Raw genomic sequence first — 121,550 nt, forward strand, 5'->3', positions numbered from 1 at the left:
ACTTCAGTGCAGGCATCCGGGCGAATGCTGCGGGCTTGTCCCAGGAATGCTTCCTGACCACAGCCTCAGTAACTGGCACTAACAGAGAGCAAGAGAGGGTGAGAGGAAGAAGGAAATAGTTATAATGGTGGAATATATGGAGGTGTCACACTGGGGCACTCTGGCCAACTGAAAGACTTACTCCTGTCTGTCAAAGGCTGCTTTTAAGCATCAAGGATAAAAGTGACCCGACTGGCATTAGAGTCACTTCAGTTTCCAGCAGGTACTTGTTAGAGTTGTTCCAGTATCGATACCAGTAATGTTACTTGCCTCAGATGCTGAAAATTAGGGATGCACGATCCGATCCTGGTATCGGATATCGGCCAGATCGGACTCAAAAAGCTAGATCGGATATCGTTGACAAGGGGCCGATATATAGTGCCGATCCATATGGCAGATCTATTTATCTCAGTTCTATGCTTTCCTGTGTTTTCAATAGCCATGTGCGTCTCCTACGTCATCAGCGCCATCGGTCTGTGCACTTTTGCGCGGCAGAGCATGATGGAAGATAACTACAGAGGCTCTTCGGTTTAGGTGCATGTCACGATTCTTTTGCTAACAACTCCGCCGGAAACTTGCAACATGTGCAGTGCTAATGCTTCGACGGATGGCAGTTGCGCTGAAAAATATAATGGAAGCCCAAAGGAGGAAGTTTACGTCAGTTGTAGCCTACTGCAAAGAAGCAAGAAACCGGATCGGTTCAGAATCGGTATCGGCAGATACCAAAGCCCAGGTATCGGTATCGGGACCTAAAAAGTAGGATCGGTGCATTCCTACTGAAAATGCAATACTGGGTTTCAGGTATAAGCTGTTAATGCACTGATCCAGTTCTTTAACCCATCATCAAAAAGTTAGCTGATTTGGGGTAGATTTTCTTACAACAAAGACTTTCAAACAACAATGTGGTGCAAGCAGGGGGTGTAATGTTAGCCACGCGACAGTAATCTGTTTTCCACAAGTTTTGTGAATGTTTTTTATCACTCTTGCATCAGAGGGGATTTATTATCAGCCAACACCAAAGTTAAGGTGTCAAAACCTGTATTTGGAGGGAAAACGTGGTATAGAGACACCTACCTAGCATGTGTGATATCACACTGCTTGAGACGCTACAGGAGCTAAAGACTTCCAGTGAGCTCTATCACCTCTGGGTTATGGGGGCTTGTTTCCATTGAGTTTTCACATTACCTCTTAATGTCTTAATGCTGCTGCAGGGTGGTAGACATGATACAGACAGGCTTGTTAGCTGCGTGAGGGAGCATGCGGGTGCTGGAGGGGATACAGGCCCGTACACCTACTGAACCTGGCGTGTGTAAGCGTGAGTGCGTGTGTACACACACAATCAAGTGGACTCATCAAATGAGACAGAGAGTGAGACATTGTCCTGTTCAGATCCCAACTTTTAAGCCTGATGAGCCCGTATCATTCAAAGTATCAATCATCATCATACAACTAAATTGTATAACAGTACTTAGGGCCTATCTGAATGCACACACGCCCACACAGAGGGCAGAGATAATACCCGTATATTTTAAGTAAACTCTTTTGATGAGACAGAACTGAGCCAGGGCATGCTTAAACCCCAGCACACTCAGCGGTGGCTCCCTGCCACTTTGTCTGCACTAATCCTGTGTGATCAACTCATATGTGGAGAAAGGGACGAGGCTTTTGGCGGCCTCTTTTATAGACAGAGTCTCTGTAAGTAGAACAGGACCAGGATGGTGGGGAAGTCCCATGAGCTCACTGTCTAGCCTGATAGCGCAGCAGCTATCCCTACCTGCTCCAGCTACTGCAACACCAGGGCGTGTCCCTGAGGAGATTTGAGGAGGATCAGCTCCTGTATGTGTCATTAAATACCAAAAATGACTAAACCTGCAAGATTCTGGCCTTTCTTGAATCTTCAAACCAGTAAAAAAAGAAAAAAAAACTTCTCCCATTTGCTTTTGAAGTCAAAGGGTCACTGTGACACAGTACCATTTTCCAGTAAAAATTGCACACATTCAGTTCTCATATCATTCGCTAATGCTCTGCCCTGAATCATTTCCTCTTAAAGGAAGGAACAAGTTCAGTATGAATACTGAACTGGGTCAATCAGCATTCTCCATTGATGCTCCTAAATCATGGAATACCCTCCAACAGACTTTGAAGCTGAGATCCTTTCCATCTCTTGCAGAGTTCAAGACCTTGATCTCTGACCACTGTGTCTCAAACTGTATCTGTTTTAATTAATCTATTATTTTGTATATGATTGTGTTTGTTTGTTTGTTTGTTGTTTCTAATCTAACTGTGATCTCGACGACATTGGAAATGAGGGAAACCTCAATGTCTTTTCGAGAATAAATAAAGGTTTTGAATTGAATTGAATTGAAAGTCAAAGCAATTTTATTTGAGAAGATAAAAACTGCTTCTAAAAGACTGAGCTAAGAGTCATGCTGGTTCATGCTTCTGCTGACCTTAAAGGGGATGCAGCAGAAAAATTGAAAAATGACTTATCCTTTCCCAAAACTTAACAAACAGGGTCAGTTATGCAAATCAAAAAATTCTGAAGTCTTCATATTCTTGTTTACAATATGAGCTTTATGAGAAATTCCAAGGCTAGAAAGATAAATCAAAAGCAACTTAAAAGAGACCCAATTTTATTACTGCAAAGGCTAAATCACACAATGTTCCCACATTTTGAATAACTAGGCTTTTTGAAAAAAAGAATGAAATGGAAATTGAGTAAAAAGCATCAATTTGAGTTCTTGCAAACTCAGTCCTCTTGTGCCAAATCAAAGGTGGCACCATTTGAAACTAAAATGAACAGACGATAATACAGTTACAGTATTTCATTACAGTTTTATGATTAAGAAATTGTGAAACCAGATCTACAGCTGATGCTTTCAATGCCCCCAGAAAGCAATGATCCAATGTTATGATTACATCATATATGACTCAGATGACATGAACATGATTTAGACTTGCAAGCCCCATTAACTACTGAAAAAGGAAGGACTCATCCAGAAAATATGAAAAGGATGCACACAAAAGACATCTAAGAAGCATCTGTGTGGAAACTGTCCCTCTTATATGTTGTGTAACTGATTACAGTGTTTAAATCTGTACTCCCATACAAACATGAATCCAGACTGCCCTCTAGTGGTGGCATTGATTCTGGGTAACACGGTTTATTGTGACACTGGACACCCCTCACATGAATCTGAGACAACTGCCTGACCTCAAAGACTGCAAAAAAACAATATTGATTACAACCAATGCTCTACCGTCATTACACACATCCAGGGGCAAACTTCTGTTTGTGTGTATTGATAGGGGTGGTTGTGTTTGTGTTCACATCATTGTAATTATGTTGATGGGGCATCCTTAGTCTTAGCAGTCAGATGTACTCATTGTAAAATAAAAAACTGTAATTGTGCTAACTTGCCACCTGATAGGGACTTGCCACTGAAGCCCTCGCATTGTGGGAGTTGTAGTTCCAAAACTTTGACAGCAGTTAGTTTAATAAGACTGAATAAACACTAAAATCAAAAGTATTACACAATTATCAAAACTTTACACTCAAGGAGCAAAACATATCTGCGCCACGATTAGCACAATGTCAGCCTCACATTCTTTGCAAAACAGTAAACACAGGGATTTGCAAAACACTAAACACACTTGTATACATTAGATACAGAAGTATATCATGATGTCACTACCTTGCAATTCCAAAGCACTCACTGTCAAATGACTACACCTATGAGCCGATTGGTTAAACACAGCCTTCATAGTGCATAAACACATGATTGCCTATTTGTAGACACAACAATCAGATTTAAGCACTATAAAAATGCAGCAGGTGAGTTCACCTGCAACTGGATACAGTATTTTATGTTTGTCTGATATTTGCTGGGCTTAAAGTGTTATGCACACTACTGTAGTAGCATGAAAACTGGGACATGTTTTGTTATGATTCTTCATGTTGACAAATAAATTATATTTTCATCAGTCTGCATTATTGGTCTTGTGTAGTGTTTGGTGAATGTATTGTATATTTGCACTTTCTCTGTGTACTTCACTTACAGTACTCTTATCAGTGAGAAGTAGAAGCTAAAAGTGTTTTAGGTGAGCAGCAGCAGTGTGTATCTGGTTCAAACAGAATTCAGTAATATGAAATGTGTGTTTCATATGGTAACAAAATATGGTGTTGATAAATAAGTGTAGTTTTTACAAGAGTGTTTCATTTTAGGATCTGAGGTGTTCTGCTACTTGTGTGTATGGTTGTGTGAACTGTGTGTAGTGTTTTGACAAAATGGGCCCTGTTTTCAAAATAGTGTTAAACAATGGAAAAAAGCTGTAACATTTAACCAATTTCGCCACCAGTAGTTCCCGTTTGCAGTTAACTTGATTAAGTTTATTAACTTAATAAAAATATTTCAATAAATGGGGTCGATAGGAGAAAAAAACCTAAGCGATGATTCCCGGGGAAGGTAAGTGTCCAGTTTGTAGATGTTTCTGAGGACACTATTGGAAAAGTAACACCGAATGCAGACATGTGCGTTGAGTACCTTACTTTCCTCCATGTTGCTCCAACAGCTGACTCTCCGGGTCAACTCTGCTACATGTTGAAATCCCTTCCGTCCTCACGTAGTACCACGTGCACCATTGTTACCTGTGCACAGTTACATTACCTCTGCTGCGCCCCCTGCAGGCCGCACCTCAAACTTTACATACCTGCTGCAGAGTGATACAATAGAATGTCAGTGTGTGTTAAGGTTTACGAACCCAAACATGAGCATAGATTGTCTGGAGTTCAAGAAAAAAGTCAACTTTTTTTTTTTTTTTTTTTTAAATATAGTCAACTTAAAGCTGCAGTTGGTAGGATTGGGGTAAAAAAAAAGTACTTATTTTGTGCTGTGTTTGGCAAAAAAATCATAACACTCATCAATAGCCATCAATAAATGAGGTATTTTGAGATTATGGTGAGATCTCTGTGTTTTCCCATGCCTCCGTATCCAGCAATCTATAAATTCCAACCGCTCCCGTCAGCTCTGACCAATCAGAGCCACTCTCCTGATTGGTCCTCCGACATCGTCCTGATTGAGCGTGCACTACTATCTGTTTGTGCCAGGGCTTACAGGAGCAGAGAGGGATGTCGTGAGAGGGAAATCTAGTGTGGAGGGGTAGTGTTAACATTCGAAGTCCCTCTCTCTGAACTGATGTTTATTCCAGGACTACCAACAGCAGCTTTAATGGACATTTGTAGCATAGATTTTTTTTTCCACAAAGTTATATTGTTGTCATAAATGTATGTATGATGATTTTTTAAGTTATATATTTTTGGCCTTTATTTTATAGGAGAGGGTAAAAAGGACAGGAAATGTGGGGAGTAGAGAGACATGAAGGAAATGGTCGACCGGCCAGGAATCGAGCCAGCGACCCCTGCGACAAGGACTGTGGCCTCTGTACGTGGGGCGCTTAGACCACAAGGCCACCAGCGCCCCATCTCTTTGTCTTTTATGGTTTAATTTCATCATAACATCTACTGAGCTCACTGAAAGGGCGGGTATGTCGACTAATATTGCTCTTGCTCACAGCAGCTGATCTATGGTCCCTAACAGTGAAAGTGACAGAACTGTGACAGAAGCCTTGTCAGTCAGGTCTGCTGGCAGCAGAACAACACAGCACAGGTGGAAAGGAGAGATGGCCCACATACCAACATGCCACAGAGGAGCACAAAGCAGCCTGTGTTGTTTTGTCAGCACGAAACTACTTCCTCCTCTCTTGACTTGACAGTAAAAAGAGGGTGTTAGCTGTAAGATAACTAATGAAACGATAATTACCGACTACTTCCTTTGCCTTCTGGAAAGTACAATAAAACTGATTCTTCTCTGATGCAGAGAATGTACACATGCTCTATCATTAATGACAAATATTAAAACAAAAGTAATTTCCTCTTTTACTTTGCTCTTGTCTTCCTCAGAGAGATACTGATCAGCGATTTACTTCCTGGGGAACATGAATTTAAATGTACGCATAAACACATGAAAATATTCTGTTTATAGAACATGGTTCAAGGTAGAACAAGGTTACACAAGGGATTATCCATGCCAAGAAAGTCCAGGGTGTGATAAAAACATTACAGACTAAATAAAGAAAACTATGCACTTGGCATTTGATAGTCATTCAGGGAATACACACCCATGTGTAGATGTAATAGCACAATAAAAGATAAGAGTTATCATCAGCTTGGACAGAATGCTTTACAACTAGGATAATAATTATACTTTGTATGATGTAGCAGGCTTCCAACATTGGTTAGGAAGTTATACTTAAAGCTGGGGTTGGTAGTCAGATTTAGATACACTTTTTGTTATACTGGTTAAAAAGATTTTTATGTCCCGATGGCAATCAATACATAATGTGTTCTTAAAAAGAAGAGCTGGAATAAACGTGGGAAAACATCAACCAATCCCTGCCATCAGGATCCAAATTATGAAACCAATCAAATCCCATTCTGCCCGCCTCCTGCACGTACATCTCATGTTTGTTTGTGTTTTTAACTCACTATGATAATGTTTGGGTGTTTTCTTACTGCTGAGTGAGACATGAGTTGATGTAGTGCAAAACACAAACGATGTGCTGAGGACCGGTTTTGAATCAGTCACGATCATATGGTCGAGTCTCAGCGGCGCTTATGCATGTGAGCAGGGGGGCGTCGTTTTGGAGGAGCTTCGAGGGGAGGGGAGGGAGTGGTTAGACGGAGTCCTCAAATTCATGCTAATTTTCCGTGGATACAAACTCTAGCTTTAAGACTAAATATGGAAAAAATCTGCAAATTCAAACAAAGTAGCTGTGTTATCTATGAGCCGTGCACCAACATAATATTAACATGCATTCAAAGAAATATCTTTCAAATTGTGTTCAATTTTCACAGCAGTAGGTGACCTTATCTGCAAATTACAGGAGAGAGCAAATCTATTTGTCTCTGAAAGCCTGCAGAAGAGATAAAATGTTTTTCAGACACACAGACGGTTCGTTCATGCACTGTGAAGGAGTTGCATAAAGGGTAAACCAGGAGGTGAGAAAACAGGTTGCCCCGGTTCTTTCAGCATCACATCAGATAAAAGGTGCTGAAGCTGAACCAAAAAAAAAGAAGTGGGGCCTTAATTTGGGATTTGACCTGACACATGGAGGTCTCACAGGCCAACAGAGGAGAAGAAATGACTCATTACAAGTGGACTTTGGGAATTCAGGGCAACAAAAGAGAAAGGGGACATAGGGACAAGTGGTAGAACAAATCAAACATTTAGAACAAAACATGTAAACAAGTAGCTGAATCTCTTGATGTGTGTACAACTGACGGACCCACATTGACACTTCATGAAAGTGTTGTGTGACATGCTTATTAGTTCTGAAGTGTGCGTCACGATGCAACCATGCAAACAACATTATTCAGATTCTTCTAAGCAAGTGGCCGCTGATGATTCAGTCTGGTTTTTGCTAAGGTATGCTCTGACAAAGAAGGGCATACCTTTTGCATTTTTATTCATTTAAAAATAAACATGCAATCGTTATGTAATAGGTTTAACGCAGTACACAGACACTCAATAACAGGCCAATGCTTGCTCAGAAAATACTACTGACACCTGAAAGCAGTTAAAAAAAGAGAACCAAAAAGGGAAGCCGTTACCGAGGATGAAGTCAGAGTGAGAACAAATCAGTTGTGAAAGAAGGAAGTGACTCGAGACTCCCAAAGTAACTCTGTTGAATTTACAAAACACATGGCTACATGGAGAGAGTCTGACAACAATTTTCAGTTTTATTGGAAACAAAACCCTTTACATTAAAAGTACAATCTAGGTTACAAACAGATGTAATGCCACTCAATGTTAGGCGGTCTCTGGATATTGTAGCTTAAAACAGTAGAAATGATAATGCATAAATGTGTGATTAAACTGCTTCCCCCTTAAGTTTTCAAAAAGGCTTAATCAAAGTTTGGTATGTTCCTTTGGATACAGTTTGCACAGGGAGTCTGTGGGAGTCAGATCAGGTGAAGGATTTGTTGTCAGAGCTTCAGTCCCTGAGCAGCCCAAGCCTCCTCAGGGCCTCGCGGCGATCTTCTTCATTTTGAGATCGAGGGCAGATCAGCACACTGACGCCCTCCGATCGAGGCAGCTTCTTAGAGTTACTGAAAGGCTGAGAAGCTATCATGGACCTCCGTATGTCTGGCTCTTTGCTAGTAGCACCGCCCACCTTCAGACCCTCTCCTTGAGCACCTGAGAACTCTTGCCTGCTCCCCAGAGAGGCAGGGCGTGGGCGATTATTACGTAGCTGGTTTGGGCTTAGTTTGCCACTGATGCCAGCTTCACTGGAGTCTTGTGCAGCCATATAGCTGCTTAGACCTAGGCCGGAGCGCTCAAGGGTGGCTGATTTGACTCCTAGGATCTTTGGTGGGCTTAGCTGCTTGATCAGGACTGGAGGGGTAACAGGGGGAGTGACCTCTGACACATCTGAGCCAGCAGAAAGTTCATTATCTGAGTGCAAAGATCCGTCAGGGTCGCTGAATGCATCTGGTGCTGGAATGGCTGTGAGAGTCCTTGGTGGTGACTCAGCTGCAGGAGCCTGGACGGTGATGGTGACAGGGGATGGGCTGTGGACACTTGGGTAAGCTGGTGTTAAGGGAGGTGCATGTGGGCTCATTGGAGAAGAAGGAGCCGCCCATGACCTCCTAGATTGTGGGGAGAGTCTAGGACTCATGTTTGGGCTTGACTCCACTTCATCGCTTTTAAGCAAGCCGAGCTTTCGGAGAGCCTCCCTGCGAACCCTCTGAGGGTCCAACATCATCCGGTCACCGCTTGTTGGTGCAGAATGCCCTGAGTTCCCATCAGCCACTGCTGCCTTGTGCGACTTCAGAATGATGTTGGCAGGAAGCCTCTTTGGTTTCGGGGCCACAGCAGGAGGACTTTTGGGCTCTGCAACTTCAGGCGGCGGAGGAGGACTCAATGGGGGACTGGGGCTGACGGCTGATAGACTCAGTTCTTGAGGCTTGTCAGGGAAGCTCATTGAAGCTCTCTTTGTGGAAGTGTTATCAAGAAGCTGCTCCAAGTCAACAGTTGGTCCCGGCTTGTTGTCTGATACAACTTGAGGTGAGAGAAGGTCTTTCGCAGTCAGGACCCGGTGATGAGGTGCTGGCTCATCCATGAAGTCTGAAGGAGGGGGGATAAAACCCATGTATACCTCAGGAGCCTTTGAAGAAGGGGCCTTAGGAGAGTGATCTGGGGAAAGGCTGGTACTTGGGACGATCCTTAGATTGCCATCTTCATCCTTTGATACGCACAACTCTGTGGTCAGAGCAGATGGTTGGTGGATCTCACTACCAGACACTGATTCAGTGGCTGAAGGTCCAAGATGAGCGCCGAGGTTCTCTGATGTTTCAAGGCCAGGAGTGGACTGTGGTTGGGAGGGTCCATTGAAAGCATGATGGAAAGCTTGGTCTGATTTCTGATCTCCAGAGGACTCATCAGACCTGAAACTGGAAATGTCTATAAAAAAAAGCACAATTGTTACAGTTAGTATCAAAGTATTGATTTGTTATTTGGGGCTAAAATGTGTACAAAGGCTCAACTATCTGAGCTTTTAATTAAATGATATAACATCATTTATAAAATGGTATGTCAGCCTTAACGCATTAATCAAGATGTGTTTAATTTACTCAACTATAGAGCTTGTTTAAAAATAAGCTATTTTGTCCCTTGTGGCACACTGTAGTTGAACTGCTGCAGTGTCTTCCTGCTTCCTGCTGCACCCATGATGGAAAATAACAACATTACTGCGCTTGGAAGATTTCCCACAACAAAAAAAGACTCCCAGGAAGCTCAGTTGACAAATCAAAAATTAAAATGCTCGGTGTTTGTCAAATTTAATTAAAATATAATTGAAGTACTTCAAATTTGAGCTACCACCTACAAGCTACGCATACAGGTGCAGCTAAACAGACTGATGTCAGCAGACAACCTCACCACGAAAGCTGGCAGAGCATTATTTAAAGAGTGTGTGGACCACTGTGGAGGAAACTAAATTGAAGTTAACCACTGTGCTGGCAGGTTGGCATGGAAATTAAAGTGGCTTTGAAATGCAAAATAATGGAATTTTAAGCAGGCGATTAAAAATGCTATTCATCACAATTAACTGTTGAAATCCAGCAGTAAATCGCAATTTAAAAAATCAATCATTTGACAGAAAATAATCAATACTTCGAGTGTTTTGCAGGGAAACCTCTGGCTGTGTTGCCTTCAGGTTAACAGATGCTTTTTGAACTGCTCTTGTGCTTTACTTAAAGGTTACAAAGTGATAATTAGTCTCTTTGAATTACAGGTTGTAACACTGTAAAAGGTGGAAAAATACAAGGTGGATGAATACATATGCAAGGCTCTGAATACTGTGTTTGTGCACAGTACATGTAAGTAACTAAGAAATGATGCACAACAGAATATTTCAACATCATACCGTTAACTCTGAACCCAGAGTCTGGTTCGTCATTGGATATGCCGCTGTCTTCCTGCACCTCCAGTGCTTCAATTGTTTCTTCAAGATACATGAGACATGCTCTCTCCTCAGGAGATAAGTGCTCCATACTGTCTTCACTCTGCAACAAATACAATAAGACACATTCAGATTTAATAAGCAATACCTGTTTCCCATTTAAGCCTAACCGCAGCCATAGGATACACGGCGGGAAGAGTTGATTGAAGATGATTTGTGGTCAAGCATCTGCAAAGGAATGACTGATTACCCAATTCTAAGTCTGTACTCGGTTGTTTTTCACTCTTTGTTGGTCTGTCAGAAGAATTTATTCCAGATAGCTGTATGTGTTTGTGAACTGCTTGAGATTTTTTCCCCCTCTGGTCATCTTTAAAGAGAACTCTCTCTGCAACCCTCTAAACAAACATGAGTGTAGTTTACCTCAAACATTCACTTCCTCTCATAAACTTTCTGACCTTTTCACAATGGTGGTAAACATCCACGCAGATGTCTTTACCACCTTATGCGCAAATCTCACTTCTTTATTTCCCCTTTTCCCACAGACACCAGACACATCATCAAAAGTAGGTTTGTTCAGAAAGGACAGAGTCTGCACGCGGTGTGTGTTGATCCGTCGGGTTATACAACAAAAAGATAAGCAGCAGTCAGTGGGTCAGAGATGAAGATAAAGTACAGCAGCACTCACATAGCCGGAGTTCATGCTGATAACACTGTCACAGCTCCCGGCACTGTCCATATTGTTCAAGGATTCCAAGGCAATGCCGCCTGGCCACGTGTCACTCTTCGGCATCGCACGCAGAAGAGGACAAGGGCAGGACGGCGGCTCCACCGTCCTCTTTTGAGCGTGCAGACTTCACCAAGGATCAGTCTTTGAAAGGGATCTGAGAGAAAGATGGAGGGATAATTCTTGTTAGTGCAACACATAATGCTTTATCAAAAACAACTACCTATCTCTAAAGAAGCAAGCACAAGTTTACGGCTAAAAATAGTACTGCTGATTAGTTCATAATCAACACAGCAATAACTATTAATGTCAAATCTTTCCATTAGTGTCACACATGGTAGCTAAATGATCCTCATTATTAACAGCTTTCCTATTTCAGAAGATGGGCAGTCACAGACACTTATATATGAATCATTAGCAGTTATGCTAATCGGGTGATTATATAAATTAATGGATTCATTTGTAAACAATTGTATTCATGCAGTAGATGTGGCAACCAATCTTGTTTTGTCACGTAAAAACAATCAGATTACCTGACCCTCCTGTTATGCTCGTTTCTCTGTAACAGCAATAATGGTCCTGGGTCAATTTGACCCGGGGCATGTTTAATAATCCAAAAGTATCAGAAACCAAAAAAAAACCCATAACATTGTTTATATTTCATTATTAACTCCATTACTAACCACTTCAATCAATATTTAGTACAAAGGTCTTCTTAACCTCTCACAGATCATGGTTCAATGAGGATAACTCACTCGTTTTCATAAATGTTCATGTTAAAACTTTTTTTAATGTTCATTGGAAAGACCTACATATAAATACAATAGTTTTACAGGACATACATTTTGGTTTATTTTATTCTTTTATTTACATTTTGAATTTTTGTCTTTTTATGAAGTGAAGCCCAGATTTTTATTGGGGGGTTGCATATAGGTGAAATGAACCATTTTCATTGTATGAGTTGATAACGCTAATTAAGCCAAGCAGAAGAAGTTTCATAACGAATAAATACTTTTAAAAGATTTTTTCAGATTTTAACTTTAAAACGTGTCAATTTGACCCACAATATAACAGGAGGGTTTAAACAGGTGTTCTTCACAGGTGTTCATTGTGCTCTTTAAAGTAGCCTTGAGTGTTAAGAAAGGCACTTTTAAATAAAATGTATTATTATTATTATTATTATTATTATTATTATTATTATTATGGAGAACAACATTCAAGGTTCTTCATTCGTAGAAAAAATTAGTCTCAAATTTCTCTCGAGCAGTCAGTGAAAATATTACAAGTCAAGCAAATTCCACGTTATTTTGCATTGTTGCACTCAGGTCATGGTGCACAGGTAACTAGATGTTAACACGGATGCTTTGTGAAGTCTAAGAATAGGAATAGTTTACCAGGCAGTGCAATTCAAAGAAAAAAATTACATCTTTGTTTGTGAGTTCGCATGACAAACTCTGCGTTATGTACAATCAGAGTAAAGAAAGTTCACACACCGTATTGTGTTGAAGCTCCACAGCTTACTTGTGTTTCCTGCTTATTATACTGTCTATATTAGTTCTGGCAGACCAGGCATGAGGAAAACATGTCAGACAAAAACTGAAAGCATCATTACAGACTGCTGATCTGCTGAGGGGAAACAAATCCAGGGATTTTCAGAGTCCTCGCTAACAGACTGACAATTTAGAAACTAAGCACATGGATTAATTCAAGAGGAAAGGAGAAAGAGAGAAAGGGCAATTTAGATTATTTTTGAGTACTTCAAAGTGTGTCGAAGCCTGACACAGAGTAAGAATCTGAATATTTTGTGATATATTTTAGATTTAAATGCTCCCTTGCTTACCCTTCCTGCTGTTGAAGGTACGGTGGCCTTCAAGGTCAAGAATAGGGACCAGGGTGTAGCCACATACTATGAGGTTAAGAGGTGTTTATGTAAGCATAGTAGAGCAAATTCATTGTTCTCTTGCATAGATATCAGAGAGCAACCACATTCAAATTAAAGTTAACCTCTATGATGGTGTCACTGTGTCTGGGACAAGCCTTCAAAATGTCATGAAGTCTTTAAGCATTATGTGCATGAAAGGTTGTAATTACTGTGGTATGAGGTTCCTCTGAGGACGACACAGGCACTTCAAATAAATCACTCACAGAATAAGGAAGTTCAAGGGTAAGCTAGGTGTGATTCAAAAGTTTCTGTGATGTTTCTCATAACTGACTGCAGACGTTTTATGACAGGTGATAGATATTAAATAATTACATCTTCCTTAAAGATTAAAGATTTAAAGACAGATTCAAGCAGTTTTTAAGCCTACAAATGATCATTAAGGTTCTGTTAGAGTGGTCGACTGATATTAGTTTTTCATTTGCCAATGCCGATAACTGGAGAGCAGGTCAGCTGATGTTTAATAAATGATGCCGATATCATGTTGTTGATGAAATACAACAATCTGATAATAAAAACAAATGAGAAACAAATTGCAGAACTTGAATGAACATTTTAACAATTAATGTGTCATGAAAAATAATTGGCTCAGTAAAACATTGCCACAAGGGACTTCTGGATTTCTGCCATCTGTAATTATTAAAGTAGAAAAAAAATGAGGGTAAATATTTAGATTTTAAAAGTAAAATGCTCAGTTAATTCTGAGCTGGGCAGAGCTGCCTTTTTCGTTTTTGCACCATCTGCACTGAACTCACTTCAAAGCACTTTAAAAATGCATGTACTGGTTTCTTTTAATCATTTTAAATCATTAGTTTTAACATTTTTAACCTCTGATTGCACCTGTTTTAACTGACTTTGTGTAACATTATTTCAATGGTTGTAACATTACTTTTAATTGTTGTCTTTTTTTAATTGATCATCATTATTTTAGGGTTACATCTTTTATTTGCTTGTCATGCATTTTAATGTTTCTTTTATATGCTGGTCGTCATTGTAAATGAGGGTTTGCTCAATGATTTTTCAAGTTTAAAAAAATATAATAATAATATATATTATCATTATTCCATATACATTTCAATCTATTATGCATTATTTATTTTATCTTAGCCATTAACGTGTTTTAGATGTATTTTTAATTAATTAATGAAATAGAAAATACACTGGGTTATGCTACAGATTTCAGATCATACCTGATATTTATGTAAGAAGCAATACTAAACTGTATTATTCTATACATCATATTAGAATTTATATCACACACTATACAGCAACTGTTTCAGATTTGATATAATGTAATTTAGGATGGAAAAAAACCTGTTATCATTTAGAAAAGACAATGGTGATATCGACCTTGTGGGCACTGGCATCGTCCGATGCTGTTTATTTTAAAATGTAATTTAGTGGCAGACCTATTAATCATCTATCTCTAAATTTCATGCACCAGAATTTTAAACCTGTCATTACGTAGATTAGACTTTTATTTTTTCAGAGAATTGAATATTGCATTCAAAGCTGCTGTGAGGAACTTTTGTTTTGTATCGATTCTGGCGCCCCCCTGGTGGACAAAGTGATACCTCTTATTTCTTGTCCTATACATGCAAAAGTAGTGTTTTCATCCTGTTGTCTTCCACAGTCAATTTTATCAAGCAATGTGATTATTTTCCATGAAAACAGTCAAATAAAGGCTGTTTCTGAAGTGAGATGTCCATCATGTGGACTGACACCTACCCCCTCAGGGTGGTTTCAGACATTAAAAATTACAACAGAGAAGGGGTCAACGTTGCTGATGGACTTGTTTGCTATTGAAGGTCATAAAGTGTCTTTGAGTTTTTGAAAAAGCGCTATATAAATAAAATGTAGTATTATTATTATTATTATTATTATTATTATTATTATTATTATTATAAAGAGGCATCAGTATCATTTTCAGTCTGTTTCTCAGCCAGTTCAAAACTCCTCACAGGGCCTTTAACAACTGATGTAACGATTTGTTCATCAATTGCTAGACAGTGGCTTTACTAATACTTTCCATTCAGAAGAAAATCTCAGCAATTAAACTTGAAAACTTGCTTGGTTGACTTTTAAATTATGATTTATACATACGAGTTAATTATAATGTACTAGTCTTGATTGGGTGTGTCACCTGAACTGAAATCAGATTGGTTCCTACACTTCAGAGCCTCTTTAGTGATGTCTCGCACACCTCTCGGCTGGAGTTATGAGCAGCTTACTTTTTCAGTTACTCACACTTAAATAGTGTTTATACACCCCCTGAGTGAAATAAACTCCAGTTACTGAAGATAAATAAATAATTTGAGGGGCTTTTATAACCATTCTGCTGCCTTAATCTTGAGATCACCAGTTTGTTTTCTGAAGATAACCGCTCATTGATCTTCTTATCTTGAGAAAAGGCCAAGGAAAACGAAAGGGAAATGATCCAGATAACAACAGAACAAATCATGAGTAATTCAATTTTGTTTTCTCAAGATCACACAATGATAATGGAGAATTTATAACTAAGTTTTTTGGTTTATTTGATCACACATGATTTCAGCTTTTAAGATCTTCATTTATATGTGAAAGGACTCAAAACTAACATTGACTGAGGAGCATCCTGATGGCCTTTAAAATTCTGTGTATGCAGCAATGGCACTCCTGATATCTAATATACATTATGAGTAAAAAAAAAAGGAGCAACTTTTAGTTTTTTGGACAGACTCTCAAGAAAAGAGAATATTTCCACACTTTAAAGAAGTCACAGAGACCAACTGACTAATTTGGAACTATTTTCATGTCACTTCTTTTAGTGAAAACGCGTTTAAAGATTTAAATTAAAAGAGACAGGACATTTAAAGAAGACTTATGCTGTGATTTTATAACGCCTCTATTACCAGGTTGGACACCTCTTATCAAGCAAATCCAAACATCGATGACATTCTAGTCTTGTTGACATGACGATGTTGAAAAGGACAGTATGGGCAAAACATGATCGCCAACAACACCCACATCCAAATGTTTACTGGCAACAATAGCTGGGTGACAAGGCACCCTAAGGCTTCTAAGTGAAAGCTTTATTAGCTGCTAATTACTGTCCCTCCCATAAACCATTCCATTAGGAGAGAAAAAAACAAATGTCAAAACTACAGCAGCCAACACCTCCCAAACCTGAACTAGACAGCAAACCTGTAATGCAGCTGTGGAGTGGCTCACTACACCCACAGCTGAGTCAGGATTTAATAGTGACAGGAATGTCACTTTGCTTGCTTCCGAGTCTTAAAGACGACTCTTAAATTCTGTCGAGCGCTCTGATGTGCCTGGGCGTTCCACTTGAACCACAGGTCAGGAGATAAAACTGCTTTAAACTATGAGAGGAGGAGGCGGATCAGCTGCAGGTCTTTCATGTGTTTACTGTGAGTGCAGCTGCACAGTTTGTGAGCCTGATTTACAATGCAATAAATCATCATTTACACTCTGATGACAAATCAAAGCATGTTAAGGAAAAAAAGGGTGTTTGAAAATGTTAAGTATGTGTTCAAGGGCAGCCAGAGAACTGGTTTAATGATTAACAGTAAACAAAAGTTCATGGTGAACACCATGTTGTGCAACCCAAAACCTGCTGGAGTGAACTGAAATATTTCATTAATGTTTAGCTCGGCTTGTAGTCCCACTACAATGACTGTTATTGACATATATGTACAAGTATTTGCACTTTATCTGCCTCACTAAGCATCCAACTGTTGAATGGTTAAATACTTCAGATAAATGTGCCATTTGTGACAAGAAATGTGTGATTGCACAAGAATGATGTGATGAGTAATGGTTGTGATATGTGGAAATGTATGTATATGGGATAGTCAAGATTGTTTCTCTCTAGTTTGGTTCCCCTTTACCTAATGTGATGCAAACTGACTCTACCTGTGTAAATGGGGTCAGTTCAGGAGCAACTGAAACAAAAGTCCATAAAAGTAGGCTTCTTCAAGTGGTGTGGGGTTTGTTCTAAATATAACAGACTGCACAACTGATTCCCAGAGATAATGTGTTGGATTCAAAACAACTAAACATATTTCCCTCTCAGGCTGTAACACCTCTCTACTCAGCACGTTAATCACAAAGATAATAACTCACCGAAGATGTCGTCAGAAAGTGTCTGTAAAACCAGCTGAGTATCAAAGAGCACAAAAAGAGCTGTTTTCCGGTCAGTCCATTGCGGCGGTGCACCTCGCTTCGCACACTGTCCCTCAGCTGCTGCTCTGTTCTTGGAAACACACCTACACGCTGAGAAATGACTGACGGAACAGGTGGGAAATAATAGGAGCCAGGTATATGAAGGTGAGCCAGTTAGCGCCCAGACAGGTTGGCTTGTGGCCAATCAGCGAGCGTCTCAGCCAGGCGTCACTGAGAGTGAGCCAATGACAGGTATGCATCTGAATGAACATAACCCATATACTGTAAAACTATATGCTCCAAAGATGAAGAAGAAAATTTAAAGATTTAAGATTTAAAATACCTGACGTATAAAACAATTACGGACTAGATAAGTGCCAGTGTTTGGAATGATAAGATATACACAGAAGAGGATTAGGGCCACTGAAAAGAAATTTATATTTTTATTAATATTCTGAGAAAAGACAGAATTCTGACTTTAATCTAAGAATTCTGACCTTTTTCTCAGAACTCTGATTTTAATCCACTGGGGGGAAAAAAGAAGGTCCAATCTATATTTTTATTATTATTATTCTGAGAAAAAAGTCAGAATTCTGACTTTAATCTCAGAATTCTAACTTTTTTCCACAGATTTCTGACTTTTTTCACAGAATTCTGACTTAAATAATAATAATAATAATAATAATAATAATAATAATAATAATAATAATAATAATAATAATAATAATACATTTATTTGTATAGCACTTTTCAATACAAATAACAAAGTGCTTCACAAAAATAATAAAAACACAATAAGATAATCTCAGAATTCCGACTTTTATCTCAGAATTTTGACTTTTTTCTCAGAATTCTGACTTTTATCACAGAATTCTGACTTTTTTTCTCAGAATAATAATAACAAAAAATATATTTGACCTTAATTTTTTTTTCCAATGGCCCATATCCTCTGCCGTAGATATCCTTTCATATTCCCTCATTATTATTACTATTTACAACTATTTTCATTTGCTTAAACATAAAGCTAGAATCAGCATGATAACAAGCTCAAAACTATAATGTTAGCATAAGGATGTCAAAGCAGCCATGTAGCCAATGATTTGATTTAATCATTAGCATGTTAATATTTGCTAATAAAAGGTGTAGACTGAAATAAATTGATTTTGCATGTAATTCTTTGGTTATCACATTGTGGCACTAGGTAAAAATCTCAATACTTAGATGATGGAAAAATGGAGTAACTAGTCATTTTTCCCTTGGTGGTATAAAGCTTGATTAAAAAAAGAACATATAATAGGATTTTATTCTCTTGGGACTATGTTCTAAGAACTGGAATTATACAAATCCAAAGAGCTAAATGCCTTATGATTGTCATTGCAATCCATTCATGGGAGTCGAGATATTTCAAATTGAACTGAAACTGTCATCTTCATGGGGACAAAATGCTAGAGGAGAACATCAGTTTGATGGCTTTATTTTCTGGGGACTGTGGATTTTTGCACTGTAAATTATGGCAACTAATTCATTTAATTTCAGCTCTTTTTAGCCCAACAGGAAGACCCCTCTGATGGACTGTATAATTGAGCAGTTAACATTTCAAATCTCTCTTTGAATATATTCATAATTGCATTTTTACCAAGTAAAGATAAAGAGCAGCAGCCATGTGGATCACTAATAACCTGTTAAACTTCTTCCTATAATGGCTTATAACCAATGTACAGAGTTTATAAAGACACTACTTGTAAATCCTTATAAAGGGTGCACATGTAAAAAATTGCTACCATGAAGCAAACACAGCCTGAATTCTTAGACTCAATAATTTCATTGTTAGCAGGAGTGACGCATTGAAGAGTCTGCCAGTTTAGACATGTTGAACTCTGAAAACAAAGCAGTTCTTTCTGCGGATATCAACCTCAACAATCAGGAACAGCAGCGAACATCGGTGACGTCTGCTGCATATCTATGAAAATGAGCTTCAAATTCATTTTCTCTTCTGCCCCGCAAGTCATCACCATGTTGATGTTTTTATGTTGGCTAATGACGTCAAAATACAAGATGTACATTTTCTCCATACCAGCAGTCATACATTTGTAACAGAGGACATATGCAGCTGTGTAGTATGGTATTTCATGGTTATGCTACGTGACAGGTTTAACTTTAAACATCATTAAACTGACAAGAAGGGTGAACATTTTCAGTGGCAACAATGTTTAAAAATGATTAGATGTAAGAGTTACAGCGTATCTGTACTTCTTCTTGGTTAATTTCTAGGCTAAGAGATCAGCATATTTAGATTACTGGGGAAAACTATATAGTATAACAGCTACCAGCAGCTATCACAGATAAAAAAACTTACCTTTTCCCCAAATAGAAAAAAATCACCGACATTTCGATTCCACTGCTGTATTTTATATATTCATATATAAGTTCATAAGTATAGTCAGGTAACAAAAACATGAGCTAACCTAAGATTCTGGAAATATAGCTCCATTTGTTTCTGTCATGAATTTAGTTAAACATGCCATGCCCTTTTTACACATTCATAAACTCAAGGATCGCTTTGAGGCAACAATTAAGTAGTTTAATTGCTGACATATCTAAAGGTAGTTGCAATACAATTATGAATGCTGTCATTTTCTTCTCACTAATATCTCTTGTAACAATGATAAAAATATACACACAACCTGGAGCTATGGTAGTTTACAAAATGTACAATTTTCAGTTTTTATTTATCCCCTGTAAGCATTTGATGTCTCTTTAGGACAAACAGGAAGAGGGGGAGATAACAGAGAAGAGGAGATCCATTGTCCATGGGATAGGCATCTGATGAGAGGCACATTTGAGTTTTAAAAGGAAGTAGGGTGAGATTTCTCTTTGGTAGAGAAGACAAATTTCACACGTACAGGATGAAATCAGCAAAGAGATAAGAGAGTCTGTTTGGTTCACAGGCCATTCTCATATGAACACTAACTGAAAGTTCCTCACAAGAGCTTTGAATGAGACAAGAATGCAGCAATAAAGAAACATAAAACTGACGTATTGGATTTGTAAAATCAGCAGTATTGAAAGTCTGGACTCAAAACCCACTTATTTACAAAGGCTTTTGATTGATTTTTGTTTTGTTGTTTTGATTTTTGTTGTTTTTTGCATTGTTTTTCCTTTGCTTTTCTATTGTATAATTTATTTTCTTGTAAAGTGTCTTAGATAAACTTTTAAAGCACTTTTATAAATAAAATGTATTACTATTATTATTTGCAAGTGAATGTAAGAGGAATCCAATAAATAAAAGCTGGAAAGCCATGGAGTATACTGTAGAAACACCTGTATGGATCTTGGTTTTCCAGTGTCACTGCAGTCTGTATATTTTACAGTTGCTTGTATTTTAGACTGACATGAGATGCTTTGATGATGTTTTGCTGTCAGCATGTGTGGCCAACTCTTTTACCTCTTGAACTTGTTTTGATCTCCAATCTTCAGCAGAAAAAAAGTTGAAAAAATGTAGGTATAGGATGGAGACGAACATTTTACCTGACCTTGTTTTCCCTCTGACAAATCAAGACACTTAAATGTATTAGTAGACAATGATCGCAAAACCTTGAGACTTGTGGTTGAACTAACTGTTGGTAGAAACTGAACAGAAAGTTCTTCCAACAGTTTGAGAAAGTTGGAAAATAATTTCACAGCAGGATAAAAGAGGACCAGTGAGTGCACAAAAAAGAGGCAAGAACACCAGCAATTCTAATCGCACCATTTATTAGTTGTACAATTATGAAAAATAATCATAAAAAAGACTGGAAGCCCAAGATTATGTACAATCTTTTTTTCTTAAGTGAGGTCCCTCTTCTGAGTCATTGTTATCTCAGCCTTTTTTTTTTTTTTTAAATCACAGGGTATTTATTCACGATATGTTTAACTTTATAAGACATAGTCCTTTTCTCTGTTTTGACAAACGTCAAAAATTACATACGTACATACATACATATACATATATATATATAGATATCTATAAAAGCAAAAATCATTCAAGTATCAAAATACAGACCGCTAGATTCATGTACATTATCATTCTCATCATTGACGTCATCAGATAAGTCCCGACAATATCTCCTGATCCTCAGCAATGTGCAAAAGCAGAACGGGACCCCGGCTGATGGCTGAAGGTGCCAACAGCAGCCAGCCGAAGACAGCGTACCATAGAGTTATTGAACTGGCCTGATAACGTACCACATACACAACAGTTAAATCATATGTACCCATATACACATCAGATGAACAAAAAGTACCGTTAACAGTCAACGTACAGGGAGTTAGCTAAGAGAAACATGCTGTGTGTCTTGTTCTTGTTCTGCAGCTAAAATCTAGAGACGTACCAGCCTGCATGGCAGGTTTGGTGATTAATTCTGACCGGATTAATGAAACAAAGGGAGCAGGGATGAGGAGGGAGCACTGCAGTGAACCACACCTGATCCAGTTTCAGCTTTAGGACACACAATTGTCCTACAAAACAATTAAAACATACAAAAGAAGAGAACACTTTCATATCAAATAAAAGCTAACCCCCTGTTACATCATTATCATTATTATTACCTTTTTTATAAAACAGTCTTTGTAGTGTCAGTTCCTCTACCCCTTTGAGTTTGGTTAGAGTCCATCCCGTGCAAGATTACGTCGTTTAATCACAGTTATACGTGGAGGTTGTGGATGACAGATTGATGGTCATATAGAGATGCTACAGAGTGTTGCTACAGGAAGGAGTGTGTAGGTACAGTGTGTGGTCTCTGTGTGTTTGTACCGTTGTAGCGTTACAATAAGCGGTTTCTTGATTCAGCCGCTTCCCCTTTAAATCACAAGACCTGCACTGAAACATCCCAGCTACATTTCCCAAAAGAGAGGCCTGATGTATGTTGGCCTACAAGGGCATAATCATATCACCTATCTTTTCCATTAAATGTTTCACTATGTCATGTTCCTACAGGCCTGGAGCACTTCTATTCGTGATGACTAGATTTGCTGTATTTTTCCCTTGCATTTGTTTTCTTGGCATCACTCTGGATTGTTTATGAATTGCAAGATGTTATCTGGCACACATTTTTATCTTGAGCCCATTGCTGTCACTGTTTTAGACTTATTTGACTAAGTTTTGAATTTGCAGCCCTGTTCCCCCTTTAATCTTTTATCCTTTGGAGGTTTTTTTTGCCCCCATGAGCCACTGTACTTACAGCTGTAAGGAGGTAACCGTTTATAACTCAAACAATTACATTTGACTGGGACAACCATCCCTATCTAGCAGACAAAAAGATAAGCGGAGGAGTGCGTGCGTGCGTGCGTGCGTGCGTGCGTGCGTGCGTGTGTGTGTGTGTGTGTGTGTGTGTGTGTGTGCGCTGTGTTGAAGTCGGTGAGGTCAGATGAAGCGATACACCTCGCAGGTCTCCAGGTCCCGTGTTTTATTGTAGTGAGCACGATCCAACTGTCGGTGCAATCTGTTGCGTTGGAAGTGGGTCACTTTTCCAGTAAAAAAAAAACACACATCCTACCCACCATGCAACAGGTCTCATTGTGTCCTGTCCTTTTCTTACTGGTTGGGAGTGGCCACAGTGTTCAGCTAAAGTGGAAGGGACACAAGACATACGCACACACACACACAAAGCAGTGAGGTTAAAATAAAGTTAAAGAAAATAACGCTGAACTCATGGACATAAACAAACATGGTGGTGATGGATTACTCCGTCCCCTCCCAAAGTACAATGATTTACTCTCTTCACCAGCAGCGGTGAATTATTAACCCAGTGTGATTGGCAAAACAAAAGGCAATGGTGACGGATGAACAGAGAAGGCATTTGTTGTGAGAAGAAGACAAAAAGAGACAGGACAGAGGAAGATGCACTTATTCTTACACACCCTGTTAAAAGTGCTTAGTTTTAGCAAGTTCATTCCAAAAGAAGCTTTTTTTTTTGCTCAGATTGGTAGACAGAGGAGGGCTACAAGTCTTAAGAAGGTCTTTTTTTCTGGAGCAGCAAGGACCAATAACATGCAGGTCCTTATCTGCTACGAAATCCCCTAAAATGCTTACTTTATTAGCTCCAGAAGGACCTTATCACAGTGCTAGGATCATCGCCTCCTTTGGCTTCAGCAGACAGCTGACAGGGAAATATATCGCCCTTGGTTAATCCTGTATAACCCATCTAACACCCTGACCTCTGACCAGTCTGCTACAGTCCAGAATTACAGAAACCAGAATCTCAGTTTCCTCAGGAAACATGTCCATCCAGGTACAGGATGTGAGCAGAGGGTCTCTCTCCACTGATTTTCTCTCAGCGCGCGGAGAAGTTAGATGAGTTGAAAGATCAGAGTGAAAAGTCTCAGAGTGGCCGTCGCCTAGCAGAGCAGGAGAAGCACCGGGGGAAAAAAAGAAGAAGAGCTTATCACCAAGAGTCAATAGTGGGATGTTGACGGAGGAGAAGAGAAAAAAAAAGCACTGTGTGGAGAGTTCAGGAAGCATTCAAGGTAAATAAAAGAGGATAGCAGTGATGGTGAGTGGCAGGCTGGAGGAGGGTTAATAGAGTGGAAGAGTTGATAATAAGAGGTGAAGAAGACGAGGTGGTTAAGCCATCCAAGGTCGTGTTGTTGTTGTCAGATGAGGACACAAGTGAAGGGAGGCCGAGGGGGAGGACAGGGGGCCCAGCAGAGAGAGAGAGGCAGAGTCACAGTGAAAGGCACACAGGAGGAAGAGGAGGAGAAAGTAGAGGAAGGTGAGACCAGGCCCAGAGGTCAAAGGTCAGGAGGAAGAGGGGTCCACTCAGAATATGGTGGTCTCGTACTTAGTGCTGATAGTGCGCTTGGATTCCTTTGGGTCCACGAGCCATGTGGTGCTGCCCTGGGACTGAGAATCCCCCTCCTGTTCCACAAGGTCCCCCTGTAATCACAGACAGAGGGGATCAAATGTCAGACTCCCAACACGTCGGGACATCTCTAATCTAAAGGTTTGGTCATAAACCGAAAAATTGGAGCATCTAAGTGTCCAAATATACCCTCTCTCTTCCTTCTACATCTGATCTAATTTCAGCTGTCTTGCCGGATAAAAGCGAAATGCAGATGTTCTATTTCAAAGTTGAGTTTAAGAGATTGTTTTTGAGGTTCAGACCATTTATCATGGTCTTTCTTGACCTCAGATATGACAGTTCACTAAATCATGGCACCACAAGGTCCATGTGATACTTTAAGTACCCTCAGGAAAACATGTTTCAAAAACAAGACAACACTTTCATTTCAGTTCACTCTTCAGCTGTACTCCATTGTATTCACTGACACACCCTCTGCACTTTTAAGAGCAGGCTTTGAACTTTCAGTTTTGATGAAGCTTATAGTTCAGGTTGGATCAGGCTTGGACCAGCTCCAAGTTAACCTGCTACAAGCTCAGACTGCTGGGACCTGACAGCCCAAGGTTCTGTCCTTCTGCCTCTTCTCCCCAACTCTTTTCTCTTCTTCTTTTCTTGTCTCTTCTTTCCCTCTAACCATCTCTATCTTCCTATTCTCTCTTTTCCTTTTCCTTTTCCTTTCTCTCACTCTCTCTCCCACTTTATCTTCTTCTCATTTTTTCATCTTCTTCCTCCCTCTTCAACCTCTCTTTCTTTTTCTACCCCATCCCCCTCTACCTTCTTTTCCTTCTCCCTATATTTCTTCTTCTACCCCTCTTCCCCATCTCCCTCTTCTTCTACCATTCATCTCTATGTATATCTTTCTCCCCCTCTCCCCTCTCTATTTACTTTCCTCCACCCCTCTTGCTCTCCAACCACCCTTATCTTCTTCCCCACTTTCTAACTCCCTTCCCCTCTGTCCCACTCTCTCTTTGCCCCCCCCCTCTATCTATTCCTCCTTTTTCTTCCTCCATATCTGTCCCTCCTCTCCCTTTATTTCTCTCTTCTTCTCCTCCCTCTTTTCTTCTCCATCCTTTGTGTGAAGTGCCCTGTGATAACTTCTGTTATGATTTGGAGCTTTATCAATAAAAAATGAATGGACTGATTGATTTCTAAGATCTCACTTTTTTTTACATTTAATGTTTGTGAATCTTCCTTGACTTGTCCTGAAACAGATCATCAGTTCTTTTAAGATGTTTTCATCTGAACAAATTCTCTGTGGTTATGAACAATGCTTGTGTTTCTATCAGATGGTCACTAGGGGGCGCCTGAGTCAAAAGAAATAAAAGTGGCTTTCAGTTCAACTAAGCAGAAGTATTTTGTCTCATATACACATTTTAAAGGAACAGTACAACACAGATAATAGCAATGTGGAGGATTATGGCAGTGGTTATGATGATTTTTAAGAGGGGGAAAATAAAAGTAGAAAAGCAGAAAACAAAGCAGTGTGAGAGGCTGAAGATGGGACAGGATGAAACCAGGATGTGAGGCGGCACCTGGGCAGCAGAGCTGGCAGAGTGCAGCGGTAGGAAGGAGGGACGGTGGGTGGTGCAGGTGTAACAGTAACAGCAACGACTGTCGAGAGGAGGAGAGTCCTGGAGGGAGATAAACACCGCCAGGAGGACAGAGAGGAATAATAGAGAGGAAGAAGAAAGGAAGAAGGTACAAGAGAAACAGACAGGAAGAAAGGAGAGTTTTAGAGAGAATTCAATGGAGAGAAACTGACACAGAACTGCAAAGCGTGAGACAGGAGGAGTCTAGTCTGTTATAGCCAGAGGAGATAAAACTGTGGCAGCTTACAAGTGCGGATGTGCGGAACAGTGGGAGTGTGAAGCGAGGTGTTTCTGAAGAGTGCAGACGAGATTTAATACTTGTATGAAAATATTAAGTTGGGGGAAAACAGAGGCAAACACAGAAGAAGTGACAGTAAACAGGATGATTCTGCTGAGTTCATTAAGCTGCAGCCGCAGATGAGTCCCTGAGGCATCTTCACCTCATTGATATTCAACACGGGCGCTCGAACTAATGGTTTAATGCAAATAGCCAAATAAACATCATCACTGTGTACTCTAAATAATGTGATAAGCTGCAGACCTGATACAACTGTTCTGAGACTTTCTAATGTGTTTTGAAAGTGTAGTTTGAAAAAAAGGGGAGACTTATGTTTAGTTAATAAGATAATCATTGAAACAGAGAGGGAATGATACGCTTCTGTTTTACAAAGTCAAGTTTTCAGGCACTATTACAAGTGTGCCTGGGGCCCTTTTTTATAACTTTGATTTGTTAAAATTATGCTAAATTAGATACTAGTATTTCCTGAACCCATGGTTTTAAAACATATTTTCATAGTTTCAAAATTTTAAGACTGAGGATAACTTTTTAAAAAATAGTTCCAAGGCAAGTTCAGGAGTTCAAAGAGGAGTTTTAAGTCATGATGTCACTCATGACACTTATTCCCTTGGGAAGCTGAAGTCTTTCTGAATTTCAAAATGCTTCTCTCGGGATGAATCTGATTTTGAGGCAATAAAAGGGTTTTTAGAGTTCCCTCACTGCCCCCCTTTGTTGTGTGTCACATTCACTGCTGCTGTTCCAACACTGACATTTTAAAGAAGCAGGACAAATCAGCTGCATGACTGCAATAAAAACACTGCCCGTTGTTTTAGAACTCCTGTCTCTTTAACGTCTTCTCTACAGCGATCTTAGATCTATGTCTGCAACATATGATGTCATCTGTTGCAGTCATTTTCTGTGCCCCACTCACCGCTGACTTCCGCACACTGCCTCTCGGTCTTGGCACAGGTCGGCTGGACTTTGTCTCAATAACCTCTGAACCCGGTCCCACTGGGAAGCTTTGGTGCTGTTTGGTCCTCTGGGCCTGCAGAGCCAGCTGATAGGCAACCTCAAACGCCTGACCCAGTGTAAGTATGATCTCATAGGTCAGATTCTGTACATTTTGTGGAGGAAAGAAGAGGAGAATTAGGAACTTTTAAAAGGTATCGTTTGAGTTTGTTTCAGTTTGCAGGGAGACAGAAAAACATGTAAAAACAAAGTTTCTTTCCCACTTCTTGAAAACAAAGTTGCATAACAAGAAGTGGCACTAATCTCTTGAGTATTTTGCAGCAGCAAGCAGCTCCCCTCAGTACCTGAAGTGTATTCATCTGCTGTAGCTTAGTGTTAAAGCTGCTGCCTGCTGCACTCTTTTGTAAGACTCATGACAGCTTCCAAATATGACAAAGCACTTCAGACTTAAGACAGAGGATTCAAGCTCCTCTCTACATGCATTGTGAAATTTAAAAGCAATCACATGCAGCAGAAACAGAGCTCTTAAATAACCCGTATATCCCAGTCTTGACACAAATACTCTTGCTTGCTGAATGCCCTGATGCTACTTTAAATGATGGTGCGTTTCCACCAAGCGGTCCAGTTTTGTTCAGTTCAGTACAACTTCATCTTGCTTGTTTTTCCACAGCCAACTGTACCAAGTGTGATGGCTGCGTGACGGCTCCAGAATGACTTGAATTTCATTTGCATGTTAACAGATTAGTTTGTTCATTGTGCTGGAGTGAGCAGCAAGTCTTGCATGTTTCACATGCTGATAATCGAGAGAATAGAGGGCTTGTAAATTTTATTCCCAAGAGCTGCTCTAGGCCAGAATACGGATAAAATGATACAGGCTGTGTTGTCTTTGTATCAGCTACATGTATATCAAATACTGAGAAGTACGGTATGTAAGCGCTTCATGATTTTAAAGCAAAAGCCGGATCTATTTTTTTATGAGGAGAGACTCTACTTGTTTTCACACAAAGCTTTTATTTTGAAGTTATTTGGTAAAGGAAGTAACTCACATAGCTCTTGGTTTCAGAAAAAATTCCAGTTATCATGCAAACCGTCGACTATAGGTAAGCTCTGTCCATTTTTAAATACCATCAGGTTACAAGAAATATTTGGTGTTGTGCAATCTCCCTCTTCCTTTGCATCCATCTAGGTGCCCCTCTCTCCGCTCAGTTGCAGTTTGTGTTAAGCACCTTCTTTTTTTTTTTTTTTTACACAAAATCGTTTCCTGATGAGACCTCCCTGATATGAATAAAAATGTGTAGAAAACTGGGGCACTGGTGGCCTAGCAGTCTTTAAAATGCCACTTTTGGAACTTGCTTCAATAAGGCCATGCCCAAAAAACATAACTTAAAAAAAAAACATTCCTCTCTCTCAATCAACAGTTTTGAGGCATGTGTCGCTCCACCCTTTTGGGTTGGATAAGTACACTTGGTGGTACTCCAACAGAAGGGTGCAAAGAAAGTAGTTCAATACCTTTCCCAACTTTTGGAAATTCTAATATGCACAAGTCATATTGTACCGAACTGAACTGGACCACTTGGTGGGAATGTAGCTTTAGTTAATGTTCCAGACAGGACATGATCCGCCCTGTGTCATCTCTCTGTGTTGAAGATGGTGTAAGGTGGGGGCTGATAGCAGCAGCACTGATCAATACAGTTTGAAATAACTGATCACATCTCATCACATATGTGGTTTTCGATGGGTATCAACCTCTCATAACACTTGCTGCTAAAGGCTGCCCATTGTCTCAGAGAACCATAGACAGGAAACTGAACATTGTGAGGCTGACTTTGGTCTGCAGTGTCCCTGCCTGCATTAAGAGGCAGATTAGCAGGATAATAATCAGACCTCAGGGGGGCCAGGGAAAGTAATGGAGGGTTAGTTATCATGGCCAGAGTAGCGAAGGGAGGCAATCAACCCCAACTGGAGCGTGACACCTTGTGGAGATAGGGCTGTCTTGGGATAACGGTGTCACATCTACTCAATGTAAATACATGAAGTGATGTTGGAGGAATTTAAAGTTACAAGGGGGGAAAGTTTCAACACTTCTCTTAGTTATTTCACCATGTTTATGTGAGAAAAAACCCCCAGAGTATTCATAACAATACAGCATAATAAGCTGACATAATTCCCTCTGTGGTAGATAAAGCAGCATGTTATTTGGTTGTAAACAGCCTACAAGACAGTCAAGGTATTCTTACCACGTCTACTGTGCTGAACACGTGGCAGTAGTGGTGGCTGGTCTGCAGGTCCTTGGTGATGTAGGCAAATGTGCACAAGTCTTCTGGATCCTGGGCTGCACATGATATGTTTCGGATCTCATGCTCTGCGATGATGTTCTGCAATGAGAGGAGAGGTAGCATAAGAATCAGTATGGGGACTAAACAGGCTAGAATGTTGAATGTTTGATATTATTGTTACAACAATTTAAGACGAAGACAGGTTGTAAAGATGAGTCACTAAAGCATGAATCATGTTTCACAGATGCTGAAGTAAAACTAGAATGAGCCTCTATCTAAGACTTTTTACTCATGTGAAATAAACATCATGATGAGCAGACTTTCTGTCAGGAAATACAAACATGAACAAATCTGATCTGAACTCCTAGACATGATATTTAAATTTACAGAAAAGCAGCAGTGTTGTGTTTGTATCAGAAAACTCCTGTGTGGAGTCTTTAGCTGTTTACAAAAAGGACATAAATTAACATTGATGTCTTTATATGACCTAAAAAAGCAAGCAAGGCCAAAATCGACAAGATTAATTATTTCTGTATTGTCATTTTTAATGTCCAAAAGTGCTGCTGCAGGCTAAGTGTCAAAGAAAGTGACAAAGGGCAAGCTGCAGTTCACATTTTCCACAGCACAAGTTCTTGATAACTGATATATTTAACCACAGAAGAATAAAACAGTACTTGTAAATGTAAATGTACAGGACAAGATTGGCAGATAAAAAAAGATAATACTTTGTCCACCCACAAACAGAAAGTTCCTCAAATGGGCTTAAATGTTATTTGCCTAGTGTTAAATTTGACGTACAGCCCGACACAAGAGGAATGCCATGATACAAAATAGAGTTTCAAATATGTGTATGTAGTAGCTGACCTTATTGGCTGCATCTATGAACTTCACACCCTTATATGTGATCGAGAGGATGATGGAGGGGACTTTCCTCATTTGCTCTGTCGACCTCTGAAGGAAACACAAAAAGAAGGAACTTCATGTAACATATTTAAATCCTCTGATACTTTCATGCCTGAGATGAGACAGAGAAAATTGTAGCATACCCGCATTTTGGCACAGGCATCCTGCGTTGACTCAGTACCCCGAAGATCCTTAATTAGCATGGAGCCGAGGTACTAAAAGAGAAACAGGAGAAAGAAATGCTCAAATGGTGTTTCTTCAGTGCTAATTGCATCATGTTGGGGAAAGGGCATAACACCTACGTTGGCTTCATAGGCGCAGGATTCAAAGATGAGCTTCTCAGGCTGATGATGCCAGTTCTGAACTGGAGCGTACGGTGCTGCCAGACTGGGCGGCCTCAAGGTCAGGCGAGGCTCTCTATGCCGGTCTTCATACCTTTCCTAAAGGAAAAGAGAAAGGATATTATCAGACTTGTAATCAAACATCACATTGAGATACTTAACATAATGTTATAGATGCTAGTTAACCAGAACATACATGTGATCTGTGTCTTTCACTGTGATATCTTTGGGTAACAACGTCATAGTCGGCCTCTGGCACTTTTTTCCTCCCTGGCTCTCCTGCTGGCAGCAGAGGGTCCATCGAGCGCCCAGAGTACGAATCCATCTGACTGAGGGGGGACGAGGACTGAGATCCAGGAAGGTCTTGGCACTGGAGAGAAAGAGAAACCCATTTAATTGTTCCATGAACAACAACGATGGAGTGACCGATCCTCATCTTTCAGAAAAACAGCAAAATTTGTGAACAAAAGAAAAATGCAAATGAGAGTAAAAAAAAGACAGATTGAAAGCTTTCAGTGAAACAGACTCACCCGAATCTGAGACAATCGAGGGGGCTTCACCGGAGGCTCCTCGTAAGGTCTCTCTGCTAATGAAGCAATGATGCGTTTCCTGTGACCAAGTAAGGAGATCTTAAGCACCTGGAGGAGAGAGGAAGTGATCTGGTGAACACTTGAAGCAGCACTGTCGTCCTAGAAAGTTGGAGGCATGCCAAGAAACATCAGACACTGCTACTCCCCATGAATTAACAGCTTCTGTTTTAGTTTAGGCAGCAGACGGAAGTTTCAGCTCCACAATATTTAACTACAGATGTCTTCTTTACTGTACTTCCCTTCAAAGTCTGAGTCTCCAGCTTTCCCAAACCAAAACTAAAAAGCCAAACTTGTCCACTTTCCTGAGTTTTCTTTGACACCCTGTGAAACTAATTTCACCCTCTGATACTCCCTTTAGTCCATGTACGTCACTGTGACTCACATTGACAATCTCCAGCTCCCACAGGTTTTTGACACAGTCTAGAGAGCGGTAGCCGCTGGCCAGGAAGTTGTGCAAGTACTCATGAAGGCCGAGATTCTCCAGCCAAGAGGAGAGGGAGCTGCTGCCGTCACAGCCCAGAGCTTTCACCTGTAAGAAGACAGAATCAGTCACTAATGCTGTGAGGACTTTGAGATAACATCTGGGGAAATACTGTCTTTAAATACTATTTCCCTGTTAGACTTTTGGAACTTGCTTCAATAATCAAATAAAGGTATGTTTGTACATTGCAGGATTTGACTTGAGGTGGAAAATACAAGAACAACAAAGTAAAAAAAATGTTTTTATTAAAGAAGCCAAATATACTGAGTGCATAAAACTGAAAGTTTTTATTCTGAGGAAAGATGGGCCCTGGAAATGATCTGTAATTAAATCCCATGTTATTTATTTGTTAATATCTATATGAAACTGTGTGGGCATCATTTTTTTGTGTGTCTGTTTGAGGTAAAACTGCTTTATCTACACTACACACCATTTTGGTAGTTTGGTGAAAAAAACAAAGGATAAGGGAACAAATAATGAAATCATTAATTGGATAAAAAATTATGAAATAACATGCTTTTGCTGCATAAATTCTTCATATTTTAGGCTCTTATTTTGTCTTTCTTTCATAGTTAAAAACTGTGTAACATACATTGCTTGGACCCCAAAAAACAGTAACCACACATAGTGTTAATATGGACTTAAAAGCTGTATTGAAATGCAAAATAATGGAATTTTAGACATGTGATTAATCATTATTAACAACTGAAATTCAGCGATTAAAAGCGATCAACATGTTTTGCTTGACAGCTCTGGTATTTACAGTTCCCCATGTGTTGCCCTTTAGTATCACAGTAAAGTAAATATTTAAGATGAATGTTTTCTTCGGGAAAATCAAGAGGGGAAGCAAGTGGTGTAAAATTGAAATACTTATGAAAAGCAAAAGCACCTTAAAATTGTATATAAGAGTCGTAAATGTACTTTATTTGAGCACCATTGCACCACTATCTTGTTATTAAGGGGAGATTGACAGCTTGTGATCAAACATCAGATACAATATAAGACCATTAATCAGGTTATACTACAATGAAACATGTATTGAACAAGCAATCAATGATATGTCACCTTGGGTAAGGAACGTGCTGCATGCAGGATCTTCTTTCTGTGGCTTGGATCTGTGATCCCGATTTCTCTCAGGTCCTGATCCTCCATAACATTGCTCCCCTGTAGAATGAAATACAAAAACAGTTCTTGGTAAATTATGAAAGCCTTAATTTATGAGGCTATAAATTGCAAAAGTACTCAAGTAAACACGCACAAGTGTCTGTTACAATCGAGAAAACACAAATCAGGAGATGAATTTCAAACATAAAACATCACAATATGTTAAAAGGTCATGTTAATAAATATTGAATTATGATTCAAATCACAGGAATGCTAAAACACAGACTGTTTGGTGTCACTGTAACATGTAGTTAAGAAAAATCTACAGAGTCTTTGCTGCAGGGTGAGTATCGACCATTACTAATGCTACCATTGCAGGAAAAAGGTCAATTTCTCTTGAGCAACATTTTTAAAACCCTCCCCTACGGATAAACTCACTGACTGTAGCATGTGGGCTTCATCGATAACCTCTTAAATGAGATGTGTACTGTATGTGTGTAAGGGGGAGGGGACCGACAGGGATGTGTGCGAATGATGGTGAAACCCATCTTTGGTTACATACAGCAGCACCTCTGGGACTGTGTGGCAGGTAATAGATAATGGAGAGAAAGCAGCGATAAATCAATGTCAGACGTACAGAGTGGTCAGCGATATGAGATGGAGAGAGAGAATACGACACATCGATATCTGACTGTAACTGATGGCTGCAGGGGGAAAAAATCAAAACAATGTGACATGTCAGGAAAGACTCTACTACTACTACTGGTCTGCTTTCAGTCCCGAGAGTCAGAACACAACATGGTGAAGCAGCGTTTAGTCATTATGCACCACATATCTGGAACACACTCCCTGAAAGCTGTAAGTCTGCTCCAACTCTCACCTCTTTTAAATCAAAGATTAAGACCTTATTATTTGCCACAGCCTTCCTATCTTAGCTTATTTTAACTCACTTTAAATGCAAAATTTTAAATTTACTTTTAATATATTTCTAATTTTCCTTTCTTTTCTGTTTTATTATATTTGTCATTTTAATTGTGCTCTTTAATGCTTGTCTGAATGTCTCCAATGCTTTTAATGTTTTGATGCAAAGCACATTGAGTTGCCCTCCTGTATGAAATGCGCTATACAAATAAAGTTGCCTTGCCTTATTTTCTACAGTCATCATTGGAGAACCCCAGTGGAGGTTAAAACAGGAGTGTAACATAGAACTGTTCTATCTAATGCCTCTATTTCGCCTTTTAAATGTCTCAAAGCCATGTTGTTATTTTTACTCTCTTTGATTTTATTTTGAAAGGACTTCCTGTCACTCTTAAATAAAATACAACTCAGAAAAATTGTAAAACGACCAGTTTAAAGAGTGAAATGTAATATATATATACTAGGGTTAGTTTCGACAGTAATATCATATGGTTAACTATGTTTTTTTTTTTAAGTTCTGATTTAAAATAATCTGCCAAATAACTCATGCTAACAGAAGTTTAACACAGTAAGCTAGTTTTGCTGCAGATAGAAACATTTTAGACTTCAGTGTATATTGTAGCCAACTCATATGTTGATTTAGAGACTTTCAGAGAAACAAAATTTAAAAATAACAACTTAAAATCATAATTTAATGTGTCGGACCATCTTTCAGAGAGTGCTACAACCCAGAGCTCTTAAACAGAGATGTCCATATTCTAGGGCTCTGCTACAAACGCACTGTACAGACTGGTCGTAATTTTAGTGACGTCACCATGTGGTTTTTAAGATGCATCTTGAAGCACACCCAGCTGTTTTTATTGAAAACTGTTATAACGTTTATGTCGGACTGGAGATGACAGCAATTGAATTACTATTAATCAAAACGAGCATTTAAGACAACCACACGACCATTCTTCTTCTGACAAATGACATGACTTATGCCATTCATGTGTGTTTGGCTTTCAGTTTCATATAGCCATGTCATTCTTTCCATTCAGCATGAACATTTTGAATACCTGCTATTTCATTCTTCAAAGTAAAAAGTCATATTACAGGTATCTTTTATCCACTTCTTACATTCAAAATTTTAATCTAAGATTAAAAAAAAATGAAAGATCATTCAGAATATTGTAATTTTGAATATCAAAAACAGATTTCAGATTGTGGATGTTCAGATTCAGGTTCAGATTCAGATTCAGACAACTTTATTGATCCCAAGAAGGGCAATTCATTCATAGCTTACCATACAACATTTAACATTTTACAACACATCCATCATATATACATGCTACAGGTCAAGCATCGGGTCTGTACATGGGATCAGAGGGTCTGTGGAGGACAGCAATAAGTTAATCTAATAAATAAATATACATTAAGATAAGACAACGATTAAAAGACAATATAATCTCTTGTCATACCAATGTTATTTTAAATGACTAAAAAGACTGCCGTCTGAGTTTAAAAGCCTGACAGCAGACGGAATAAAAGATTTGGAATACCGATTAGTTCTCCTCATGGGTGCATAAAAACGGCGAGCTGAAGGCATCAGTACAAACTCGGTACGAATATAATGGCTGGCCGATAACGTTGGATATCTGACAGGTATATTAAATATAAGTTTTTTCATTTTTTAAAGATTTCTAATGAAGATATCCAAAATTATGTTTTTTCTGGATTGGAAGAAAGAAGCTGTGGATGTCTCTTATAACATTTATGGTTGACAGGACAGTTTTGACAAGGAGAAATGTTGGTGTGTATATCTAAATTATAGTTAGTAATTGAGCGTATTTGGATAAGATGTTAAATCAGCTTGCCTCAGGTGGTCATCATAAATTCTGCCTGATCTAGAAACCGGAAAGAGGTGGAGTTGAGCAGAGTTTAACAGCTATGAGGTCTCTCTTCAGTAAAATCAGCCACGCCCCTTATTATGACTAATTGAGCATAACTCTTAACCATGATATAATAAAAACAAATTAGTTATGGAACAGCTTGAAGTGGACCCTTAAGAACTGCAGCTTCAAGCACTTCTTCATAAGATAAATCTTTCAACACCACGGGATGCCACTTGGATGCAACCAGGGATAAATGTCCTGTTAGCATATATCTGGGTTTGAATGTCAAAATGAATGAGCTATTACAAAAAACACACTGCCGAAGTGCTGCGAGTTAGTCTTGTTGACCATAAATGCTTGCTTCGTGCCTTCAAAAGAAGAGGTCAGCAACTTAACCTCATGTGTTAAAGTATTGTGATGCTGCCTCAGGAACAAATTGTGACGGCTCAGGGCACATGTAGCTGACTCTCCAATATCAACTGCAAGATAATCCCCTCACACCTTTACATGCACAGAAACACACACACACAGAGCGGTGACAGGACAGACAAGGAGCTGTCTGTAGGTCAAAGCTGACAGCCTGTTTTTCATGCAGACGCCGTCAATGCAGACAAGAAAGAAAAAGATGAACAGAGAGGAGGAGCGAGCCTGTCAGTGATGGAGAAACTGCAGAGTAACCTGCCTGTGGAATCATAATGTTCGCAAATTTGCTGAGTAAGCCTCTGATATATTGTGTTCCGATGGTTAAGCATTCGGAGTAGAGTGGGGAGTATGTGATGTGATTTGGTAAAAAGTTTGCGTCAGTCTGTCGAGGAATATTTTGTTGAGAAAGAGAGGAAGATCACAAAGACAGCATGACAAAATGATGGACCAAACAGTGTCATAGAGCTAAAAACAGAGAGAGAAAAAACAGAAGTATGCCAGGCAGAAAAGACAGAAAAAAGAAAGACAGAGTGATGGATAGCAAGACAGAAAGATGGAAAAACAGATGGACAGCGTGGAAGATCAGAAGGAAAGACTGACAGTCTAGCATAGAATGAAATTGAGACAGATGGAGAGGAGAAAAGAAAATATGACAGGAAGGTGAAGACAAAAAGAAAAATAGACAAAGAATAGGAAAGACAGAAATGCAGACAGACAAGACAAATGGGGAGAAATGAAAATGATGGCAGAAAGTAAGGACAACATAATGCAAACAAAGACAGACAGTAAAAAATGAATGACAGACAGAAGGACACAAAGACAGACACAGGGACAGAAAACAAACAGATGGACAGCAAGAAATAAAAGTTGGGCCCAAACGCAGTGCATCCCATGAAGTGACATCATCTCTAAGTGTGGTGAGAAGCTGAGCCCTGCTGTAGCTGGAGCTCACATTGAGCATCATGACTCACCTCTTTCATTTCTTAATACTCTGCTCTAAACTGACAGCGTAGAGCTCATTATCTGGGAGCAGCAACACGCTGATCGCTGCCTCTCTCCAGCTCAGGATGAAACTATTTGGAGAGCTGGATGGATAATAACACTTTCACAGTGCATGGATCATTGCATTACTGTCCCACTTGAGATGAGCTGATAAATGGCTCTGCGGGGAGGAGTAGAGCTCCAACACCCTGAATAGACACTATTTGCCCACATTACAATGGCTGCTTTCTGCACTTTTTACTTCTTTAAGAACTGTGAGTGTGTTACAATGCAGCTGTTTTATGTCATCCTTTTTTTCTTTTAAAGCACAGACTCTTAAAAGCAATTTAAACTAAAACACAACGTCTCTTAAGAACGGATCTGTTAGGCCATGAGAGTGACATGAGTGCTGAAATGATTAATCCATCCATTAATCACCTTGTCGGATCTCCAGCAATCAATCACTGAATATTTCAATACCTGATTTACTCAGACGTTCAGCCAGAACATCTTTCTTGTTTCTTTAGTGGGGTTGTATGAGGTACTTGTAGGGTTGCAAAGGAGTGGAACATTTCTGGTAAATTTCCGGAAAGTTTCCAGTATATTTCCATGGGAAGTTAAACTGGGGAATTTTGGAAATATTCCAAATTGGAAACTTTTCATGGAAATTATGGGAATGTATGGGAATTTATGGGAATTAACTGGGAGTCAAGGGTAATTTAATGGAAATACATTTTTATGAATACATTTATATGTGATGCAAGTTAAACGTTAGTACCATACATCGAATTTGTTAAATATATTACCACATAATATCATCCAAACTTACTTTACTTTGTATAGTCCACAGGCTCAAATGTGTGGCTTCAATAGTCTTGTGCTCTGGGCTCAAAAGTGTGGTCCAGGATTCTAGTAATCATGTGTGCATGTGATTGAGGAATGCACAGTGCATGTAGGGGGCGTGGTCTCAATAGCCCTGCAGTAAGCAATGTGCTATGTGCATGTGATTGAGGAATAGCATAGATATTCAAATTTACTTGCATGAAATCTGGTTGTTTTAGTCAGGATTATGCTAAAATATATTTTTCCAAACTGTATTTAAGTTCCCTAATAAGAGCCAACCTTCAATGTAGTCAATTCCTGGTTTATTTACGTTTATTCCCATAAATTCCTGTTAATTCCCACTGAAAGTTTCCAACTTTGAAAATTCCTGTAATTTTGTTTACAGTATGTAACTCTTTCCAAGTTCCACCTGTTTTCACCGTCCTGATAGCTACCTGTATGATAGTTGAGCTCAGCCTATGGTAGCATTGATTCATTGAGACTCGCCCCATCCCCACTTTGCCTGAAATTAAGGAATTTTCTCAATCAAACCAGCGCTCTGCATGGTTTATTTATTTAATAGTATACCACCATTTCATTTAACTGCATGATTATGACCTAATGAGGGAGAAAGGCTTTTAAAGAGTGGCACATTTTGAAGATGCTATGTATCCAGCATGCCTCGGATCAGCAAAGTTGCTTCTTTGAGTGACATCTTCTGGGCAACACAATTAAACACCTCTCTAAATATCAGACACAGATGTGATATGCTTCAGCTTTGGAATAGACTTGTGAAGAGGAACATGTTTCTTATGTACAGAGAATACTGGTCTGTTGATATATGGTGCAACTGCAAACCAAAACTATGAAATGAATGTCTCCTAAAGAATAACTACAGTGTATAACCATGTGTTAAGTTATATCTAACCAGAAGACAAAGATCCCTCTGTGTGCAGTTACATTCAGGAACATTACCATTAGCTTCAGAGCAGGTTTAATGCCACTCCAGATGAGAACTGAGTTTATTTGGTGTGTGGTGAAATTGAGAATGAGATGCCTCTTCTGTTTTACTGTAATGACTTAAGGGACATACAATACTTTTGCATAAGATGCCCTCAGTTAATGCTGATTTCTTTCTGGATGTTTATGAAGAGGAACCTTTTGTCGCATATTTCATCTGCAAAGTCTCAGAGACAGAAAGGGTACAAAATTTAAGACTGTACTATAAAAGGAACACGTAACTTTGCAATGACTTTGTAATGATTTGCTGGAGCACTGCAACTGTATTTCTGCTGTCTGTATATTGGTAAATGGACTTGTACTTATATAGCGCTTTTCTAGTCTTTCTGGCCACTCAAAGCGCTTTTACACTACACGTCACATTCACCCATTCATACCCATTCACTCACTTTGTAGATGACATGGATATTCATGGTGTCTTGTACACCATATTTTATGCTAAAGACTTTTTTGAGAAACCATCTTGAGTCATGGCACAGATGCTGTGCTGTGCACCTTTGCAGATGTGGCCATTTATATCACATACACTAACTAATTCAAATATAGTCCTAATTGAACATTGATGTCGGTGTAACTGTGTGATAACTTGAGACAATTCACCCCGCTTTAACCTCAGAAAACCACAAAGTTTGGTATAGTTTATGGGCACGCAATGCATACCTGTTTCTCTAGCTGATTTAAAACACTTCACCTCAGGGGCAGCCATCCTGGTTGTTCAAGCAAATGCCTCAAGGACGCTGTAAGTAATGAAGGGTATGACTGTGAGGTTGATGGAGGTGATGCATCTCGGGTGAGGAAAACACAAGCTTTCACATTCTGTTCGTTCTATACCAAGAATGAGGTTTTGTTTTCCTCCAAGTTCAAGGTTTACACGTATTACCTAACGGACGGGTAATAAATCAGTCACCTTTTTGGAATCAATTGAAAATTTCAGTAATTTTTTAAGAAAGAAGATTAAATGTCTTCTACCTTCTGCACCTCAGATGTGAGATGTTTTGCCTGTTTAGTCAAACTAATGAGTTTGTTGGCAAATGATCTATAATAAAAATGACGACATTTTCCTCCTCCCATTATTCACCCCTGCTGAAAGCAAGGACTTTAAATTCTAACCCTCACAAGTTATTTGTAAAAACAGCACAAGGGATCATGTAGTCCTTGAAAAGAAGCTGAGTCATTGAAACTCTTGTCTCCTGCCACAACATTTACCTCTGCTGTTTTCTGATGAGCTGTTTATCCCCAAACTAACACTCTGGGAACATAAACAGTGTGACCTGAGAGATGTTGTGGTGATAGCTCTGTGAGGAAAATCCTGACAAATGGGGAGCAGCCTTTTCCCCACCACCGGCTCAGCAGGTCCAAAAAGTGAGAATACATTGTTGGAAGAATGCTTACATCAGCACAACACGGCTGAAAAGAATACATCTAGATTAGAGAGAGGTACGTGGCTTTGTGTGTGTGCCCGCACTTCCCCATCCATCTCTGCTTCCCTCTGTTCTCTCATTAAAATGCTGCTCTCTCCTCGGCCGATCCGGAGCACAGCCACAGCGGTCCCTCTGGTTTAAAAGCACTCTGAATTCAGGCCAGAGGCTCGAGGGCACGGATCAGTCATCTCCATCCTCTAAAGGACAGCCAACCAACAGCACTGAAATCATAGCTTGTCCTCCTAAAAAGGCTGTCAATAAGACCACACAGGCCTGTGAAGAAAGACTGCCGGGAAACGGTGCAAAGAAAGCTGTTTTATAAATTAACTCACTTCATTCCGGCACCGATGTTTTTCAAGCAGATAAATGGACAATGCATCACCTCCATTACCCCAACAGAAAAATCTATTAATCCATTTGCAATCCTTGAGCTGCTAATGCATGACGCCATTACTGAAGACCTAATATGTCTGCAGGCTTTGGTGGCATTGACTCTATCGGAAAGTCACTTTGCATTTGTTTACTGACGGGAAAATAACAACAGGAGCAGCAAAAAATAATTATAAAGGAGACACTGATGTGAAATTGGTGCTCCAACATGTTGCTTTTGTGATGCTTCTCTCAGCTTGGCAGTCTTAGAACTCATTGGCTATTGTGTAGAATTGGACATCATAGCATTTGGGAACAATAGCAAACTTTTTGGGGCTATCAGTGTAACCACTGGTGTTTAGCAATATAGGACTTCTTGGAATGACTATCTTTTCTGTGTTTGCCATTGTTTACAGACCATCTAGTAATTTGGGAAGTGAGAATGGAGTCTGAGTTAAGAGACAACATTTAAGAGTGGACTGCTAACTGCACTTGAATGCAAATAACTGTTAAAAGAGATCATCTAAATCCAAATTAGATTGTGTTTCCCTCCCTGATTTCTGCTGTTCACGGGCTACTTTTCTATTTGTAGAAAAAAACCTATTAGAATACTTCTGATACCAAAACATGGTCCCACATAAACAGTGATTACACTATTCACATTGAAGCAAAGTAACTCCTTCTAGCATGCACTGAGACACCTCCACTGACACAAAACTTCCACTTGTTTTTCTCCTCCTCCATCCTGCTCCATGCTAGCTTCAAACAAAATGATGTCCCTTCAGAAGTGCATTGGTGACACAGTTGTCTTGAATACAAACTAACTTGGAGCAACGCCGTCTGACAGACCCCGTCACAGGGAGCGACACCGCAGCAAGGGGAGGCAATCGTAAGCAGACTGTAAAGAAAATGAGCTGTTTTGTCTGATAGACATTAGTTGTCAGTAACAGTGAGCGCTGCAGAACAGCGCGGTCACACCGAGCTTGTTTCATGGGGACATTTGCTCCATGAGTCGATAAAAAGCTTCTAATTGGTTTCAGAGGAGGCCTTCCTCTGCCTCGGTACTTTAACACAATACAATCACTGCTGTTATTGATCCGTTTCTAAAGCAAGCCTGCAGGATAGACAGAGATCACGGCAGCCTGAATGGCAGAGTAAACACTGTTTAATTAGTGATCTGCTGCACATTGGCTCTGGCTCTTTCTCAGTGATTGTTTTTCCAACGCCTTTCATACGCATGAGGAGATTAAAGCAGCTCATTTCGGTTGACTGGTACAGTTTGCTGCTCAATTATTGCTTCATTTTCAAGTTTGATGATAACAAAGATAGAACTGTTGCTGTCCTCGCATGAATTTGGACTCTCTGTATTGCAACTGCTGGAATATAAAGTAGTTATTCAAGCTGTATTCAATTCCTGATTCATTTTTAGTCAGCAATAATACAAAGAATAAGTTAGGTAAAAGACTAGAGATAGTTAGTGTCTATCATACAGCCCAAAAGTGCATAATATCAAATAAATAATTTCATTAATATGGCATTAAAGCTGGCGTTGGTGGTCAGATTTAGATAGACTTTATGTTATACTGGTTAAAATTATCTTTATGTCCCGATTGCAATCAATACATAATGTGTTCTGAAAAAAGAGTGAAAAAAAGCCGCTATCTACAGCCGGAGTAAACCTGGGAAAACACCAACCAATCCCTGCCATCAGGATCCAAATTATGAAACCAATCAAATCCTGTCCTGCCGTTCTGCCCTCCTCCTGCGCGTACATTTCATGTTTGTTTGTGTTTTTAACTTTCACTATGATAAATTTTGGTGTTTTCTTACTGCTGAGTGAGACATGAGTTGACGTAGTGCAAAACACAAATGTTGTGCTGAGGACCGGTTTTGAATCAGTCACGATCATTTGGTCGCGAATCATTGGCGCTCGTGCATGTGAGCGGGGGGGGTCGTTCTGGAGGAGCGAGGGGAGGGGTTAGACGGAGTCCTGAGGAAATGCTACATTCAAATTCATGCTAGTTTTCCGTGACTATCAACCCTAGCTTTAAAGATAGTAAAAATAGATACATGAACAAATGCATTTGGAAAAAACAAGGAAAATCCCAGTCTCGAAATATTTAAGATTTTTTAAAATAATATCTTTAATTTAAATTTTTAATAAAAAAGGCATTATATTTAAAGCTACTATGAGGAGTTTTTAGCAAGTTATGGAACAGACTGAAATCAATACTGAAGCCGTCAAGTGACCTACAAAAGCAAACAAGAGCATTTGCATTAAGATTGATCATTTCTTTATTGTATTTTTTCGTGGTTGTAACCAGCTGCTAAATCAGCCTTTGCTTACATTTCTACCGCAACAATCACAACATTGGATACGTTTGAATGTTATAAGACAGCAAGATGTTATTTTGCATCAGCAAACATGGCTTTCAATTGTACTAGACAAGACTGATAGCTTTGTTCACAGGGGGCACCAAAATAGTCACGAATCAAAAGTTCAATACAAGAGCTTTAAGTTCGTCCATCCATCCATTACCTTTACTGCTCTTCCAATATGGCTGGGCTATTAAATTGGTGGCTTCCAGGCCAAATCCAGCTCACATGTAACCTTCAAGTGGACCCAAACCTACCAGTGTACATGAACCCAATATATGTAGAAATAGTTGGATTGCATATACGGTATGTACAAAGCAGCTTTAGAGTGAGTCATCTTACGTCAGTCCTATCTTTGTCAAGAGTTGCACATGCGCAGTACCGATATAAATGGAGGTTCAAGGAAGTAGCCAAGACGGACAACCAAACACACTCAGGTTCACACCTATGAGCAATTAGGAGTCACCAATTAACCTTACCAGCATGTTTTTGGTCTGTGGGGGGGACGCGGTATAACCCGGTGGGCGAGAACATGCAAACCTGGAACAGAACACAGAAAAGCCACAGACATTTCTTCCTGTATTGCAAAGTGTTCTTTCCAATGCACTCAATGCACCAGAGCACATTCAATGCATCAAGAGAAGTTTAGTAAAGCCAAGGTGACTGAGAGGGTAATTCTCTTTTCCAATCGTGACCAAATTGTTATTCCTAAAAAAGAGGGTCAACACTTGCTAAGGGAAGGACACACTGTTTAAATGCTAGAGCTATTTTTCTTCCTAAATCCTCTTGAGATTTCAGAGAGCCAGGTGGGCAGTAAGCTGTGTTTAAAGATAGAAAAATATCCAGCTCCCATCCTTCTTTGAGAGAGGAGGACTCAGAGTGTGAAAGACTAAAAGACAGTAGGAAGATTAAACCCTGAGTGTGACTTCAGAGGCTTCATCATGGAGTTAAACATGGATGTTGATGGCACAGGATCAGAGAGAGAGAGAGAGAGAGAGAGAGGCAGATAAATGGAGATTCTCTCTTTTCTTAAGTTATGCAAAGTAGATTAAAGATTATTCGTGGACGTTTCTTAAAATAAGTCAGACGCAGCTGGCTACTACAGCTATAGGATAAGAGCATCACATGTTCACATTTATGCTGGGTCTTCATCAGTGTGAAGTTTCTAGCTTTGTAATACTATTAATGACACTAAAACATGTTTGATATTATTATGTGAGCTTAATTTAACCACCAAATATTTATACTGTAACCTGTAACCTAATCTTTCCTCTTGGGGTTTGGTTCAGCTCGTGCTCATGTTGTCACGATTTTTGAAGTAATTTACCTTCATTTAAATATTCTTGAGCTTGTGCCGTGTTTGAAGCTTTAGACACTGGTTTCACCTCGAGCGGGTGTGTTATCTTCACAAGCAGACAGAAAACATCTGTCAGCTCATGAAAACACCTTTGAAGATACAACCTGCTGCTGGATAACACCAAAGAAGAAATGTTTTCCTCCCCTCAAGGTTTGCGTGGGCTACACTTTGGGACCGAATTCAGGAGTATGTCTGACATTGTGTCGTGCAAATCTTAAATGACATTGCAGCACAGTTTACTTGATGAACTGACTATTACTTTCCATTTATATACTTGGAGGTATTTTGATGTCTGGCCTCCAGGAGAAGTGGTCACAGGAGGATGATAACTTGGTCACAGGAATGTTCAGTCCAGATTACAGATGCAGAGTCTAGATGTGTATCACATGCATGTCTTTAGAGGGGTCGAGGATAAAATGTGGTCTAAATACTAAGTTGACTACAAACAGCAACCTTCCTTGTTGAAGTGTAGAAGTGCAAACACTGGCTGTTCCTCAAGTGTCCACCTAATGCCGGCTCCAAAGCCAAGGAGACCCCATTCACACTTTCATCAAATCGCACATCTTTACAGCAAAATTAAACATGTTTACAACCTGGGACAAAAGAGGAGCTCATGTGTATGGTATAATTCTCTATATGTACACTGTGATGGGGTAGGCGTTTTTTTTTATAACTGGTGTTTTGAAGATATTAAGGTAACAAGTTTAGCATAATTACCAGGACTATCAATGTTTTAATGGTGATTGTCCATAGTTAATTGGCAAATTAATCACTTCTGAATGTACTTTAAAAGGAATATTTTTCAATATTGTTAATGCTCTCATCAACAACAAAGTGGGCAAATATGCTTGCTTCATGCAAATGTATGTCTATTATTATTTCAACTATCTAAAACAATGACAAATACTGCTCAGAAAATTCTCCAGAACAACCTCAACGGTATTGCAAGCTCAAAAATACGCTGGTAGCAGATGGACAAATAGACCTGAATGTAACATTACTTATTAAACACAATGTAGTGTCCAACTTCAAAACTTCAAAACAAAAGTAATATTCAGATCCCCTGTTTTTTCAAGCACCTCAGTATAAAACAGTGGACCTCATGCATCACAACAGACACATTGTACAACAGTTACATTGGTTAAATTTTCCATCAATCAAAGATTATTCCCCGGATCCTTCACACTAAAAGAATATAATCACACACACAGTGATTGTGTGTTTAACCTCAAATGGGGGAAAATAAAGTACATGCTGGAAAGTGTGCAGCGGAGACGCCTGGACAAGTTTGGCGAAGAGAAGGAAGAGGGCTCTTTGTGTCATCTGTGTACTCAGCTTCAAGCGGTGTTTAAGACTCACTGTACTCCAGTGGAAACTTAGGCTATGTTCACACTGCAGGCAACAGTGGCCCAAATCCAATTTTTTCGGGGTCAAGTGACCGGGTCAGATTTTTTAGAGGCAGTGTGAACATTCAAATCAGATTTTTTCAAATCAGATTTAGACCACTTCCATATGTGGTCCGGAATCAGATACAGATCAGATTTTTTCAATGCGACCTCAGTGTGAACGGCCAAGGCGGATTTGATGTGCATTTGATACTTTCACGTCACTTTATAAAAGGAGATGGAGCGCCTCAATTGAGTGTCCTGCCGAAGGAGTCTTGGGGAGAGCCGCTGACAGATGTTATTTAAAGTTGCCCTCAACACCTGGAAGTTTTGAATAAACTCTGTCTCTGAAACTATTTACTTCGCAGACCCACCACTCCTGACTCCGTGTCCGCATCCACATAGACCTTTCAATCGTATTTGTGGCAACAGCTCCACAAAATGCCGAAACGAGCAATTTGGCTCTCTTTTTCTTTATACTTGACCTCCTCCCATTTGGTCATTCATTCTCCGGCTCCCACTGCACAAAAACTTTGTAACAAAGGTGAAAATGCTGACTTCCTCCATGTTTACGTTTGTGAAACAGCTGCATGTGACGTCATTGTTACTGTTCTTTTGTGCATGCGGGGCAGTTCGGAGCCGCAAACAGTTCACACTGGAATTGGATACAGGTCACATTATAGATGGTAATGTGAACAAGCAAACAAAAAATCGGATCTGAGCAAAAATCTGAATTGAGCATTAAGCCTTGCAGTGTGAACGTAGCCTTAGTTCACATTGATAGTAAATGCAAATAACTTTGGTCTTGTGAAGAGAATCATTTGGCAGAGCCTTGAAGCTGAATTTGCCATTCATAAAGACCCATATCTTTAACCATGTCTGCTCAAGTAGGTTTGTTTCTGCTTGCTCCACCTCTATACCTGTTAAATAATTGTTCTGATCTGATCTTTAAAGCCCCTTTTACATTGCAAGTTCAAGATGGGACTGTTATACCTCTGTTATGTCTCTGTTACTACTTCAGTAGCCTTTATTCGGTATTGCATTGTAAAAGTTTTCATTAGTGATTGAATGAATGAAGAAAGTCCTTCAAGAGAATTGCCTTATTTTTTTTATAGACGTTTTATTTTTTGTATGGATTGAAAGTGTACTTGCAGCACTCTGGTTCTGACTTGTATAAATGAAAGGGATCCTTTCAGCCCATATGCAGTAAAGTCTAGTTTAAGAGAAGGTATAAAACCTTAAAATACAACCATCATTCATCCTGAAATATGGGAACGTGTGAGGGTGAAAGTGAATGTTGTTGATAGTATCGACATTCATGATTTTAAAGCAAATATGTTCAGTAAAATCAAGTGTCACATTTGGATTAGATGAAAGCTAGATAACACAACTCCTCTTGAGTTAAAGAGAAGGTGCGTGACAGGCCTGATGAAGGAGGAAAGAGTTTCCTTCATGACCCATAATGGTCTCCTTATTTCCAACATGCCCACTGGCTCAGCCTACCAGCTGGGTCCCCTGTCCTCTTCTCCATCAGTCTTCATCACTGACAAAAGCATCAGAGCCAACTCAGAGTGACGTTGCACATTGTGGGCTCTATAAATGTGTCAGCTTGGCAACAGCATCCCATTTCTCACTTAGAGCCCCGCCATACTGGGGTGTAACACACTCCTGATTCAACACGCAGCCAACCAGCCGCAATGATATCAAAGAGGCTGTAAACAAAATCTGTGACAGGATGGATAAAACTGCTGTGTGGATGTGTAAACCCAGCAAAACATGCCCTGCCTGACAGTCAAGCACCAGAAAGGCACAAACTAGTGCTGAAAACTTTTCAAAGGGTGTGATGAGAGAAATGGAATGATGTGCTGAATTGACACAAAGTAAACAGCTCCTCTAATAACATTTTGTTGCTGGAAAAAGTGAGACCCCTGCTGAAGGGAGGGGTTGTTACAGGATTTCAGCTAATTGAACTTTGGATGAAGCTAATGGGATCATCTCACTGCTAATGGAGGGTGGCACCAATTGGATTAATGCACAAAGACAAACTGGAGTTAAGTAGGAGTAAGTGGTGAAAGACAAGACAAAAGATCAGAAGAGTGAAAGAAGGAAAGAATAAAGAGCATTAAGGTCAATTAAAGACAATTAGGACATAATATAAAAAAGAACTCACCATGTAGTGCAGGTCGTCAAAACCATTCAGGAGGAGTTTGCTCTCGTACTGCGGCAGCCCCACGTGTTCCAGCCAATCCCCCACAGGCTGGTCCAGCAGCCGGCCCGCAGCACCTGCCGACAGGGGAAAACGCTTCAGGAGGGAGAAACCTTTGAGCCGGTAGCAGCGGCACTCTGAGGAGGAGACGTGGCATTGCCACATCATTCTCGGCCAGCAGAGCCGAGCGCACCAGCAGCAGGACGGTGGGGGAGACAGGGTCCTGTGTGAACAGGGCGTCAGCTCCCGCAGGGCAGCGGGGGCCGAACCACAGTCACCCAATATGGATTCAAGCACCCCTGATCTCAGGGGTGAAGGAGAGGGTAAGAGGTACAGGCTGGTGGGCTACCAGCTACACGGTGACTAGCTATAATAGTAACATGTGAGGGTTGTCAAGAGATAGCATGTCCAGTCCAAAACTTAAAGCCACAGCTGGGACAGTTCAGTTTGGAGAGCAGCAGGATGAGATCGGGAAAAATGTCCAGCTTTTTTACTTTTCAAATTTTTGCAGTCCCATGGAAACTTCTTTAAAAACTTGAGGGGATTAAATACAAGGCCATTAATTACCGAAGAAGGTCATCCCATATTTACAGACCCAACTCCTCAGCATATTATCCACAGACAATCCAGCAGGAGTCATCCTGAGAATGATGGAGTTGGAAAGCAGCAAGACGGACACAAACCTGAAACACGCCCGTCACCAGCTGAGATTGATGGAGTAAAAGAGCTGCACTGACAGCTGTCAGCAGCTGAGCTGAGAGGAGGCTAACCGCTACAAGGACAAACACTGGTGTCTACGAATGTAAATACATTACTGGTACGTTTTAACTGACTTCCAAAGCAGAAATCACTCACGCCTCCTGTTGGGAACATTCATTGGTCACTAGGTTCCCAAAGTCTCTTTACTCTCAGTCACAGTTAAAAGTTTACAGAGTAAAAAATGTTCTGCTCTTAAGATAAAAGAAACATATCTTCTATTTTTTGTTAAGACAACAAAAAAACATTGCTGACAACAGGCATGCTAACTTTACATTAAATGTATGCATTAAATGCAGATTTCAAAGCCTCTCTTTCCATCCTCAAAGCTCTCATCTTTCTCAGCCAAAACCAATCCTGCGTTTAAAGGAGCTAAAATAATCCCACTTTGGTCACTCCAGGAGCTTGGAAATGTGTCCAAAAAAAAGGAAAGAAAATGCAGTCAAGGATCCAATCAGCTGCTTCAAAGAGCACTTTGGTAATATCTGTCTCCCTGAATGAACTCTCCTGCAGACAATGAAGCGCTAAAACTGTCTCTCCTCAGACTGTGAGATGCGTCCAGCAGCAGCAGCAGCAGCAGCAGCAACAATAGTCCACTCTTGGCAGATCCAACAGATGCAAAGGTAGCGTCCTTCTATTGTCCTGGCTGCTCACTATTCTGCCACCAGCTCTCCCTCTCTCCTCCTTTACTCCCTCTCTCTCTCTCCCTCATTGCACACTCCTCCACTCCTCCCCTCCCTCCCTGTCTCACTGCAGGTGGCTGCTCTTTGTCAGCGCCACCACAGACCTCCCACCCCTCATTACTCTGAGCATTTGCTACCAGCTTCTGCAGCTTCTGCACATCAGCCTTTTACTCTCACTCGTTAGGTCTCCTTCACACTCCTCCTCCTCCTCCTCTCCTTCACTCTGATGTATAAGTCAATCAGTTGAGAGGAGAAAAGTACAAGAGAGTGCAGGCACAGAGCCAATCAGATGCTCTCCAGTCAACACAGCGAGGAGGCAAACCCTGGACTGAATCAGAGACGGGATAAAAAAAAAGTGATGCAGCTTCTCACATCACCAGAAAGTTCTTTGATGATCTCCTGACGGTTCTTTTCAGACGAGGCTGCGGGCACAGCGGCTGTAACACTGAGACTTACACGTACAGTATAGAGGAACAGATTCAGACTTAGAGCAGACAGCTAGTGATGGGGGGCTAACTTCTTCCCTGCAGTGGTCTCAGCTTTCCATGAGTCTCAAAAGCAACATGAGCTCATCCTCTGACATGCGTAGCGATTAATATTTAAACAGCTCCCTCCAGTGAAGGGCATAACAAACAAGAGTGCGAGAATAGGAAGACAGAAAACTTTGTGCAAAAAGCGCTTTGCTGAAATATATATTTAAATGTGGCGAAGGCAAAGTGTAAACTAGAGGAGAATGTTGAATAATGAGAGTCGATTTTTTGGTTTGCTGCTACAGTCCCCGGGTGTCATCCATCAGCCCAGATGACAGGGCTTTGACAAGCGTAGAGAATAACAAGAGGGGAGGTACAGAAATGCTTAACACAACACCGTTACAGGAAAGAGAGACAGAGTAGATCTAAAACCAGTGTCTCTGCCACTTCGGTTTAAAACTAGCAGTGTAGTTTCAGCTCAGAGAACAGTACTTAGCCTGGCCTGCCCACTTTAACTGAAAGTTTCTTAAAATGTGTCTTGAAACGTGCTAGATTATCAAGGAACTACACTTCCTCAAGGACACTCAGAATAAGCAGCTGTCCATAATCCCTACAGACGATGCTCTCTCTGGGTGTAAACAGCTAAAGAGCTCCAGTAATGACTGTTACTAATCATATACTGTTTAACTGGCAGAACTCATTGAATATCAAACATTTCATGGAAGAACTATGTCCAATTAAAACACAAGATCAGGAAAAGATAAGATAAGATAAGATAAGATAAGATAGTCCTTTACTTGTCCCACAACGGGGAAATTCAAAAAAATATAAAAGCAAAAAAGGGCCTAGAAAGTAACAATTATTAAAAAGTTAAAATCAAAATTAAAAGGAAAGAGGTAAAAAATAAGCATATCTTACAGCATATATTGATTATATAGTCTGACCACTGCAGGAAGAAAAGACCTGCGGTATCTCTCCGTGAGACACCGCGGGTGAAGAAGTCTGTCACTGAACGAGCTAACTAGCGTTGTTATAGTCTCCTGGAGGGGGTGTGACGTGTTGTCCATTAGAGAAGATAGCTTGCTATCATCCTCCTGTCAGCCACTACCTCCATAGGGTCCAGTGGGCAGCCCAGGACAGAGCTGGCCTTCTTCACCAGTCTGTTCAGCTTCTTCCTGTCCACTCCAAAGAAGATGGCTGATGCCACCACAGAGTCAAAGAAGGACTTCAGAAGAGCCCCCTCCACACCAAAAGACCTGAGTCTCCTGAGCAGAAAGAGTCTGCTTTGTCCCTTCTTGTACAGCGCATTTGAGTTGTCAAGTAAACAGCAATTTAGACGAGAGCTTCGAAACTGGATTGTCACTAATAACTAGTTGCTTTATGTTGTTTCAAATGGACTATATTACACAGTTAAGAGTGATTCTGTGCATTTAGTTTCAAGCTTATACTGCTTTGACAGAAGGACGAACAAACTCCTTTCTATTCTTTATAACAGCAAAATGAGTAAAGCCGTTCAAAAGCATCATCCTTGTTTTTCTGCAGCTGCCTATCCCCATCCTTATTTGTTCCATAAACCAAACTGTCTAGCTGCATTACACATCTGTGCCCAATTCCCTGTCGTTAACAGAATCGCAGTTTGTTATCAGGCGCCTCCTTCACTGACCATGTCTCCTGTTTTTATCTTGTTTTCCCTTTAGGCCACTGTTAGGGATCAGATGAGCCGCACAATGATACAAATAAAACATCCAAGGAGGCACGGGGAACAAGAGGAAGCGGGGGAACACAACCAGACAACATTTGGAAAACGTTTCTGTGACAACAAATCAATGTGCATCACATGTAGGACACTTGATTGATGGTTTTGAGGAGCATACATTTTGAGTTGCAATTATTATTACAGCTGAAATCTCTGGCTAGAGCTGAATTGACAAGTTAAGGTTGGGATACTCAAACCAAAAGTGCTGGGTATAAAATTCACAGGAGATTGATAACGCAATATTGGTGAAATTCATTACAAAGTGAGAGAAAACAGATAAGAAACCAGCTCTAAGATGTAGGGAAAAAAAAGGCATAGCTTATACTTTTCCCCTCCAATCTTTGAGCAATTTCAATCTGAAAAGTTATATGCTCCCTTTCTACGTGTTGAATTCTAACATTCAACATCATGAAAAGGCAGTAATTATCACACTCTACCTGGTGTAGCATATTGCTGATCTCTGGAGAAATCGATTCCAGCGCCAATCAGCGTCATGATCTTCTCGATCTGTGAATAGGAGAAGAAGAAAGAGATAAGAATCTGAGGGAGCAAACAGAGTTTCGCCTCCACCTGTCACCAGAAACGAATACAGTAAAATACCCCCATGCCTTAAATAATACACCACCAAATGTTACAGATATTAAGTGAAGTCAGTGATAGTAGCTGAGTTTCCTTTAGCAAGAAAACAATCAGTATATTTAGTTTTATGACAACACATATAAGACATTTGAGGGGCATTTTTAGCAAACACATGGTTGATCACCTTCATAGCATTATATTATATTCATTAAGGTGACTGTAATTTCTATTAGGTATGAGCTGCAGGTAGCAGCATCTCTTCTGAAGTCAAAAACGTTCTCTCAAAATATGATGCAAAGATGCAAGCTCAATAACAAAATAGGATCAGGATATTACAATTTTTCCAATATTTATGAAGCCCTCAGAAAAAAAGGCTTTCCAGGAAGCTGGACTTCCTTTTTCTTAAATAAACCCTGGAAGTTTCCTTATTGTTTCACTGACAGAGTTAAATACAGAGAGAACCTGAAAAGAAAGAGCGATAAGTAAAACCGAAAACATGCCCTGGTTCCCATGTTCCCGTGCAATATCTCATGCATCTAAACATAATGCATGCATACAAGGGGTTGGATGTCTCCAAGCACCGTCGCTGATGCCCCACTGTGTTAATATGCAAGGACAGAACACTGTTATCTTCTTCAATGCATCCATAGGGGCAGGTCAATGAAGCAGCAAATACTTTGTGCAGCTAAATGCAAAATAAAGCTCTTTTCAACCAATTTAATAAGCTAGGTGATTGTGAGCAGAACATGAAAAGGTAGAGTCTGACAGTGCTGCTGTCACATTCTGTCTCTCCAACTCTACCTATCTTTATCTGTGTTGGGCCTTTTTGCAAATATTTGGTCTGAAACTGCTTGTCTTGCCACCAGATAGAGCATTATCTCTAAATGTCAAACTCTAAAAGCTGTAAAAGCCCCCAGACAGGTTGTACATCCCTGTTAATATAATTATAAAAGGCAATGAAGTGCCTTCAGGGGACTGATTTGTAAGGTTTTCATCATCAGTCTGTATGTGGATGTTAAGCAGTAATATGGTGTGTAATTGGAAGAGAAATGTCGGTCAGAGGAGCAGAGACGGAAATTTAACTTTGAAGAAGGATACATCTATTTAACTGAGCTGCTGTCAGACTGAATAAAACTGAATTAAAGCTTCTAGACTTGCTTAGAGGAAGAAATGAATAATCACTGAGATTATATCATTTCAAAAGGGGTTTCAGGAAACCTGAAAGGGTCCCATCTACTTCCACAAAGAATGCCCCTGAAGAGGACAGAGCCAACCCCTGAAAAGGATTCAGGAGAGGTTTGAATGAAGGTGGATGTCTTACGCTTTCAAAGGAATTAGATCTCCGTTGTTTTGTGGCAGGTGAAGTCATCTGATTCTGCTAAGAGAAAATTCATGGTTTGGTTTGACTTCTTTCTGTGCACCTACCTACGCTGTGCCAGCCATTTCCCATATTCACAGGGCAGCATTTCATTCAGGCATCACGCTAACTGATCATCACACCCTGCAGGATGTAGTCAAGTACATCACTATGTCACACTACCCCCCCTGATAACCCTCATCCTCAGAGGGGAAAACATAATTTCCATCAAAGGTAAGATGTGAGACAAGGGCAGTGTCAGAATAACATGATTGTTATCCATCTGGCCAATAATGTTGATTAAAATACTGCAAATTCACCAGATGGTAGATTAGCATTATTCTTCTCAAGCGTGAAGAATAACCACTGTCTACTGACACCACATGTTCTCTCTATCAGCCATTAAACAGGAAAGTTGATGGTGAATTGGCAGCTTTTTTGCTACCTGAGCAAAAACCGAGTCAGCAAAAAAAAAAAAGGTATTTGTATTGGAGTGTCTTTGCCTGTGTCAGTACTCCAAGTACACTTGAGGATGGAAAAACTGGATTTATACAAACACAAAACACACAGGACATACTTTTGAGGGAGTATATCAACAATATATACTACTGATATGTAATTGAAGTACATGCTTGTACTTGTACTTCCGATGAGAACAAAAGTTATTCCCTCACATTGTGAGACTTGTTAGTCTACTGTCGGATAAACAGCTTGATGACACCGAGTGGGTGATGTCCTAGCTCTTGTTCCGTGTTGCCCTTTCCACTTTATTTAAGAAACTGTTCTACAGTTTTGGTCATAAACCTTTTGGTGGTCTTGACTCTGGTCAATACAGTAAGTATGAAGCTACCAGTTATCCTACACAGAAAACTTGAAAATATGGCGGCGGGGGGGGGGGGGGGGGGGGGGGCTAGCATAGGTATTTTACCGACATTAGAGTGATACAGCTAGTAATACAGCACAGAAACAAGTTTTGAAAGCAAAAGTGACATAGTTAGCAAAGTTGTTAGCTAACGGTTAGCTCATCTCTACATTGAGCAGCTACAAAGCATGACTTATTCATTGGGAGTCGTGTTTTTAGCTACATTATTTGTGTAAGTGCAATAGGACCTTCCTTGTTTTCTACCAACTCTACAGGGAAATATCTGTTCAAAGCTTTGCTAGCTAGTTGCTAATCAAGTCTTTCCTTTCCTTTTGAGAATTTTTCTATAAATATATTTAATATTTAATGAAGTCCTTGGCATGATGGCCATGCTTTCAGATAATTTTGATACAGAAAGACGAAGCTCAAACCAGCCATCTGCTACAGTCAGATTATTTGGTACGAGTCTAATAGAACAACATTTATGGGGGATTTTTTGGGATGTTCTTAAGCGACTCATTTCCTAGTTGCTTAAATGGAAACAAGATATTGATTAGTGACTTATCTAAAAGTTAGAAAACAGTCAAAATTGAGCACAACATATTTTTTATTTACAAGTCTAAACCATAGAATCTTAGAGTCAACTATGTCAAATCAGTATTTCTAGTGTGGGTAAAGTTAGCGGAGCTAGCACCACCATGCAAGTGTCTGAGTGGTAATATGCAAGTTTAAGCAGACACAGCCTATATACTCCTTTTGAGCATTTTCCTATAAAAACAGTCCTACTTTAGCCAGAAGGGACACAGTGAGAACAGTGAAATCAACCAAAACTTAAATTGCTAGTTATTAACTGTGTCTTTCTGCTGTTTGGTGCTGGGCAGACAGTGAACCATCAGTTTTCACGTCTTTCTCCGTTAAAATATTTTCACACTTTACCCAAAAGGAGCCCCACGAGAGGGGGAGAATGAACCAAAACTTTAAAAATTGGACCAGACAGCTACACAATGAGTTGAAACTTGCTTTGGGGCAAAAGCCAGGGGGAAGCTGCAGATTCAAATGATAATTCTGCACAGGCTGGTCACTATAAGCCACCTCTGTTACATTATCTTCAAAGATCATTTGATGATATTATTACCATGTCATTAAGTTATGTTTTCAATTAAAAAAAGAACAAACAAACGGTCAAGCTTAAGTAATATAGTCTCTCTTAAATTGTTGCAGCAGATGTGAAAGATAAAAGGATCTAAGGGTACTGTTAGTGTGTTATGTTAGGCATCTCTTATCTGTGCTTTGAATTTATTACAAAATCTCAACATGTTGACATTAAATGTGTCTCATAATGACCTAAATTATTAGGCCTTAGCAGGATAGAGCCAATTAGAGAGCTCCAGGTGACTATCAGTATTAATCAAGGGCACAATATGTAAAATTCAATACACACAGACCTGCTGTAGCTCTGTGATAATGAGGACAGGGCAGTGTTATCATCTCATAAAGAGGCAGAGGTCGATGCTGAAGGGAGGATTATAGTCCAGAAAGGGAACAATAAGGAGCAACGATCTCCATCTGACGTGTAATTTAGCTGCCAAGTTATTTCTTTAGCTCTCGAGAGACGAGACATGCCTGTGTTCTTTTAACCATTAAAGCAGAGATGCTGATATTCTGTTCCCCGATTGTGGCATCTGCAACAACCTTTGGAAACCTTTCCAAAAGCTTTGAGCTGCAGTGTATGAGGAGGATAAAGCCATTTGAAACACACACAATGCGAAGGTGTGCTGGTTTAAACGAAAACACAATGCAAGTATGCCTGAGGATACCAGAGCAACAATACACACAGCTGCATTCAATCATTTTGTATCAGCTTCACTTGTCCAGCATAATGAAAAAGGGAGTACTAGCCGCTCCAATTTGAATTTGAAGCAGCTACCGTGAAACGCAGGTGTGATATAGTGTTGGAGCTGAGTAAATGCATCCTTATCAGGAGACAGGGCCCAGTGATTTCCTCAAAGTAAAACACATCCACAACAAGAGAGAGTCTCTGAATTTCATGGTTGAGGACTAAGAAGCTTGGTGACATGAGAATTAATCGGAGACAGAGGGAGAGGAATGTGTTTTTGTGCTGCAGGATGAAATCAATACAGAGACCTGAAATGGAGAGGCGTCCATTGTGAGGGGAACTGGCAATGAGAGAGGAGCCACAATGAGGGGGGGGGTCAGAAGTCAGCGGTGAAGGTGGAGGTCAACAGCTGAAGAGCTAGCCGCGACGAGAGATGGTCAGGGTGAGATTAAAGACACATAAGCCCATTTATCATGCCACTCACAGCAGGATGCCAGATCCTGCTGAATAACTCAACCGCTACTTTGGAAAGAGAAAGTGTTCATTGATTGTCAGCCTTGAGAATCTCAAACAATAATGTAAAAAAAACTCAGAGAGGATGTTTGTGGGAGAGCTGCAGGACGCCTGGCCAAGCTTGTCCAGAGTGAAACAAAAGGTTCCTGCAGAGAGAGCGTGCCCAGACCGCCGGCCTCAAATGGGTAAGCTGGCACCGGAACAAGGCTGTGATGAAATCTATGGACAAGTGAATGGCATCAAGGGGAAAACAAGCACACCATCGGCTGAAGCAGGTGCCAACACCTCAATGGTAAAGCGGGACAAAGCACTGTCAGCAGCTCCATCAACATCCTTCTGAAATAGCTTAATGTTAAGCTAGCAACAGTGTCCCTTAAATGCAACTTGAAAACTTAGCAAAGTCATTCCCAAAAGACATTCAATCTATGTTTTCTTAAGGGTTGCATGATAAATCCATTACATTGGTGTTACAAATTCAGACTTTTTCAAAATGTGTTTATTGTTAATGCTTATGTTGTAACAATAAAGAGGGAAAATTATTTTATGTAAACTGACATGCTTATTTTTAAACCGTCTCATTTTGCTTGTATACATTTTAAAATTAACCATTTAATGAAGTCCTTGGCATGATGGCTATGCTTTCACATAATTTTGATGCAGAAAGACGAAGCTCAAACCAGCCATCTGCTAAAAGTTAGAGAACATTCAAAATTGAGCATGATATATTTTTTATTGACAAGTCTAAACCATAGAATCTTAGAGTCAACTTTGTCAAAGTTAGCAGAGCTAGCACCACCAGGCAAGTGTCTGAGTGGTGATATGCAAGTTTAAGCAGACAGCCTATATGCAACTGCATCTCCATTTTTTAGATTAAAATGCAACAATGAAACAATTGAGGGATGCATCACTGCACTGCGAGATGCCATCTGTCATCTGTGCTTGTTTACATCCAGATAGTAGAGCATCAGTGCATTTTAGCAGTGACCATGCACTGCAGCTTGGACACAACATTGTTGATCGTTTAATTGACTTTATGTACATATCTTAGATATTAAATGGGTCATAGCTCACAAACGCTCTTAAATATTTGTTAACTTATCACATTTCATATCATTATCAAGCAATTTAATCCAGTATTGCATATTTTTTTATATCCTGCAGCCCTAGCACACAGTATTTTACTGTATAGACAGGAAAAAGTATTTGGAAAAAGTACTCTCCACTTGTTGTCCGACTACATTTTCATACAGTTGTCAAACTTGCTGGTAGTGGACTGAACTAAATGGGGGAAAAGAAGGAGGGGGGATGTTTTGTTATCAGAAAAAACAGCAAGTTCTGCATGATAAAAAGGATTATTGTTGATTTATATTAAAACAATGTGTTTATCTGGGATTATGCCTTATATTTCATATCACAAATAAGTATAACAAAAACAACCCATTTTCTTCCAGTAAGTTGAAATCTTTTGTAGAAGTCAAAACAGAAAGAACAACCTTTACCTCCAGCGTCTAGACCCAGAGGAGCATTAAGAAGTGGCTGCATGTTTCAGCCCCCTGTGGCTCTCCTGTGTTTCTTCCTAGTTTAGATTAGAGAATAGATTCCCCTGCTGCTCGCACCAGGCCGTGACACACACACCCACAAGTTTGGTTTGATCTCAGCAGGTCAAAAACATGAGACTTCTCCATAACAACACTGCAAGGCCACTTTCCTACTTATAGAAAATAAATGCGCCTCCAAATCCATGAGGGGCTCACAAATGTTGCAAATACAAAACGGCCAAAACGACATGCGGCATGAATTGCCCGCAGAGTTTTAAATGCCACAGAGGATTAGTTTTTAGAGAAAATACTGAAGAGCAGAAGGGGAAAGAGAGAAAGAGGCTTGAGCGGTTTCTCAGTCTATTGTGCTGCATTTAGCAAATAAAGCAACAAACTTCAATCATCAAACTGGCTTTACATGAAATATAATACCCAAAGAAATTCTAGAAAGCATCAATTATTTTCTCATTCAATCCACTCAAGGCAGGTAGAAAAGATTAATGAGCCTCCAGTGGAGCTGCTGCCTGGAAGGGAATCAATACTCACAAAAGCTGGTTTCATAGTGGCTACTGGATCTGCAGAGTGCGAATCAAAAACGAAGTTAAAAGTGAAATGAGGCTGAGGATGGCGGCCCTCTCTCCTTCTGTCTGTGTCTACAGCTCTCTCCTCCTCCTCCTCCTCTTCCTACTCCTCCTCCCATCTGTGGAGCTCAGTGTGCTGCTGGCCCACACAATGTGCCCCCCTGGATTGTCATCTTCAGTCTGATCCCAAGGACCACGACCAAGCTTGCATTAGCATGCGCTTTACACACAAGCACACACCCCAGCACGGCTTGTAGAGCACAAAACACACGCACGCACACACACTCAGCTGAAGCTCCTTAAATGGAGAGATGCATAGGCCAAGACCTCATGCAAGTCAAATCTCCTTGTCTTGAAATGAGAGGCAGAGTATCCAGGGTGTGTGTGAATAAAGGAGAGAGGTTGGGGGGGTTGAAGGAGGGAGACAGGGACGAGGGTGTGTGGGAATATTTAGCAAACCATTTTCAAAGAAGAGAAAGATGTTTCTCAAAGGGGTGTGTGCGTGTGTGCAAGTGGGTGGTTTTAGTTACATCCTGGGACCTTTTTGCCAGAGTGCTGTCACTCAGCTCAGTAGAGTATTTCAGGGCATCAAGACGTGACCGGCAAAAATGGCCGCCGCAGCATCTCAGAGAGAGTAGCAGCGAAACAGAAAAACAGTGTAGATGGAAAAAGCAGGGAGTGAAAACAGACTTGAGTTTTCAGTTTCCAGCGGACACTCCCGGCATTATTAAAGAGAGTGCAGGCTGGGTTACGCCCAATCAAACTTTAACCACTTTGCCCACACACTCTGCTCATTTGCTATGCACTTTACATCGACAGTGTGAATATTTCCATTTCAAGCAAGTGCAGGCTTATTCCCTGAAAGGAAGAGGGGCGAAGAAAGATTCAGGGCTCCTTTTTCCTTCTTTCGCTTTGAGCACAGATCTCCCCGACATCTGAATCCCTATTCAAGTGAGAAGAAACAAGACTGCAACTTCATTAACATCAACTCAGGCTGCCAAATTGGACAAAAGAAATTGCTTTTCAATAGTAATATGTGCTTCAAAGATGCCTGTCAGGCTGTTGTTAAAAAGCATTAACTGAACACATCAGATGATCATTCTACATCCTGCAATCTCTGTGTTTAAAAGGTATAAAGTTCTGACTACAACCCACAGTGGTGCTTACATTTTATATGTTGCAGCTTATAAATTATGGATTCATTGCAGATGCCCTGTATGAATGTATGATGTGTTTGTGTCAGGCTGCTAAACACAGAAATATAGTCCACACACAGTCTGACAGTGAGCATGACAAGAAATCTGCACATACAGCAGATCCATGAGAGGGATGGGGGGGGGGAGTATTTATTCCTCATGGACATCCAGAGCAAAGAATGAAATATTTTCATGGTCAAATGCATGCTAATATTATCTCAAAACACATTCACTCTGAGGCCAGCAGAGTGGAGAGTAAATAAAATCAACTCCCATGGGATGAATGAATAATTAAGGATGAATTGTGATGCTCTTTGCCAGCAGCCTACTTAAAGATTTCAGAGAAGCTTTCAGGCACTGAGATGAACTTAAAGCTGGTCATTTCACCCTGTGGCACACACACAAGTACTACAGATACCGTAAATGAGGCCACTGCCTGAAGTGTATCTCTTTTTCGGACCGATAAGATTCAAGAATACAACCTGTTCTCCTGCCACATGGGAGGCTGTGTGTGCACAAGAGGACAGCCATACCTTCTGTTTTCCCTTTTTTCTTTCACGACCGTATCAATTCTCAACCCAATCAGTTGTGCAGAAACACCACGGGGAAGGCCAACAAAGGAGTCACAGAAGTTGTAACAGGCAGCTGAGGGCACCAGGGGAAGAGCAGCGATCTTCCAATAACCAAGTAAAGTCATCCTGCTGCGAGTTAGTCCTGTCACACTCTCAAAGACTACATCCTCCCCAGCTGCAGTCAGAGGAGGTGAGGGCTGTTCTTTACACAGGATAATGAGACTGCACAGTGCCCGGCCTGTGACCACAAAGTCTGACAGGAGAGTTTAAAGATTTAAGAAGTCAAAATGTTCTCGTTTATAACCCAGCTCTAGCAACGTGTTCTGCAGCAGAGGGGCAACAGTGTCTCAAGGGGAGTGTCAGAACTATCCTCTACGCCTCCACCATTAAAAGTGGATCTTTTATGTATTTCTGACTTTTAAAAAAGGCAATAAGTGATGGACTGTATCAAAGTGAGACTGTATTAGTCACATTCTTTGGTAAATTGTAGCTGTTTCATTACATTTTGAATGTTTTTTGGCCTTTAAATGTGAGGTAAAGAAGGCTCTTATTACTTCACTTCAGGTAACAACAGCTCCAGCCACTAATGGCGTAGACACAGAGGGTGAGAACTTCCTACTTAGCAGAGATCCCAGCTTTACCATGCTGATTGTTACATGGTTGCACTCCCTCTTGACACCCCACCATGCAGACATGCTTATTTTACTCAATAAGAACAGGTAAGTAGAAAACTGGACACTGTGTGTCTGACATATTTCTTAGTTCAGTTCTCTTGTTGCAGCAAAACCACATATAGCAGTTTGAGCCTCGCTCTCTATGGCTGAATGTCTGCTGAGGTTACTTTCATGAGGCTGCTCTGCATGTTGATTTTCAGCATGTTAAACAAGTTATGTTCTGTAACTAGGCAATACTCTCTGTTATATGCATTTTTAATTGCATATAATTGATTTTAAACATTTTCAAAGATACTCATTGTTTGCAACCCTAGTTTGGATTTTCATCATTCTGTTGTTTGTCCACTAGGGAGCACTAACAATTTGATTTGGAATTTGAATTGTAAAATAATCTGGTTTGGTACATATTGTATCTATGATGAATATTTTTCAAGGTAAAATCTTAAAGATGTGTATAAAAATGTTTACTTCTGGTGTAAATATGAATAAAAAACAGTAACTATTTAAAAAAAAGAAGTTATCAGATTTTTTAAATACCAGTACCCTCGGCCTCACAGATACTGCATTGGGATCTGTTGACCAAGTAATCTGTGACAAAATTAAAGAGTTAAAGATGCATAATAATTAAAATAATGTATATGATTTTGACTTGCTTTGCATTAAGTTTTGCATTGTCTTCATGATTTTATGATTTATTTTCACATAATCAAGCCCTTCTTGTAAAATCTGCACCTTCCTTTGTCCTGGTGCTTAAAAGACATGTTCCCTTCTCAGCTCTAGTTGTATCCATCACCTTTAAATACTCTCTAATCATCTGTAAATCTTTCTATAATCCACACCAGCACCTTCATCTAACTCTGACGGCTTCTCATTTGATGTCCCAACAAGAACTCCCTCAGATCTTTCACTTCCTTTCTCTCAGACATCCTCTCTCCCACAAGTCATTTGGTGGGACGACTTCTCTGTTTGTACGGCATTAAACTGTGGAACACCCTCCCACTGGTGACGATGAAAAATCAACCTCATTTGGATTTATTCAAAGGACATTCAAGACTTGCTTTTTTTCAATTTAGCTCTAACCTTGTTTAAACTTTGCTGGTATTGTTGTAAATGTTTTATCAGTCTGCCATAAAACTCTGTTTTTATCTCTCATGCTATTACCGTTTGTTTTTATGGTTTGCATCATCATTTAGTTCAAAAGTACTCCTGAATAATATTTTTTTTTATAGTATAAACTTGTCTCTGCTCTCTGGTGGATGAACTATTTATTAGTAACAGTTTTCAACACAACATATGCTTTCTGTCTTCTGTTGGCTAACAAACACATTGTGTGCAAAGTACATCTGCAACTAGACGTCATTATGAGTCATTGGCTGATTTGTGGACTTGGTTCTTATAACTACAGTATCAAAGAAAATCCCACACCTCAGAGCCAGTCAAACTGTGGTATTACATTGTAACACTGTTTTTTACACACTGTATTAAAACGCACATCAGTGACTGCATACAGAGAAGTACTCAAGGTCACTTCTGGTTTATCACGTTTGTCAAATTCTCCCTTCAATTTCCAGTGAGTGTCTTCTTGGCAGGCTTCAAACAAACAATAAACCAAAGTTATGTAGTTAATACGTGCTAATGTTTGACCGTGCTGAATGAGATCAAGGCAAAAACCCTCCATGTACTTGTGATGCTCACAGCTATAAACTCCCCAAAACAAGGTTACACCGGCGGTACACAGGAGAGAGTGAGTCACTCTGCTGAGGTGTTGTGCTGTGCTTTGCCTTCAGGCAGGAGAAATGTTTTGAACTTTGACGAGCTGCTGCAAATGGTGTAGTGTACTGGCACCACCTCTATCTGGTTGATGACTGGAGTATTTCCAGACAGAACAAACAGCAGGTCAATTCACTGTCATGAATAATGGCCCCATGAAATAGACCTCTCTTAAACTACAGCCTGCTTGTTGTTGGCTGGTATGACTGTTATCAGTGAGCACTGAACAGCAGCGACATCAGGGAGACAGCTGGCACAGTTTTATGTCTGCACCACATTCACATAAAGGCTAGAGCAAGACTGATATCATCGGGCCGATGTTGACCTGTCAGAGGTATGGGTACAAAGGTTTTCCTGACACCAATATAAAACTGTTTTGTTTTTTTTTACATAACTTGTAATACAGCAACCCCCTGCAGCAATATATATAGTGGTTTTAAAATAGTGGCATCTTATATTTGTCTAACAGAGTGTGCTCAGAACACATAGTTGATAATAATCTGCAGAGAATAAAAAAGGGTTCATACTGCAAGAAGTAGGGCTGAACAAAGTATCAATACAGCAAAGTACAGAACTTTTTTTTCCCCAATAGACCACTTATTTCCTCGCCCTCACACTGACACACGAAATGGATTTAAAATGTCAATTTCTTTCCTCTAAATTCATGTAATCACAACTACCTCTGTGCCTCTAAATGTCACTGTTCAGCCCATAGTCTGAAGAGGTAGCTGTGAACAAGTGTCATAGAGGGGAAGTTTAGAGAAATGTTTTCGGACTTTCACTGAGCGGTTACACTCTTCAGTAGGGGTTGGCCAATGTTGTTTTTTCAGGGTTGATACCAAGCTGCTCATATTTTTCCCTTAAGTAACAGAAGAAGAAAATGTTGGCAGGACATTAAGTGGAATAGGGTGGTAAACACACTGGGGGAAAGTCATAACTACATCAGAGCCAATCTTGTACACTTTCCAATGCATCTTATTGTTGTTTGGAAAATTAAATACTGATATACTGTAGTAGATAATTGGCTAAATGCTGAATATCGGCCCCTGATGATCAGTCGACCCTTTCTCTAAAGAGCAAGTAAAAACACGCACAGCTTTACACAAACGTGCATGAAAGAGCTACTGATTTTTATTTTATCTGTATTTTATTTTATTTTAACCATTTTTAATAAATATATATTTTTTAAATTGTATTCCTTTAGAATTATTTTAAGGGAATAATACGTTTTATTGAGATATCTTGATTCCTGTAATTTATATGAACTGCTGCCATGTAAGGCACTTTGTAATTTGGTTTTTGAAAAGTGCTCTACAAATAAAATTATTATTATTATAGTTCCTGCTAATATATCTCTCTCCGTCCATCTCTCTCCTTTTCCACTGCTGAAACCCTGATCCACGCCTTTATCACTTCCAGACTCGACTATTGTAACAGCAGCTTCTATGGCCTTCCTTCAAAACAACTCAACAAACTACAATAGATCCAGAACTCTGCCGCCCGCCTGCTCACCCACACCCGCTCCCGTGACCATATCACCCCTGTCCTCCAAAACCTCCACTGGCTCCCTGTCAAACAGCGCATACATTTCAAAATCCTCCTTCTCACCCACAAAGCCCTCCATAACCAGGCCCCCTCTTACCTCACCGACCTGCTCCATCACCACACCCCCTCCCGTAACCTCCGATCCTCCAACGCCCACCTCCTCTCCCTACCACCTGACACCAAGCACCGAACCTTGGGGGGCAGAGCTTTCTCTGTCACCGCCCCCACCCTCTGGAACGCCTTACCACTTAACATTCGAAACTGCCCCAACCTGTCCACCTTCAAATCACTCACCAAAACCCACCTGTTTAGAACTGCTTTTAACGTATGATTGCTTTTAAATGTATTTTATTCATGTTTTTATTATTCTGTTGTTTTATATGATGTTTTTATCCTTTGTGCAGCGTCTTTGAGTTTTTAGAAAAGCGCTTTATAAATAAAATGTATTATTATTATTATTATTATTATTATATTGAAGTTTAAAGTTATGGTATCGTGACAACCCTATGTTCCTATAAATTCAGCAGCAACGTTTATTCCAATTGTTTTAACTCAAATACTCAGAAAGCTGTAGTCTCAGCTCCACTTTTACATTGTAAGTAAATAATGTAGATTATTGCAAAGTATTGAATCATGATATGTCGTATTGTGAGGTCCAAGCTAATACCCCTTATAAGTGATTAGTTAAAGCTGTTGTTAGTCGTGATATAAACATCAGTTCGGAGAGAGATTTCGAATGTCAACACTACCCCTCCCCACCAGATTTCCTCTCACCAACAGTAACCTGGTCCACAAAAGATTGTTGTGCTCGTTCTATTAGGAAGTAGTGGCTTTCCAGACAATCAGGGCGACATAGTGGGGCCGCCACTCAACCAATCAGGACAGAGGGTTTGGAAGTAGCTCTGATTGGTCCGTGATAACGGGAACAAGGGGAATAATAACATTGCATTTTCCAATGCCTTTGTATCAAGCAGAGGATTCACCATAATCTCAAATTACTTCACTAACAGATGAGTTCTGATTGGTATCACCTTTTCTCCGAACCCAGCAGAAAAATGTACAGTTTTTAACACCATTCTTACCAACAGCAGCTTGATGAAATTTGATTCACAGATGAAGTTATTTGTTTTTTCATTCCAGCTCAAAAATCTACTGTATCACCTTCCCTGTCATTTACTGGCTTATTATAATGTCTTGAATGATTTTATTGTTGCTCTCAAACAGAAATCCCACACCATTCAAGCTGAGACTCCAGTGAATGGGTTTATTAAGGCAAATATCTCACAACAATGCAAAATGAGGATGTCGTAATAAATTATGGGGCAATAAAAAATGCTGAAACTATACATTATTCAGAATAATCTTGTGGATGGTGGTGCCAACGACAGCTCAGGGCCCTGAGAGCTGGAGAATCTCAGCTCACCCCATATAAGTATCAGTGAACCTCATAAAACAACCTATCAAAGTTCTGTAGAGATAAAATGAATTTCAGTCAATATCCCTTGCGCAGAATCACAACATCCACAAATCATACCGGAGAGGTTATTGAAGAGATAGTAGACGTGCACAACCCTAACCATCCGTGTACAAACTACTGGCACAGAGCGACCGAGGTATCGACCTCAAAGCCAAAGTTATCTCAGCTCTCTGTAGATGTTGTGATAGCCTCGTGTAAAGGGACACTGGGCAGCAATGCGATCCCCCTCTGGCCGTGGAGGGAGAGCATTAAGAGGGCTATCTGAGCCCATGATTTTCTCCATCTGGCATCATTAATGTAAGTCATCTCCCATGGACAGCTTGGATGCACTGCAGAGCAGGGGAGCTTTAAAAGATGCGTGTTCACGACAGCAGAAACAGAGCAGGATACCAAAAATGCGAGGACAAATTACTGAGATACTAATTGAGAAGCTTGGAGGATATCGTTAATCCTACTCACCATAAGAGGATTGTTATGGGATGATGGTAAAAGAGTCACACAACTCTGTATACCTCTGCTCATTCATTGTTATATGGACTCAAATCTCATGGTACATTAAATTAAGACAGTGTTGAAAATGTGCTGACCTCACTGTGCCATGTTTTTTTATCTTCCTCATGCAGCATCATCCAACAAAATCATAAAGAGAGGACATTTTTAAGACATCCTTTCTCCTGGATTATTCTAGTGTTTATTCAACGCTGTGTGTTGATGTGTTTGTAAGAGTGATTTTCTCCAGGTTGGTTTCTGGAGCCTTCACAAGAGACAGAAACAGATCCGCAGCTCTTACGTTCCCTCTGAATCTCAATTTCCAAATCTTGTCTTAACTCTCAGCTTCTCAACTGTTTTATCCCCATCCTCTTGTCCCGTCTAATCTCCTCTCTCACCGGCTCGACTCAGCTCTTTATCTATATCCCAGACAAAGCATTAAAGTGAACCGAACTGAGGGGTATATAAAGCTATAAATATCCACGATGGTGACAAATAGAAGACGTGGTGGTGAAACAAAAACACGACTATTGAGGACAGGGTGAAATCAGAGGGTAAATTCCCTCATTGGAATAAAGCATTAAGCATTTGATGACATAAAAACTAATCTAAATTCTTCCACACATTTTACATCACAGCCTGTGCTTGCTGTGGGGACAAGGTTGACTTCAAATTGGAGCAAATCCCCCCCCTCAGGATCCAACGTCACTTCAGTCAGCAGAGCTGTTTACAGTAAATACTGAGGTTTTCATCCACTGTGCGCTGTTTCTGGTAAATGTTGTGTTGTTTCAGCACGAGTACAAGCTAACTTGGGCTCAACAAGAGGGCATAAGAGGATTTTTAGACAATGTTCACATAAATGTTGCATACATTTTAGTCATGCTCTAAATCTGCTGTTGAAAAAAGACAGATTTCAAGTGTGTTACAACAAATATTGCAGCATCGCTCAAAAGAACACAAACTTAATAATGTAACCTTCCTTAAGCTTTTCATGAAACGTTTTTTATGAACATTATTTATCACTTCAGTTAGATTTTATTGCATTTCTTAGCAATTTCTGTAATTGTACCTCAAGTCCAGGTTGCGACAAAGTGTTTTTTCTTTCTTTACTCTGATGGAACAACTTTTAAAGACATACCTGACGAAAGAGTTCTACTTAGAGATATCAAACACCTTTAAAAATGTTTCACTTTCATCAGTATGGGCCTGTATTCTTCAGTGTTGGGAAAGGCTAAAGCATCCAAAGTTACACACCAACAATCCAAACTTCAACACTTACCTCGTCCCATTCTGACGTGAAAGAGGGAGACTTCTCCAGCCTCTTCTTCCCAGTGCTACAGTTAGAAACAGACTCGCTCCTGTTCCCCAACCCTCCGTCCTCCTCACTAGGAGGCGACACCAGCAGGTCCGAGTCAGACTTGGAGAGGCTGCGTGCCAGCTTTAGATCTCCAGGAGGACGCATCCTACCAGCAATCCCGGCCCCTGAGTCCCTGGGCTCCTTGTTCACAGTGGCATAAATTGCTTTTGGATCACAGTCTGTCAGGATGGCGGCCATGCTGGGACGGCTGGGAGGCGGTGCAGCTGCTCCTGCTTTTTCTGCTCCTGCTTTCACTACTCCTGTTTTCGCTGCTTTCGCTACTTCCCCTTTTACTTTGGCAGGCTTTTTTGATTCCGGTTGGGCACCTGGAAGTCTGAAGGGCTCCTCGCCGCAGTCAAAGACGGGAGAGGATCCGTGCAGGAGGCCGGTGAACTGCTCCGGGACACCTGCTCCCTGATCCTGGCTGAGCTGGGAGTTATCTACAGAAAGAGAAAACCAGAGGGAAGTTTGTGAGGAAAAAGAGAAGCTTGAGACAGTTTGAAAGTGGACCTCTGACTGAGGGGCAGATTCTCAGAGCAGGGCTAATAAGAAACCGCCCACACAAGCCTAGAAACACATCTGTAATTGTTTCCTACCAGGAGTGACGGAGAGAAAAAGAGCGAGAGAAGGAGCGAGGAGAAGGCGTATGTTGGCTGGAGAAATAACAGAATTCCAAACCCAGCTTGCAGCCGACTGACGACTCTCTGCTGGTGCCTCACTGCCTGTGTTTCATAACAGGGTGTTAGAGCTAGTCATCTTTGGAACAAGCCTCATCTTACGGGCCCACTTCTCTTTCAGGTCCCTTCTTACTAAAATGACGCAGCATTAGAGTTTGCCTTAAGCTACTGACTAACACTCACATATTAACTTCGGCCAACCACAGTGTTTGATGTTTTTAATGCTCTGTTTTTGATGTAGAGCTAAAGATTAATGGCACTCTGACATTTACAGTAAATACAGGAAGCAAATACCTCTTTATCACGCTACCTTTTACATAGTCTACAAGTACACATAAACAGGATGAGACCTGCATTTAATTAATTCAACCACAACACAAACTTACATCCAGAGCTTTGTCTAACTATTCTCTTAATCAATCAATCTGCAGACTGTTTTCAACAACACAATGATAAATCTTTAAGTCTCTAAAAATGTCAAAAACTTGTGAGAAAAAGCCCAACACAGTCCCTGACCCTCTCAGAACACGTCGTCACATTGCTTTTTTTGGTCCAACTAACAGTCCAAAGCTCCAAGGCTCTTTCTTTAGGGTTATAATTGATGAAGAAACACAGCAAATGCTTACGTTTAGGAAAGTGGAACCAGAAATGTTTGTTTTCCTTTAAAGCTCCTTTAAAAAGGGAGTTTTGGACAGGACTGAAATTAACGGTGAGGCCTCTTTATTAGCTTCAAACGCAAACAAACCATTAGTAGAAAGGTTGAAAATGTATATGTTGTAATTTCAAATGCCTGTAACTGTTGCCTGTCAGAAAACAGAAGTTACACATGCACTTGCAAAGATCAGCAAAGAGAGAAGAGGTAGAGATAGACTGATTATGGGCTGGGCCGATTGTCAGCGCAGATATTCAGCATTTTAAAGCATATTGGCATTGTATTTTTTAAAAATCAGACCGTTGATAAGAGATCAATTTAAAACTGGGTTATTTTGGCTCAAAATTCAGTAAATCACGTGGCAGAAATGACACCGTCTGCAGAAACCGTAGCCTAGCTTGCGTTCCATTTCTCCCTGCAGTTTCTCATTACAGGAGACGAGCTTAGCAGCATCTGTTGTGGCCCCTACAATTACTAGTGATTTAAAACTCATACAACCCCACTTAATAAACACTGAAATATCCCCATAAAACAAAGATAAGTGAAAGATTAACATTTTGGTTATATTGACATTTTGGAAAACTTTATTTACTGTAGAAAACTTTAGGGAGCTATTTATTTGTTTACGTTTTCATTTAACTTTATAAGACATGCTGCTAAGCCTGGGAGCTCCCTGCACTTTTTGTTAGAATTTTAAAACAAAGATGTCTAAGTTAAAAAAAAACTTTAACATGTTGCACATCTGAAAAGCTGTTTAATAAACACATGCTTAAAGGCATTTAAACAAAGTTAAGCATTGGAGTTTGTATTATTCAAAATTTTGACGCCAATATTTCCCCTTTTACTGCAAATGAATATCGGCTCCAAATATCAGTTATCGGCCTCCTTGACTACCAATAATCGGTATCGGCCCTGAAAAAAACATATCAGTCTATCTCTAATAAGAGGTATCACTCTATAAGGAGATGCCAGAAACAACAAAAACAGAAAGAACCTCACAGGAGCTTTAAATGAAGTGAAACTGATTATCAGGTTAAATACATCAACCTTGCTTGTCAGCACCAGAATTACTAGTCAGTTAAAAAAAACTATCAATGGTTGAACTTGCATATAACTACTCAGCTGGAGTAATGCATTCCCCAAGTGGGCATGTTAACCTGCAAGGATGACTGAAAGGTGGCGGTGCTAGCTCTGCTACTGTTAGTTTGTTGGTTCAAGTTGGCAAAACAATATGACAATCTTTACCGGCAAACTCTGTGAGCTTGTGTTTAGCTATGTTGAGTAAATTATGTACAAACAGAATTTTAATTTCTGTTTAAAAGACTGGGAAATGAGTAGCTTCAGAATAGAGCTAGTTAAAGCAGGGGTTCTCCTAGAAAAAGCCTCATATGAAAGGCCCACTTGTCTGTTGTGTTTCCTTTTCTAACAAAATGACACAGCATTAAGAGTCCCCCCTAAGCTACTGACTAAACACACGTGTAAGTACTACAGCACACGGCAGACACACTGGAATATTCACAGAAAATGATTTAAAAATCCAACTAAGAGGAGCTAAACTTACATCAGCTGGCGTCTCCAACAAAAACAACTCCTTAATGAGAACGAGCGGGCGAGAGCAATTAAAAACAATTAGGTTTTCCTCCTCCCTCTCCCCGAGGAATTACTGCCACCTAAGCCTCTTTTCTGCAAACAAATCAGACGCGGGATGTCAGCGCCGACGCAAAGACTCCAGAAATTCACATCCGTCTGTGTGGTCCTAAAGGCATCTCTCCTTTTGCACCGTGCTACAGCGTGTTGTCGACTGCGTGTTGTGTGACCAGCAGCCCTCTCTGTGTGTTTGCTGCCTTCTAATTCTAGACCCTAATGGGGGGCTCAGGAATGGAAATTTGAATCACCCTATCCTCCAGTGAGCCAGACTCCTGATAATTAGCTCTGTGACACATGGTGAAGGAGTGTGTATGTAGAGGATGGTTGGTTGTGTGTGTGTGTGTGTGTAAGTCTGTGTGTGTGGACTGTCTCTGACAGGGTGACAGGGTCAGGGTGTTTGGTGACAGGGAATCTGGGGCAGAGACACCGCAGGAAAAGAAGTGACCTGTTGCAACACTTTGTTCGTCCTTCACAGGAGAGTTCCTGCTGACAGACTGTCTCTGCTGTCTCGTAACGTGCTGCTCTAGGAGTGGAAACATCAAAAGAATCAGGCTGTGAAGGAGTCAGATCTACAAAACATGAAGAGGAGGGGGAGCATACCACTTTAAAGTTTGACACGCAAGTTCAACAAAATGCCCCATTAACCGTCTCAGGGGCAATTTGCAGTGCCAAACAACGCCCTGCACTCCTTTTACACATGTTTCTAAACACTTGTTCATCCGAAAAGAAATGTGTGTGTGGGGGTGTTTGTGTGCGTGTATGTTTCGAAGTGTTTGAGTGAGTGTACTATGCACATATGTCTGTACCACAGCCAAACACCCACCCTCTCCTGGCAGCTGAGGAGTGTGAACGCCCTATGAGAACATCAGTGCGCTTCCAACAATCTCACACGGTGTTAACCCTCGCTGAGACCACTGTATCCCCCACTCACACAACTCTCCGGTGGAAAAAATGTGTACAGACACAATCTGGTGTTATTGCAGCTCTTATAGACGGGTGAGGTCACCGCAGAGGTGGGATGTGTATTTCATTTGGCAACAACGGCTTCATGTCAAACAAATGATGTCATGTTTGTTTTGCAGCCGGTGCTGGCTGTCACTCCAATGCCAACATGCTCCCAAAGTCAATCTGTGCTCTGCCTGTGGAAACGCTGCTCTAGTGAGGATGTAGATTTGAAGACATTTTTTTACTCTGGGTCAGGAATGCAGAACATCGATTTGGAAGCCAAGGCCTTGTTATTGATATTTTGTAGTAGAGCTAGTAAACAAATACCTCTATTGACAGACAGTGCTGCTCTGTCAATAAGACCACAGTATGGTCCTGTTCTTATCGATGAATCCACTGATTATTTTTATAATTCATGCTATCTTTTAGCCATTACTATTGTTAAGATAACATAAAGGGATCATTACAGTTTTCAGAATCCTATAGACAACAGTTCAACCAAGCCTTCAAAACCCAAAGACTCCTCATATTATTTCTGACACAACAAAGAAAAGAAGCAGATCTGTATATCAAGAAGATAAAACAAGCATTTTTTCAATATTTTTGCTTCATAATGTCAAAAAATGATCAAAATAGTTGGCCATTTTAATCTATCTTAATCAAATAATTATTTTTGCAACTCTAGTTACACAGAGAACTATAAGTCAAATACGGATGTGTGCATTTGGTCAATTAATGCATTGTCACCCCAACTGGTCTGCACCTGACTTACGAGTCACCAAAAGCCTGGTGGTGCTATCTCTACTAATGGTAGCCACACTCTGCAAACCAGGTTGACAATTTTTACCTGCAGACTCTGTGGTTTCGTGTTTAGCTACAGTAAAAGTGAGTTCACCCCTCACATTTCTTCTAAAGCTGATGCACAAGAAAGCCTGCAAACAGTTTGCTAAAGACAGCGACTAAGGACATGAATTACTGGAACCATGTCTTGTGGTCTGATGAGACCAAGATACACTTATTTGGTTCAGAAAGTGTCAAGCATGTGTGGTGGCAACCAAATGAGGAGTACAAAGACAAGTGTGTCTTGCCTACTGTCAAGCATGGTGGTGGTAGTATCATGGTCTGGGGCTGCATGGGTGCTGCCGGCACTGGGGAGCTACAGTTCATTGAGGGAACCATGAATGCCAACATGTACTGTGACATACTGAAGCAGAGCATGATCCCCTCCCTTCAAAAACTGGGGCGCAGGGCAGTAAATCCAACATGATAACGACCCTAAACACACCTCCAAGACGGCCACTGCCTTGCTAAAGAAGCTGAGGGTGAAGGAGATGGAGTGGCCAAGCATGTCTCCAGACCTAAACCCTATTGAGCATCTGTGGGGCATCCTCAAACGGAAGGTGGAGGAGCGCAAGGTCATTAACATCCACCAGCTCCGTGATGTCATCATAGAGGAGCGGAAGAGGATTCCAGTAACAACCTGTGAAGCTCTGGTGAACTCCATGCCCAAGAGAGTTAAGGTAGTGCTGGAAAATAATGGTGGCCACACAAAATATTGACACTTTGGGCCCAATTTGGACATTTTCACTTAGGGGTGTACTCACTGTTGTTGCCAGTGGTTTAGACATGAATGGCTGTGTGTTGAGTTATTTTGAGGGGACAGTAAATTTACACTGTTATACAAGCTGCACACTGACTACTTTACATTGTGTCAAAGTGTCATTTCTTCAGTGTTGTCCCATGAAAAGATATAATTAAATATGTGCAGAAATGTGAGGGGTGTACTCACTTTTGTGAGATACTGTAAGTCAAATAAGCAGAATTCTGACTGTTTTCTGAGTGTCTTCTTATTAGTGCAGTCAGTTAGTCTGAATTTAAAGTTCCCTTTTAAACAATGAGGGACAGTTGGCACTTTGAAACATCCCTCGGGTTAACCATCAATAGCTGTTTGGCATCAATGCCCAGTAAAAGACTCAAACAGGCAGCAAGTAAAAACTCATGGTTTGCATCACCACTGCTGTTCTTAACTGTGTACTTGTGATTTGTTGTGGCCTGTGGAGAATCACAGGGTGTTACTACTCCACTGGAAACTCTATAAAACCTGACACAGAGGTAGAAGTCTGTGGGGGGAACACTATATTCCTGCTGAGAGCAGCAATGTGTTTTTGACAGATGATAAACACCCCGGTATTGCTGACTGTGCTCGCATGTACCCCCACCTGCCACAGAGCGCTGAGGTCTGGTCCCACGCTGTCCACACACAGGGGAGAAATCCTACCACAGATTGCTTTAGTCAAAACTAAAATCATTTCTATCCACATGTGCAGAAGGAAACATTTGAGCTCAGCCAGCTGTGTGGGTTTATGTCAAACAGTAAAAGTGGGGACCATAACTCACAGATGTGCAAATAAAGACAGAAAAAAACTAAATTCAAAGTGGTTTTCACATTTAAACCAAACTTGTGGTTACTGTGGCTTTAAAAAAGGAAAAACAGAGTATTATTTTAGAGTTACTGGGAAGGGCATGTTGGAAAACAGGCAGAAATAAAAGGCTCTCTACGCTCTGAATCCACTGAAACACCAGATTTTTATCAACTACAGTCTTACTGACTCAGTTACTCATGAGACTTGTAGCAAAACATGCTCAACAAATGCTGGTGTTGAACATTGAACATTGAACATCATTTATGCAATCTAATATCACTGGAGTTCATCTCATGGGGATGATTTGCACAAACCTTTAGGTTCTATAATGATGCTAAGAAATGTTTTCTCATCAAAAGCTCACTTTAAACTCTTGGCTTTAAAACGACTTGTCTTAAAATGAATATAAGATGAAAGTTGTGTCTTTTTCCTCTAATTATCATCAGATCACCAGAAGCAATAATATAAAGTAATAACATGCTCAGGGATCCCTCTTAACTTTCTTAATGCAAACTTTCTCTGCCTTTTTTATTAAAAGAACTGTTTGATAAGCCTCATCTCTTTTAGTACAGAAGGGGCAACAAAGACAGAAGATCTGCAACAGCATGAGCGAACTTCATCAATGCAAATTCAAACCTGCATTCAAAAGGTCCAAAAGAAATGCAACAACAGCAGCACACTGCAAAAAAAGTCAATTTGCAGCATTTACAGTTTACAAATATTTAGCATTGTTTGTGTATGCAGCAGGTTAGCTGTTCCTGAAGTTGTTTCAGCTTTTTGCAGCATGTTCCTTTTAAAATGCAGCAGTTTCAGGTGTTGTGTTTCTTTTGCACTTTTGCATGTGTTTTTGAATTTGCATCATTTCTGTTTTTGCACCAGGTCTCTTCTTATGAGGATCATTTGGGCCGGTGCAGACCAAGTGACCTTGTTGGCCACCACGAGTAAAGTACGTAGTGTTAAAATGTTAGCAGTTTTAACGATATTTTATGTACCTCTGTGGCTAAAACTTCCATTCTTCCATTTCGTAGCACCATCCTTTCATGTCTTTGGTGGACTGGAAGAGGGACTACATCTACTACTTGCAAGGATAAATTCCATGCATTACATTCTAGTGCATATTGTCCAAGCTCAATAAGCAGGAAAACTCTCTTTCTCCATCAGAATAGCTCAAACTGAGGAACTCGTTGCCTCAAATGACTTCATTTCCATCAACACCAGTTGGAAATTCACAAAAACTATGATTTAAACTCCCTTAGATGTTCACATATCCATTAAAAAAAGGATAAGATCTATTACATGGATGTTGCTGAGGTTCATCTATAAATCCTCTGGAACAAATCAACTTTCTTGCAACATGATTAAAATGGGAATTAAACAGCCACGCCACCCAAAGGCAAAATTGCCTTTTCCTCCTGTAAACACTACCATCCAATCAGCTGGCCTGTCACGCCTGCCTGTACAGTTCATTATGTAAGCATGCCACAGAAACTATTACTCAATGAAGACATCTGTATGTGTGTCAAACTAATCCCAGAGGCCATGCTCCTTACCTTCGCTCCGCTCCTGACTGGATGACGTAGCAAATCCAGCTTTAGGCGGGATATGAATCTAAGATAGGAATGTCACAATCTGATCAAGAATTCTCTTTCGTATCGGGAACGAAATGAGTCATGCCCACTTGCCAGGGAGCGTCAATCAGCCTGCTCCCGACAAGCCAAATCCTCTCTGCTGCCTGAGTATGCCAGTCATGCATTCCCTGGCAGCGCTAATCCAAGCCTGCCCCATATCTCCCTGCAAACTCCAACCCATCGCTCCTCTTTCATTGACATGCTTGGCTGCTGTTTTTTCAAGTGTAATGTGTCCGCTGCATCTCTCCTTACTCTCACAGTATTGCAGAGAGCAGTTGTTGTTCCATCTTAGGTTACTCAAATCTAAAAGACGGTGATAAAACTCACCTCCTGAGGCTCGTGGGCCCGATCGTCCAGGAGGGTGCAGGGAGTCTTTCGTCTTGCTGGGGGCTCTGAGGTCATTTGGGGCAGTGGGTTTACGCTAAAATGGGGCCGAAAAGATAAGAGTTTAAATACATTTGTCAATCAAAGAGTAGCTCCCAATCACTTACTGTTTATACAGCTGATTACATTAGCATCTACAGCAAACCAATCTATTACTTTTCTATCTGTTTTATCTTTTTTTTACCAAACCTGCATTTAAAACAAATGTTCCCTTGAGGACAATAACGTTGAAGTGGAAGTCAAAGAGGCACAAACAGTCATTTTTAAGCTGGTTTTGGATGATACAAAGATGTCTTCTGATTGATTGCCTCCGCTGTGACCGGTTTGCTTCCACCAGCCGTGCTGTTTCTTCGCTAACAGGGTTGTAGATCAGGACAGAGGACACTATACCGCTCTTTTATTATGATTAGGCAGCTGAGGAGAACAGCTAATCCAATAGAAGCTCAAAATAAAAGACATGAGCAGATATTGTGGGCAGCAGGTTGGGTTGTCGGTGTGCAGTAGTGATCATAAAAGCTGCTAACTGCATGATAAATTAAAAAATGCAATCAAATCAGATATGATGGCGGGGCTATAAACAAAGCAGGCAGGTTTACATGCAGACCCAGTTGCAAGGGCTAGTTTATGATGACTTGTGCCTTGTGCTGACATATGACTCAAACTCTGACTGCCAAGACCCCTTCATCTTCATTATATAACCTGCTGTAGTCATATGGTCATGCTCCAGATATGCAATTCAAATTGCAGCAGGAGTAAGGCTCTCTGACTGTGAAAACTCCACCCATATATAATTTCTGTACAGCTTGTTCCTGCAGAGGTTTTGCAAAAGGACCGGGAGAACTGGCACGCATTATAAAGAGTATAACTTTGCTTGACTTTGGGGTAGAGATGTAAAACATGTGAGGAGGAAGAAGAGAAGAACGTTTTATTCACCTGAGGTAGGACACTGTTGGAGGACTGTGTAGTGGTTTTCTCATCTAAAAAACAGACAGAAGAGAAGTTAGGGCATGACAAATCACACAGGTAAAATCAGAGCTGCTCAACATGTACTGTCAATAAAGATGGGCGACGCATCATCCCCCTCTATTTTAACAAAGTGATGCCCAAATATTCCTTGTGATGGGGGCTGAGATTTTGCACATGTGAAGCAAAAGTCAGCACAGTAGGGATTCACCCTATGAGCTGTAGTATCAACATCCTGCACTTTCCTCTAACCAAAACAAACATTGAACTGATCCCTGGTCTGGACGGTCCACAGTGGAGCAGTTTCATGTGTCGATCGAAAGTGGACAATCCAAGGTGAAGAAAGTCCAACGACTTTTTCAATTGTTTAAGTGTTTGTTACATTTTCTACTTCTTTATGTTCTCTGTCCCAAAAGCGCAAACAGAAATTGGAAAAAAAAAAGCCCTCCATCTGGAATTCATAGCAGCATGACTTGAAACTCATGGAGCTGTTGTCATTAAATGTTTTGAAGTCCTAAATAAAAGAAGTGCCGTTAGCTTACCAGGCTGGATAACTGACCATTCAATGGTTTCGCTTTCATTGCAAATTCTTGTGGTTATGAATTTAACCTTGGTTCCCTGAGTTTGTGCAACTTTGTGGGGGGGTTTTGTCGCCGATTGTCTTGGCCAAGTCTCCCTTGGAAACAAGATTTTGAATCTCAATGGGACGAACTTGGTTGAATAAAAATGAAAAAAATTCTCCCACTGTTTCTCATCTATTCTACTAACCTGGTGCACATGCAGATGCAGGATACATTTATCAGTGGAGTTGTCAATCCTGGCGTCATATCCCATCTTTAGCATCGACAAAATTAACTTAAAATAAACTCAGAATAAATATTATTTGGAAATAAATCCACATGCAAAACTATTATCTATTAAAACTGTCACTGTTACTACAAAAGTAAAAAATAGTGACAGCAATCATGATTCGGAGATTCTATTTGACATGTATTTTGATTTTAAATGGAGGTGGGTTTTATGACCTATATTGCAGCCAGTCTTTAAAGCTGCTGTTTGTAGGAATGGTGTAAAAACGTTGCTTTTTTTCTGCTGGGTTTGGAGAAAAGGTCATATACCCATCGGTACTCATCGGTAAGTGAAGTAATTTGAGGCTATTGCAAAATCTCTGAGTTTTCCAATGCCTTTGTATCAAGCAATGATATTATTCCCCTCGTTCCCGTTATGACGGACCAATCATAGCTAATCTCCAATCCTCTGTTCTAATTGGTTAAGGGGTGGCCCCTACTACGTCCTCCGATTGGTTATGAGTCCGGCACTGTCATAACTGCACACGCCGATTTGTGTTGGGGGGGCTAAGAGGAAATCTGGTTGGGAGGGATAGTGTTGACATTCAAAGTCCCTCTCTCTGAACAGATGTTTACTCTGTGACTACAAAGAGCAGCTTTAAGGAAGCGCCAAATGTTTTGGCTTCACTTGGTAGGAGCTGCCGTGTCGTCCATCGTTTTTTCCTCTCTGTTAGTTATACACAATTCTCAGCCTGTTCAGATTGTGAGGAGGAACATTGTGTCAAGAGAAAGTGATGTATAATGAAATCATGTTTTATGCATGGGAAATATCAGGCCCATGCCAGAGACACTTCAGATTAATCTTCCTGCTGTTTAAACAGCGCAGACGTGATGAAGCACTTTTTGAAACGGATGGAAAAATGAATCGCTGGTGTGCCAGGACGACTCAGAACAGAGAAAATTCCCTGTTTTCTAACCTCATCATTTATCCACTTAGTGTAGGCATGATGACATCAGCAATCAAAGTCCAACCCTTTAAGCTGGGTGACGTTTTCTAATGGCTGCTACAGAGGCTGACTAAGCTGAAGGGCTCGAGGGGGCTGCTTTTAAACATATACATCAACAGCCGTGGATTCAAATGGCCTTCTAATTTAATCCCATTTAATCCAATTACATGCAGTGCCATTCAACGACCACAACCAAAGGAGGGTCTGCTCATACGTCACACACAGCCAGAGGAATTGGTTGGTCATGTGTGTGCTTGCGTGTGTGGGCTGTCAGGCTTGTTGGGATAGGAATGTCTTCTGTTGTATTCTTGGAAAGCATCAGCGGAGTTCTATCTGGAAAATGACCCAACTTTGCTTTAATCCTCACAGGACTGACACGGCACTGGTATGCAGAGCAAGTAACGAGAGGGAGTGCAGTTTACTGAGAAACACTTCTAAAAACATAAAAATCATGTTTTCATTTCATGTTGAAACTTCCTCTATCTGGACCACTGTGACAACATTTACCTTTACTGGATTGGGACTCCTGGCTGGGCGGTGGGACTTTGGTCTGTGCCGTTAGCAACAACTCATATGTGTGATCCTCCTCCTCCTCCACCCGCTCGCATCTCTCATCGATGCTGCTGTTAGTAAAGAGGGCCTGAAGAAACAGAACACAGTGAGGAAAGGCAGGAAGAAAGTAAAGGCAAGGAGGATATCAGGAAACTTAATGAAGTACTAGGCGACATGGTATTAGTTATTCCACGTCTAAGTATCCTCTTCAGCGGCTGAAGCTGAATACTGGAGCATGCTTTTTGCACAAAACTCTGTGAAACTTGAACAATACTTCCTCTATGGTCATCCACATTTAAAGAGGCCAGACAGGTTTCTCCGATTTTGTCTGCACTCTTTTTCCACTTCACTTCTCCTCCTTTAACACCCCAACTGCCTCCCTCCCAGGCTGCACTCACATGAATATTTATGAAGAAGTTGTTTGATTTGAGCAGCGGCCGTGAAGAGGACAGTCGTGACGGGGCTTGTGGCAAAAAAAGCAAGAGCTTTCTCGCTGGCACATAATCGTTCTCTGATAGCTCCTGTTATATTGTATTAAAACTAACGACTGCATTTAAGAAAACTAAATTGTTAAGCAGGTACTCTCACTAAGCCATGCTTAACACAGTATAGATGGCACCTACCTCTTCATCATGGCCAGCACCAGGATGTGAAGAGTGGACCAGGCGATCTTTCTGTAACAGTCAGGTAATTAAAAGACAATTAATACAGTTGCTTATAATCTACTATTAGTTTGTTGTGATAACAAGAAGTAAAGAAACTTATTCCATCCTCTCCCTGAACCAAGAGAAGAGCATCAACTGGAGGGGCTTCAATCCCACTCATGTAGACAAAGGACCACTATCACCCTCTAGTGGGAGTTCTGCATTCACTTCATTTATAAAACAAGCTTCCCTACATACAGTATGTGTGTGTGTGTGCGTGTGTGTGCGTGTGTGTGTAGGCTTGAGTTATAGCACATGCATACCTTGCCAGCTTCACTATCCGGCCGTCCAGAATCCCTATCAGAGGATTTGCCGCTGGTGAGGCTGTCCAGAGAGTGGCAGGAGGTGGCTTCAAACAGAGCCTCATACGGGCTCTCCTCTTCAGGACCTGGGGCCAGCCCAGAGATTAACTCACTCACCTTCTCTAGATCGCCTATGAAACAGGATAAAAGGTGCATAAGGAAACTGACAATCAAAATTCTCAGCTAAGTGGGGCACTGGTGGCCTAGCGTTATAAGCTTCCCACGTATAGAGGCTATAGTCCTCGTCACAGAGGTTGCCGATTCGACTCCCGGCCGGTCGACCATTTACTGCATGTCTTCCCCCACTCTCTACTCCCCACATTTCCTGTCTCTCTTCAGCTGTCCTATCCAATAAAGGCAAAAAAGCCCCAAAAAATAAAAAAATACAAATAAAAAATAAAAAATAAAAATTCTCAGCTAAGTAAGTAACAGATTGGTTTTTTTTATGTTCTCTGCTAAGGCTGCAGATTGTTGCACATGTTGCTTCACTTTTTCTAACATCTGGTAAGTCTTACCTTTCTTCCTGGGACTTGGACTCTCCAGAGGGGGTGGGATTGGTGGAGGAGGGAGGTCAATGTCAGGGGGTTTCCCACTCATGTGACCTGCAATAGACAAACAGCAGATTGTGTCTAAGCTGGTGCATGTGACATCAAGAGGATACTTCTCAGCACATCTCTGCTCTCCTTTTTGTTTATTGTTACCTATGATAAGAGCAACTATCTCTCTGCTCTTCTGGGAGGGCATGTCTTTGACAGTGTCCAGCGCTGCCAGGCCCTTCTGGTCCAGAATATTTACATCGATACCTGAGCAAATAACATTAAGCAGAAACAGTTTAGTGTTAGGTGTTTTCTTTTTTTTTTTACTCATACAGGTTTTAAACCTGTTTCTGTTGCACTGACCTGCACCAAGAAGTTTCTGCACCACGTCAGCTTTCCCAAACAACGCAGCTTCATGGAGGGCGCTGCCTTTCTCCGTCTGTAGGAAACAAAACAGAAGCATAAACAACCAGAGGCACACAGAGAGTTGACATGAATATGAATATTATGAAAATTAAAGCTCATGTTTATTTCCTCCTGCTATTCCCACATGAGTCAGACTTAGTTAAACCTGCAGCTGTCCTGGTCCTGCACCCACATTTCCGTTACATAAACTGGATGATGACTACCAGATTTCTGGGTCCTCTTCCCTGCTGACAATCATGTGGCTGAGGCGTCAAAGCAGCTCACAATCATTTTCCAGCTCACGGGGCCCTGCTAATTGAAACCTGCAGGATGCTAGGCCTGAAGGACACAAGTTAGACTCCCTTCACTTGATACTGAGGAAAATAGGCCAGAGAAAAGAGAGGGGGGAGAGATGACACAGTTTGGTTTAGAGTAAGAGCCACTGGGTCCACCAGGGGGAGCAAGGCCAGCTCATCTTTGATACCACATCAGCTCGTCTGCAAACTGAGAGCTTAAGAGTCTCACATTTAATCTCATTGCTGTCATGGGAAGTAGCAAGAGGAAGTGCTGCAAGAGCAGATTAAGTTTCCCAACATTATTTGAGCCATGTGAAGAAACGTTTTCAAACTGAAGCTCGCACATACCTCATAGTTGATGTCCATGCCGGCGTCCAGCAGCACCTCCACTACAGACAGGTGTCCGTTCCGAGAGGCCAGATGCAGCGGCGTGTGTTTCTTTGTGTTACAGCTGAGTAGGTTAGGGTGGGCGCTGAGCAGCAGCTTGACCACCTCCAGGCGGCCGTACAGAGCAGCAAGATCCAGAGGGGTCTCAAACTTGTTGTTCCTCATGGTGGGGTCTGTCAGCTCCTCGAGCAGCAGCCGCACCACCCGGGAGTGACCGTACTGGGCGGCACAGTGCAGCGGTGTCTCGTTGTCGTTGTTCTGTTAAAGGAGCATGAACGGGTAAGAAGCAGCACGGGAAAACAGCAACAAAAGGAGAAAGGGACATAAGCTGAATCATATCTGTTAATAAGTTAGAACAGGTGACTCAGACAAGGTTAAACCAATCAGTGCATTGAGCCCCAAACATTTATGAAAAGCACCAAAGTGAAGCCTGGAGGGAATATGTGACAGCAGGGGGTAGAAGGTGTACGAAGGTGGAGGACCAACAGACATTCATGGTTCATGGACTAATGAGGACAGGTGTTGGTGATGGTAGCGGGCGCCAAAGGCGGCAGGGTGCTAGCAGAGGGTCAGAGGCACCCACACAAGTGAGGGATAAGCAGAAACAGAGGCCACTTTGGCGAAGAGATGAGAACATTGCTGGCTTAAAATGAGAGATGGCTAATTGTAGAGAAGACATAATGCTATAATGATCTACAACCCAGATGTAAACAAGCACAAAGGACAGGCAGCGTCTCGTAGCGCGGCGCACTTTGGGAGTATTTATATAGTAAATGGAGATACGAATGTAGGCTGTGTCTGGTTAAACTAGCAAATAATCACTGCAATGGTAGCCACACTTTGCAAACCAATTTGAGATTTGTTTACCTGCAGACTCTGTGATCTTGTGTTTAGCCGTGTTGAATAAACTCTGCTCGTTATCAACTGCCTCTGAATAGTTTCTTACCTTAAGAGTAGTCAGAATTTAAAAGCGCCTAGGAAATTAGTCACTTCAGATCATTCTTAGTTTATGGGTTTGTCCTCAGAAGATGGCTGTCGGCTCTGTGAAGCGCCATTTCCCCCCCCCCCACACATCAGGGAACCCCAGAGGCCACACAAATGTAAGTTTAAGTTATAAGACAACCAACTGAAAGAGATTGATGTTGCATTTTCACAGTTTGAGAAAGCAGGACCCCTCGGATGATAGAGTGGGAAGCAGAGAGAATATCACTACTTGGTAATGTTCTGTGACAATCCCAGCACTGGGGCTGCAACTTGAAACATATTCTAATTGCTATTACTTTATGTTCCTTACTTAAATGTGGTCTGTTTAAAGGTAAAGCACAGTGGAAAATGCCAATATCTAGTTCCTAAAGACAAGGTGGAGATCCTTACATTTCTTACTGACATTTCAGAAACAGTTAATGCATTTGAAAACAGCTGCTGACTACTGTTCTGTTGGTTGATGTTAAAAGTTTCAAAGCTAGATACTACAAAACTTTTTTTTTTATGACTTTCAATTTTTATTTTACAAAAACAAAACAGCGGTAATATATGGCACACATCTGTTTGTTACAAATAACCCCATCCCCACCCACAAACAAAACCTTAACCAAGAGGGTTCAGCAGGTGCTATCTTCTACCATGTCTTAGCATATAAAGGAACATAAAAATAATAAGATCCAATTAACATAAAAAAAACAAAAAATACAAAACCACTTCTAATTTTCACACTTGATCTTCACTCTGGCCTGTTAATGCTATCAAGATACACGCCCCACTTCAGAAGATATTTTTCTGTTCTGTCCTGCATCCTATAAGACATCCTTTCATATACAGCTACTGTGCCCAGTTCAGTCAACCAGTTCAGAAAAGGAAGTTCTCCCGGGGTCTTGAAACTGACCCAATTCTTTATAATAAATGCAACAAGTGCAGAAAAGATTTAGTTAAGATGAGCATACATATTGTTCTCTGTATTTAAACCAATATCTAAGTGGTATCCTTCAAAATGAAAACGTCCACACACATTATGCTGATTCATTCTGCTAACTTCTACATTGATCTCATCTCTGCTTTGCCTTTTGTGGTCTGACAGGCAAATCAACCAGCTATTAGAGAAGCAGACAAGCAGCAATTAAAAGTTTGACTCAGCAAGTGGAGCTTAATTGATCTAATGACTCTCAGGCAGCAACAAGATCAATGCCTAATAGACCTGTGAGCCTGCAGCACTGTTCACCATCTCTACCAACAACAGCCAGCAGGGGGCGAGCCCTGCAATCCAGGAGCTGAACTGCTGTTATGGCGTGGGAATACTCACTGACCAATTCAAACAAACTGACACACAGTCACAACATGGACAGCCATAATTCAGGCCGTGGTGCTTGGTTATTTGTGTAGAAGTTTTTGATCTTCAGAGCAGAAATAGGATTAAAACTGCTGGGTTTAGAACAGAAAGTATGAAGTGCAGAGTGTAAATAAATATTACAATCACTGCTATAAATCTCTGGAGGTGTGACAGAATCAAAACTGTGACTCACAGCAATCAGGAAATAAAACCTGTATCACTCTGCAGCTCCTTTGCTCTGTTTACATGTTGTGCTTGAAAAGGTGTGGCGGATTATTCCAGCTATCTTACAACCACATGCCCTGAGAGTCCGTCATTCCAGACACACAGATCCACCTACAAAAGGACTGACAGCTGGCATCAGAGGCCCCCACACGGACACACATGATGCCAGCTTTGGGTGACCCCCAGAGAAACATGCCAGCTGTGCCACAGGAGACAGGGCGTCACACGAAGGAGGGGGCAACAGGGCAGCTCTGGACAGGTGTCAGTCGGGCCTTCAGTGAGAGCCTGACAAAGACCTGGAGCCAGATGGGACCAGCAGGTATTCATCCTATTGTTGGGAAACAAGGAAGAGAAAGGGAGAGGGAAGAAAGGAGGAGAGAAGAACAAAGAAAGAGAGAGAGAAAGACGGAAAGAGTGAGAGAAAAAGAAGAGAAAGAAGTACAGAGAGAGAAAGACAGAAAAGAGGGAAAATAAATGAATGAATGAAAGAAAGGGGGATAAAAAGGAAGAGAGAGGCACAGGTGGATATAAATGAAGAGGCCAAGAAATGAAAAGACACGAGAGTGAGATATGAAGGGAGAGAGAAAAGAAAGAGAGATAGAAATGAAGACAGTGAGCAAAAGAGAGACAAGGAAGATGGGGTGATAAAGGGACTGACGAGAGAAAGGAGGAAAGAGAAGGACAGAGAGAGAAAAAGAAAGGAATGGAGAAAAGGAAGGAGGGAGGAAGAGAGAAAATGAGAGAATGAAGGGAAATGGGGAAAAAAGAACAAAGGAGACAAAGACGTGGGACAAAGAGGAGGGTAGGAAAAGACACGATGACGAAATGAAAGAGAGAAAAAGGGAAGAGGGAAATAGAGAGACTGTGAGAGAAAGAGAAAAGGGGAGTATTGTGTTTTACTGTCAAAGCAGGTCACAGCTTGAGCAGAGAGAGAGAGAGAGAGAGAGAGAGAGAGAGAGAGAGAGAGAGAGAGAGAGAGAGAGAGAGAGAGAGAGAGAGAGGGAGAGAGGGAGAGAGGGAGAGAGGGAGAGAGGGGGCTGGGCTTAGAGAAACAAAACGACACCTGCCTATCAAAAGAGAGAGCACAGAGGCTGGCGAAGGAAAAAAGAAAACCAACTCTTGTTTTGTTTAAACAAAACAGATTAAGAAAAAGACTTTCAAAGAGGCTTATTCTGAGAAGTAAATAAAAGGGCCTCAGCTTTCCCTGGCTGCCTGGGTGGTTTCATCAGCTGAATTTGGGATTCTCCTTTCTGCTGTTTCCTCTCCAAACAAACTCACAACTACACACAGTTATAATGTTCATGAAAAAAAAGAGCATGCTGTCCTTTATCGATGACGCACCATTGAGCTGTCACCACAGCTTCTTAAGAGAGATTTACTCTGAGTTTTCAGATGACTTCAGCAGGAGAACGTACGCGCTGCGATGACATCAGCATGATTCACCTCCTCAGATACGCAGGTCTGCTGCTTCGATGGTAATCTGAGCTAATCTAGCATGCACGGATTTACACAAAGCATCCACAACAACGGGGCGATGGAAATTCTGTGAACATGAGTAAAACATGAGGCCGTTTCACACGAGATGAAAACAACGAGTGCAGTAAAAGACAAACACAATGGACTGATACTCTGAACTCTTGGGATCATGTTCAGTGTTTCTGCTGTCAGTGAGATGGTCAGGGCTCTATATCTGTGTGTCAGCCAGCATCTGATCACATTAAACTGGGCTGACCACACACTTGACTCACTGATAGAAATAAAGCAGCTATGAGACATTGAGCCTTGCAATCCCTCTTTTGATGTGAGCAATGAGACTTGTGTCATTCTCCTGCAGGGCCTTACTTTCCACTGAAGAGCCTCTGAAGGGGCTCCGAAATACCCCCCCAAAACATCACCAACAATTTGTGTTCTGATTGTGGATTGTCTTTCAATCACACATTTATGACATTTTCCACAAAATAATTTATGGGGATGATTTTGATGGAGGATTCGGACCACATTAAGGACTGAAAAAAGTATGATTTTGAGGATAAAAAATAAAATAAATAATATAATAAATAATATAATAAAATATATATTTTTTTTAAAGATAAATAGAGGAGAATGAAGTCCTAAAATGATGACATAAGCGAAAAATGTTGCACATTTATTAAATTAATCTCATAGAAAATAAAGCTTTGAATAAAGAGAGAAAAAAATATTTATGAGTATATTCTTGTAAATTATGAGAATAAACTCAGATTTATGAGCTTAAAGTCAAAATACTACTAGAAAAAAAAGTTTAAAAAATACAAAATCTAAGTGGAAAATCTACACCAATAAAGTCATGACAGAAAATAATAATTTATGAGGTTATCCATAAAATTTATGAGAATAAACTGACAAATTTATGAGATTTCCGTCAGAAAAAAAAGTTTAAAATACAAAATTTAAGTGGAAAATTTATGGGAATAAAGTCATAAAAGAAAAGTAATAATTTATGAGTTTATTCTTATAAATTTATGGGATTAATGTCAAAATACTAGCAGAAAAAAAAAAATTTAAGTTTAAAATCTATGAATATAAAGTCATAATCTCAAGACCATAAAGTTGTAGTTTCATTAGAAATACTTTTAATTACAGGCTATGGTTAATCTATCTGCAGCTAAAATAACACACAGGGTGGTATTAGAGGAGCAGCCAGATGCCTGCATTTAAATAAAGGACCAGGTTCATTTGATCATCGTGGATCATTTGAAGAGGGGCCGACTATAATACGCAGCCTGTGCACACTTCTATAACTGCTGTTTGTCCTCAGCTGTTGAGAGTACAGCTTCACGAGATGATCCACGTCCTTCTTTTAAATACGGTCAGCTGGATGCTCTATTATCACCTTATATGTTGTTTTATCTTACAGATCGATTAACCATCTTGTAATTAAGACTTCTTTCTCATGACACTACAACTTTATTGTTCTGGGATTAAGACTTCTAGTCTTCGCATTCATTTTCCAATTAAATCCTGCAAATTTATGACTTTTTTTTTTTTTAAGTTATATTTTTGGCCTTTTTGCCTTTATTCTACAGGACAGCTGAAGAGAGGACAGGAAATGTGGGGAGCAGAGAGTGGGGGAAAACATGCAGGAAATGGTCGCCCGGCCGGGAATTGAACCGGCAACCCCTGCAACGAGGACCGTAGCCTCTGTACATGGGGCGCCCAGACCGCTAGGCCACCAGCGCCCCATAGTATTATGACTTTAATTAAGTATTTGAGTTAATTATAGCAAATTTATGAGAATAAATCAATTCAATTTATGACTTTATTTTCAAGATGTTAAATATTTTTTCTTGCTTTATGTGGCCCTAATCCTCCGCCGTAACTTTCTCACAATGACCGTGAAAAACAAACACAGGGCTTTCACTGTTTTCAAGTCACAAATAAGCATTTGGGGATATTAACTTCTGTCAATACTGAGATCAACAAAGTAATGCAGAGAGTAAAATAAAAATAGGTAGCCTGCAGGTCTAATTTAATTCGGCAGATCAAGCAGCAAGGAATAAAGAAAATGATATTAAATTAAGAAGCCATTTCAGTGCAAAGCTTTTGTATTATGTCATAAGGACTCAGTGAGCTCCAACGACATCTCACTCTGTTGGGAGAACAGGACCAGCCTTATCTGCACTGTGCTGCCACAGTCCACGTGAGCAGTCAAACAATCATGCAGGAACAAGACAGAGCTCTAAAAGCTTTTACACAAAATAGCACCAATGATTCGCAGCCGGGCTGAGAAAGGGATTCGATTTCATACAACACAGCCGCACTTCCAGAACAGACCACGTATTTATAAAAAATCCATTTGTACTCTGCAGCAGACGGAAACCTTGTCTTGATTTAGACTTCAGAGCATGTTCAACATGCAGAGATTAAGATCTCCACTGGTGATTGATAAAGCCCGCCCTAACCAGAAACATCTGAAGATTACACTGCATTGTGTTTTCATGCTGCGCAGTAGTCACAGAGGGAGGAGGGGGACGAGCCTCACAGTGACAGAGAGAACAGAGGATGGTATGGTTCTCACAACCTGCGGCTGGGAGATGCTAACACGGTTTGACTAGCGACCTCTGTCACGTGACATGCAGGCTGGCAGCAGAGCGAGGCAGCGGTTACGTCACCCTGGCGGCTGGTTGCTGTAGCAGTAGTGCTGGATGGCGCTGCTGGATGGGGTGGTGGTGGTGGTGGTGGTGGGGTGGGCTGAGCAGCTGTTGCAGCTTGAGTGCCAAAGGGCCGCCCAGGCTCGTGTATGCCCGCTCAGACTGTCACAATCTGAAATCCCTAAACCACGGCTCACACATGCACGCACCAGCAGGTGTGCTGACAATTCTTTAAATTGTAGAAATGCTCTACAAATGTTTTAGAAACTCAAGATTCAACAGTCATCAAAGTTTTATGGAAAGACCTCTCGAATCTAGTTTTTATAAGCAATGATTATATGTGTAATAAATACTTTATAACGTATAATATAGGTATATATACGTGTGTGTGTGTGTGTGCGTGTGCGTGTGCGTGTGTATATTGAATATCAAACCACTTAAATTGTCCTTATTTATACTGGAAATCAATATTGTCCATTGAGTTATAAACCATTTGTTACTAATTTATTCATTGCTTTTAAAAACTAGATATGGGAGGTCTACATTGTAAATTTTGTTCATTATAAATCATTTAGATGTTGATATACTTCCAATCGATTACAATAAGTAATACCATGACGTTGGACATGCATTGATTTTGGCTCCCCCTGTGGACAAATCTGTATGTCTTACCTCTTTGCTGATTTTGTCCCTTACATTGAAGACAATGTTTTCTTACAAAAAAACACATTTCTTCCTTTGGCAGTCAAAAGCTTCCCATAATCTATATTTAATTTGGAAAATGTAACTCTTATCCGTTTCAGCAGTGGGCTGTAAATTGTCTCGCCTGGCACCCACCTGGAGGCAGAGTTAACGTGCATTAAGTACTGCAACAGAGGAATAGTCAGTCTTGTCACTGATGGTATTGTTTGCTTCTTAGGTCCTAAAGAGGCACCGGTATTTACTTCAGTCTATTACATAAAGAGTTAAAAACTCCTGATAGGAGCTTTAATATCAATTAATGTTGAATTTCTTTGTGTTTGGTACTTTAAGTCATAAAAAAGAAGCAATGTACTGGACATCGCCTTGTGCTTTCTTCACCATTGAGTGGTACTCATTTAAGAAACTAATCAACGGAAAAAGGTTTAGTTGAGCCCTTGGAATTTTTTCCATTTGTCAAGAGTCCAAAATACCCACAATAATATGAGGCTGACTCTGATAGTGGATTTTTATTTGGACACGGTCACACATTCCAGAGAAAACAGGCTCTGCAGACCTGAGATAAATGTTGGACTGGCTTTCTGCCATAGATTTACTTCTCAGCAAAATTTTCAGCCCTTTATATAAAAGATCACTTTTACCTTCATACTCCTCTTGATTAAATGGGATAAAATGTTCAATCATAAAAAAACTAATACCCTTTTATCTTTGAGACCATCTCTGCTTTCAGTCTGTTCTCCCTTCAGAGACAAGTGTCTCCAACTGCCACCCAAGACACACCCTGAAATTTGCAAATGTAAATGCATGAGATCCAAATCCTTGTGTTAAATAACAACACGTCCCCCCCAAGGGCTCGTCAAATGTTCTGAAAACCCTTTTCTTGGCACGACAGAGGAAGCAGGGAGCAGAAGGTAAAGGGAGGTGGAGGGAGGGGTGTGGATGGTGTAGTGGTGGTGGTGGTGGACTCAGATGTGACAGACTGGGGGGATAAATGAGCACGCTGGCAGGCTGTGAGCGCTGTGCCCAGAGGAAGGAGGGGAAACTCTGCTCCACTGATAATGAGGTGACCAAGTCCGAGAAATTATTCCTGCAGCTGCCAACACAGACTTTCCTGATGTCAGCCTTTTGAGATACTGCACACCAAGCCTGACAGAAACACACATGATCCATCTCCAGTCTGAGCACACATACATCAAAAACATAAACATATGCTCGTAGTTCTACAACTAAATGTCATTCATTTGACATTTCTTCATAATTCATTGCATGTTTGAATTTTTCTAGGAGAATGTGAAGACCAGGATAGAGTTAATGCCAGAGCAGTCGGATATATGACCCTGGGTCAGAGGATTTCATCCAAACATATATTGCATTAGACATGTGACCTATATAAAGAGATGGAGCCTGGGTGAGAAGTAGCGTGATACGAGTGTGGGCTGACTAAGGGCGATATCCCATTAGAGAAATACATAGAATATGTGGTAATTAACATCAAAAGAGGTCAATGAGGAGAATCATTATAATAGTCTCTACTGAAGGAAGGCTTCCCTCACAATCATTATTGAAAGAGTCAATTACATGAAGTGAACTTTCTCATATGATTTCTACATTTTAATCTCTTAAGCTAGATAATGAGATAATGATAGCAATTTGATGAGTCATATGCCATAATGCTTTCCATTATTATTATGACTTCCTTGAAAATGCTTTTAATGAAGAATGAATTCAGAGCTTAAACAGGTCCAGTGAGAAATAAACGATAAGAATGACAGAGACATTATTCAATCAGGATCTAAAGTCGTTTTGAAATCAAAGATAATTTTTTTGGTTGAAGTTATTTTTTTGCTTTTCTGAGTGTTAGATGAAACAATATTGTTTTTAACCATTGTTCTCTTAGACTTCTGAAAACGTTTGTCCCCAGTGCCAAGATCTAAAAATGGCCGATAGCACGCCACACCTAATGCTGGCAGATCAGCAACATGTTGTGCAGCCTGGCCTTCGGTATGCCACTGAGGGACCGTGGACTGTGCCAGTCCCTTCAGTGGTATGCCACCACACATGTTTAGTCTTTATTGTTATGTGCAGCATACTGATGTAAACAAGGGAATGCTCATGTTCCTCTCGTCCATCTTTCATGTGTATTGAAGTATAGTTGTTTGGTACCTCCATGATGACATCAAATAAATCTAGCCTTGCTATAGTCAGGGGTTAGCCTGTTAACCTAGCCACTATAGCAAGTCAGAGTAATATATAGATGTTGGATTGTGTTCAATGTGTTATCATCCACATCAGAACCTTTGCCTTGGGGCGCTGGATGAGCTCAATTGGTAGAGAAGGTGCCCCATGTACAGAGGCTATATCGTCCTTGTAGTAATGGCTGAGATCTGGTGCATGCCATCCCCCACTCTCTCCCCTTGTTTCCTGTCTCTCTGGATGCTAAAGTGATAGAAGCCCCAAAATAAATCTTCGATTGAATGGAAAATAAATCTTTGCATTCAGGAAATACTTGGAATGTAAAATACTGAATGGCTTGCCTATTTATATCAATTTGTTAGACTTTTTATCAGGATATTTATGATTGGCATAGTCGTTTAGGTGCATGTATTGATCCAATGTGGGGATCACGTTCTATCTGCTATCAATTCACTGATTGGTCTTTGATACTATCTCATCTGACCTGCCACTGGTATACCAGCATTGGCCTGTAACCGCATGCCATTGGCCACTTTTCAATCTCACTATTGTTCAATTTTGTTGGGCTGTTTCCACCACAAAAAAGGGAGATAATGAGCATACCAAAGTTTTCTCTCATTTTTCAGACCATAGGCGTTTTTTGACCGCAGGAACTTTACCCCGGAACTAGGGACTTAACCCCTGAACTATATTTGTTTCGACCAGAGGAACCAGGGTCTAAATTTAGATCAGTGGTAGATAATCTCCCCCATGAAAAGCCTCTGCTTGGGGGGTAGTACTCTTCAAAGGTCCTGGGACTTTCGGTTGAACGTAACGGTGTTCGTGGAGTTTACACAGTTGTTGAAACACAGAGGGAGTTCCTGGGAATGCATACTAGTTTAGTTTTTTATTAAGATTTCAAAATATTATTTAAATTTTTTTTTTTTTCTCCATACATCACTGGCCTGATTTGCACAATCTACCCGGGACTTCAGCTCGTGGTCGAAACACAGACAACAATGGGGGCACAGGAACCTTTTAGTTCCAGGGAAAGTAGTTCTGGGGGCTAAAAGACCCCAGAACTCTTGGTTGAAATGCACCTCAAATGAACAATCAACTGATCAACCAAGTGTTGGCCATTTTAACCCATAGCATAGTTGTTGAGTTGTAGCCGTATTTATTTCATATTTCAGTGTTTGGCAAATCAGTTGTGAAACTCATCATTACAGCAGCAGTCTGAGCATCTCTGAAAAAGGACACAACAAACCTGTGTTATTGAAATATTCAATTGTGAAGTCAGTGGTTAGCTCTTTCATTTTGGATCATCCAAACATCAAAAAGAGGCAAACCCACTGGGGACACTATTAGCAGGAGAGAGCACAGAAGTCTAAATGAAGAAACAGTAGTCCAAACAGTTTCCTGGGACTGAATGACGGAGAACTGGACCCAAAGGAACCCCTGAGACCCAATCTTCCGCGAGTCCTGGACCTCGTTTCAAAGCTTCATCACAAGCCTTTCATGTCTCACTCAGCACAAACACCACATCCCTTCACTGGGTCACTAACCACTTCTGTACGTCCAATAAGCTCTTCCATGGTTGCTATGACAACGTCCCACCCCTTCCTCTCCTCAGCATCAGAGCTCTATGGGCACAAACCAGAAGGTGGGGGCAAATCCAGCCATTTACACACTCACACAAACACACATGCAGGCATGGAGGTCTCCCTTTGATGCTGATGCAAAGAGACTTGTACACTGAAAACCTCCCACCCTCCTTACCCTCCTTCCCCTCCTCCTCCTCATGAGATTGCTCTCTGGTCCTGGAGTTTGGTAGGAGGGGAGGCAGACCCCACCCCGCCTCGGTCACATGATGCCATCAAGCCTAACCACAACCACAACCACGACCACACAGCATCCATGTTTGTGATTTATTCATAACAAAGCTTCAATAATTCAGAGTCAAGACCAGGTAGTGGTCCAAATGCTCCCCTGGAAAGTGTTTACATTAAGACATCATCCATAATCTAAGCGACCACAAAAGTCAACGTTACATCTATGAAGCAGACCCCAACAGAAAGTGAGGGGGAATTCACAATCCAATATATAGCAGCAATCCTTCCCATCCAAACACTAAGAAGATTAGTCCCACGGAAATGTGACAATGTTCAAAAATAGTGTGCAGCTTTATCTACAGGCAGGGTGGGTTTCCAGCTCTGCTTGCTCAAAATACAATCATAAAGGAGCCAATGAGTTCACACTGCTTTAACTGTGAGGGGGGACTCTGTCAGAGACTCTGCCAGCTCCAGTCTGTCTCTCTCCTCATGTAGACCGGCTCAGGTAGGGGGGCTTCTCTGGGCGTCTGACGGCAATGTGGAACATGCTCTGACTGAAAACTCCTGATGTAGTGACATGTGTACTCCAGATATGTCACATAAATAAGACATGAAGAGCAAACCGCAAGTCCATCCTCCTGGTCGTAGCCCAGTGAACTTTAAAAAACTGCTGTAGGGATGGCATTTCTTTGAAGGCCGCCGCATCATGAGCCAAAATGTTCTTCTATTGTTGTTATTTCATTATTATATGAGACACTAGCCAGACAGAGTATTATATAATAGTGTGTGATTTTGAGACAGGACACTGGGTGCAGCCTTGGTAAGGAGTGTGGATTAAGTGAGGCTCCAGGTAATTGAAATCACACGTGAGTTGAATAGAACAGTTTTTGACTGTGTCAGCATTTCAGCATGGAAAGTGTTGCCAAGAGTTCAGTTTGAGTTTGTTTACTTGAAGTTATATTTAGTATCAGATGAAAGGACTGAATGTTGGTGAGGAACAATTTGATCGCTTTATCCAAAAGGGGTAGCACACAGGAAGTTGTTTACTGTATCAACAATAGTGACTTTAGACAGTTTAAGTTAAAGGGAAATCATGGTCTAGAAATTTTTTGGGGGATTTTCCACTGATTTTTTGAGGGGGATCAAATGTTTATTATAGTTTCATTTTTTGTTCAGCAAGCTAATCTTAATAGAAAAGGAACCAAACCTTTTGAAGATTGTTTAAGTGTGAATGCATTTGCAGGAACTCAATAGCTAATTCAAGACCCCAAACAAAACACACCAGAGTCACATGATATTGATGTCACCACTACTGAGCTTTTTCTTCCACCGACATAATGACATTAAATGTCCTGGACCTTCTTTCTAGTCTCAAAAGAAAAAACATCAGTGTGCCGCTTGGTCGCTGGTTCAACTTCCAGCCATGACCTTTTGCTACATGTCATCTCCAACTCTCTACTCCCCACATTTCCAGTCTCCCTTCAGCTGTCCTATCCAAAAGAGGCAGAACGCCCAAAAATAAAACCCAATAAAATACATACAAATCTTAAAATTTGCAAGCAGTATATTAACTGATTTTGCTTTACACTTTCCTTAATCAATCAACGTATCAAGGTTCAGTTATATAGCACCTTTCATATTTATCAAATGCAACCTAAAGTGATTAACAGCGATTGAAAACAAAAAAAGAAACAGAAATAAAGTAATTGCAAGACATATTAAAAAACAAAAATGGATTTTAAAATAGTGACTAATGCACACCAACAACTATGAAATATGTGTGATTAAAATAAGTTCAAGCGTCAAATCAACTGAGCAGATAAATATAAAAAAAACAATAAAATTAACAATAAAATAATAAAACAAGAAGGTGAGTCTCATTCTGATATGAAAACTCAAAAAAACATCAACCTCAAGACTGGGAAACCTTGAGTGAATAAAAGGTAACTTATTTCTGGTTTTGTGAGTCATACCTGAAGTATTCTATAAAACAAATATTTAACCTTTTACCAAACGAGACTAAGAGACTACACCATGCCAGCTGCTACACTTGAAAAGTCAATTTTCCCATGCTGAAGTTTAGCAAGTGATAGTACTGTAGTCATGAGACTCGTGACTTTGGTAATATAAAGGCTAAGTTCATTATTCAATTGGTTGTGCTGATGTGAAGTTACTTTCAGTTGATTTGTCTTCCTTATTTCAGTTGGATAGTTTTTCTTTGTTAAGGGGAACTCTGAGTTTCCTTCCGAAGGGTTACACTTTTGCTTCATTTGTTCTTTTGGTTTGTCAGTACCAGTCTGAGAAGAAGATGCTTTGTGTTAGCTTCACCTGGCTGCAGCAGACTTAATCTTTGGTCCTCTTTTTGTGAGATTGCCATCACAATGTATTTCTAGGGTCTGTGGATGAACATCATTCCCTGCCGATCACACTCGCCACTTGCGCTTTAAATCTTACTATCCAATGTTCCTGCAAAAACTAGTTCTGTATTTTGAAGTGGATCCTGTCTTGGTCACCAATTAGAAACTGCCACGTAAGTAAGTAAGCAGCAGTTTGGTTATGTGGCTGTCTACTTGCAAATTCAACCGCGTCTTGTAATTCATAATTTGCTCGTGTGGATCAAAGGTTACTGGTTGGATTATTGAGCCAATACGTGAGAGATATCAGGTCATATGATTGTTCTTTGAATTGGTTTGGTCATCTTTGTGCTAATTAAAAAGCGTAAAGGTGGAATCCTGCTTTAAAGAAGAAGGGTTCTGATGCCCATCATACTGTCTTGAAGGTCTTCATGAAAACCTGAAGAGGGAATTGGTTGGCATGGGAGGATTGTCAACTGTTTGAGCACTTGGCTTGTCGTACAATTTTTTCTAACCTTGGGTAAATACATAACCCTTTTTTATAAAGTTATATTTTTGGGTCTTTTTGCCTTTATTTGATAGGACAGCCGAAGAGAGACAGGAAATGTGGGGAGTAGAGAGCGGGGGAAGACATGCAGGACATGGTCGACCGGCCAGGAATTGAACCGACGACCCCTGCGACAAGGACTGTGGCCTCTGTATGTGGGTCCCTTAGACCGCTAGGCCACCAGCACCCCTACATTACTCATTTTAAGTAAAAATCGTGTGTGGACTATCTCACATTTTTGGAGCAAGATTGTGACTACCAAAAAAACAAGGAAGGCCTGAGGCTTAACTAGATAACTTTAAAATGTACAGCTTCATGTCAGTATGACATGAGGTTACACCTTTTTAATTATATGGTTTTGAATGCATACTTTATAGTAAAGCAACTGGTTAAATAAATACAGTAATTCATCAATGTAGATCTACAGAAGGAGTCATTTTGGAGCAGTAAACATACACTAGTGCCCAGCAGTAATATTACCCAACACTTCCTGATAGGTTCTCTATTCACCAGCCTTCTGTTGTTGATGTTTTTCATGTTTTCACAGATAGTGGTGTTTGGTTGCTCAATATTTTCCTGTCTTGCTGGCTGTGACTGTCAATAAGCTGCTGCCTTTCAGGCTGCTTATCATACATGTTTTCAAATCTGGTTATTTCAAGTCATGAACCCCTGAGAGAGAAAAAAACATCAAGACCCACAAATCATCGACAGCACACCCTCACAAGGGAATAGAAACACCAGGGAGTTTTCTTATATCTGACCCTGATCAAAATGCTGCTGCATAAGTATTGTCAAATGCTGCAGAATGATAACCTCCCGTGCATGAGTCCAGGTTGTGAGGCATAACAAACTAAACACCTCAATAAACCTGGAGCTCCAAAGCAAACACAAGCAGAAAGCCAGCAGCAAATAAAAAAGCCTTGCCATATCTCTGCAGCAGAGTGGCCCCGCAAGCAGCAGCAGCAACAAACCAAGCCCAAGCACAGCACATCACAGCAGAGCAGAACACAGCACAGCGGAGCAACAAAGCAAAGAAGCACTTCAAAGGAAGATGTTGTTTCAGCAGCACTGTGTACACACCTTGGCATTAATATAGGGGTCAAAGGGCCCACAGCGTTTGAACTCTTTATGGTCTACAGAGCTCTGGGAGGGAGGAAGAGAAGAAAGGCCGATGGTTTTGGTTTAAACAAGCAATGAACAAATGAATGATGATCACAAATGAGTCAAACTGAATAGGAAGGAGAAACAAAAATCAGAGTTGAGTTAATGAACAATCAGATGTCATGAACAGGCAGAGAAATGACACAAAATGAGACTATTATAATCATTTATTTTGTTAATTCTCATCTTCTTGATGGATTCAGTGATTTAGTGTTCATGATGGGTCATTTCTCTTCATCCCAAACAAAAAAGACAGAGATGATGGCTTTCTGGATGCTGCAGTATGCAACCAAACAAAAAAAATATGGAACAAAAGTTAAAATGGTTAGGGCGAACAGGCACTTTTCACACTCGCATGGGGTCATAGCACTTCAAATATCACAGGAAGAGTCAGGCTCACGATGCACTGGTGTTAATGAACTCTGGTCCCATTCATTGTACTCAAAAACAGTACAAAACATGCCATGCTGATGTAGAGTTTAAAAATATCTGTGTGGCATTTCATGGTTGAAAAATAACTTCTTATGGTTGCTGACTTAACCATGAAGAATGTGACTGTGAAAGTACCAGAGGTCGACAGATGTGCTGAAAAGCAGAGTGCTCTTGAGTTACTTCCTTTTGTCTCTTTATTTATAAAAATTGCTTTAGAGAAGCAGTTGCTGAGGTGTTACATTCCTAATCGAGACTCACATGATCTGAAAAATATAAAACCTGCAGCAAAAATTCAGTGCTGACGTCATTTCACAACCCTTGATGCCATCAAAGTGGTCAATGGGTTAGAAAACAGGAACAGCAGGAGTGAAACATAATGGCTAAAAAAAAACCACACAGAAAAACAGAAGGGTGAATGCAGGGTCAGACCTGTTCGTTGAGTTTTGGGTGTGAAGGTCCTTGGTGAATGAGCAGTTTGACGATATGTTCATCGCCCTTCCACGCAGCCAGGTGGAGAGGGTAGCAGCCCTTGTTGTCGGCGATGTTGGTCAAGGCCTCGTTTCGTAGCAGTGCCTCCACCACATCGCTGCAAAAGGAAGGAGGGGACAGGTCAAGTCAGGTCAGAAAATGCCAAGTCTATAAACCACAGTAGTAAATACACAAAGCTTTAGCAAACAGGCAATCAATAGCTTTATCTTCCCAGTGGGACAATTGTCTGTGAGTGCAGACCTCATTTAATACAGCACACACACAGGACCTGAAACAGGCTCCTACACACATTTCTCCCATTTCCCAGAGTTATTTATCACCAGTCTACCTGTGTCCATTTAGGGCAGCGTGGTGGAGAGGGGAGTATCCAGTGCTGTCCACACAATTCACATTAGGGCCTCTCCAGATGCTGTGGAGAAAAGAAAGGAGTGTTAGGCACTGAACAAACAAGAGCTTGACTGATATTTCAACAGGCCGATATTTTTGAGTTGATACAGACTAACACAGATGTTTGCATAAACATGTTTTCTGGTATCAACCAAGCAGCAACCTCTGGTCTAAAAATATGAGTCCAATGCAGAAGTGCTAAAAACTGCTGTTCATTGAGGATCTTGAGGCTGGCTCCAGAAGTATCGTAAACCAAATACACACCAATTCAAAAAAGTCGATCTTCACAGCAGAAATAAACATGTTTACAGCCTGGTACAAAAGAGGAGTGTAGTCTGATTCGCTCATTTCTGGAACGGCTCACACTGTATGGGTTTTTTTTTTTCTAACGCAGCAATTTTGAAGACATTGAGAGTATGAGTCCTCCAATGAGAGGCACAGCTGACTGCGGGGACACTGTAGCTGTTGGCTAGGAGGTTCAAAGCCCGCCTCTTTACGTCCCAATCGCTCGGCAGCAGCAATATGGCTGCCCCTGACGATTTGCCCCAAAACAGCGCTTCAGAAACAGATGGGTGACGTCACGGATACTACGTCCATATTTTATACAGTCTATGGTATCAACCAACATGAAACTACTTTAACATATTATGTATCATATGGTATTTTTTATTATGAAAAAAAGCACTCTGATTACCTCAGTGTTGTCATTTTGGTGCAACATGTTTGCATTATTGACACAGAGAAGGTCAAATTTAATTGAAGCTTAAACTTCACTGTATCAGCTGCTGTATCTGTAATTTGTGTAATCTTTCTGAAATATTCTTTATTGGTAAGATAAATCCCATATCTGGCAGGCTCTATTACAAACACTACCAACAAAATCAAATACCATATTGGTAATCTGGGAATTCTCTCCCTCCAAATCTGTATCAGTATCAGTAATACCATATAGGGCTGAACGATTTATTGATTCCTGATCAAAATTGCGATTTCAGACAACGCGATCATGTGATCACCAAAGCTGAGTTTTTTAGCAGAGCTCCTGACTGACCCAGGATCTGTTGTGTTAACTATTTTACACGAATGCCGTCTCCCTGCCATCCTGCCATGCTCACCAATCAGAAGTGGCATGCTACTCGTGGACAAGTCACGCTAACCAATCAGTATTGTAACGTCCGTCCCGGACGCTGTAGGAATAACTAGCTGATTCGTAACAAACTGCTTTTAATAACCAGTCACTGTCGGCCGTGATCACGCCAGTTCCAACAAGAGCTACTATCAATCTTTTGAATCAATGAAAAACTCCTTCTCCTCTCTCCCGCTCGCACACTCCATCCTCCACCTCCGCCCCCTGCCTGATGCCTTCACTAACTCAACACTGTAGGAATTAAAAACATCTACACCGAACAAAGGTCTTATAACATTCAAGCTCAAATTTTTACTATTTCGGCTGCCGTGTCTGTAATTAGAGAATTTGCAAATATGTTAAAGCATCTGTTATAAGACTCCATTATCAGGCAAGCTTGAAAACAAACACTACCTTACATGTAATCACATTACTGCCATGTTGATGGTCATATGTGATTTTCTCCGCACCCCCAAAATCTGTATCGGTGTTGAAACTACTATATCGGCCGAGATCTAAAGCAAACACTGCCTGACTCTTTGTAAAGTCCCCGATTGTGGGTGTGACCATGCACTGATTGTTATCTAAGGGCCCCATTGTATCACAAAGCAATCCTTCCTACACACAGGTGGAGGCCTGAAATGTGTTCTAGAGTATGTAAGCTAAAATATTCATAATATTGGCTGCTATATCGGTAATTGGTCAATTTGTCCTTTAAAAACTGTATTGGTAAAATAAATCTCATATCAGAACAAAGACTTTGTCACCTGCTGGTTTGGTACTTTGTGAAGTTTTTCCAACCAGACATCTGTATCGGTATAAAAAAAACCCACATCAGTCGAAATCTAAAGCAAGCCTTGCCTGACCCTCTGTTAAGTTACTACCTGTAAGTGTGACTGATTCTTTACTGATTGCTATCTCAGGCTCCTACTCTTACACAACAGTTCAAGTTTACCACACTTTTTCACCTGTCATACACACAGGTGGAGGCGTACATCTGTTTTCTCTCCCTCTTTCTTAAGAAATATGTGAGAGAGATGAAATGAAAGCCAGCAGGATGATCAAACCAGAAAACCAGGAAGTAAAAAGACACACTATCACTACTGTGCAGCCGCGATGAGCTAATTACGTCTCGTTTACAGTAACTCTATGCAACCTCAGCCCCATTATTCTAGGTCAAGTCCTGAAGAAGAAAGGGCTTTTGTTATGCGGTGTAAGCACCAACAAACAAAGCATTAGGATGGAACCTAAAAGCACTGAAGAGGGTAAAAGGGGAATGCTGTGCCAGCGTATAGGCCCAGCACTTTCATTCAACTGGATGTGAACTCAGCTGTCAGCTCAGATTGGTTTGTTTCTTTTAATTTGCTAAAAAAGCCCCGCTGTGGTGAGGAGGACGGAGACGGATGATAGAGAGGGCGGCTGAAGATAGATGGAGGGAGCGAGTTAAGAAGCTAAAGGCTGTCTGGTGAGACGGAGTGCCAAGACGGGGATGTGAGGCTCTCTGAAAGACCATCCTAAATAAATCATGTGATGAGGAAATCCCAGCACTAGTGCACCACATATCTGAGAGCAAAGTCATTTGCCAAACAGAAAGGGAATGGGAGCAAAACCACTGAGCCTCACAGAGATTCAAAAATGAATGGGAGAGCAAATATTATCATTATATATATTTTTTTAGCTTTTGATATATTATAGAAAGCCATTTCGATGAAAAAAACTAAATAGACAGAAGAACAGCTTCATAAATTATGACTGGAATGGATTTATGTACAAGTGAGTAGTTTCCATGAATGAAGAAAGCCTTCAGAGAGAAGTCAGCCAAGAAGAAGAAAAGCAGGGAGGGCAATTAGAAGTTTTTTTCAGTGAAGAAAAAAAAAATTCTACTCAGTTCTAGGAGTTAAAAACACTCAGACACAATATTACTCGGCACATGATTCAATCAGCATGGAATCAGTGCAACAGCATTAGCTTCAGTGTTGCTGTGTGTGACTGTAGCTTCACACAAACGGCCCAGTTTTGTCGCAGTAATGGCTGCTTTTGCCCACTTAAAATACATCTCCCATAATAGCTCTGAGAACAGCCTGCAATTACACAGTCAGAGCCGTCTCATTAAATAAGTGTCTTGGAGGGCTCTGTAGCCTGCAGAACAATGGGTCTGACAGAGCTCAGACACACAGGGATGCACCACTCTGCTAGTCATAACCTAAGCTGTTTATTTCTTACAGCACGCCTTCTGGGTCTCATCTTACTGAGGCAGGCAGCCGTGAAGACGTGGGACATCAAAAGCCGGGGCGTGCTCGGAGGAAATACTCGAGCGGGAAAATGTGGTGGGAGGAAATGCTGGGGATTGATAAATTTGTGTTAGAGAGAGGGGGGGGAATGTGCGAGCTATGATTGTGTCAGCTCTACAGGCAGGCATCACACATTCACACCTCTTCACTATTCCTGCAGAACCAGTAACCAACGCCGCAGTTAAGGGTGCTGAGACTACACTCCGTCTTGTGTGTGGACACAGAGCTCATCAAATGGGAAAACTGAGACAGAAACAGACCTCCAGTTGCTGGCCTAGATAAAGAGTTATGTAAGGGCTTACAGCAAAAACCCCCATAAACAAATTAACATAAACATGAACAGAGCAGCGACTACGAACAGAGAATCTAACATATTCAGGCACAGGGCAGTATCAGTGACAAGAGTAATGAAGAGGGGATGTCATGAGTTTGATAAGAAGCTAATCATAACTGAGTGAATTCATTGCATTGATAAAAGTGCACGAGGACATTTAATCTCTGCTGAAGTACAGCCAGCCTAACTTGTATTATGTAGAGTGTAGTGGCTCCAAGTCAAGAATTCAGACAATGGAAAAACTGTTTTCCCCTTCTTCTTTTTGCGATTTCAGAGTGTAGAGCATGTGTTTGATCGCCTCACAATACTACAATAAATATTTGAACAATAAAACAATATTTATTGATATCACCACTTTACAATTTTGATTAATTTCGAATTTAAATTAGAGATGTGGGATGTGCATTTTTTGAGCCAAAACCAATTGTATGAGCCATTTCACCTATGTTGTTTTTATTTTCTGTTTTGCTACTCGCACAAGCACCACAAGGGGCACTTCAGGTAAACAGGCAGGTAAATGCTACAAAAGGGGCACAGGTGAAGCAGTGATCTTGGGAACGGGAAGAGCACACGGCTTTTACTGCTAGTCTTAGCCTGCACTGTTATCCTCATCACGCATTTTACCTTCAAAGTAAGTTATCTTTACCTGTTTATCATTTGAATCAATAAATGGCAAGAAATAACGCAACCATAACCTCGGATTGGACATTGGACTCTTTTAGAAGTGCATCTAAAACACCTCACTCCCACACCCAGACAGTGACTAAATCAGGTCAGAATAGTCACTACACCAATAACTAATAGTTATTTGTGCCTGATGGCTGATTTCGATAAGATTACCTTTTTTTTATGTACATATTTTTGTATTGGAAAAAAGTTCAGACTGTGTAGTTTCTGCAAACCTGACGGTAAGAAAGACTACCATAATATGCTGTGAGAACAGTATCCTATACTTACTGACATATCTACAGCTAACATTTAAAATTAACTGTGGCTCAGTGGGTAGAGTAGGTCGTCTATCAATTGGAAGGTTGGCGGTTCGATCCCAGCTCCTGCGGTCACATGCTGAAGTGTCCTCGAGCAAGACACTGAACCCCAAATTGCTCCCGCAGTTGTTCAGAGGTGTGTGAATGTGTACGAATGAGATAAGCTAACACTGATGGTCCCTCACTAAATAGCAGCCTCTACCATCAGTGAGTGAATGGGTATGAATGGGTGAATGCGACGAGCAGTGTGTAAAAGCGCTTTGAGTAGTCAGACAGACTAGAAAAGTGCTATTTGAGTACAAGTTCATTTACCATTTACCATAACCCTTCAATTGTTATTTTATTTTATTTCAACAAAATACATCAAAAAAGTTAGAAACAACATACTTAAGATATATAGACATTTTGCCTGGGAATTTATATCTAATAATTTAACAAACTGTCAACTAAGACTCACCAATCTACTAAAGAAGAATTCAACCTACATCAGGAGTCAAATCACACATAACAAATAAAACACAGGTAGTGGGGCACTGGTTGTCCTTGCAGTTTAAGTGTGTGCCCCATGTACAGAGGTTGCAATGGTCGCTGGTTTGACTCCCAACCTCGACCACGTGCTGCATGTCTTCTCGCAATCCCTACTCCTCACATTTCCTGTCTCTATTCAGCTGTCCTATCAATAACGAAAAACACGCCCAAAACTATGACTTTAAAAAAAGAAATAATTAAAACACAGGTTGTTTTCAAAGTGCAGCATTCATTACAAAGTGAAAGCCATGTTTAAGTCTTTATCCAGGCATTAGGCTGTCTAACGCCAGAAGTCCACACGGCAATGATAAAAACTTCTGTCACTGATGTTGTCGATCGGTTTGTGAATGTGTACAGAGATCACTTCATACAGCAGGTGGGGGTACGTCTGCAAAGTAAAGACAACTCTGGATACTGTTCTGAATTCACCAATAGCTAGTTAAATCCTTTATCTTCTGCCCCAGAAAAAGGTGGGTCGCCATATTTTCAGTGTTTATGTCATTAACTGCTTTAGCTTAGGGCTGCCTCTGATCAACTTTCTGCAGTTCTCAAATATCTGCTAACTGCTGCTGAGCTGCTTCATATCTCTTTAACCCTCTGGACATATCACAATGACAACTTTACAGGTGGTTTAAAATATGCGGTGTGTTAAAACTTGAGGAATCTTTTCCTCCTCTCGGCAGACTTGAGGCTGATGTTTTGCATTCTGCAATTGTTTTATCCTCCTTTGAAACAGCACAACCCACTCACGCAGGTGACACAATTTTTTGCTCCATCTCTCTGATGTTGCAGCTGCACTTGTTCTTCTTTTCTGTGAGTAACTGCAGACAACCAGCACCTACTGTCAGAGTGTGTAAAATATTATTCCCCTTATTGAGTTGGTAAGAGCCTGATGTATGCCGTGCATCCCTTGTTTCAATTAAGGAGCTTGCATTCAGTATGAGGTGAGGTCACAGGCCTATAATACCATAATGTGTGTTTATGTCAACTCACAAAACATAGGTATATTTGTGATTGGAAAAATTGATTGCTGACCTCTTCAGGACATTTAATGGAAAACAATCCAATAACTTTAACACGATGGTGAAAATATATTTGATGCACCGTACATACATAAATAAATATATATTGGCTACCATATAGGTCAGCTTACTTGGAGGGTGGTGATACAGATTGCTTTTAAATTGAATCATAGATCACTGAGTCGTTGCATGGGTCCACATCAATATATTGGTACCTCCATAGAAAGTGTTTGTGTAAGATAAGCTCAGTTCTGTTTGATGCATCAGCAGACTTTTCTGCAAGATCTCCCTGTCACGTTCAATTTGAAATAAATCTAGAATAAAGGCAAAATTTTTGATGCATTTGCACTTTAGTCGTCCACAGCAGTCATGACCAGGATGTGCCAGATGTTTGACCCAGAAACACAAAGAATTTGTCACAACAGCCACGTGACCAAAGAGGAGCTAACAGCAGCTCCAAACATGATGTCACTCTCTGGGATCTGTTTCTGTAATATCACAGCTCTAATCAGGGACATTCATGTTAATTAATGCAATCAGAATCATCTGCATGCAGAGGGAACGAGGATGTCTGCTTGTTACATTTTGTCAGTGTCATATATTTCAGTTTGCTGAAATCAGATCTGTCTCTAGTAGCAGCTCTAAGTGCAGTCAAAGTGTTACATCCTCTCAGAGCGTTTTGGCAGCATGGCACTCAAGGGCATGAGTCAGAGTGGTGCTCGACAATCCACTTCATCCTCTTACTACGGCTCACAACCAACCTAACCGAGGGACGGGGCTTATAGGCCCAGAGCAGGGCATTGGGCAAAAACAGAGTGGATTTGGTTTGGGAGGGGGGCACATTCAAACAAACTGACAGAGGAATTCCTATTTGAAAGGCTGAGCTAATCCTTAATTTCCCTGAGGGAATATCAGCGGGATGAAGCTGCAGTTTGAAAAAGATTCTGGGGGGCTGTAATTCTGTGTTGTACAAAGCACAGCCAGAACGAGAGGAGGAGAGATAATAACGTTTTCTCTCTTTTATGTGTTCTCTGCATTAGTCTGCTGATGTTAGTCACACATTTTGAACAGACAGTCATTTCCAGAGTATGTGGGTTTAAACATTAATCTCCACTGTGTTTTATTTGGGAACCTAAATGTCATTGAGCTCAGTGATTGGATGCACAAACAGAGGACACTACAGCTTTTGTGCTTTGGTTCGTTTAACAATGACTAAAGCTGCAACTCAGTTACCTCAATAGATGAACCTGAATGAGTCCAGGTTTGCATTGATTATCATGCATCAGTCACTAATATTCATGAGGTGCAAGAATGCATCACACATGAGAAGTATAAAAAAATTGCTTGGGACCAGAATTCTAGTTTCATTGCAAAAATCAACTATTTTGCAGAATTCACAACAGTAGGTATTTAAAGTAAGAGTTGCTATTTTGCCCATATCCTACAGGATTCACAAAAGCCAACAAACATTTTATAATAAATGTTTATTTATGGAGCCCTGGGGGAATGGCAGGGCCAAATTCAGCCCCAGCTTAAAGCAAATGAGAACCCAGGTGAGCGTGAACCCGGTGTCAAATAAACAGATTTGTCCTCCAGCTTATTAGCTGTGTGACCACACAGCCAGGGATTAGTCTATCCCAGGGCACCGAGCCCAGCAGTGACTGGCGCATGTCAGCCACCGTCAGGGAAATTGGGTTTAATTATGCATACTGCTGGCGGGCGCTGAAACCAGATGCCCTGCCAGCATAACAGCCAACCTGGACTGAAGTACCTGCCAGAATCCTCTGAGCCCACTGAGCAACACTCACAGGCTTAAATGAGCTGAGATCTCAAACAGATGCCATGTTGGGACCAAAGAACTGCTGCAATAAAGTAGTGAACACTCATCATGAGGGTAGTATTACAAAACAAGCAGCACAAGGAAGCAAATGATGCAACAAACGTCACATACCTCTGACCCAACTATGACACAGCCTCATCGAGACCGTCACATGTCTCAAAACTTCTTCACAAGTCAACTTCATACCATGTGGCTCATCATGCATCTGACCTTTTATGGAGGAACTTGTATTCAGTCAATAATTAGAGATGTAACACAACTGTTGCTCAACACTATGTTAGGTATGTGTATGTACATATATATGTTTTATATTTTATATCAGCTCCTTTAAGGAATTCTGCTGGTCATCCCCGTATAGGAAGAACCCCAAGTGCTCTCTCTGTTCTTGTCTACAAATGTTGTATTGTCTGTTTGTATGTGTGAAGCCGAAGGCAATTTTCCACATTGTGGACAAAAAAAATTCTAATCCAATCTAATCTAATCTTAATAGCATTATAGTGTTTTGATGGTTGTGTTACCTTTGTCTATTCCTGTGTACTCTGAAGTAGGGATGTTCTGAAGCAGCATCTAATTTCACAGTCGTTTTAACAGAAATTTAAATTCAGACTAGCTTTCTGGTTTAAAGGCAGGAAAACATCAGAAAACAGACAACATTTTGCACAATTTATTCAACACAGCTAAACACAGGATCAACGACTCTGCAGTAAAACATGTTGGATAGGGGCGCTGGTGGCCTTGTGGTCTAAGCGCCCAAGCGCCCCACGTTTAGAGGCTACAGTCCTTATTGCAGAGGTCGCCGTTTCAACTCCCGGCCGGTCGACCTTCTGCTGCATGTCTTCCCCCACTCTCCACTCCCCACATTTCCTGTCTCTCTTCAGCTGTCCTATTATTAAAAGGCAAAAATGCCCAAAAACATAACTTTAAAAATATATATGTTGGATAGCGTGGCTAATGTAATTAGCATTCTGTCCTCGTAGCAGGTTAACGTCCACATGCCTGTGCTGGTTACACAATGCTCTGGTCGAGTAACTATGTTCCAGTTTAACCAGACAGAGCCAACATATAGAATTTCCAAGCTCAAAAGGTGGCCAAACTGCAACGTGCTATGAGATGCCATCTTTCATCTTGGCTTGTTTATATCCTGGTAGTAGAGCATAATAGTATTATGGCGGTATCTACAAATGGCGCTACAGCCCTAGCTAGTGGATGTGGCTGCAATGGCAACATATGCCCCAACATTTCAGGCTTAAAGTAACAAAATTAAACATTAGTTTAACTGACTAATTCTGTAGTGCTGACTAGTGAGGCTAAAAACATTTGTTGGCTAGTCGACTAAACACGCACATCCATATTTGAGAGTATCGTATAACCAGACTCAAATTTCTGGCTCGTAAAGCTGAATCTTCTTTTTTGAAGGGAAGATTTTTGCTATATCTGTGGAATAGGAATAGCACACCAACATGCTAATACCTTTATAATTAGTAGGTATATTGTTTACAATGTTAGCATAACTTGTCAGCATGCTAACATTTTTTATTCAAAACAATGTTTGGTTGTTACAATCTATTCTGAGGATAAAATCAATGCTAGATACCAATTTCATGAGGATACATCCAATATTCATCTAGATACTAAGAAGGCTGATAAATAGTGGACTGACAGTTACTGTCACCCCTTGCACCAGTTCTTAAAATTGATCACAAAAAATAAACTGTCAGCCTTCCTCATTTCAGAACATCTTTAAATCAAGAAGTGTCTGACAATAAATGTTTTCGACAAGAGTACTGAAACTCATGAACCTCGTTCTGGTTCTCAGCAAACAGCTTCAGTCGAAAAGGAACAGAAAGTATTGAAATGAACACAGCAATGATGCAGCTAATTTGCCTGTTCTACTGTAGCACAGAGCCTGATTGAGTCTTCACGGCTCATAAGCACCATTGTGAGCATTTCACATAGCAACTGTGCTGCAGCAGGAGGTGTGAACAAACTGGGTTTGCCCAACAGACTATGATTAGAGCAGTCCAACAGAGGCGCCATCAGAGTCAAGATGACATGAAAAACACTGGTGGCTGGCTGAAAATGGGATGAATACAGAGGGAGACAGGGGAGAGACAGGGGAGAGTCAGATGAGGCGAGAAAGGAAGTAAAACACATTCAATCACAGCCTGTCTCCACACAAGCTGGCGTTTCCCACACTGACTTCTCAGCAGACGCCAGAGCACAACAACACAGATCTCACACAGACCTCACTGCTTCACACCGGCACCCCCTGAATGTTTTGCTTGAGAGAGCAATCTGATGTTCAGCTGAAGCTAAAAATGTGGCCGGACGGATGGTCAGTTATTTTCAGTTTCGCTGCTGACAAAACACTTCTTGTAATAGCACACAACTTCTGTCTAATCTAGTTTGCAAGGGTGAAGATTTTTTTGAGTACTGCTCAGTTTGCTCACGAGTGAAGTCCGAAATGTTTTTTGTAACAAAAATCAAAGAATCATTGGAACTCTATCTTAATAAAGATCTAAGCTAATTTGTTTCCTGTGTGAGCATATTGAGGGCAGTGCCATTACTCCGGCTCCAAGTACAACATGTTTGAAGTCTGGAGGTGGGGTGGAGGTTGGCGTGGGCCCAGCAGGTGGGTTATAAAGACTGCTGAGAGAGCAGAGTGGGAGAGAAAGGAAGCCGCCAGCCAGCAGGCCAGACAAATGAAAATGTCTGGGCTGCTAACTGTGTGCTTACACCTATGTAGGCCAGAACACACAAAGAAGGATGGACTTAGTCACTGATAGCTGAATCTTTTCCTACAAATAGGTTAAAAACACCTCAGCAGTCTTATCTTTTCCATTTGTCCATTTGTTGTTATATGGTTCTTAGTGAAATGGGTGAAACAGAGTTCACATAAACATGCTCACAAAAGACTGAGTTTATTGGTCTGTGTGTATGTGTGTTGTTTTCCTTCTTACAGGAGGCACAGAGGGAAGGAAACACATATAATAAGTGGACCACCGTTTTGAAGCTGGGAGTCCTATTTGATCAGAATTCCACATTCAACAAATTTCAAGGACAGCCTCTTTACACCTACGCAATATCGCAAAAAACAGACACATCCTGTCTTAAAACAATACAGAAAGGAACTAGTCCATGCATTTGTTATCTCTAAGTTGGACTATCATACTTCCCTTTTATCAAACTGCTCTAATAAGTCTCTAGAGCAGGGGTGTCAAACTCATTTCAGTTCAGGGGCCATGTACAGCCAGAGTTGATCTCAATTGGGCAGGACCAGTAAAATCATAATATAATAACCTTTGTTTTAGTGCAAAAAATTGATTCATGAAAAATGGGATCATGAAGTGCTTTAAAAAAAGTCTATGAATTTCCACCGGGTTATGCAAACTGCAAATATTCTTTTTCCTCACTTTGAGAAAAAAAGTCCCAGAGTGCCGTTCAGGTGCGCTCCATCAGCACTATGATTGTAAGCGACCCCCAAAGGACAAATCTGAAATAACAGTTACTTTTATTGAAAAATTGCAAAATCTTCACTTTGCAAAGACATCCCAGGGGCCGGATTGGAACCTCTGGAGAGCCGGTTTTGGCCCGCGGGCAGTATGTTTGACACCCCTGCTCTAAAGACTCTACAGCTGGTTCAAAAAGCTGCAGCTTGAGTACTGACCACAACGAGGAAGAGGGAGCACATCTCTCCGGTATAAGCTCCTCAACACTGGCTCCCCATACACTCTAGAATAGAATTTAAAATCTTTCTTCTAACCTACAAGGCTCTTATTGGTCAGGCAGGAGAGCTCACAGTGCCCCATTACCCCTCTAGAACACTATGCAAGAATGCAGGCCTGCTCATCATATCCAAAGTCTCTGAAAGTAGTATGGGAGGAGAAGCCTACAGTTATCAGGCTCCTCTCCTTTTGAATCATCTACCAGTCAGGGTCTGGGAGGCAGACACACTGACTACTTTTAAGAGTAGGCTTAAACCTTTCCTCTTTTTGATAAAGCTTTTAGTTAGAGCTGTCACAGGCTTGGACCAGCTCTTAGTGATGCTGCCAGAGGCTAAGACTGCCAGGGGAAACTGGCACACTTTACTTCTCTCCTCCATCTGTGTGCTTGATACTAATTTTAAGTCTTCAAGTCCCATTAAAGTTCCTAACCACAGATTTTTCTGGAGTCTCTGAGCTCCCTTGTCTCGTAGGTTCCTCTGGATCATTGTTATAGACGGCCTGCTGCTGTGCACGTGCCAGACTCCAGCTGCTACAATAACTAATATCAGTCTCACCTTTAGTAACACTGTAAAAATGCTAATGTTAATTTTAGAACAGTTCCTAGCCGACTGCTATGATTGATAGTTTCGTCCCTACCCCTATTATCAACATCAATATTGTAAATGCTAATATGAGACCTGCTGACTTTAAGTGCCATAAATATTGAGATCTGTCTCATAGTATTAATTTGCTGTTCCGGTAAACAGTACATACTATTATTATAGGCTGTAACCATTAGTCTGCATGTTGTTGTTGTTGTTGTTGTCTCTATCCAGCTCTCTCTCTCTGTATCACCCTCTATCCCCTTGTAAACCTAACACAGTTAAGGCAGATGGCTGCTTAGCATGAGTCTGGTTCTGAGAGGAACTGACAGAGATATTGAGACTTTTAAACGCAAACTAAAAATGTATTTATTCAGTCTGGCTTTTATGTAGGGTTTAACAATTTTATTACTTACCTTTTACTGTAATATTGATTTAAATGTTCCTTTACTATTTTAGTAATTTTAACTGTTATCTTATTCTATTTTTATTTATTTATTCATTTATTTATTTTTATTTATTTTTATTTATCCACTCAGTTTTATTGATATTTTTTAGCCTTAGTTTTATTTTCAACTTTTATCCTTACCCTTTTTAAATCTATTTATTTTAACTATTTGTATTCTTAATTTTGATGCTTTAAATTATTTTAATTACACATATTTTATTTTTGGTGTGCATAGTCTCTATTTTATTTTATTTTTAAATATATATTATTATTATTATTTTGTATTATTATTATTATTATTATTATTATTATTATTATTATTATTATTATTATTATTATCTTCCCCTAATATGTCTTGCCACTGTTTTATTTCTGCTTCTTTCTTGTTTTTAATTAGCTGTAAAGCACTTTGGGTTGCATTTCATTTGTATATAAATAAAGCCTGATTGATTGATTAATTGATAAAGTTTCTGCCTGTTAACAGTGCTGCAAAGAGCTCTGCTCATGGTGGACTAAGATGAGATAAGACTGAGTCTTGCCTGTACGATGTGACTGGATCTTGTCCTGTCTTGATGTTGGGTCTTTGTTAATAATAGAACCGAGTGTGATCTAGACCTGCTCTTTCTGTATAGCGTCTTGAGATAACAATGTGGTGAACTGGCACTATATAAATAATGATTGATGATGCTGTTTTTCTCACGCTTTAAGATGCTTATGTAGCTTAGTTATTGAATACAATATTTTATTGTGAAAAGTACAACAACATTATTGTAGTATCTTTGCTCACCATCATTATTACAAATTATATTTTCTTTTGCAGACACAGAGGACACTTCTGCTCAATAAACTAACCCAGAATCCAATGACCCACTTGAGTTTGAACTTCTGTTTTCATTGACCACCATCAGTTCTAAGTAAAAATGGCTACATACTACATGCAAATATTGTTCCATTTTTAAGCCCCAACCCACACACACAAACACACACAGACATATGTGAAATTCATCACAGCGACAATGTGCCTGCCGGCGCTCTCAGACTATACAAACACTAGCCGTAAACATAACGCTCAGAGCAGAGAATCCCAAACTCAGATGCTCCAGGAATGCTAACACGGTGGTGTTGGATTTCAACGCTAGCATTGCTCCCTCTTGGGTTGAACCAGCTACAGTTTCTGTCAGTTCAGAGGTCAACGATTGACGAAATGTGACTGCCAGACGTGCTGTTTGCCCAGCGTTCAGCTACTTTGGAGACACTCTTTCCAGTCCTATAAAAGTGTGAGAAACAGCCTTGTTAACACTCTCTGGCTGCACTAAGAGCAGGCAGTCACACAGTTCGCATGGACTTTGATAGCTACTATGAAATGCAGCTAAGCACTGAGGGTGTCAGATCCCCTGCTGTGAGTCTGTCATGTGCAGATACAGCATCCCAAGTCCTGCAGTGCACCTTCACACTCACTGAATCCTTCGTGCACAAAAATCCTAATAACATAGAGGCTCCAGGATACTCTGTTTTTAAAAAAAGGACAGTATGTGCTAGTTTTTGCACAGCAGATATTTCCTCGGCTGACAACGATCTGATAGCACGCTTAGGATGAGCCAGAAATTCTGGATGTAATGGATTGGAATGATCTGGAGTTGTGCCCAAGCCTCTGAAAATGCACACCAAGTCATTCCACTGAACGAAATGCTTTCCTTTCTGGCATTTAAAGAAAGGAGTAACCTGTTATAGGGAGAAATATTTCAAGAAGGCTCGGTGAAGATGTGTTTGAGCTGAATTGTACTACATAATATTGTGAAACCCCCACTTGCTTTAGCCTAGAGGAAACACTAAAGGTAGAATTCTCTAAATAGGTGGTCCAGTTCTATCCAAATGACAGCTTGATTTTCTTTGTAAAACTAAAAACTAGAGAAAAGCCTCAGAATGGTCTTTAGGAGCTGATATAAATATGAAAAGCCATCACTCCCAGCTCTGTCAGTGGGACAAAGGACATGGCTGTGAAGCTGGGAGACGAGCCCTCATCTGGCTAAGCTCTCACAGCGTCTGTCCAGAACTCCATGCATTCCTCTGTTAATTTCCCCTCAGTGGGCAGGCACTTTCCCTGCCAGGGACTTGTCTTACCTCCGGTCTGACTGCAGCAGCTGCCTGTGTTTGAATAACTTTGGCCAGGAAGTGCTGGTGAAGAGTTCTTCCTGTAGACCTCTGGGATTGAAATGGGTCATGATGGGGTCATTGCAAAAACTCTGGTAAGATGGAGTGCACGGAAAGGCATCCACTAAAATAAGCACTCTAAAAAAAGGCACCAAAGTGACTTGTGTAATACCAACAAACAGAATGAACTTATCAATTCTGATCCCAGAGTTTGACAGATATATTGGCCAGCTGATATTGTCCTATTGACATGTCCTATTGGAAAAACTATTACAGAACATAAAAAGAGGCTCATGTAGCGAAGCATCATAACAACAAATAAAATTAGTTGACCACCTCTAATAATATCTAACAAAAGCAACAGTGTGAGTAACACGGGACTTCCACCAGATCCGTGTCCGGTCCGTCTCCGATCTGCTGCGGTCCGACTCGCCCGTTGATGCGTCGTGCTCCGGCATCCAGCAAAAATAGAAGTATTACGTATCTGATCCATTACCTTCCGACCTGCCGGATCAGAGACGCAGCTGGAACGCAATGGAGTGGATCCAGAGGGGGTTAACACATTGACTAGAATAGAAACCTATCAGATCCGGTGCCGTGACAGATAGGAGACGAAACCGGACACGGATCTGGTGGAACTGGCTATAACACTGCATAGTCCCATCCATCCATCCATTATCTTGACCGCCTATCCCGTTAGGGGTCACGGGGGGCTGGAGCCAATCCCAGCTGGCTTCGGGCAGAAGGCAGGGTACACCCTGGACAGGTCGCCAACCTATCACAGGGCTAACACAGAGAGACAGACAACCAGTCACACCCACACTAACACCTAGGGGCAATTTAGAATGATCAGTCAACCTGGTGAGCATGTTTTTGGACTGTGGGAGGAAGCCGGAGTACCTGGAGAGAATGGGGAGAACATGCAAACTCCACACAGAAAGGCATCTGCCTGGCTGGGGATTCGAACCAGGAACCTTCTAGCTGTGAGGCAACAGTGCAACCCACTGCACCACCGTGCAGCCCTGCATAGTCCCATTGATGCAAATTCCATTGATTCAATTCCATCTTTTAATTTTGACAAAAAAGGTTCCTTAACCAACTACCAAATCAAAATAAATGTCCCCCCCCCCCCCCTCTGATATATCGGTGGTGATATCGCCCCCAAAAATCCAATATCTGTCAGGCACTCCTTACATCCGCATCAACCAGCAAGCACTACTAAAGGTTACACCATGACCTCCCTACTATAGGAAGCCCTTCCCAGCTCATTATGGTGTTAATGCAGCACCACCAAGGGACAAATGTTTGGGGCGTCGGCAGTGTTAAACATGCCGGGGTCAGTGTCTATCCCATGGCAACCGCTGGGATGCAGCCTCCTGGGAAAGTAGACATTCCGCAGAGGAGAGCTGTACAACAGCCTGGTTACAAAAACATCACAAGTCTTGACATGCGCCCCATTCCAGAGCAAGAACGCCAGAAATCTAGTGGAAACACACAACAACACACCTTTAAAGTATAGTTATGAAGTCTATTAGGGGAGATCATAACCTGTGGTTTAATCTATACAACAAAGATGTTGTTTTCAAGGGTATTTGTGCACAAGGCCTCACTGCAAACAAGTCTAATTGAGTTACTGTTTGGGCTACAGTGGGAACAGAATTTAAAAGACGTCTTTTCTTCAAGTAAATGTGTTAAAAGGTCAAGCCCCTTTACATGTCAACCTACCATCCACTGAAAGACAGATCAGTTCTGACAGACCAAATCTCCCCTGACAGGATTACAGACCAGAACTTTCTATCAATTGATGATGAATTAGTTACAAGGCAATTCTGGGAAGGCTTCAAAAAGAGGCACGCCAACACATAACTTTTCCCTCTCTACTCATTTACACTGATTTCTCCACATTGACATTTCAATTATGCAAAATAAACACAAAGTCACACACAATAGCAACAATCCCCCAGGCTGCCCCGTGGTCACAGCTCATGCACCGCATTATAATCTAAGAACTTGTCCCATAATAAGCTTAGGTGTCCGGAGGCAACAGGCTTTTTAAGTCTAATACACCCCCTAGTTAATTCATTTCCTGAAAAGTCCAGCCAATATTTTCCCTGAACAATCATTGCCAAACATTGATTACTCAAGTCAGAGTAGATGACACAACGGTCTCTTCTGTCCGCCCACAGACCTGCGAGAGAGTCTGAGCCAGCCTTGACTGCCTGACATCTGTGAATTGGATTTCTGATTAGAAGGGTTTAATGTAATTACCTTGAGTACATTTTGCAGTCTTCGCTAAGTAACACGGCGATGCATCGCCTTGAGCTCCGCCGTGACACTTGTACCTCAGAGAAAGGTGGCTGTCACAGGGCTCCCAGGGGAGTAATATTACAGTTTGATTGACAGACCTTAACCTGTATGTACTCAGCATTAAACAAAAAGGTACAGAAAAGCAGCAGTCTTCTTACATGCAGTGTTTTGCTTGGGTCTACACTTTATCTTACAGGTCTCAAAGCTATATTTCACTGTGATCCATAGGCAGACATATCCTAAGTGGTCTTAAGGAGTAGATCTTCTTAAAGCTGTTGTTTTCCTTCTTGTCTAGTCTCAACTATAGATAGAACTGCTGTGTGAGACTGCATCATATGATTTCAGAAACACGTCTTTCAGCTCAGGGATGACAATTTTGTTGTGGTAAGCCTCTAAATCAGATAACATCTGCAGCACAAAATGAAACTCAGAACTTATCAGATGGCATTTATATTTCATCAAATTATTAATATTACCCAGCAGCCCCTGTCTGCAGAACATTAAAGGGATAGTACTTGAGTGAAGGCCTGGCTAAGCTGTGATGATTTGGATGCTACCTTATTTCTTTAAGTACATGCATCATGGGCAATGGATTCAAGCTGATTCACAAAGCTTTTACTGATATATCCTATTCTGTCAACCATCATGTTTATTTAGTTTTTGACATTTTACCTCCAACATTGCCTCAGACTACAGTATGTGCACAGGTGGCATGTAGGCAAGAAAGATAAGATCAATATCTGACAAAGGCATGTGCATTTTTTTCTAAATTAGAGCAAAATGAGACAGACAAAACTCATTTTTGACAAGCAAACCTCTGTACACATCTGAAACATTTTTATGGCAGATCTGTCATTGATGTTAAACACCACAACACATTACATCCCTTGAGACCACTGACAATAATGAAGTCTGCCAGGCTTCCATCTACAAAGCTTAATTAAGAGAAGTCCTTTTTTTATTCTAAGGCTGTAAATTAGAGAACAGTAAACTATAATGCTGATGATATATATTGGAGTCTGTTCCTGGTGACTAGCTCTCTGCTACCAGTGAGTGTTCAGGTCTAGACTGTATGTAAACACTTAATAATGCATCTGTATTAGTTTTTCAAGTGGCCATGGGCTGTTTTGTTGCAGATTTCTGTAGTTAGGTTGCATAATTGATCACCTACCAGGCTTGTTTATGCACATTACAGTACAGCTGGCATGGACACAGAGCTGGGAGCTAACAAAGAAGCATGCCACTGCTACTACAATGCACTGGTTTGGTTTGTTTGGCAATGCAAATAAAGAAAACATGACTCTAAGTAGCCAGACAAGCATGTTTTGAACACAAGTTGAAGATATGCATGGGAGTATTTGACAAGTAAAACAGGAGTGGATTCTCTCATTGAGTTATATCCGCCTCTTCCCTTTTCCAGAGCCTACCTGAGCAGACTGGAGAGCGGATGAGAGGAGGCGCCGTGCCCGCCGCTGTTGCCGCTTCCACCGGTCCCAGACGAGCCGCTGCCCGCGCCAGCCGACTGTCGCTTCCCGGATAAAAGCTTCTCCACTGCGGCCAGGTTTCCCGTCCGCGCCGCTTCCAGAAGTTCCTGCTCCTTCCCCATCGCGGATCCCAGAAATAAAATCCAAGAGGAGGCGCGGGGAGGGAAGAGGAGGAAAAAGGGGGGTTTGGTTGTGGGAGTGAAATTCCTCTGCGATCCCCCCTATTTTATTTATTTTTTTAACCCTCCCAACCTCAAGTTACTCCACAGTGCTGCTCGTGTGGCGAGGAAACAAAAGCTCCCCACGCCGCTGGCTGGATCCGTCCTTCCCGATCCACGGTGCAAAGGTGGAAAAGTTTCGTTCAGCAGCACGGTACCATCACCGAGCAAACTTCCTCAGACCAGGCCCCCCGAGTCTCGTCCGTCACTTCCTCGAAACTGCCCTTTCTTTCTGCATCTCCAATCCAAACCCCTTTAAACACACGCACATAAAACACCTAGCATCCCCGCCCTAGCTGATTCACAAACAACGTGGATAGGAACAAGCAAGATGGCGTCGGGCTACTGTAGTGGGATTACAGGAAGAGCGCACTCCAGGAGGATCCAATGCTTCTACAGTCTGTTTAGTATTACATCTGGCGAATTTCAAAACTTACCTTTTAATTATTTACTACAAGACCATAATCTATGGAAGCCCTAAGTGGACTTACATCCATACCATCCATAGACTTTTAAACTTAAACTAAAAAAATATTCATTCAGTCTAGCTTTTATGTAGGGTTTAACAATTTTATTACCTACCTTTTACTATAATATTGATTTAAATGTTGCTTTATTATTTTAGTAATTTTTAACTGTTATCTTATTCTATTTTATGTATTAATTCATTCATGTATTTAATCTTTATTTATCTACTCAGTTGTATTGATATTTTTAGCCTTTGTTTTACTTTTCAACTCTTATCCATACCCTTTTTTTACCCTTTTTTTTAAATCTACTTATTTTAACTATTTGTATTCTTAATTCTGATGCTTTAACTTATTTTAATTACACACATTTTATTTTTGGTGTGCATTTGTCTCTATTTTATTTTATTTTATTTTATGTTGTTACTATTTTTAATTTGTATCATTGCTATTTTTCTAATTATTATTATTGTCCCCTAATATGTCTTGCCTTTGTTTTATTTCTGCTTCTTTCTTGTTTTTCAATCACTGTGAAGAACTTTGGGTTGCATTTGATTTGTATGAAAGGTGCTATATAAATAAAGCTTGATTGATTGATTTATTTTATTTTGTCTGTTTTCCCATAAAAAATAGTACATTTTAGTTTCAATCTTGAGCTCTTGACTTAATGTCACATTATTGCAACTCATATCCCCTGAGTTGCAAAAGCACAAACAACCCAAAAAACAGCAAGAATAGATTTATCTTGTCCCTACGTTTCATGCTGCACTGAGAAAGTTGATGTATAGATATATGTGTCGCTTAGCTGATTCAGAAAATGAAATTTTAAGGGAGCTCACTCAGCCCACATTAAGCGACACAAGGTATTTTTCTTGCTTTTGGAAACATTGGAACAAATGCCTTTTTATGCTTTAATCAAAATGAATGTGTAAACTGTAGTCATATGATCTCTTTATTTCTTACTGGACATGTATTTTACTTATTTTTAGTCTTTTATATTACTCTTGTGCTGTTATGGACCTATGAGTCTGAAATAAAGTATATCTATCTTACCTCTTAATGGCAGCATGGCATGTTGTGGTCTGGCCAATCATAGTGACCATCAGACGTGGGAGAAAGTCACTGTTTTGCAAGTCTCAAGTAAGTCTCAAGTCTATGATCTCATGTCTCGAGTCAAGTCTCAAGTAAAGATGTGCAAGTCCAAGTCAAGTCTCAAGTAAAGACAAGGTAAGTTGAGTCAAGTTGGAAGTCATAGGCTTGAAATTTTTGAATCTTACAAGTCATAAGCACTGTTTACCAAATAAAATGACATTTTAACAATGTAACAATCTATTAAATTTAACAAATACAATGAATGCATTTTGAATTGTTTTATTTTTTAAATAAAATAAAATAAAACCAGTGTGACAAGACTTAGTCACAGAAAAAGAGAAAATGGTCTTCATTCAGTGTTTACATTGACATTTTGTTGAAAGAGGTAGAAAATATAAAATAATAAAATAATAATTAAAATAATGAATTTAAGTGGGAAAACCTGAGATAACAAAATAATATGTCTAGATCTCAAGAAAATGTGTTGTTACCTCAAGAGCCAAGATCTTATTTTCAAGGGGAAATGGTGTGGTTCGAATGTACATATGCATGTCCACTAAGGGCTTCCATAACTTAGTCCTCTGTACATTGTTTTGAGTAGTCACTCCATTAAAAGCTAATTTCTATGTTTTCTATGTGTTTTTGTAACTCTGTTGATAAGGCAGAATATCATAATTTTGGGAAAACTGAGTAATTCAATTTAATTGATGCATGCCAACTTCAGGCTTCCATAGACTCAGGGCTTACGTGATTTACTTGAATGAGTCATTCCCTTTCAGTATTGATCGTCCACATGACTCAAGAAGTACAATTCATTTTTAAGCACATAGTCATCAAATGTAATTAACATGATGTGACTGTCAACTGTAATGAGCAAGGGAAATTATTGGAAGATGTTTCAGATTTTTATGGGTGTGACAGGAACATTTCACCACATAATATCAGGTGACAGCATAATTTGTGTGTCCACTGAGGATGATTTACAAACAGTGATTTTACAGACTGTTGTAACATTGTTTGAAACTTGTGCTTTATTTATTAAGTCAATAAAAAAGTGTTCATGTGTTGTTTTTCCAGATGTAAAAATACACATGCTGGGCTTGATGCTGTTAAAGATTTTTTTTTTAATTATTTAAACTTGAAGAGACCTTTCATTCACCAACAAAAACATCACAAGACATTACAATAACAGGAGTGGCACAGACGAGAAATTCCAGTATAACTCATATGTATTCTGACAAGAGTGTTAAACAGTAATGGAGGCCACACACACTGGCTGTCACACTCCCTCCTCTCATCTCTTACTGACTCTCTGACTGCTGATGACATTATAATGCATATTACATTATATTGTATGATTATCTTTGCTATATTATATTATGTTATATCACATTATTATTGTTTGCTACAACTTATGGTCATATTATATACCCATATATATTTATTATATTGCTTAATCTGTCATTACCAACCATAATCACACCATGTCAAGCTGTCACTACTGAAACATTTTTAATACTGCCTGTAATTACTGCTATTTACTCCATTTGTAACATTAGTATTTATCTAATTGTATTCTATCTTTATTTATCTATTATCATTTTTACTTATTTTATTTTACTAATTGGAACTTCTTGATTGTACTTATGTCTGGGTTGCTGCAACAACTGAATTCCCCTCCTGGGATGACTAAAGTAATATCATGAATGAAGACTCAAGAAATCTTTATTGCCAAGTGAGCTTGCACAAACAAGGAATTTGACGTGGTGAATGGAACACTAATACTTAACAACAAGACAGTAAGGACACAACAAGACAGTAAGGACAATAAATATATAAATCTTAAAACTAACCTTAAAAATTCTAAATAAAAATAAAAACACCACCTGTACAAAGAAAGGTATAGAATTACTTTTAAGATATAAATAAATGAATTAGCCTAAG

General features: G+C 40.5%; 2 protein-coding genes across 9 annotated transcripts; both read right to left on the minus strand.

Annotated features, from left to right (window-relative positions):
- Positions 1-7,812: 7,812 nt before the first annotated feature.
- Positions 7,813-17,524, minus strand: LOC117821603 (specifically androgen-regulated gene protein-like). Its single transcript, XM_034696009.1, has 4 exons — positions 17,349-17,524; positions 11,246-11,441; positions 10,525-10,663; positions 7,813-9,560 (listed from the first exon to the last, which is right to left on the minus strand). The coding sequence occupies exons 2-4, from the start codon at positions 11,348-11,350 to the stop codon at positions 8,092-8,094; spliced, it is 1,713 nt and encodes a 570-aa protein (XP_034551900.1). The 5' UTR covers positions 11,351-11,441; positions 17,349-17,524; the 3' UTR covers positions 7,813-8,091.
- Positions 17,525-22,739: 5,215 nt separating this feature from the next.
- Positions 22,740-118,369, minus strand: LOC117821602 (ankyrin repeat and SAM domain-containing protein 1A). Of its 8 annotated transcripts, XM_034696003.1 has the most exons (28): positions 117,773-118,367; positions 98,948-99,028; positions 98,560-98,716; positions 97,618-97,680; positions 82,217-82,513; positions 81,531-81,606; positions 81,333-81,434; positions 81,147-81,233; positions 80,593-80,762; positions 80,249-80,299; positions 79,581-79,713; positions 77,249-77,292; positions 76,259-76,352; positions 67,882-68,399; positions 53,513-53,569; positions 52,050-52,119; positions 47,912-48,024; positions 32,757-32,855; positions 31,593-31,739; positions 31,151-31,258; positions 30,817-30,990; positions 30,582-30,719; positions 30,423-30,494; positions 30,241-30,327; positions 29,338-29,475; positions 27,063-27,245; positions 24,206-24,300; positions 22,740-22,989 (listed from the first exon to the last, which is right to left on the minus strand). In XM_034696003.1, exons 1-28 carry the CDS (start codon positions 117,949-117,951, stop codon positions 22,986-22,988), a joined length of 3,537 nt encoding a protein of 1,178 aa, XP_034551894.1. In that variant the 5' UTR covers positions 117,952-118,367; the 3' UTR covers positions 22,740-22,985. The 8 variants fall into 8 exon arrangements, with proteins under 8 accessions (XP_034551894.1, XP_034551897.1, XP_034551899.1 ...); XM_034696006.1 differs by lacking the exon at positions 53,513-53,569 and having other exon boundaries at positions 117,773-118,364; XM_034696001.1 differs by lacking the exon at positions 22,740-22,989 and having other exon boundaries at positions 22,996-24,300; positions 53,513-53,566; positions 117,773-118,369.
- Positions 118,370-121,550: the final 3,181 nt, after the last annotated feature.

The sequence above is a fragment of the Notolabrus celidotus genome, chromosome 11 (genome assembly GCF_009762535.1).
Source record: "Notolabrus celidotus isolate fNotCel1 chromosome 11, fNotCel1.pri, whole genome shotgun sequence".
NCBI classification, from domain to species: domain Eukaryota; kingdom Metazoa; phylum Chordata; class Actinopteri; order Labriformes; family Labridae; genus Notolabrus; species Notolabrus celidotus.

What these genes read in the sequence shown, in the direction of transcription:
- LOC117821603 (XM_034696009.1), bottom strand. Translation starts at nt 11,350, where the DNA reads ATGCCGAAGAGTGACACGTGGCCAGGCGGCATTGCCTTGGAATCCTTG. An exon ending in TCAGCATGAACTCCGGCTAT is followed by an intron (nt 10,664 to 11,245) that starts GTGAGTGCTGCT and finishes TATTTGTTGCAG; the next exon opens with AGTGAAGACAGTATGGAGCA. An exon ending in CTCTGGGTTCAGAGTTAACG is followed by an intron (nt 9,561 to 10,524) that starts GTATGATGTTGA and finishes TTTTTTTTATAG; the next exon opens with ACATTTCCAGTTTCAGGTCT.
- LOC117821602 (XM_034696000.1), bottom strand. Translation starts at nt 117,951, where the DNA reads ATGGGGAAGGAGCAGGAACTTCTGGAAGCGGCGCGGACGGGAAACCTG. An exon ending in ACCCAAAACTCAACGAACAG is followed by an intron (nt 97,681 to 98,559) that starts GTCTGACCCTGC and finishes CCTCCCTCCCAG; the next exon opens with AGCTCTGTAGACCATAAAGA. An exon ending in GCATGGACATCAACTATGAG is followed by an intron (nt 81,607 to 82,216) that starts GTATGTGCGAGC and finishes TGTTTCCTACAG; the next exon opens with ACGGAGAAAGGCAGCGCCCT.